Source organism: Clinocottus analis, unplaced genomic scaffold, assembly GCF_023055335.1.
Source record: "Clinocottus analis isolate CAN_PGR_092001 unplaced genomic scaffold, fCliAna1.0.p SCAF_10, whole genome shotgun sequence".
Taxonomy (NCBI): domain Eukaryota; kingdom Metazoa; phylum Chordata; class Actinopteri; order Perciformes; family Cottidae; genus Clinocottus; species Clinocottus analis.
This window is the reverse complement of record NW_027175821.1, coordinates 20,951,158-21,095,336: the sequence shown is the minus strand read 5'-3', so window position 1 is coordinate 21,095,336 and position 144,179 is coordinate 20,951,158. Positions and strand designations below refer to the sequence as shown.

Genomic DNA, 144,179 nt, shown 5'->3' with positions numbered 1-144,179 from the left:
GCAGTTGTATTCAGTGGACAGTTTTTCTGTAAATATGATATTGCAGTTGGGAAAGGTTGAAAGAATTCCTGATGACGAAAGAATGTTACTTCTTGTAGGCCAGCCAGTCAGATGAGCTGTCAATCATGGAGGGGGAGGAGCTTCAAGTAATTGAGGATGGAGACATGGAGGACTGGCTGAAGGTAGTTTTGTAGTTTGGTTTGTTACATTGTAACCGCATATGGTATATGTACAGAGAAGGATTCCCTGCTGTCAGATACTTCTATAGGTACAGCAGTGGCGGGCCGTGGGTTTCAGACCTAGGCCTTCAATGAGTGCCGTATAGTCCACATCACGGGTGGACAGGGGGGAAAAAGTGTCACTGGAGTGACTGTCACAGACCGACACACTCAATACACGGCACGTTCATACATGTGTGGACAGCAAAAACCCACACATCACCAAAGCATGGAGGAAAATCACGAGAAAAAGAAAAAAAGAAGCTCCTGTTGACCGATGTGGACCGAAGCCACTGAGCAACGCTCAATTATGCAGCTTCCGGCCGGCACGCGCCTGCCCTCACTTTCATTGCGCCACAGGGTTTCAGATCCCTCTGACTCACATGTGCGTTAGACTCCTCTGTCCGTGTTTTTAAACGGGTCGGGTGGGTTGCCGACATCGCAGCAGACCACTGGCGCACTTTACGTGGACCCGCGATGTGGTTGAGGCGCACACACGAGGCGGTTGAAGCACGAGGCTGCAGCCGGCGTGCCACCTTCGGCCCAAGCCGACCTCGAGACGGTTGCGGCGCACTACAGTGGAGGAAATACACCTGACGAGGGCCAGCACAGCAAGAGCAGAGCACAACCCGTCAGGTCAACAACAATGCATGTTGTCCAAATCTATCAAGAAAACCGCCACACTGACCCTGCACAGACATGACATAGCAGCACAGCTGCGCCGCGACAACCTCTCCCGTGGTGTACACCTTAGCGTAGGAAGAGGCTGCGGGGAGAAGCACCAGCACCCTCAGGTGCAGCAGCAACAACAGCGTTGTGGCTTGTTTATGATTAAATATGACTGTAAATGTATAAAACAGTAACATAATCAGCATTTCACTCACCAGACGCACATAAACCTCTGTGGGAAAGGGGTCATCAGTAAGTCCTGAGATTCTAGCTTGGAGGTGATCTCCACAAACCAATCACATGTTAATGGTCACGCCGGCCCTGTGACCAATCACACAGCCAGGGTCTCAAGAAACCTTTTTTATGTATTTTAACCTGGCTAATGTAACATAGATTATAAAATAGCTATAACTTTGGGATTCTGCTAAGAGAAGGCTTAGAAGGCCCTGACGGCCTGCCACTGCTATACAGAAACAAATATATATTCTTGCAGATGGTCTCATGTAGGTCTTAGACATCAGTATTCAATTGAGATTAATGGTTAATGTTTTCCAGTGTCTCATCTGTATCTCTATTTGTTTATGTCTCTGTCCAGGTGTGTAACTCGTGTGGTCAAGTGGGGTATGTTCCTGAACGTTATGTGCAGTTCCTGTGTCTACCGGCAGTGGATGCCACTCAGCTAAACAGTTCTTTCAGCTCCACCTCACCCACCGGGTATAAAGAGAGGGCACGGAGCAGAGGTCAGTCAAGTATGTGTTATTTACTGTACTGCTGAATGTATCCAGTACTTCTTGTATTTGAAACACAGTCTCCTGTAAGCATGTAATGCATAGTTGCTCAAATTGGCTGCCCCCGTGCAATCCCCGAACATGAGATGAAATGCAATTATCTGCACCACTTTCAATAGTACTTTCACTTTTAATAGTTTACATTTAATACACTACGAGGCTACTGCACCAAACTGGGCATGCCTACCAAGCGCATGTCATGTGCTCTCTTGTAGGGTAATATGGTAGTATGAGCCCTACAGTGAGGTAATATGGTAGTATGAGCTCTCTAGTGAGGTAATATGGTACTAGTATCTCTTTAGTGGGCTAATTTGGTACTATAAACTTCCTTAAGATATGACGGTGCATCACCAATCAAGGCTTTGTAGGCTAGGAGAAGGATTTTAAATGTGATTCTTGATCTTACAGGAAGCCAGTGGACAGCAGCTAACACAGGAGTAATGTGATCTCTCTTCCTTGTCCTTATTAGTACACGAGCTGCAGCATTCTGTATCAACTGGAGAGACCCAAGAAACTTACCAGAACATCCTGATAATAAGGAGATACGGTAGTCACTTTGTCGTAGTCTTACTAAGGTCTAACAGAAAAAGTACAGAGACACGTCCCCGATCTGATGCAACTGAAAGGTCATTAGTAATTGTCACCAGTGCCGTCTCTGTGCTATGGTGCTTTCTAAATCCTGACTGAAACTCCTCAAATAAACTATTGTTGTGTAGAAAGTCACACAACTGATTTGTGACAACTTTTTCTAGGATTTTAGAGAGGAAGGGAAGGTTAGAAATCTGTGTTGTAGTTAGCAAACCCCTCTGAATCGAGAGTGGGCTTCTTGAGAAGAGCCACTTTGAAAGACTGTGGTACATGAGCTGCTAGTAAAGACACTTTAATAATATCTAGTAGAGAGATAATAATTAAAGGTAAAACTTCTTTAAGCAGCCTTGTCAGAACAGGGTCCAGGAGACAGGTAGAAGATTTAGAAGCAGAAACCGTTGAAGACAATTGGTGGAGGTTAATGGGAAAAAATCCATCCAGACAAACATCAGGGCCCGCAACCGCCTGCAAGTCCACCACACCTGGGGATGGACCGACAATGGCCGAGGCCAGGAGAACATCAATCCTGCCTCTAATAGTCAGAATCTTGTCATTGAAGAAGTTCATGAAGTCATTACTATTGAGGTCTGTAGGAATACACGGCTCCACAGAACTGTGGCTTGCTATAGTGCAGAAACCAAAAGAAACCTAGGGTTGTTGTTATTTGTCTCTATTATTGATGAGTAATAGGCTGCATCTGGCCTTATTATATGTTCTCAGACTATCCCGCCAAACTAACCGATATTTGTCTTACATCCTGTGTCAGGTGTAGCCAGAGCTCTGTACTCGTACCAGGCCCAGAGTGCAGAGGAGCTTTCCTTCCAGGAGGGGGCACTAATTCACCTGATTCGCTGTCAACATGCAGAGGTGAGGATTATCTGTTAATGTAGGGCCTAAAGCCTCAGAAAACGCAGTCTTCCATTGCCTAAACTTAACACCACAAATCGTAAAAGACTTACCAGCCCAATCTGGATTTACTTAGGCTCTACGTGGCTGTACTATGGCTCCACTTGATATGAGCTAAACATGAAATTTAATTGTCACAACAGTAAATAAGTGTTGTGATGTCCTCCAATAGCAATATAGGGGTTGACACTTTGAATTTCAAAGTATTTCAATGAGTGCCCTATAAAAGGTTAAAGCCCTACAAAAGCTAGTATTTGTAGAAGGAAGGGTTGCTTCATAAGGTTATGCTGGAATTGTTCTTGTTTTGAACCGTTCTATTCTAACTTTTAATTGTATGTATCTCACTGAATTGTCTCCATGAATGTTTTGTTTTGCAGGTGGATGATGGGTTTTGGGAGGGAGAGATAAATGGACAGATCGGTCTCTTTCCATCGTTGGTGGTGGAAATCGTTCATGATGAAGGGGAAGAAGAGAATAAGGAGGAGGAGGTGACACTGTATTTTACTGTTTCATGATCCTGTAATTCTGTAAATCATGACTTTTCTAGATGATATTACAGAAATCACATAACGCTAGAAGCTTTATACCACCTCTGACATTTTCTCAACTCAACTAATTTCTGTTGATTTTGTTTTCTGATTGGCTTTGTTGCTCCTATAATATTTATTGTAATTCTTTTCTCCAGCCTCTCCCCCCTACTTCCATGCCTCCCTCGGCTCCCTCCATCCCAATCCCTTCCAACCCTGGCTGTGGTGGAGCTCTTAGTGCTACTCCACCTCACTGGGTGGAGAACAAGCAGCAGATAATTCCACCGAGGGTCACAGACAACTCGGTTGGTGAGTTGTGTCAAACTTTACTTCAGCCATAGATTAGCGTTTGTTGGTTCATCTGCTTCATTTTCATGCCATGTAATGCTATCTAAGCGTGTGAGTTAAGATGGTAAGGCTGTCAGTGTGTGTGTGTTGTCCCATCAGACACTGCAGGCAGCAGCTACCATTCTCTGAACTTCTCCAGCAGTCGACTAAGACCGGTATGTGCTCTTTATAAAAACAATCCTCTGTATTTATGCACATTGTTTTGGGGACTAAATTGATACATGGGAAGTGGGTGATGATGATTATAACTGTATGAATTATCTTTCACCTGACAGGAGAACATGATAATCTGCAAATGTTTTTCTTCACTCTGTACTGTTTAGTGTCGAGCGCCTCCTGCTCCTCCAACACAGAAACCTTCACCTCATCCTTGATGCAAAGACTGGAGTCACTGTCAATATTAATGATGTGTATGGACCCAAGGAGTTTTTATTGTTATTATTTATTTGTTTACTTTTGTATTTCTTAGGTTTTCTCACAGGTCAACTGTAAGGTGATGTGAATGTAGAGCATAAGCCTCAGAGAGGTATACGAAAACATTATAGCATACAAGGAAGTTCAGGTAGTCTGTAGCTTTAGCGTCATCGGCAAATTTTACTTTGACTTTGTGGGCGCTCATCAAATGACCCTTTAAGCAATATGTGCATAGCAGGATGACTTGCAGGCAGCACAGCGCTGATCCTGACAGGTCAGTGTGTGGTTCCAACCAAATCCTTGTGCATCCTTTTAAAAAGAAGTGACTCTGATGACAAACATGTCTGCATAGTGGCATATGATTACTGCTGGGTATGTTCAATGGAAAGAAAACACACAAAATGATCTTGTTGCATCGCATACAGCAGCATTAACTTGGCTCAACCTGTTGGGAAAAAATTCATCTTGAAGCCGGGGCTCTACACTGAAACCCTAAAATAATAGAATGCATTCCTTTATGATGTGAAGGCTGTGGGAATAAACATTGTGTTTGAAGGAGTTTCAATGGGGACATTGAAATTTCTGTTGTCTGTATTTCGCACAAATCGCACCACAACTTCTCCATCGTCAGCGCCACTGTTTCTGCTGCCACACACATCTGTGACCTTGGTGTCATCTTTGATGCAACGTTTTCCTTTGAACGCCATGTCAAACACATCCACCAAAACCATTAACAAAGTACAATACATCCAGACCTCAGCTGCCCGTCTGCTCTCCCAGCAGAGACCACATGACCCCACATGACCCCAGCACCTCAGAGACCACATGACCCCACATGACCCCAGCACCTCAGAGACCACATGACCCCACATGACCCCAGCACCTCAGAGACCACATGACCCCACATGACCTTAGCACCTCAGAGACCACATGACCCCACATGACCCCAGCACCTCAGAGACCACATGACCCCACATGACCCCAGCACCTCGGAGACCACATGACCCCACATGACCCCAGCACCTCAGAGACCACATGACCCCACATGACCCCAGCACCTCAGAGACCACATGACCCCACATGACCCCAGCACCTCAGAGACCACATGACCCCACATGACCCCAGCACCTCAGAGACCACATGACCCCACATGACCCCAGCACCTCAGAGACCACATGACCCCACATGACCCCAGCACCTCGGAGACCACATGACCCCACATGACCCTAGCACCTCAGAGACCACATGACCCCACATGACCCCAGCACCTCAGAGACCACATGACCCCACATGACCCCAGCACCTCGGAGACCACATGACCCCACATGACCCCAGCACCTCAGAGACCACATGACCCCACATGACCCCAGCACCTCAGAGACCACATGACCCCACATGACCCCAGCACCTCAGAGACCACATGGCCCCACATGACCCCAGCACCTCAGAGACCACATGACCCCACATGACCTCAGCACCTCAGAGACCACATGACCCCACATAACCCAGCACCTCAGAGACCACATGACCCCTGTCCTCCAGAACCTCCACTGGCTCCTCATCCAGTAAAGAATCCAGTTCCAGGTCCTCCTCGTCATCTACAAAACCTTCACAACCGTGAACCCCTCCAGACCTCTGTGACCTCCTGAGTCCCACAACCTCAGACCTGCAGACCCCAACCTCCTTATCGTTCATTCGAAAATACAGAAATACGGAAAAAAACATTGTTTCTTCGTTTTCCGTTTCAAACCACGGAAAACTACTTCCGTTTTCCGTTTTTGGTCTGAAACCAAAAACGAGAAAAGAGAGACGATTATTTTCATGTTAAAATAAAAGCCAGTAATAGATTTTATTATTTACGGTCTTCTAATTCTCATTTACAGTCGTATATGATGCAAACACATCGCAGAGGAACGTTAGAAGAACAATAATCATTAAATATGAATAAATACACCTGGTTAAGTTAGGAACAGTAGAGACTACAGGCAGTTTAATATGCATGTATATATGTACACAGCAAGAATCAACTGTTCAATTAATCGCTGCATTGTTTAATGAACACAGTTTGTAATATAGTTTAATCAAAGTAGTTTGTGTGTGTAGAGTTGATCATATTTATTTTTCCATCGTATTGTGCTGTTTCTTGAGTCAACACAGAGAGTCTGTATGAGACCACAGTAAAGGTTTACCTTTCTACCAGCAGGTGGCGCTATTTCATGTATTTACTTGTTATACGTGATCTTCTCTGTACTTGATGAGAAAACTCTCAACTGAAAGTTGACATTCTTTGAATACTACTGTTGTTGAGTCACACAATGTCATTTTAGGATGTTTTCAAGCGAGAAGTTAGTTGTTTAAGCAATATGTGTGTGTTTCCTGTGTTTGGCGTAGGCTACGACCAACAGTGGCCTGTTCTGCAATAAAGCACCCAATAAGCCAGACGACGCCTCGTAACTTCCTGACGCAGGGTCACTACAGTATTTTACAGGCAGACAAAAAAACGACAAAGGATTCAGCTACATACACATTTCCACATGAATATATAATTATCATCACATATGAATAAATTCAAATGTGATCTGTGAACTACAAGTAGACTACATATCGGAACTAACAGGAAGCATTTTATTCCGTAACTTCCTGATGAACGAGCCTATTATTAATGTAAGTAGATCTTTTTGACTGGGTCATTTTAAAAGTAGCTCATGAGCCAAAAAGTGTGGCACCCCTGGTCTAAACATCACAGGGTCAAGGAAAGAGGTAAGGGAAAGTTTGGTGTGAACACACTTCTTCTCGACATGCCTCGAGATGGGCGTCGAGAAATGTATTGCTGTGTTCACACCAAACGGTCACTATTATTATTATTATTACTATTATGAACCCAGACACACCAAACGCGTGAAAATATTTCTCGACGTGCGTCGAGCTTTTTTTCGACGTGCTTTTGGTGTGTTCACATCAACAGCAGCAAGACTAATCGCGGCGCCACAAAGGGGCGTGGCTTATCTCCACCGCTTTTCTAATTGAAATAAACGATCTTTTCCGTTATAGACTATCAATTAAATAACAACTAGAAAACACGCGTCTGCGCAGCTTCGACGCGGCTGTGCATTGACTTTACATGAAATCTCTACGCGCGTCGAAATCTTGACGCGTTCGGTGTGAACGCAGCACTCTGCTCCAAATGATCCTCAGTGATAATCAACAATGTGGGTTTAAGATACAATGTAGCACAAAACACTGCCACTTTCACTATGCCCATGTTCATAAGGACTTTCCACCTCCACTTTTATGAAATCTTACCTCACTAATAAAAGCAAAAGAGGACAAATACTATGTTTAAATCTGTTGAAATTGAACTTTAGGGCTATAATCATATAAAAAATGACAGTGTTTTGTAAATGTACTCTAGTGCGAAACAGACACACTGTAAACTTTTCATTGAGCACTAAACCCTAAATGTCTCCAGTAGCTGTACCTACGGTGTAAATGGTTGATTCCTGATGTGGAACCTTGATGGTGGCTCCTCTCATCAGTGTGTGAATGGGTGAATGATGTCATGTAGTGTTAAAGCGGTTTGAGTGGTCCGAAGACTAGAAAAGCGCTATGGAAGTGCGGGTCCATTTACTGTTAAACGGATGCGTTGACTCCAGTCTGCCACCAGGTGTCACTGTTTTTCTTCAAAGTGAAACCCAAAGCAAAGACATCGGCTTTGGCTACAGATCGCTCCCATAAAAAAAAAAAGCCGACTCGTAAATGTGAAGCCTTTTAATGCAGCGCCATACACAAATAAATGCATACAAATCCACAAACAACTAGAAAAATACACACACAAATGCATACAAATTCAGAAATATATTAGTGATATTTTTTTTACATTTATATAAATAATTGGAATGTATTTGTAATTCTTTCTGTGTATTTGTGAATATTTCTGTGTGCAATAATGAGCATTAATTAACCCCATTGGTAAAATGATAGTCTGGAAGCGGCCGTCATCCAGACGCAGTTTCTGGAGAAGCTGTGTGGATAATATGATATGAAATATTAATAATATGAACCCCGACACAAAGGCGTTTGATGTGCAGACGTTTGTGGGACTTCCACAACATGTACAAAGCAGAAATAGTGATTATTTCTGTAAATAACCCCATGGAAGGTTTATTGATTTAGGTTGATTGTTTTGTATTTGTCTTATTGCCTAGATGATACTGTATTGTTAGAAGAATTTATAGATGTTTTTATGCTACTTTTTATGTTATAAATTATTCAGACTTTTATTCTGAAAATACTTTTATTTTGAAAAGGTCAAAAGGAAGCGCAGGCTTGTTTTATGCTTTGAATGTAAGCTTGATGGTACGGATGCGCGTTTTATTCAGAAAGATATATAGTTTAATGGACCCGTATGAGGCTGAAGTTCTTACGGTGATGACAGTTTACAAATATAATGAATATATTGTGACCCAACAGAAACAATAACAATTACAATTTGTTCCATGGTGGACGGCAAATGAACGGTTTTCATGGCAAAAAGATAAACTCAGGTTTTAGTAGACTTTAGCATTATACTGTATTCTTCTAATCTTACTTTGAGAACATTATACTAAATAAATCTTGTACATTTATTGTACAACCTTATTACTTCATCTGAATAGGTTGGTGACGTGCAACAGGCAGACAGAAACATGTAAAAATATTAACGGATCATGAACCTATCAAAATCCACTGCTGAGGGCGGGTAAAGATAATTCATTGTATTTCCAGAGTAGTGTTTTAGACTTTATCGGATGGAGACATTCTTTGAAGATGTCAGCTTGAGAAGAGAAAAAAGTTCCCACAGCCCAACAGAAAGTTTGGGGGCAAAAGAAAAACATGCAGTGAAAGGGAAATTGGGTCAGCAGACTCCAAGCCTGGTTGCTTTCCCATAAAGGCCAGGAAATGACGATGACGACTGACCTGCAACCTTTGAACTTTGTCTGATAAACTCCTTCTGTTCTGCGTCTCTGGAGACGGGGTTAGAGCTAAAAGTCCAATGTACTGTACTGGGCTGAATGCCAGCACATCTAAACACATACAGATGCCCTTCTAGGGTATGATGTCACCATTGTGCCAACATTCTTGATGTCTTAAAGATTAGTTTACTCAAAATATATAAGTTGACTACATATTTCTTCACCCAATTGTTTTCTTGTAAGGACATTTCATTCACTTTTACGATTTGGTTCAAATTTCAGAGGCAAATACCCTAAAACCTGAGCACCCTTACAACCAAACTATCTGCATGATCAATCGAAGACTAAGTGATTATAAGCGACGCACAGCTGTCAAATATTATTATTCCTTTTGATTTTGAAGGTTTGGAGTTCAACGTCACAATATTTAACGTTGTTATAATGAAAAACTCCAATGGATCCTTTTTATTGGCGTTGTCCTCTTTATCGCTGGTATGGTATCCTTCAGGCTGTGAAGCTGCGCGGTGCTCTTCAGTATAGCTTCGGCTGAGGCTAAACTGTCTGATTCTCTCTCTCATATAGTGAAGCTGTGTGTGTATAATATGACACAGCTGTGTGTAGAATGCTGATATCTCGCTGTGTGAATCACCTACGATGACACAAGAATAGGACAAGGAAGTGTAACGTCTACTGATTCCGACAGATTTGAAACCATATCTCTTTGACGTTTTATCATGAAGATATTAATTTATTAAAAACGTTTTTAAAAAATCCGTAGAGACTGTGTCTGTCCCACGGATACTTAGATTCATTAAATGAAAGCTAACCAGAGGGGTTATAGAAAATAACGCTCTGCTCCCGGGCTACCGTGCTCTGTTCCACTGTGCTCTCTTCCCGGGCCGCTCTGCTCCCGGGCCGCTGTACTCTCTTCCCGGGCCGCCCTGCTCTGCTCCCGGGCCGCTCTGCTCCCGGGCCGCTCTGCTCTGCTCCCGGGCCGCTCTGCTCTGCTCCCGGGCCGCTCTGCTCCCGGGCCGCCCTGCTCTGCTCCCGGGCCGCTCTGCTCTGCTCCCGGGCCGCCCTGCTCTGCCCCCGGGCCGCCCTGCTCTGCTCCCGGGTCAGGGAGGAGCTGAGCTTCTCAAGTTATTTCTCCTTACAGGGTTGTTGATTATTTTCAATTTCTTGAGCTGTTTTCTTTAGTCATGGTGGCTCACGCATAGTATTTCCTATGTATTCCAAATAAACACTTAATGCATTAAATGTGTAATATAACAATACTTGACATTATTACTTAGAATATAATAATAATATTGAAGAACCTAAGCATTAGGAATGCTGTTTTTTATTCATTCATCAAAGTGCTTTTAAGCCAATTTATTTTATGACATTTTATGGAAAACATTTGTTAAAACAGAGACCTTCTTTTTTAGCTACCATTTCTAAAGACAATGATAGTGCTTGTATGCTGTATATGAGCAGTCAGAGGGCTTAAACTAAACCTACATTTTGTGAAAACAAATTTGCTAAAATTACAATTCCTCTGTCCACAGATTGCATCACTGCTTCAGACGTTCTAAATTAAACTACGGTCATGTTAAATCCTCATGCACCATGGATCATGCCTTTAGATTGTTGCTGCAAGATCTACCAAGTTAGTGTTGTAGTTTTGTATTATAGTATATAGGTAGATATATATCTATATATATATATATATATATATATATCTATATATATATATATATATATATATATATATATATATATATATATATATATATATATATATAGTAGAGACACAGTAAAGGTGAGTGGTGAAGTTGTGAATAGTTTATGTATAACATCATACACCTGTAACTGAGTAGAATTCTCTTCTCTGCCGGAGAAGTTTGCAAGTTAGACTTCAAAAGACTCCATTATACTTGAAAATACACATTATACTTGAAAATACATCATTCTTAAGTTTCACAGCTTTAAGGACAGCAGAGTTTATTTTGTGGAAGTTTCAGGTCTCTGTAGTCTGGGGGCTTTTTGGACTATCCTGGTTTAATTCACGTTGAACACATTACAAGACGGCATGAGGAGAGAAAAGTATTGTTTATAACAAGCAGAAAAAAACTTCACAATTCCAGAAAACTATCTGTGACTGGAATGACTGCCATACAAGAAGTAAGTATATTTACTAATGGACATGTCTGATTACACTTGTATAAGAATGTACTATACCGATATTACTCTTGTGACTACTCTGTTTGGTTACATCAATGACTGCTAACAGGGTCTTTGGTGCAAATAAAAAAAAGCACCACCATATAAGATACCTGTAGCCAGTGAGAGATCAAGTCATTTTTTCTTCATGAACTTAACTTGTGCAGGTGAGAGTGAATCAGTGGGGGCATTGTGAACATCCAGAAGTGGCAACACAGTCTCACTCTCAACCCTCAATACCAACACTTACCAACACATCTTCACGTGGAGTCAAGATGCTATTTACCCCGACAGCTTCAGTTTTGGAAGTAGATGGGAAGGCTTTTCTGTTTCCACTCGTTACATGCATAATCCAAATAAACTTCTTCGTTCACAGATAACATAGTTTCTGCTTGTTACGTGCATACTATACAGTGTACTTTAAAATAAACTTTCAACTTAGGTTTATTTAGTTTTTAAGTTTACTTGGTTAGGTTTAGGCAACAAAACAAAAAATAAATAATAAATTCTAATGCTTGTTAACTAACTGGTCTATTTAACTAACAACACATTTGTAAGCTATCAAAAGTGAGGTAAAATAAGTCAAAGTTGACTTCATTGAAAGTCTGTGTTTGTTTGAGCCAACCATCCAGCTGCTTCCTACATGGACTTTCTAATACAAACACTTACATGGGAGTGAGTTGAAAGCCTGGTTGTCTCGTGCAGTTGCTAAAGGCTGCCTCTGTGCGTCGATATCGGGCGCCAATGGGCTCTAACCAAGAGTTGGTATTGGATGTATTGTAAGTGAGCTTGGTTATCATAGTCCCTCCACATTTGGAGAAAACTATCTGACTGTTTTTTGTACCTGGCTATGTACTGTAATAAAGCAAAAACAGTATAGCAAGGGGGCATTATGCATATTTAGAAAACTGAGACATCTTCAATGGCCAAGCTGCCCGTCAAGTGATGGTTTCTCCCCATAGAGCAACTGTTTCTCCCCATAGAGTGACTGTTTCTTCCCATAGAGCAACTGTTTCTCCCCATAGAGTGACTGTTTCTTCCCATAGAGCAACTGTTGCTCCCCGTAGAGTTACTGTTTCTCCCCATAGAGCGACTGTTTCCCCCCATAAAGCCAGTGTTTCTCCCCATAGAGCGACTGTTTCCCCCCATAGAGTGACCGTTTCTCCCCATAGAGCGACTCTTTCTCCCCTGTACTTGCCATTTATTGATGTATAAATGGCACATTTATACATCAATAATTAGTCATTATGGTTCCTTTGGTTAAATATTAAAATGTAATCAAGTCAATTAAGCACCTAGATGCCAACTAACCCATTACCAACTAAGTGATCAGCCTGTCGCAAAACAATTTAGTCAAAGGAAAACTCCTCTATGAGCTGCCTATAAAATTCATTGAAAACTCTAAAACACAAGCATGGTCTGCAAAACGGTTAGCTATGATGTAAATTATATGTGATTTGTGGTAAAAATGCTAAAACATGCAACCTCCATTGTATTGTGGAAGATAATCTGATGGTTTTCAATTATACAACCAGCTAGTGAGTTTCACTTCACTGCTGTGGTTACATGATTAAAGGCATGTTCTAAATTACTTAACTTGACTATATTTACTTTTACTTTCCTATAGTCCACCAGGTAGTGTCTTTACTTCTTTCTGAAGGCTCAACCTTTTCCATATGAGACTCCACCTATCATTCCTGTTTTGACTAAATTGTTTCCATCTTCTCCAACTCCTCCTCCACCTTCTCTTCTTCCTCCACGTGTGTCACTTTGCAGTCCCTAATATCTTCCATCTCCACCATATCATCCCTCTCTTGGTTCACCCTTGGCTTGACCTCTGCTCTAGGAGTCTCTTCATTCTGACTTTCATGTTGTCCAACACCTGAAACATGAACCTCATCTCTCTGACCAACAGCTGTACTAATTCCTGCCATTTCTGATTCCACTCTGAGTTCAGAAGTTGCTCCTTTCTGTTCTTTTATTAAAGTGGAGGATACTTCCGGCTCCATCGTGCTGACAACAGAAAACGCTCTCTTGCTGTCAGGGCTGTCTTTGATGATGGTCACACTGTTTATTCTGCTTCCCGCAGGCGAGGAGAGGGACAGTGGAGTGAAAGGTGACAGAGGCAAACTGCTCAGTCTGTTTTTAGAAAGCTGATCAGTGGGAGAGTAAAGAGCAGAATCTCCCTCAACAGGTGAAAGTTTAGCTGTTTTGAGAATCCCTACTCTCGTTATTTCAGTTTTTTCTTCCGTCTTCAGGGCTCCTTCTAGCTCTTGTTCCTCTAAAGATAATGGGCTTAAAATCATATCCCCTCTGGTTATAGATGTTGCAGACACCACACTTTCTGACTTCAAAGTCAGATGAGGTGAACTTCTGAAGGACAGGTTTTGGTCAGCTGGAGAAGTAGAGGTGGGTTTCGGTAATACTGGCACGGTGTCAAGTTTGGAGCTAGCAGTAAGAGTCGGCAAGAGAATTGATGCTTGTAATGGACTTGTACTTGTTCTAAAGGATGACGGTGGAACAGGGGCCTGGGTAGACGTAGCTGTGCCTGATGGGAGTTTGGGGCTTGAGGGAAAGGTTGCTTTTACAGCCTCTGATGGTGTATTTTTTGAGCTTAGTTTGGGGCTTGGCATGACACCCATCGGTGAAATGGGCATTTTTAATGAAGAGGATGAAGATGGGGTCCTTATTGGTAACGAAGATGGAGGAGAGGAAACTACGCTTATTAAAGCTCGGCTTGCAACAACACCTGATTCCAGATCTGGGCTGGAGCTTGGGTCAAGGGGAATTTCATGACCTGAAAAGCCTGGACTCGAACAGGGTTCAGGTTGACCAATAGAAATGACAGAAGTGAAACCTGAAATCGATCCAGGAATGGGGTCAATGGGTGTAGAGGTCTGTAGCGGACCAGGATCACATGCCTCTTCATTTTTCAACACTTTATCCTCAACAACATCTCCTTGTTTCTCTGTGGTCTTAAATGGATGTCCAGATAAAGCAGGAGATGGAATGGGAAGAGAGGCAGAAGCTGCAGAAGTCCCAACGGAAAGTTTGAACTTATGGTTGGTACCAGGTTCAGGACTAGGTCTATATTTAAAGCCATCCTCATGAGAAAGGTCCAGATCCTTACTTTGGGAATTAGCAGAACCTAAAGTGTTAGCCGGACCTCGAGGTGAAGCAGGAGTTTGACTCTCTGAGGCCTCGGTTTCAGGTTTGATACCAGGTCTAGTATCACTTCCATCAACAACTGCAATGTTCTCTGCCTGCAACAGTTCCTCCAGCACTACAGGTTGCTGCTGAATAGCGAATCTGGTACCGCCGCTTTCCCTGCCTATTCCTGCTCCTACTTTAATGCCAACGGGGTCGCTGCTCCGCCTTAACCCAAATAGGGTTACACTTTTCCGACGTTTCCCCACGTTTACATTAACCCCATTAGAGCACTCTGAAGGCGATCGGACATCCTTGAACATGCTTCTCAGATTGTACCCGCCATCCTTCCGCTCCTCGCTGTCCTGGGATTGGTCCAGTTGGTCCCCTGAACTGACCAATGGATTAGGACCTCCGTGGAGCTTCTTATCAGTGTGTGTCACCCGGAACCTGGAAGGTTTTGGTACATTCAGGATTAAATATTTCTGCCACTTTATCCAAACTTACTCTCTGCTTAAGTGGTTGTATCCTTTGCTACCTGCCAACAGAGAAGACAGTCTGCTCTCCCGGACGTTGTTTAAAGCGAGCGGTTCGACTTTGTCTTCGGCCCTTTTTAGATCGGACTTGGGCACAGAGGTGACAGGAGTTGTGGTCGGTGCCTGAGTGGACTGTGTGGTGATGGGGAGGAACACCACCAACAGACTCCTTACGCAACCTGGGCATGAACGTTATCATTAGTATTACCATAAACATTATTCTTATTATAGTGTCTGTGTATAGTTTGTAATGTGTGTAGGCTAAAGCTAGATTTAGAATTCTCCGTGCTGCATGTATGCAAACAGTCGGTAAATGGACTATTCTAGTCCGACCACTCAAATAGCTTCAACACTTCTTGTCATCATTCTCCCATTCATACACAGATGGGAGGAGCTACCATGCAATGTGCCACCTGCTCATCAGGACTAACTAACATTCACAACGACCAGAGCAATTTGAAGTTAAGTGTCTGGTCAAAGGACACATCGACATGAACTAGCGGAACGGGGACCGAACCGCCGATTCTCTGACTGAAGGACAACTCTGCTCACCACTGAGCTACTGTTGCCCAGTGTTGTCAGGCACATCATTTTGACAATGTTAAACAATTGAAGTTAGACTAAACCAATTTGAATATCTGTCAGAATGGTAACAGTGGTGATGACCAGGCAGAATGAGTGATTAGATGCCAGTAGTCTTTTAAATGTAAATTGGCAGCCTGTGACATTTTTGGAGGCATGAACACAAGTTAATAGGAGTTCCTGAATGCTGGTTTTAAGATCTTTGTTTATATGGCATACAATAGTCAGATATGGGAAACCGTGTGACTGCTCAGTGAAATTCAAGCTATTAATGAGGAAAAAATACATTAATTTAATTTGAGGAGATTTGTGGAGCATGTGGCCAAAAAAAGAAAAAGTTGTGTCCTTGTGACATTACTATGTAGTCACCAGACAAAAAATGTGTCACCTTAAAACAGATTGCTGGGTGAGCTCACCTGGGGTCATGGTGCACATGGTTTCCAAACATTTCATTGAAGGCTTCCATGTTAGCTGTAGGAAACAACAGGAAGAACCCATGAAAGAGTCACACTAATGAAATACTGGTAGATGGATTTGTCGGCACAAACTGATCTCCTCAAGAATACAATTGCAGGGGAAAGAAGTTCTGTATTGCAGGGTATGTGTGTCATTTTCATTCATCATGTATCATTCTCAAAAAAGGATCCGGATACAGATAAAACCAAAGGCATATAGGTTTGCATAGAGTCCATTAGGGACAAGTCACAACCAAAGTCAAAGACACAGTTGTCCCCACCAATACGAAAAACATATTTTATACAATATACACCCTTAGATAACAGTAACAGTATAGCAGTAATAAAGTAAATAGATTAGTGTTAATGACTTTTAATTTAAACTTGAAGTAGATCAAACGATTTTCAATCCAAACTACTATTCAGCAATTCTTTCATCACCTTCATTTTCAATAATGCATTTGAGGATCTGCTCCACTGTGTCCTGGTTCTCCTCGTCCTCATCTGAAACACAGCAGAACAAACAGATTAAACCCTCTGCTTTTACATTTTGCATTTGCTCTAGCCAAACACCGTCAACAGTGGTTAAAGGGTTGGTTCACTCAACTTCAGGTTTAGAGCTATCCCTCTGTACCATGGAGTATTGGCGTTGGCGTTCATGGTGCGTATAGTAGTGCAAAAAATTAGGTATCGTTGGCGTTTTGATATTTTAGTATCGAAAGGTACCATAAGTATCGGTGCTCGTGACATCTCTACTTGTAATAGAGACTTCAAAGAAGACCAGTAAGTGTTTGTGTGTTGAGTGTTGTGTGTGAAAGAAGAGCAGTAGAGAGCGAGAGAGAGAAAGAGATGGAAAGAATTTCTTTTACACATGAACTGCAACCCTCAGACATTACCCGGAAGAGGTGGACGTGAGAATACAACAATTTCCAACTAAGTTGGTCCGGATGCATACAAAGTCCTCGAAATGTTTAATTGCATCTGAGCTCCTGTGTAAATAGAGCCGGTCATTGTTCATAGGATGCACAGCGAGGGAGTGGGCGTGTCTATCATAACCGTCAGGGTCATTTTCACAATGACGCCACCAAAAATATAAAACTAGAGTGAAAACAAGATGCTGGAACTTTTGCCGGTGTCGATTTAAAATTCAAGTGACATTAAGAGACTTGTTTATTGTCAAAGTACGAAATGGCTATGGGACTACGATGTTTTTGCGCCAGGTCCTGCTCTTGCAGTCTACTCAGGTGGTTGTTGAGTAAACATATAGCTTTTATTTCATTTGCATGGTGCAGCTCAACTAATTTATACTCAACAGACTTTTGGTGCCAGGTAGTTTCTTGCGCCGTCTGCACCTAATCAATTGGCCATGGCTTTTGTGGAATGCCACTTTTAAACAATGTTGGTCGAGTGAAAACAAATTGAAGTAGCTATTGAAGGTGGCTTTGCTTTTTAAAAACAGTTGTCCTGTAATGTGGTCTGCAGTATTGCTCAGCTGGCTTTGAACCTCCAACAAAGTGATACACATAAGGGAGCAGGCACTTTCCACAACCTTTGTCAATGGAAAACAAAAAAAGGGAAGCCAGTATTTTCTTTGACCATGTTATAAAAAACGTATTTGTAATACCGTACTAGTAATAGCCCATTCCTTGAAACATGCAGACTTTCTGCTATAAATGTCTTCAAGTCCGTGATAACCCTGATGACAACACTTCTACAGAGAGACAAACAGTGTGCACAGGCTGAATAGCACTCCTCAAGACTATTGACTGAATGAAATGTATTGAGCGTCCCTGAGAGTACTTGTTACCTCCTTGTCTATTCTCAACCCACCCTCTGCGTTTCCTCCAAGCTTCTCCTGCTCTTCTTCATCGTCCATGTCTCCAGTGCGGCAGCGGTAGCCCTTCTTCTTCAGCAGGTGGCAGACAAGGAAGCCGAGCAGTCCGGTGAGGAAGAAGAGGAAGACCACTACAAAGATGATGTAGGGTGGGGGATGATCCACCATCCCAGAAGCTTCTAAGTCCGTCATAATGTAGATTTGGTCTGAGTCATGGAGAGAGAAAGATTAGATTTAATCATTTCAAGGTTCTTTCAGAGTTTCAACTATTAAAGTGAGAACATGTTATTGAGGTGTTTTCATTGGTGCTCAGTCCTTTAAGAGGCTTTTGGGGATTTCGATAAATAAAATACAGAGTTATTTCTGTTCAATTCATGTATGAACTATTAAAGTGAGAAAACATTGTGTGATGTCCACTTACTACACACACATTGGAGATATATAAAATGGGAAATGTTATGTAAGATAAATTCCATAATGGCAAAGCAATAATGAATGCCACTGTAGTCTTTAGGGGAAGTTGAGCAGTGTTAAGAGCCATGTTTCTCTTCAATTGCAAATTTTAAGCTAGCTTTTGATGAAAAACAAAAGTGTATTAGGCAACTGGTTTAGAGCAGATAAACTCAACAGCGTAGTTTTGTCAGAACTTTGAGTACAGACCATGCTTTGTGCATGGCTACAGATGTTGTGAACTGGAAACATAATTGGAAAGTTGCTTTGGCCGTCTAAATCATGTGTGATGGAAAAATGGAGGATTTGTTTCAATACAACATGGAGTAATTATTCTTTCATGTCTGTAGAATTGGCCATGTTTAATGTGGGAATATCCAGGAAGACAACTGAGATGACTGATCATCATGTGAGTTAAATCTTCTCTTCGTCAGAATGTATTCTGCAAACACCACATCACATTTAGTGCATTAACTCTTTCTGAACAAAGCAAACAAAAATACCTCAAGTGAGCGAAAAACTGTGGCGCAGAATTAAGGAAGCTTTATCAAATTATACCGTTTCATACAGCGTTTCCCATGAGATACTTCCAAATACTGACTGGAAACACGGCTGAGGACCAAATAAATGCGATGGAGAGTTTTTACTAGTATAATAAAGATGATTTAAGTCCATTGTAACACCTCCCACCCCTCCCCTTAGTCAAGTGAGACAGAGGCCTAGTAAGAGTTTAAAAGAACATACAGGCTTTGTGGTTGGTTCAAATCATCGTCAAGCCTTCTGATGCCGACTGGTCAATCTCAAGAGCAGGTCTAGGAAACAGAGAAAGGGAGGAAGATAGGCCCATATAAAGTGACCTTTCAGATATTTAAAAGAAAACAATGTAAGAAATGAGACACACATTTCTTGCCTTGATGTAACCTATAATAGTTGAGTTTTCTAAACGACCAAATGGCCGGTTAGAAAACTCATGAGCGCAACTGGTACACTGTCTATAAACAGCGAATGGCACAACACAGCTTAACAGCTACAATACAGCTACGATCCTTTATTTTGGACTCCAGCACTGTCAGGATGGCTTGTTATTAGTTAATGGCTCAAAATTAGTTGGAGTGAATCCCCTAATCGGCCAATTTCTATACACAATGGAATCGCCACCATTTCACAAGTGTATATGCTGGTGTAACCCGGACTTTAAGAGAAAATAGAAAGAGGCTCCAGTCCATCCGTTTAGCGTGGTAGTCTGTGTCCTTTTCTGGTTTTCCACCTGCCCCACCCATATCACTGACCCCAGCCCCTCCTCTGGCCTGCAATAACCCCAATCCCTCCAGGCCCAATCCCAATGTACCCCATGTATCCCAATGTCCATGCAACTCAACGTTGAGCCTTTATAGACAAAACCCTGTGTCTTAACTTTGCTGGCTGAACAACAGGCAGTTTTGGATCCCGAAAGAGAAAGAGATAACTTTCCCCGTGCTCTACCACTTAAACCTGCTGCAGGAAGATCACAGAATTCCCGGATTCTTCAAGTCGACATTCACTGTTTTCTCCTCCGCCAGCTGAGACTCAGCTCACCGCTATAAAGCCGCGAAAGAGCCGGTTGGTCACCAGTTCTAGGTTTTGAGAAAATTCCAGGGTGTTCCTACTATCCCAAGTCAGCAAGACTAATATGTAAAAGAGGTTTTTTTAATGCACATGGCTTTACTAAATACTTAAAAAATAAATCTAGATAATAATTTAGTTTAAGAGAAATAAATATTTGTTTAAACTATCTACAAAAAAGGTGAACCAATTGTCTGGAGAGTTTGCCGCTGATAAACCTTAAATGATGGATACCGAGTCCCTCCTGTGTGAAGTCTGGATAACCAGGGATTTGAATTGAATAGGATTATTTGTCTGAAACCAGTGAAGATACTAACAACACACACGAGGATTAGAGGTGGACAGGATGTCCAAACTTTTTCTCAAAATTTTGGTAAATAAATGTCCAAAGAAGACTGAAATCAGACCAGTCACAACTACAAAACATCTACTGATGATAAAGTCACCACTGCTCCGAGCAGTACAGATCTTGATGCAGATGTGATAAATTATTTCAAGATAACTACATTCAAAGAGGCTCTAGACACTGAAACCGGGTTCACTGATGAAAAGTGTGCCTTGAGTGGATGAGGTGCTGACAGAATTAACTCGTTTGATTGTGTGAGCTTGTGGCCATCTCGATCGAGTCTAGGAACCCTTTCGTTCCGTCTGTCACCATGTCAGGACCTGGCGGGCTTCAAATGCGTCCTGCAACTGTTCTCCTGCCCTGAACTGACAAGAACGCTGGTGGGGACTCTGAGGTGGAGCAATGTGACGTACGACCTCACGAGGCATCGTGGTTACATCCGTGGGCACTGGCAGTGCCTCCCTGCGTACTCTCCAGGAAGAAGGATGGGTCGGGGAGCAGCAGGGACCGACGTCACGTTCGAAGGAGTAGCTGAATGCAGGGATTTACAACCCCTTCAACAAACTACTGGAATTATGGTTTGATTTCCCACCAGGAGGATGAGGAATGGGGGAGACCATCCAGGTCACCCCTCGGATTACAACAAGGCCAAGACCAAACCAGTTGGGTTTTTTTCTGGTTGCACAAATGCCAACTACAGTCCCCGTGGCGGGCATGGCCGTGTGCTTTGCTAAGGACTTCCTCCATGTCATGAGGCAGAGCGACAGAGCGACAGAGCGGCAGAGCGGCAGAGCGACGGGCTCAGGCTCAGGTTGACAAGGCCATCGCGGCCCTGTCTGAACGAACTGATAACACTGGACTGTGAAACAATTATGATTGACACGCCGAACATCAAGAGACATTTCAGAGTGATGATTGCATCTACTTCTGATGAAGAAAAGAACATTCTTTTATTTTGAGGGTTGTTGCTTGTGTATTGTTGCTTGTATAAGGTTTGTCCTGCAAAAAGGTTTTCATCCTAATATGAAAATCATTACCCAACTACACAGCTTCAGCCAGATATGAAACACTTTCATCCTAAAATAAGGTTTCTATTTTCTCTATAAATATAAAGTTTTTAATGTGATGATTTGTTTTCAAATGTTTTTCTTTAAATCAAGGTTTATACTGAGTATAAAAATGGGGGAAATGTTGGAAGAAAAAGTTATTCACGCTTAATCAGTTACTGTTTCACTGTTATATTCAGACTTCTCATCTTACTGTCTCTGTTTAATCTTACACACAAACTCAGCATGTCTCCTGATAGCAGGGAGACTGAATCTGTATGTTTCTGTCTAAAAGAACGTGCAGTTCCTTTGTTATCACATGACCATTTCTTACAAACCGCTCTATGGGACGAGGGGAAAGGTTCACGATCAGGCCAAAGACGTCATGAGGGTTTCTGTTAGTGGTCATGATGTGTATTTAAGAGGTGGTTCTTTTGAGAGATCTTTGAGCAGTCTTGGATATGCAATCTGTCTATCACTTTGCACGTCTGACTCCTTCCTTGCAACGAATAAATGTTCCTGTTTTCATGATTTTACTCCGAGAGGTCGAGTGAATTTTTCTAACAATATTCAATATAAAAATGTGCTTAGACTGGCTAGAACCTTTTTGAAGCCCATATTTTGTGAAACTCCTCGAGCATACTCATTACTGTTAAACTTCCCGAGAAATTGCGTGATTCATTTCCTTATTAACACATTCTTTTCTCAGCACTTTGAATATTCACATTTTGAGTGACCATTTGAAAACTTATTCCACCGTTTGGTTTGTGGTCCCTGATCCCAGAGTGGCACCCTAATATTATTAAAATAGGTTTGTAATCCTGAATCAATGAAAATCTAACAATTGCCAATATTAATATCAATAGTTTAATTCTCAGTCTTATTCTTAGTCTTCCAGGCTCACGGGATCAGAGATCATTGTCAAATAATCTATTTCCTCGTTTTTATCAAAACAGCTTAAAAAACTGAATGAAAGGAAAAGGTTAATGAATAAACCAGATGTGTACAATACTCTCCAAGTCCATGCTTTCATGTCCCATATTTAATCATTTATGTTTCTGTGTGAATTGATTATGGTAGGCTAAACACCATGTGCCGTCCTCTTTATTTAGCTTCTTTCTTTTTTTAGGTTTCCTTAAAGAAAGTCTGCAGGAACGCAAATTTACTGAAGTATTCATAAAGGGCTCAAAATGTCTGTGAGAGCACTCAAACACTCAGAACTAAAAGTACTTACTATTTACCCCATTTCAATCCCTCACAGTCTCTCACACTCGAGCAACAGGGTCAGATCTGCTGTCAGATACGCCTGAGGGGGACACTAAGGGACATTGGGATTAGGCCTAGAAGATTGATACAACAAATTAAAGGATACCGGTCTCTCTCTGTCCCCGGTGCAACAGTGAAACAGGTTCACCAGTTTCACTGAGGAAGACGAGCACAGCCCAACCGTCTGGCTCTCAAACACAATGTCACAGCAATGACAGAGCCTCGTGTGGTTGAGGCTCCATTATCAACAGTCCAAGAGGAGCCCAGTCCATCAGGTTCACTGTGCCACTTGCTTTGTGACAGTTTGATTAAATGTCTTTCAGAATGTACACTTAAGGAGATTATCAAGTGAAAAGATAAGGGCTTTAATAAAACCTAAGTTCATGGCCTCGTGTCAAAATGTAATTGTAAGACCTTAATCAAACAATGCGTATTCTGAAGTAAAGCAAAGTAGTTTTCACTTATATCCTGACAAAACAATGAAGAACACAATAACCCCCCGCTCCCCTGCTTGCTTCAGGAAAGAAAGGTGAACAGAGCAAAGGAACCATGTGGTGAGCAGTAACAGATGCCACAGTGCATCTCTATGAGAGCTGGTAAGAGGTAGTTCTTACCATGTCACTGCCGGTCAACGGTGGACACATCTTAACATGTGGACGTCAATATGGTGTGGCAAAGGAAACAGAAAAAAGCTCTTGAGATTTGGCTGATCAACAATGTAAAAATGTGTGCATTGCATAAGAAGCTCAAACCAGCAGACTGCGTGCCCCGCACAGTGTGTGTGTGTGTGTGTGGGGGGGGGGGGTCGTCTCCCAGTGACGTTTGTGTGGGTCCATGAGCCACACCTTTCTGTCTATCTACACAGGCTTACAGACATGTGTGGGACAAGATTAAACAGGGGAAGTTCCTCCTCAGGTACTCCACATGCTCTGAACGCTCCTCACATGAAAAAGAAGATTTGCTTGCTTCATGCAAATGTTTCATTTTATTGAAGAACACCTGCCAAACAGGGCGGCTCCAAAAAAATTGATAAAGTGCACATTTCAGGTAAACAAGGTAGAGAGAGAGATTATTTTAATTTCTTATAGTTTTATTATTGTTGTTATTATTTTTGTTATCTATATGAGTTGTATATTTCTATGTTTTTCTGATGTGTTTTCATGCTTTGGCAATATTGTTGTTGCAACATTCATCATGCCAATAAAGGAGAGAGGGAGGGAGAGAGAGAGAGAGAGAGAGAGAGAGAGAGAGAGAGAGAGAGAGAGAGAGAAAGAGAGAGAGAGAGAGAGAGAGAGAGAGAGAGAGAGAGAGAGAGAGAGAGAGAGAGAGAGAGAGAGGGAGAGAGAGAGAGAGAGAGAGAGAGAGAGAGAGAGAGGGAGAGAGGGAGAGAGAGAGGTGAACATAGCAGTCAGGCTTCGTAGGTTCTGTCGTACTAGTGAACATGGACCAAAGAATGAGTGGTTTGTTCCTCACAGGGACCCTTACTCCTGAAAAAAGGAGAAAAAAATTGGAAACTATATTTGTATGTATGTCAACTTGCTTATGTGCTGTTATATTGTTCTGATAACATTACTTTAAAATAAAAGCTGCAATACACTTGTTTTTTTACTTCATGAATGAATTTTGCGCATAATGCAATTCATCGAAGAAAAATCTTGCGATTAATCAGTTCATTTTTTTCAACTTTGCCCAGCACTAATATATATATATCATTATAATTATTTGTATAGGACACATAACCTGTCGTTGTGAATGTGCCCATAAGCATACACACACAGTGTAGAGAGTTTACAGCAGCTTATCAGTGTTGCCCTTCCGCTGGCTTATCAGCATGTAATAACGCCCCTCACACACACGCACACACACGTTTATCAGCATTTTGTCCCTCAGAAAGGTTTCAGGGTGTTTAAGCATTGATAGTATGGGCATACATACATATATCATCAGCACTCACCAATGAACATCTTTTTGTCACCGTCTTCGTGGAATCTAAATAAATAAGAGTGATGGAATTAATATTAATAAATAAAAGCCAATGCTCGGCTCCATTTATTTACAGTATAGTTTGCCTAAAGCAACTTAGTGTTTCTCATGGTAATGCACACACAAGTACATATTTTTGCTCTTTCCTGTTATTAATTCAGATTGTTTTGGTGAAGCTGCTGCTGTGATGCTCTCAGTGCCTGCATTGGGTGACTCGTAGGTCATGCAGCAGCTGCGTAAAGTCATCTACATCCTCTCACTCTTCAGAGTTATTCAGTCACAAAGTCATCATGTGGACCTGCTCCATACGGAAGGCTGTGGCTCTCAAACTGTTTTTTGTCACCCACTTTGGAGGAAGAAAGATGTTCGTGCCTCACCGTCACAACAACATTGTAACAAATGCTGTTCATGCTGAATTTGTATTGAAATAAACTTTTGTGACTCTATCTGAGCTTCTTCAAATAATAGAATAAAGAAAATTACAATCACTTTCAAGGAAACCAGACTGCTCCATCAGACAAAAACAAATAACTTGCTTAAATGAATTCAATACAATGCCACAAATATGATGATACTGGTCTATTTATCTATAATAGTAAGAAATAAAACATCTGTATGGTCCTCTTTTTCACCAGCTTGTTCCTTCCCAACTCTTTAAACACTTGACAAATGGCATTAATATTGGTATTAGCCAACAGCAAGATATTACTGATGGTGCCCTAACAGCATTGATTGTACACGGCCTGTCGTCTGCCGTCGGTCTGGAAGCTGCTTTCCCTGTTGGAGGTGTCCTCCCTCGGTCTGACTGGCTTTGAAACATGTTTTGCAGGCGGGTGTCTGTGTGTGAACCCAGGCTCAGACTCAGCCCCCGAGGGGGGATGGGTTTTAAAGGGTTAAAGTTCCTCTCCTTGAGGTTTCTTCCTTTTTAGTCCCGTTGAAGGTGAGGGGTGTTTTCCTCGTTCGATGTGAGTGTCCTTGTCCACAATGTTGTTGGACAGATTGCAAACGCTCTGAGGCTGATTTGTGATATTGGGCAACACAAATCAAACTGAATTGAATAACAATATACTTCTTTGTTTGTGTTGTTGCCTAAATAAACAATGAAAAGCACAATAAAATGTTGTCTGGGTCCTTCATTCCGGTTGTCCTTGCTAGCCTGCTGTGGAAACCACAAAGTCAAACATGATGGATGTTTGATACAAATCATTTGGTGGAGCTATACTTTGTAAACGTGTGGTCTGTAATAGTTACGTTTGCATTTACAGCAGTTTTCCAGTTGTTTTCCTTGAAGAAGTGTAAGCTAACAATATTTGGGTCAGACAACACTTCATTCAACTGATTATTCATAAAGTTTACATGTAATGAACATCTTGGGTAACCATATTAGGGAGAAGTGAAGCCATATCCTATTGGTCAATCTAAATGAATCACGCTTGTGAGGTGGGATACGGTCCTGAATGGCATCAAATGTATCCACATGTCTGCCTTAAACCTGGAAATACCCAAATCCAACATTTTTTCTGAGTAGATTAAAATCTAAATCCAAACCTTCAGGATCAGAAATCTTTGTATCTGCTAATACACGTTTTACAGATCTGATCCGAATTCATAGCAATCAAACCAATATCATCCTGGTGGATCTTTTTTTATGTTTTAATTTTGTTATTGTTACATTTTACTTGGTTACTAATTTCTAGGTTTCTACTTGCATTATATTAGGCATCTGCTTTCACACTATGCTGAAGTTATGTCTCACACAACAGTCTTTGTTGCATTGTGGACCTGTAAAGTAAAACAACCTGCTGATATGATTAAACATATCTGTACTCATGTATTTCTAACTCTTACCCTAACCCTACACACACTCATTGGTCTTAAAAGAATCATCTAATCAGAATGTAGTCTAAACAATGACCCTGGCTGCCACAACTTTTATGAACCAGCGTAATTACATCATCCTTCCTGTTCAACTTAATCTCTTATTGTGATATTTATGGAGCCAGGACAGTTTCAATAATGGTAAATGCGCAGAGAAAGATTCACAAATGTGCAGAGAAAGATTTGCAAATGTGCACATAGATTCACAAAACCCCCGTCTCCTACACAAACGTACTGTACAGTTTGTTTGTATTTAACATATTAAAACATTTATGTATGACCTGTACAGTTCAGATGTTTGGATGTGGTCAGAAATGTTCCGAACACATCCATATCAGTCACTACTTTGAAAACCGGATGTTGTGTCCCGGGGCTCTTTCCGCTCGTTTGAATATGTTTCACGTCAGTGTCAGCTGCAGCTGACAACCCGACTCAGAGAAGACCGGACTGGGGCTGTTACCGTCCCGGACCCGGTGGGGACGCGGGCCGTTACCGGCACCTTCGGGCAAGCGGTCTTCAGACCGGCCCTGTTACCGGCTTCTCACCGCCCCTTTTCTTTTCCTCCGCCGGGCCGTTACCGGCACATCATCAACGTCACACCCGCGGCCAACGGGTCTTCAGACCGCCCCGTTACCGGCTTCACACCGCCCTTTTCTTTCTCTCTGCAAAGTTTAGAAATTCAAATATGCTTGAATCCAGCAGGAAAGCAAGAAAACAATAACACAAGCACACAATTCTAAACGTATTTGTAATAAACAATAAAAACTAAAATGCGTGTATAAGCAACGTATATGCATATAATCAACGTATTTGTAATACGTTGATCACAGAGGCATTTGTAATACGTCAAACAGCGACGTAATCAGGGTGAAAATACGTTCCTATAGTCAACGTCATTGAAGGTGCAGTTTAGTTCTGGGGGAACGTAATGTGTAGGAGACAGGGTTGATTCACAAATGTGCACATAGATTCACAAATGTGCACATAGATTCACAAATGTGCACATAGATTCACAAATGTGTATAAAGATTTACATTCTTCTCTACATTATTTGTTCCATAGTCAATAGCGGAAAAGATTGTGAAGAGAAGTGACGCCGTGTTTGGAGTGAACACAGCATCACTCCCTCGTCGGGGAGTTTGAAAAGAAACGAACGCGCCTCAGACTTTTTTTTGCCGTGAGATGTTGGTTGTGTGGCGTGTGAGAGTGTGAAAACATGAAAAAGTGTGTGTCACACGGCCAAACCGTGAGAATTGGTCTCTCTGAAGCATGTGTTGCCTTCATTATAAAGCTTATATAAGGCTTTTAATGTCTTGCTCAAGGACGCTATTGAATTAACGACTAATTCTGCTTCATACTTCTTGGGGAAGTCCCACAAACGTTGCAACATGAAACTCCATGGTGTCTGGGTTCATACCATCAGCAGTCCCACAACAGTATCTGAATGACAGCCGCTCACGATAAGCCACGCCCCCTCTCTGGCGCAAATGAAGCCAGGTGAGTAAGGGAGGGGAAGCGGTGCTCATTCAATTGGTTGAAAATGAGGGCAACATCTGATTGGCCTCGGGTAGACTCATTTTGAAAAAAGACATTTGCGAATCGAGCCACGGCAGGAGAGTCTCAAAAAGCAACTCGTAAATGTGGAGCCACAAATGCAGTGCGATTCACGAATAAATACATACGAATGCAGAAATATGATTGTGATGTTTTTTTTTACATTTATAAAAATCATTGGAATGTATTTGTGAATTGTTCTGTGCACATTTGTAAATCTTTATGCGCATTTGTGAATATTTCTCTGCACATTTACCATTATTAAGACTGTCCTGGCTCCATAGATATTCAATTGAGGACAATAGATGTGTAAGAATAGATGAAAGAAGCAGATGCAGGAAGACTGAGAGGAAAGTTTCTGACACATGCCGGTTTCTCTCCCTGATACACACTCACAGCTTGAAGAAGAGCTGACTCAGCGTCATCATCATGACCTTGACAGAATCGGCTCCCAGTGACGTGTGTGTGTGTGTGTGTGTGTGTTCAGTGCTTTACGGCTGCATGGCATTGCTCATCATATATACAGTGAAGGAGGGACGAGTGTGTGTGTGTGTGTGTGTGTGTGTGTGTGTGTGTGTGTGTGTGTGTGTGCGTGTGTGTGTGTGTGTTCAGTGCTTTACGGCTGCATGGCATTGCTCATCATATATACAGTGAAGGAGGGACGAGTGTGTGTGTGTGTGTGTGTGTGTGTGTGTGTGTGTGTGTGTGTGTGTGTGTGTGTGTGTGTGTGTGTGTGTGTGTGTGTGTGTGCGTGTGTGTGTGTGTGTGCGTGTGTGTATATAACATATCATATATTTGGCTCAACTGGGCTCTCCCCGTAGTGCAGTTACCCTGTGATTGGCTTCAGGGTTTGTGTGTTCTTATCATGTCCGCTTGGAGTTCACAATGTGTCCCTGTGTGATGGACATATTTGACTCCGCCTTGTCTGTTTTAAAGGACATTACAGGTGTTCAGTACATGTTGGAATAAGTCACACCGACAGAGTGAATGAGCTGGTAGCAGTGGAGTTCTCACTGGGGACTGAGAGGACCACGTCAGCTCAGATGGGACTGTTACTTTCTCATTAATGGCTCATGAAAAGAACACAGAAACCATAATGATGTTAACAGGCTGCTGCATTATAGTACAGGAAGATATAATCCTTCCAGCGTGTCCTGTGTCTTCCCCGGGGCCTCTTCCCAGTTGGACGTGCCTGGAAAACTTCTAATGGGAGGCGTCCAGGAGGCATCCGGATTAGATGCTGAACCACCTCAGCTGACTCCTGTCGATACGGAGGAGCAGTGTATCGACTCCAAGCTCCCCCCTGATGTCCGAGCTCCTTACTCTATCTCTAAGGCTGAGCCCGGCCACCCTACGGAGGAAGCTCATTTTGACCGCTTGTATCCGCGACCTCGTTCTTTTGGTCACGACCCAGAGTTCGTGACCATAGGTGAGGGTTGGAACGTAGACCGACCAGTAAATAGAGAGCTTCGCCTTCTGACTCAGCTCCCTCTTCACCAAGACGGACCGGTACAGCGCCTGTTTTACTGCTGCAGCCGCACCGATCCGCCTGCATCTCCCGCTCCACCTTACCCTCACTCGTGAACAAGACCCTCATGTACGTGAACTCCCTCGCTTGGGGTAAGCATGTTGTCCCCACATGTAGGAAGCAATCCACTGGTTGTCGGCAGAGCACCACGGCCTCAGATTTGGAGGCGCTAACTCTCATCGCTGCCGCTTCACACTCGGCTACAAAACGCCCCAGTGAATGCTGGAGGTCACGGTCCGAGGAGGCAAAGAGGACCACATCATCTGCAAACAGCAGAGAGGCAAAAGGCAATCCGGTGTCTGTACGCCTGTAGTAGGAGTTGCGTTCGTATCCTCGGTAATAAGTCAGACACATTCCCGGTGGGTGTTGGCCTCTGGCAGGGCTGCCTCTTATCACCGGCTTCTAGGTTTGTGTGTTCTTACCATGTCAGCTTGGAGTTCACAATGTGTCCCTGTTTGATGGACATATTTGACTCTGCCCTGTCTGTTCTGTACAAAATCAATTGAAGTGAATTACAGTTTTTTTGGATTGCTTACACAAATTACAAGTAGAACACTATTAGCAAAACCTTACACTCAAGAAGCAAAACATCAGCCCATATTTGCACAACTATAAGCACATTGTCAACCTCACACTTGTTGCAAAACTCTACACACTGATTTGCAAAACACTAAACACACTTAACATACATTACACACATAAATCTATCATGAAGTCACTTCCTTGCGATACCAAAGCACTGACTGTCAAATTACCACACCTTCCAACCAACTGGTTCAACACAGTCATCAGGTGTGCAAACACTCGTTTGCTTAATTGTAGACACACCAATCAGGTGTATAAGCGCTATAAAAAGCAGCAGGTGAGTTCATCGGTCTTCAAGCACAATGGAAAGAGTCAGAGAAAGAGGAGGAGGAAGAGGAAGAGGAAGAGGAGGAGGAGGAAGAGGAGGAGGGGAGGAAGAGGAGGAGGAGAGGTGTGGTGTTCAAAGTGAACTGAATCTGACAAATGAGATGCGCACAACACTGGTTGACCGCCAAATCTAAGCCGATATACAGTGGCAAGTGTGATAAGAACATTTCAACTGGAAAATAGGTAAAAACGTCATCATATCAAAAACATCTGCGCGGTTTCAGTAACTGCTTACAGTACTGTATTTTATGCCTATCAGCACTTCTGTTCCCTTTTCCTGTGAAGTTACTGCACTATTGTGTACTGTTTTTTTTCTGCATAGGATTGAGGGTCAGGAACGACAAGGGGAGGGGGGGGGGGGGGCTCCTATATGTTCACAGAACAGCAAGAGATGGAGATAGTGAACATGGTTTTGGCCAACAGTGCTATAACACTCAATCAGCTCCAAGCTAACATCGTCAATAACCACTTCATCATCAACGATATCCAGCAGGTCTCAACATCAACACGCATCCTAAAAAAAAAGATATTCAAATGAAGCAATTTTATCGAATACCTTTCGAGCGCAATTCCAAAAGGGTGAAAGGACTGCGGCATGATTATGCAGAGCTATGTATTCACTTTAGCAATGTGATCTTGCATACTGTGTCATAATCTTTTACTGTACTGCAATATGTATACGAGATCTACACTAAACTACACAATTTAGCCTGACACTGTGTTACAGAGAGTTTTACGAATGGATTGAGGAGATCCAGCATGAGTTCATTTACGTACAGGATCCTGGGTTCAACCTGACGAGAACATGAAGGAGGGGAAGAAACATCATTGGCCACAGGGCTTGAGTCAATGTCCCAGGACAACGTGGAGGTAATATATCACTCTGTGCATTACACAGGATGGGGTCCTTCACCGCCATGCCCATATGGGCCCTTACAACACAGCACTCGTACTTACATTCTTGGACCAATTGCACAACAGCAGCAAATCAAATGATCATATGCAATACATCGTTGTCTGGGACAATGTGTCTTTCCACCGCTCTGCTCTGGTTCAGAACTGGTTTCAGCAACATCCACATTTCACCGTCCTATATCTTTCACCATACTCTCCATTCCTCAACCCTATAGAGGAGTTTTTCTTGGTCTTGTGTAGTGTTTGGTGAATTTACATTATATTTGTACTTTGTTGATAGTAGCCTACTCTAATCATAGGGAAGTAGAAGTGCTAAAAGTGTTTTAGGTTTATCACAGCAGAGTGTAAAGCCTAGTTTATGGTTCTGAGTCAAGTGGGTGCCGTCATTGAACACTCGAAGTTCTGCGCCGAGGAACCGCGTTGCTCTGCAATTCACGGCCATGCCGCCAGGCTGTGCGGTTTCAGGGGTTTTAGAGTCGGAGCTCATCAATATTGAAGAGCAAATGCTTTTATTGCAAATGTTGAAGCGCAGACGACAGAAGACGTTTGCGCAGGTGGTCTGTACGACCACTAAAAAAAAAAAAAAACTGCCGGAAAATACGTTCTGAGCGGACCAATCACAGTGCTTGCGGTCTGCGTCAACGCGACGCATAGTTAGGATTTTTTGGAGATGCGTGTCAGGCTACGGCGTAGGGGTGTGCGTCGACGGCGCAACTGACGCATAAGCTTAACTTCTGCAAACAGCGTATAGTGATGTAAAACGTGTGTATTTCATATGGTAACAAAGTGTGTTTCTTAAAAAGAAGTGTATAGTTTTTACAAGCATGTTTAATTTTGCAAAGAATCTGTAGTGTTTTGCTAATTGTGTGTGTGGTTGTGCTAATTGTGTGTAGTGTTTTGAAAACACAGGCCCTGTTTTGAAAATTGTGCTTAAGCGATCAAAAAAAACTGTAAAGTTGCTTGTACAGGCCTAGTTATATACTGAACTGAATGTGTAACGTGTGGCCCGGTGTCCTCCATTATCCATGTGGCTTTAATCAGTGGCATGAGAAAGCACAGGACAAATCAGACCAATGGGAGATCTTCTTGGTTTGGTCACTTCCTCTGTTATAGCAAGGCTGCTGCTTAAGAGGATGCATCCTCTATGTTTCCCTTTGGGCTCCTGACATTACGTGGAATTGACAATAAAGAATCTCATGACTATAACCATCACCATGCTTCTCATGTAGGGACAAAGGGGATCCACAGGTTTGTCTAACTTAACAAAACAAAGAGACTTTCCTGAGTCCGTCACACTTTAGAAGAGTGCATCCTCGTGGACTATCAGCAATTCATTTGTTTTATTAGCCTTCCTGTTTGGCCCTGTGGGACTAGTCTGAATGTCAGCCCGTCCTCCCTTGGGTTGTGTTGTTACTACAATACAAAACTCATAAGTCCAACATCCACATTGACTGAAAACAGAATATTCCAGAGTTGTGTATTTGTTTTTTTGTCCAATTGCTTCTTTGTCTTCTGCTCAATGCATGCAAGAGGAACATCCTCCAGACAGCTATATAGCCCCCACAGCCATGATCAGATAGGAATCTGCAGGTATGAGTAACTGTATTCCTACTATAACAGAAATACATAAGCTAGTAATTATGTGTTTATATTTAATGGTCATATAACTCGTGCAAACAGAAACAATGTACACAATCCAAAAAACATTGTCATCCTCAAATTTGCACAACTTGCATATGTAAATAAATAGAAAAATAGAACATGAGATGGCCCTAATTGTGTGTGATATGTCAGTTAAAGTGACATTGTCTGATATTTGTATTTAAGTACACGGTATAAGTCACTATTGATTGCAGTACTGTGTGTGTGTGTGTGTGTGTGTGTGTGTGTGTGTGTGTGTGTGTGCGTGTGTGTGTGTGTGGTGACATTCAATGAATAAATGCTGTACACAAAACACTAAATATGCACACAATTGTGGAAAATAGACATTTAAAATCAACCAGGACTCTCATCGCCAAGAAAATGTCCTTGTGTGTGTAAACATACCTGACAAATAAATGGTTGTGATTCTGATGTCTCTGTCCTCCAGGTGGAACATGCCACCTCTATTTGACCCGTTATGTTATGGGGCAGAAGGAAACTATGGTGCTGCGGACAGCAGGAAGTCAGCTGCGTGAGCGCCGACTTCCCGCAAGGAACTGAACTTTGCGTTTTTTTCCACGACTGAAGCCGACTCATCCAGTTCAGGCGAAATACTGCCAAAGGAGCCAACCGCTCTCCTCCCTGAGGACTCCCAGAGAGAAGACACCACCTTTATTGAAAGTCATGGCGGTCCTACTTTAGCTCTCCGCCCCGCAGCATCCGCCGCGCTCTGCCGGACTGGCCTGGAGCTGTAGCCCTGAAGCGCGAGGTTAATTATCCTATGTTCCGGGGAATCACTCACCACCCGTCATTCAGAAAGAGCTCAATCTCCTTTACTTGATGGCAGCTACCAAGGTCTTCAAAACACGCTGGACGCGCACTACTTATTGACATGACACTGTTCGGCTCACGCGCACAAAGTAGTGCCCCGTCATCAGGACCTACCTCCCGTAGTGTTTGATGGAATAACAAACATGTCTAAAGTTAGCGCGTTGGTATTTGTAGATATTGCTTAACCAAGTGTTCGTCCTTTCCTCCAGACTCACAGCGGGGTGATTATATTTCGTCCTGAACCTTCCGACAAGTCTGAAAACACTGTAGTGCAAGATGTGTCATTTTGCATGCACAGGATACGGGACGGCGTCTATCACCTCCTCAACACGTCGAGTCACTGCATTCTCATCCTCATCATCCTCCCCTCCCTGTCAATAACACAGCGTCATCTCATCTCTACAGGCACTGCAAAGGAAAGCGGTCCAACATGAGCACAGAGCCCGTGTCGGAGCCCTGGAGGTGACAGCTGCTGAATGAGTCAGTAAGCTCTCCGCAGACTTCTGGTCCCGAGACAGCACAGAATACGCATCTATACGCACCTTCCGTCCGGCGGGCTCGGTGTCCAGCTGGGAGACGCTGTCCCATGCTTGCAGCCAGCGGATGGGGCTGTCTGCTGGGGCGGGCAGACCGGCAGGAAGCTGGGAGGCATCTGTCTGTCTGCTCCCCGGCTCCTCATGCTGCACATCTCAATGTAACCTTTATTTATCCAGAGTCAGCTGAGCTCCACGCAGCTTCACATGCACTGGACGATGCTGCGCCAATCTGTTTTATTTATAGGTCTCACCCTCCAACCATCCAAGTGTGCTCACAGCCACAATAGTTTTACTATGTAATTATTACAATTATTATATATAAATATAGTACAAAATAACCATTGCTTTTCTGATGATCAGTTGCATCGAATGACTCATTGTTTTTAGACACACACGTTCATTTAATTAATTTCCATTACACATGTAAATGTTCCCAATGTCTGCCTGTTCTGCTGTTTTAGACCGAATTCAATACTCTCGGTCTTTTTTCATCAATTGGACGATCCGTCCCACCAGGAATATGCATACAATAAAAACACTAAGACAACATGAACGGACGAGGGGAAATATATCCTTAATCCTTACATGATATCCATAATGAGTAGTTGAATGTGGTCAGGCTGTTATAAAATGACGTCATACTGAAAGCTTTCGTCGCCTCTGTGTGGCTCTGCCAGCTCACTGGATGATCGGGATGAAGGGCTTTATAAAAGTACAGGATTATCATTATTACTTAATTATACTTATTTTCATCATCATGATTAAGATTCATTGTTCATCATCTGCCTTGCTTGATACAAAAAAGGATTTACTCATTGGCAAATAGTTTTGAGATAATGTTAGCGTTTAATTTTGAAAGGTCTAACCGGACGTGTTTCAAGTTCCGCCCCTGGTAGCTTACGCTAACAAGCTAGTTTGTTGTTGCTTCAGCAACAGCTGCTACATGATCTATTTATCTTTCTGTCGACCTTGACTCATCGTCGAGCAGCCTTCGGCCGGTCCCCGGCGCCGGGCCGGCTCACACGCGGCCAGCAGCCGGAACCCGCACAGCATCGACGCATTGAGTATTTGCGAGTTGGATTCGCAACCTCACCCACTATACGGGCGAGCAGGACCTGTTAAGCTAGCGCTAACCTGTATAGTCACCCACCGGTTTACAAACGGCCCATGAAGTGCAGCTAACTTAGCACATCCAACCAAGCTAGCGACACCTAACAACGTTACCGCTTCACACGAAGTAATGCAGCTGAGGTATGTTCTTGTTTAATGGAGCGTCATCTCGTCCATCAGTGCCAGTAGCGTTAGCAGAGTTAGGTTATCTCACTTCCGCTTTCGTCTTCACTGTCATGTATTTACTTTGATAGCAAATCTTGTTGTCACCGGTGGTCAAATGTAATTGACGTTATAATACATGTGTATATAAGTTACATGAGCTCTCCTCGTCAACAGTCGAGCTTCAGTCTGTCGGAAGTAACGTGCCTGAGCGTCGGCGTGAGCTGCGGGTCTCGTGACCTGCAGGTCGACGTCTGTTCAGGCTTGCTGCTTCGATATTGAAATTCCAATTTGTCAAATTTTATTAAGTCGAATACAATTGTCAAAAAACATCTCGTTCATTTTGACTGCAAAATGTAGAAACAGAAAAACAATAGAAGATTGATATAAAATCTTCAAGCATTATGTTTAACCCACTGTGCTGCGGATTTGGTACAGTGAGAGAATCCAAGAAAATGTGTTTCTCTGAAAGATGTTCATGTTGTAGTGATGTTTCTCTGTCCTGTGCAGGTGTATCCATTGTTAAACCAACATGATGGCAGGTTCCCAGTGGGAGCTTCCCCCAGAGCTTTGTTGTCGGCCTATGGCCTTTGTTGCTCTAACTGGTCTAGATGTGGTGTACAATGCCGTGCATCGGGCCATTTGGGATGCCTTCTGCGCCAACCGGCGTGCTGACAGAGTTCCTATCTCGTTCAAAGTCCTTCCAGGAGATCATGAATACCCCAAATGTCGCACAAAGGTGAGCAGTAGATAGAAGGCGCTAGAAGGCCTTCAACAATCAAGATCGTAAGATAGCCCAACAAACCCGACCTATGACAAGGAATTGTAACACAGTTTCAGTTTTCTTTTGCTCACTCGCAAATTATTGCATAAGTGTTAAAATGTGGGAAAACATCAGATCACATAAAGAGTTGGGAAGGCTCTATGTGAGATCAGTGTTGCAGTCAATGCAGTATGTATAACTTTTTCTCTAAGCAGTGTATTCTCTCTGTTCGTCTGTCTAGCGAACATCCTATGAGTGGTACATCCCCAAAGGCATCCTGAAAACAGGTTGGATGAATAAACATCTGAACCTGGTACCAGCTCTGGTGGTTCTCTTCTACGAACTGGACTGGGACGACCCACAGTGGAAAGAGAAACAATCTGAATGTGCAACTAAAGTGGAGATCGTCAGGTGGGAGTACATGTTATTTGCCTTCAGAAAGAGTTATATCGGGTGACTACTAGCTAGAGAGCAGCTTTAGGTTTATGTTTTGAACAGGCTTGATTTGGTCCATTTCAACTGTTTTACTACTTATTAAATTTTTCCCAGAATCTTATTCAAGTATTCAGTGACTGGTAGTGAACGCATTTCTGACAGCTGTCATACCTGGAAAAAACAAGAAATGCATTTGGAATGTACTGGGTTTCATTTCACTGAAAGTATCAAGCAGATCAGCTCATGACATCCCTTTATGCGATACAAGGAACACAAAACGTCTTTATGCGACACAAGAAACATAAAGGCCGTGTCTACTACCGAACACTTGCGCACTTCGAGCACTAACTTTCAGTGCTTCGGGCGTCACACTGACAAAACCAGCAGAATTCAGTGCGCTGAAAGCGCCCGGATGGAGCACTGCAAACGGTCAAAAAATGCAGTGTAAAACGATGGACACTACTCTCACTAAACGGGCGCCATCTTGGCTACTTAGTGGGAGAAGAGGAGCCCTTTCTCCAGCTTTTCATTTTATTTAGTTTCGCGGGTGCCGCGAACAGATTTGCGTCCGTCACTTCCGCCAAGTGGTTAACGTAAGTGTTTCATTTGATACAGCGCTTATCAGCAACGAAGTGCACTACAGATGTTAGTGCACTGTGTTACAGTGTACTTTGTAAATTGTTCGGTTATAGACACTCAAAACGTCTTTATGGTACACAAGAAACACAAAACATATTTATGCTAACAAGAAACGCAAAACGTCTTAATTCTAACAAACAAAACATCCCTATGCTAACAATAAACACAAAACATCCCTATGCTAACAATAAACACAAAACATCTTCATGCTAACGAATATAAAATATCTTTATGCTAACAAGAAACACAAATCGTTTTTATGCTAACAAGAAACACAAAACATCTTTATGCTCCACAAGAAACACAAAACGTCTTAATGCTCCACCAGAAACACAAAACGTCTTAATGCTACACAAGAAACATGTCATTACATTACATTACACAAGAAACGCAAACTCTTTTTGCTACACAAATACCAAATACAAAACATGAAGAATCGTTCATGGTATCTACTGGCTGCTACATCTGCATGCACCACCGTCCCCACACTTATCTGCAGCGTTGTGTTCGTCCACAGGACCAGTCTTCAGGGCAGGAACACCAAGGTGGCTGTGGTTTTAATCCAGAAGAAAACTCCTCTACCACCAGGTTAGTCCTGGATCATATTTAAGCTCTGCGTGTGTCAGATATCATCCACATAACTTTTACGTGTATCTTCAATATATTCCTGCTTCTCTTTCGTCACTTTCTTTTTCCTGCCACAATGTTTTTGTACAGGAGAGGACCTGGTAGCATCAGAGAGAGCAGCTACTCTTTGTAATGGCTGTGATCTGTCTGGCAAGAGTCTCTTCGTACTGCCACACACCGACCATTTAGTGGGCTACATTATAAGGTAGTTAATTCACTAATGCAATATAGATGTTTTTAAATGATACATATCGATGTAGATAGATATTTTGCAATATATAAACTAATTATCCAAACTACATTAGCTTTCCAATTAAAGTTAATGTTTTTAGTAGACAAGGTAGTAGGCAAGGTAGGTTTAGTCTTTATTTTTTGTTATGCAATTTTGCATACACTTGCCACATAGCAGAAATGCATTCGTATTAATATTGTGACATTCATGGCTCTTTCAAAGTGGTGCAGTCTTCTCACTGAAATAAATCAAATGCATGTCAAACATGTCAATGGTCTTCCAGACAATATGTGTTTATTAAACAGAATTTGTGATTCTGTAGGTTGGAGAATGCTTTCTACGAACATGCTCAGACTTACTACTACACTGAGATCCGTCGAGTCAAGTCCCATAAAGAGTTCCTCAACAAGACGACTCATCAGGTTGGCAGGCGCGCACACACACACACACAGACAAAACACAACAATTTGAAATGCCCTGTCTCACACTGTCTTCTTCTTCATCTCTCTGATGTTCTAGCTGCTGTTTGTCAGACACCAGTTTAAAATTGCCTTCTTCAGTGAGCTGAAACAGGACACCCAGAATGCTCTCAAGTAAGTCTGAGCTTTTAGACTCCAAATGGAAACCATCGTACTCTCGTTTGTTGTCCACTCCTTGCAGGACGTAATGAGACATAATATGTTCAGCAGTGTTTTCCATCAGCAGTTTTAAGTAAACAAATAGTGTAAGATCTCATGAAAAATGTATTGTGTTTGGGAGACCAACTACTGTTCAGAGTTTCTTAAAGACCAGAAGACGCATACCTCATGCCATGACAATGAATCTTCTAATGTCATTTTTTCCTGCATTACAAATGTGGTTTTCTTCTTCTTTCTCAACTAAAAAAAGAATTGGTGGCTTCTTACCAAAGCATTACATTTGAAAGGTTGCTGGTAGTATAGACACATGCAGACCTATATGTTGTATTCTTGCTTTTCTCTTATTTGTCAGTTTGTTTGCTCCATAGGTACTATAGAACTGCCTACAGTCTTGTCCATGAGCTCAGGGCCCATGAGACCAACATGTTGGAGATCAAAACTATGGCAGGATTCATCAACTATAAGGTACATTTCCATCTGTCTGTCTGTAGTTAGGAACATAGTGCTCTGATCACACACCTGCGACCAGATAACTCAAAGAGGGGCGCTGTGCTCGTCAGCAAAACACATGCAGGGATTTGTCTGAGAAAATGGAATTCAACTTAGTGGGCTTCCCAACTGGTGATTTAGTGTGAGCTGTTTTTTCTCTCTCCTCTTACTTTCTTGATGTCTCTCTTTTTTTTTCTCTTTAGATCTGTCGTCTGTGTTTCCAGCATAACACTCCTCTAGATGCTATCGCCCAGTTTAGGAAGCACATTGACTTGTGTAAGAAGAAGATCGGCAGTGCTGAACTGGCATTTGAGCACTCTGCATGGATGTCTAAACAGTAAGATACACACTCTCTATCACACCCTGTGTTTAAATGCTAAATCGACTGGACTTGTATCGTGCTTTTGCTCTCTAACACTACTGCTCGCCATTCACACACTGATGGGAGGGGCTACAATGCATGGTACCACTAACTAACATTCACACTCCGTAGGCACCACTACAGGAGATATTTGGGGTTAAGTGTCTTGCCTAACGACACAGGACTAGTATCGAACCGCCGATCCTCTGATTTGAAGTTATTAAAACTTAATTACAAATGCATATTTTATCCACTCATTAGAAAGAAATGGAAAAGTAAATTAATTTGGTATTTCATTTACTCGGCTGCATGACTGAAAACAGTACTTTGAGAGTACTTGCTGGATGAAGTCCAGTTGCTAGACCAGCATAGTATTCTCCTAGTGGTGGGGAGGGAGGCGGCGGGACTGCAGTGTGTGTTACCTAGCTAGTTCCTGTTTCATTTGTGGTCTGATAAACACAAGTTAATCAAATTCAGTGCCGCATAATGCTATTTTCTAAGCTGTTCTAGCTGTCACAAGGACTCTGAAAGACAAACTTTGCAAGTGAATGCATCCGTTCCCAAGAGAATGCAAAAGTATTTATGTTTGTTACTTCTCCCCCGTGTCCCTATGGGGCTTTAGTTGTTAGTCATGTTGTACTGGGGATTCATCTTTATGCCTGATGAAGGCAGACTTGTACATCTACTGTATAATGTCATTTGCTAACCCAGGTTCCAGTCGTTTGGGGAGCTGTTTGATGAAGCGATAAAGTTGGGTCTGACAGCCATTCAGACCCAGAACCCTGGTTTCTACTACCAACAAGCTGCCTGTTACAGCCAGGACAGGAAACAACTGGCACATCAGCTTTGTCAGGTGATGAAGCTGCAGCTAATGCTACTACTTCTCTAAGGACTATGTTGAAAATCAAAGAGGTGTAAATCTGATGCAAACAGCCAGCCGTCATGAGAGGGGGGGACACGTTAAAGTTAAAATACAGCCTTTCCTGGAAGACCTTCATAGTGTTGTACTTGGTTGTTAACATGAAGAGTGACACAAATAGTTGTGTAAATTGAATAGAAAAACGCCATTTCTGTTGTAGTAAAAGTAAGTGCTGAGGCTGCAAGTCTTAAGATATATTCTTAGTACATTCTTCATGAATTAAGTAGCAAAAAAAGAAAGCCAATATTAGTCACCATATCAAATGTGCCTGAATATGAGTTTCTATGAAGAAGCATGTATGTACTATCTTTCCCTTAAAACACCAGTTAATGGTTCTTTTTGACTGACTGGTTGGTGGTTCTAGGCTGGAGCGACTTACCCCTCTTCTGAACCAGGGGACGCCCAGACTGGGGGACTGGACTTCTACGGCCAGAGACCATGGAGACAAGGCCACCAGAGTATGTCCTCACACACAGTTGATCTCCTGTCCAATACGTGTTGCATCATAACACCCCAGTCCATTAATGATGATCAATCCACAGTATTACACATGTATGGGTAAAACCGGACTTTTGTACTGTTGCATTTCCAGGTATTGATCCTCCGGATGCAGAGAAAGAGAAGACGGGGATTCTGGCTCTGCAGATAAAAGAGAGAGACGTTCCACATTCTGTAAGAATTCACAGCTGTGGTGAAATTGTAGCATAGTTTAGGCAGCAGTTATACTTCTCAAAAAACTAGTTCTATACTTTATGTAATTATAGAATATTTCAAATTATTCTAATGGGTTTTGTTTGTAGAAATAAAGACAATCCTTTTGAAAATGTGTGCAGTTTCTGTGTAGCATGCGTTGCCATCGGCCACTGTCTTTTTTTTATGCCAACACTGGAGGGCGCCACACTGCAAATATTTCAAATTCCAGTTATGTGGTGTCCTTTTATGTGTTTATGGCTATGTTTTTCATGTTGCTTTTAGTTGTACATTGTTTAACATTTTGAGAAACCCAAAATGCTCCACAGTCTTCAGAAGGATGCACCTCCTGTTACCAAATATTGATCTAGAATGCTTCACAGCCCCATGTATTGTTTTTTTTCCTGCCTTACTGAAACATGCCTTTGTCTGTCTCTGTCCCAATAGGAGCTGATAATAGCACTTCTCAGTAATGCTGTTGCCCAGTTTAAGAAATATAAATGCCCTCGAATGAAGAGCCACCTCAGTGAGTATTGTTGTGCTCTTTTAATATCCACAGGTCCTTTAATGCCTCCACTGGCTGCAGGGACTCCAAAGAGGCTTTTAGATTTCATTAGTATTGAAAGCACTACATGTTATTCTTCTGGTTTGTATTCCAGAGTGAGTTACATTATTGATGCATTCTCTTTTTCCAGCCTTGTACATGTAGACGTAAATGCCTGCACTCATCAGGTAGACTTTTTGGATGCTTTGGTGTACTATGTAGGTCGTAGGGTCTATGCGTTGTTGCAGTTATGTGTCCAACCTGAGTTGCAGCTTGTACTTTTTGATGACATGGAAATTAATGTAATGCCAGGTCAGCACTGGGACCAGTAACTTCTAAGACGAGGCATGAGAGAGACCAGGATCAGCCTTCTGGTTTACTTGACCGGGACATCTGCTGAAGGAACCACATGTGGCATTGTGTCATATCAAGGCGCAAGCCAGATTTCTTTTGGGTCCTATTGCCTGCCAGGCATAGCTTATTTATTATTATTTTAAGAATACTGTTGTCACAGAGAATGTCATGGAAAGGTTCTGGAAATGTATTGGTAAAAATGTGTATGAGCTCAGACTACAAGTATTCATACTTTTCAGAAATGTAAACCTTTTTAAATGTGTGTTTGTTTACATAACGCCACTGTTGTGTTTTATGAAAAAAGGCAATTGGGATTTTAATGATTAGCAACAACATTGCTGTTGATGCATTGCTCCATAACACAGCAGCAATAACCCTAGTGGAAACCAGTAAAATAGCATGTGTGTGACCCATAGGGCTAACATGGGGAAATGTCGAAGTGTGGTAGAAAACAGTAAAAAGTATGATCTTCAAACCAGCGCTATAGTTTAAAAGTTATAACAGAATGCCAAAATGGCGTTGGGATCAAAAATTGTGTTCTTAATAGTCACATTTTTGTCCTTAAGGGTCTGGGTGTCTGTTTTTTGGTTTAATTATAGACATATTATTGGAGGTGGAACCTAAAAAATTGGAAACTGACATCATTGACAAACTGTGTTCCATGTGCATTAACAAATCTATGATAGTCCAAACATTCAATTTAATCTAAAAGTGCCGAAGCGTTGTGCTTTATATTTTGTGTTTAACCTCGTCTCACACACTGTTGTCCCATTGTGTCTCCTTCGCAGTGGTGCAGATGGGAGAGGAATACTACCACGCTAAAGACTACACCAAAGCCCTTAAGTAAGTTATGCACATACTGGACGTGTAAAGGACAATAAGTAACCTTAAAGTGAGAGTTCACGTGTAATGACCATGCTTGGTCATTACAGTTGGTCATGAAAGAGAAAAATACTTGTTTCTTGTGTTCCTTCCCGGTTTGTATATTCAAAAGATGGAACGTGTACCCTCTGTGTTGAAAGTGGATGTAATGGGTGATGAGTCAGTCTTGAGTGGCCAAATCTATTTTCCAAACAGCAATATCTGATGAGTGTGTGTGTGTGTGTGTGTGTGTGTGTGTGTGTGTGTGTGTGTGTGTGTGTGTGTGTGTGTGTGTGTGTGTGTGTGTGTGTGTGTGTGTGTGTCGCAATCAGGCTGTTGGACTATGTGATGTGTGACTACCGCACAGAGCGATGGTGGGGCCTCCTCACGGCCATATTGACCACGGCTCTGCGCTGTGCTTACCTGATGGCCAGTGTTAAAGACTACATCCTGTACTGCATGGAGCTGCTGGGCAGAGGTGAGCAGAGGGTGACACGGAGCCATTCATGTCGTTTGCCTCTGGCACCATATATATATATATATTTTTTATCCATTTTGATAGATTTCTGTGGTATTTTGATGCAATGTCCATACCCAGAGGCCTTTCTTTAAGTCCAAACAATATGGCTTTGAGTTACAATAAAATGTGTGTTTGATACAACAATGATTCATCATGATGTTTCTATTCATGGCTTACGCTATTTTTCTTAAAATTGAGACCACTCGTATGTCATATGTGACGTTTAGTTGAACCCGAGACTAAAAGTCATAACACGTAAACAACAAAACACAAGTAATTGTTTTTTCTGTAAAACCTTTATTTTGGTAATTGATAGAACCTGTTCTGTATCTGGTTGTTGGCCAAAATCTTCTTGAAGTCAGTTCCTTTGTTGGCATGTAATAATTATTGGATGCCTAGTGTAGCCTCCGGAAGAATTCAGTTTGACAACTTCTCTCGTTCTCTACAATTTATTTACTACTTGGTCACAAGTAAAGTAATAAGCGCTGCTGTTGGAGAAGCAGTGAATGGAACAGTCAACACACAGGTAGCGAAAAGAACAACTGTCCCAGAAACAGAAGTGGGGCCTTTCATACACAGGTTATCATCACAGGTTCGTCTCACATCGTCCCAACATCTGATTCTATCCTGTCAAGAGGAGAAGAATCCTGTGTTCTCATCTTTTCTCACAAGACTGTAATGTGCAACGTGCCAGTCTGCTTCCCTAATGTGAATATACTGATAAACAGGTGTGGGTGTTGAAGAGTGTAGGATTACTAGCTTCCCTTGAGAACCGAACATTTCACAAGACACAACTACAGCTGCATAGCTGTGTTTACTGGCCTAGCTAACCTGAACTTTAATATATATGAAGAATATCTACAGAGAATTAAGGATTTACTATACCTGTTTCCAAAGTTGATATTCTAAGCTTTATAAAAAAATTACACATTCACTTTTACCACAAAACTAAACAGTTATACAAATATATGGTAGAAAAGGAAATTGTTGATTCATCTTGTCTTCTAGCTTCAACCTTGAAGGAGGAACAAAAGTTGAGGATTGAGAAGAATCTTATCCAAGTCCTGATGGTGAGTATAAGGATAGCAACACGACACGCTCACTCAGCAGATCAAGTAGCATCCATCTCAAAGCCATGTCGAAATGTTCCTTTATGCAGTGGAGGTATAATTACAATGCAATACATGTATGCATCATTTGATTTCATTCATTCATGCTGTAGCGTGAACGGTGGTCCTGTGATTTATATTCATCCTTAAATCAGGCACAGTAATGCTGTCGATTTATCCAAGTGTTTCTGGAGAAAATAGTGTTCCTCACCGATCTCGCCATAAATCTTCCTTTTATCTCACCCCGTAACTTTTCATTCAAACATACCATTAATTCATACATACTCACGGTAGGATTTCATTATGATTGCCGTCCTGGAAGTCTACAGTTATAAGCCCTCTGCACTCTCTGTACTAGGTAACCCTTATGCTGTGTTCACACCAAACGCGTTGCAAATTAGACGCGCGAGTAGATTACATGCAAAGTCAATGCACAAAAAAGCAAATTTCCCGCGCAGCTCCTGTCTTCTTCTGCCTTCTGCCTTCAGCGCTGCTTTTCAGGGCAGCTGCTTTCAGATTGTTTCTCTCCTGTGTCTCTATCAGCAAAGCAGTTTAAGTTTTTACAGATTAAAGTACACTGAAAGTGGATGATGTGGTTGATTGTCATAGACTTCAACAAATCAGATCTTCAGTTTGACAAACTGGGCAGAGTCTTTAACGTGCAGGGACTGCGAGACGGCCTGGATGTATATGATTGGGCAGTGGCCCAGCATGACCGTTAACATGATGTGGTCACTGGGGAACGAAGCTTAGTTTTGTTGGATTGTCTTGTTATTACTAAATGTGACTGGTTGTTTGGTGGTTATTTGGTCAACATGCATTGTTGTTGACCTGCAAAAGTCTTCACCCAAACCTTACGTTTCTCTGGTATTTTCAGTCGTCACTTCGGTAGCACACAGTTAACGGACAAAGAAAAAGGGGTTTATGTTGCGCACTTGGACACAGGAGATCGAGGCGTGCATAGCTTTTTAAGAATTAATTTACTGACAGCACTGAAAATACAGAAACACACTCTGATCAGCCCCGCACTGCATGCTGCAGGCTATTCTAGTCCACTACTGACTAGCGCGAGCGTTCCTTTTTCCCTCGCTTTTCCCTAAAGGAAAATGTGGGCCACACATTCACATTGTTTAAAGAACCAGAATACTTTATTTGGTTTCAGTCACTTATGAATGGAAATCCCAAGTTTTCATTCAAGTTTTTCTCGATGTTATCACATACAACAATTTCAGTTCAATGAAACCGTTTCATGTCACATGTTAACAGTTAGAAGTGAAACGGGCTTCATGAAGCTGAACACTTACGTCATCCAGACTGTATTGCTGGGAGTCTTTTCATGTGATTCATCAGTTCATATTTTTAAATTTTGCCCAGTCGTAATGGTTCTACTTTAATGCTTACATACTTTTTTACAACCTCGCAATAATACTTGTACTGTCTTTGTTTTCAGAACGAGGTCCCTGACGCTGAGCCGGAGTGTGACCCGTCATCTGACGCTGCAGCCAGGGCGTTATGGAGCGGCCGCATGGCTTTGGCCGGGTCTAACGAGCTCACTATAGAAGTGCAAGACTACATCCCATTCAGTGAGTACTGCACCATCACTCAGAAGACTGTTTACTCTCCTCAATGTGAGTGTACATGGATAATAATCTCTCTCCCTCTCTCTCCCTCTTCAGTTCAGTGTAAGGCTAAGTTCGAGTCTCCTAGTTTCCATGTTGATCAGCCCATTCAACTGCAGGTGTTCCTCCGAGCAGACTGTCCTCATCCTGTGTCTCTCAACAAGCTGGCAGTCAGCCTCAGTAACCAGGTACTCGCCACACAGATGGAAGACAAGGCATCTGGTATCACTACTAAAACAAGACCTAAGAACTTTGAAATATATTTTAGTTACGGTTGAATCCAATAAGAGATCCAACTCTTTCCTAGCAGTTAGTTTTTATTTGGTTTTATGAGGTATTTATCCATCGTCAGTGTTTTACCTGCAGCACATGACAGTCAGCACGCCTGAAGAAGTACCAGGACAGGAGCAAAGTGGTGCGCTGTGGACGGGGGCAACAGCAAATGTATTTCAGACACATGGAAATTAAATATCGGTTGAATTGTTTTTTTTTCTGCCAAACATGAGCACGTCCCATGTACATCACTGCCAGTGGTGTCACGCGCCCGTTTTCTAACTCTATTTTTTCTTTATGGAAGTAAAAACTTTCCTTTCAAAGTGTGTGTGTGTGTGTTTGTGTGTGTGTGTGTGTGTGTGTGTGTTTGTGTGCGTGTGTGCGTGCAGGAGTACAATCAGTGGTGTGTGGTAGAGTCTGCAGGTCAGGAGAGTATGAGCCTTTTGCCAGGAAAAACCAAATGCCACAACTTCAGCTTTGTAGCGAAGACCGAAGACGTTGGCAAGAAGATTGAGGTGAGGTGAAGGGCGTGCGTGTCAGGGAAAGACCGAGAAGAACATATGGTCACTGACTGCATGTTTGTGGTTCTGCTCCTTTAGTTAACCGGTATTGAGCTGATGCTGGGCAGTGACAGTGGCCGCTGTGTGTTTCTGAGCTGGAGAGGGGCGGGTGGAGACGCAGCCTCCACCCATGAAGCCTTGCAGGCCAGCAGGTCATCACGCCGATGGGGGCGGGGTGGGGAGGCACGTCAAGAGCTGGACTGGGACAGTCTGACCATGCAACACAGTACCATGTAACGCTTCGTTCAGACACAGCACACGCCAATATTCATGGAAAGTTCTTATATCGTCAGTCACTTTCGACAGTATCTGATCTTTTCTTTGTGTTTTGTGTGTTTTCTCCTGTTTGATGTTTAGGATCATCTCCAGAGTCCCAAAGATCTCTGTTCAGCTGAGCCACCGGCCTCCTGCACTAAACAATGAAATGTACTGCATCAACCTCACTGTCCAATCACAGGAGGGGGGCGTGGCCAAGGATGTCAAACTGACAGCTGGTCTTAAGCCAGGTACACTGAAACTAAATCTTCTCAAGTGGTAAACCCTTCTATAAATCTTTGCACAACAAGATTACAAGTTAATATATATATCCCTCTGTCAAATGTATGGCATCATTTCAGTGCTTAGTTTATGATTTTGTGTTTGTCTTGATTGATCTCTCCAGGTCAGGATGCCAATCTAGGCCAGACCACACACGTGTCCCTCGATGGCTCAAAGGTCTGTGATGACACTGCACCTGCCCTGCTCCCTGACGTTCCTCTAGGAGATCTGCAACCAGGAGAAAAGGTACACACATACACACACACACACACACACACATTCAAAAGAACCCCTATGCCTCTTTATGCTTTCATTTTTTGTGTCTTTTTTAGAATTAAGGCTATGTTAATGCATATTTCGGACATTTAACCTCAGCTTCTATAATAGGTCAATAATAAACTGACTAACCGTAATGCCCCAGATCCTTAAGGACGAGCAGCGTGAATCGTGTAGATCCAAAGAGGTTTTTTTCATCTTCGCAATAAAACATTTTAGACGCGTTGAATTTCAGAATTAAAGAGTTTAAGGAAGAGGACTATATATATCTATATCTATATCTATCTATCTATCTATCTATCTATCTATCTATCTATCTATATATATATATATATATATATATATATATATATATATATATATATATATATATATATATATATATAGTGGAGCTTGATGCTAAAAGCAGCCTCTGCTCTAAGGAGATCAATTACAGTAAAAAGGGCTCACATGCCGTCTCTTCACACGTACTAAAATCAAACTGCATGTTTCTGGTTTTTATTCTGATGTGCTCAAATAGAGCATTTATGATGGAGGAATACAGGAAGACACTTAGCAGTTTTTGGAAGAGGACTTTTTTGTCCGCCTAGGACAACTTGTCTGCACTGTATATTCCTCACATATACACCTGCCTCACCTTCTCCACAGTAAACAGTAGTGATTGTCGGATGGGATGTGTGTGTGTTTGCCTGCAGTTGGAGAGATGCGTATATGTAAAGTGTGTGTCGACTGGATCAAGGGTGTTCCTGTTCCATGTGGCCTACAGCATCGACACCACAGTGGAAGGACGTCAGATTGTCTGCAAATGTCATAAGGTAGAGAAGCTCATCTGCCCTTGAGACAGTTAGCACAGTGGTGTGTGTTGTCTCCTGCATGGCTCAATAAAGATGCGTGGAGCTCTTTTTATTTGGTTTGGACTTGTTGTCTTTCAGGATGAGACGGTTGCCATAGACACAGTGGTCCCATTTGAGGTGTCTGTCAAGTTTGTGTCCACCAAGGTTGGTACTTTTATGTGTTTATGAGCAAAGCAGGTGTGCCAGAGGGCTGTTAGTTCTGAAACTGTGTTATATCCTGATGCCGTTTGTTGCCACAAAAGCTTTGGCATGAATTATAAAACCAGTGGCTGTGTTTTGTCTTCACGTTACAATTTGAAACATGCAGATAATGTCTCTTTTACTCCAAACAATATTTTTTATAAATGCTCTTCAGTAGGAACTGACAGAAAACTATCTTAGATTGTTGGTGAGCATTGAGGTTGTGGTTCTGCAGCAGCAGAGTAGCATAACATGGCTGATGAGTTGTTCTTATAATTCCTACGACTAGTTTGAGCCACTGGACCGGGTTGCGGTGGACATCCCCTTCCTGTTGATGACCGACATCCTGTCGTTGTCTCCATGGCCTCTTCTGCTGGCCTCATCTTCTCTGCAGCTGCTCACGATGAGCACAAACACACCACAGCTGCAATCACAGCTACTGGAAGGTACCCGATTGCTTTCCACCGTTATCTGACCGATTTTACGTTCAAAGTTGTACAAGAAAAAACAAATATAAATCCTACAAATATTGTCTGTGTGTTGGTGTGATCAGTGGTTTTGCAGACAGATGAGTGTGCCAGTGAGTGTTTTGGTCTCCGGTGTCCACCACCAGCCGACAGCAGTAACACTGTAGCTACAGGACAGTACCTGATATCATGGAGGAGGTATGTACATGCACTTCACTTTACAAGCGCTCATCCGTGGCTTTGAATCGCCTTGTAAAGTTCTTAAAGGAAAGGTTCTGTCTTTCATGTGCATCATCAGTGTTATTGGTAACCATCGTCAATTAAGGCAATTCATTCCTTCGTGTGTGTGTGTGTGTGTTATGTGACCCAGAAATCACATTTTGAAGTTGCACGATCTTTTTATTCTGCATCCAGCAGTCATTTGATGTGATGGTGATGCAGTTGGATGCAAGGACAACTACAGGCTGCTTGATTTTAAATCCTGTGATTATATTTTGAAGGGACTTTTATGCAGCACAGTGTCGTTTTTTTCCGCCGTGTGGTCCCGGCCATGTTTTCAGCAGCGTGTTCCAGGTCGGGTCAAGCCAGGGGGATAGCCGGCCGGGGTTAGAGCCGGCCCACCTCCTTCACCAGCCGGCCATCCCTCTAACTTCGCTGGGCCCCGACTACATTCTGTGCTTCACAGAACACGTTGAATTGACTCTTTAACCTAAAGTTAAGAAACCACTAACTGAGTGTGAGACTTCTCCTCGCGGTCTGTATTCACACTCATGGTTTGGATGTTTCTTGCAGGTTTTCATAGTTTTTTGGTGATTTTAGGACATTCTGCCTTAATTTAAATCCAGAACACCAGCACTCCGGCAGACTTGAAACATACATTTAAGTTTCATTTTGGGGCAACGTTCTTACGTAGCCGCTGACATGGGTCAAGAGTAAGAGGCTCAGACGCACAGACAGATGTATCTGGTTCATTTATTTTTTTTTCATTCTTTCTGTCCGGCCCGATACCAACGGGACGTTGCGTCACTCGCTCACAGACGAAGACGTTTTTGAGAGTGATTCAACAGCATGGCACCAACATGTAAATCCTTTAAAGGAGTATATTGATATTGTTTTTTATTCCCATTTGACTATTATGCACCTGAGCTGCAGAGTTAGTTTAGGTTCTGTGACTTATCTTATTATTTTGTTAAGCACCTTCAACACCCCTACACACACACAATCACACACCCAGCATGCAACACTGCTGTCTCCATACTATTCTCAGGTTCAAACTGCACCATCTTTTCATTAATACATTGGAGATGTTGAGAATGTTCCTCGGTTTGGGTCGTGGCTTGTCATTAAGGGTGATGGTGGGTCCCGGAGCCAGACCAGCTGAGACCCACTGCTCTGTACGTCACTCAGAAACAAAACTTGCTTGGTCCCGTTGCTTGTATTGCAAAATAGAAAAGACATCCCAAAATATGACAATAATAGATTTTACAGTGTTTTGGCTGACTCAGATATTTAGCCATATTTATTTGAGTATACAGCTGAAGAGATGTAGATTGGCTGCATTAGTGGAAGAGGACAGGCCTCAGAAGCATCCCCATTCACATTTTTAAACCAATGTGTTTATGATTACATGTTTACTAAAGCACAGTGGTAGAACAAGTACTTAAATAACAGTAATACCAGTGTAAAAATACTCCTAAAGTTACTACAAGAAACGTTTAACTGGTTATCAAACGGTGTCCATTTCAGACTTATACTCTATATGACCTCCATGAGTAAACAAGAGCTGTTGCTATGAAGTTATTCTTCATGCTTGTCATCGATGCCATTCAGTCAGATGAAATCATGCAGGTTGACCAGAAACTTTAAAATCACGACACATACCAAATCGTTGGTATGTTTTTTAAATGTTGATTTGAACTGTCCTGCAGAAAGTCCTCCAGTGCAAACAGTCCACTCATCCAAACTGTTGTCACTCTACCTCATGTCATCCTGGAGTCGGTCCCTCTTTACATCCACGCTGGTGAGCTACATGAATACACACAATACATATACATGTGCAACCGTATCGCTCTGATCTTACGAGGGTTACCTGGTTACTTTGTACACACTATGCATATATTGTATACTGTTGTCAGTTGTGTTGCATGTTGGCATTTTATTTCTTCATGTCTTTGTTTTGGTGCAGAGCTCCCATCATATGGGCGAGTCAGAGAGTCTCTTTCAGTCCGCTACCACATCGAGAACAGAACCTCTCTGGTGCAGGAGGTGGAGATGGCTGTGGAACCGTCTGATGCCTTCATGTTCTCTGGGCTCAAACAGGTACAATGATGCTCATGTTTAAATGAAGGTTAGCCCGCTGGGTCCAAGCTAATCATTTTATAATAGTTTAGTTTTTCATAAGACAAATAGGTTTCCTGAATACATCTATGTTGACTTCAATAAACCAAGAACATCAATGCCTTTTAGTTGCTGTCAGTTTATTTGTCACACTGACTTAGTATTAGTACCTTTTGTGAAAATGCTCAACTGCAAGTGAAAGTCCTTCATTCAAACCCGTACTCAGGGAAAAGTATGTGAGAATTTCCAGTCGTAAAAGTACTTATTGTGCATTAAAATGTTTCCTGTCTGTTTTTAACTATTACATATGATGTTCCTGGATTCATATTACTGCTGCCTTTGTGTATTTTGTGGGGCGGTAATCTGAGGATAAACCCAGAATGTATGAGATTATATTAGGTCATCAAGTATTACATTTTCCAGAAAAAACTTGCAAAAGCAAGCACTTCTTTGGTCTTGTCAATTGGCTTTCAATGAAGAATTGTTGAAATATATGGAGAGGACACGAGCAAACACTGTTTTAATGCCTTTTTACTTTCTGATGGATCATGAGGCAGTAAAGTCATGGATCATCATCTTGCACCTTTCATACAAGAAAGGTAACACTAAATACAATAAACTAAAAATGAACAAAATAACGTAGTCCTGAAACCAGAAGGTAGCCAGTTGATCCTAGTTCTCCCCACATGTGTCTAAGTGTCCCTGAGCAAAACACTGAACCCAGAGTTGCTCCCTGGGCGCTTTAACAGCGACCCCCTTCTCCTTAACTGCTTAAGATGGGTTAATGCAGAGACTGGATTTCATGTATGTTTGTAAAAATGTGCAGTTTAGTTAAAATGTTGCTTAGCTTTTGAATTCAAGGTAAAATCACAGAACCATACCAGAACTAGCTTTGAAGCAGACCAAGATAGGCTGCTGGCATCCATACCTGAGCCTATGTAAGAGAACCAAACCTGGAAGAAGAAATGAGAAAATAAATGTGACGCCACACTTCCAAGGAGATGCGAGTACAACCTCTGGAAATAGACATTAAATTCTGGAATCGAAAATCAAAAGTTTGCATTATTTGAATAGTAAAACTGACAGTTTGGTTCAGTTCATGAAAAAAAAAACATTTGGGTTAAAAAAAGTGTCCAGAATCCAGCCAGTGGAGTTGGTTCTGCTCATATCGGGGAAAACAATTGACAATTTAAAGTTCATGTCAATAAATTTGTGAACAGCATCTTAAAAAAGTTTGTATACCTCACCTGTTTATTTGTCAGCAAGAAAGTAGTGCTGGACAGATTATTCCTTTTTATAAATGTCAAAGTCTTCAATAATCTAAATTGTATCTATGAACGCTTTTCCGGCCTAATAATGCTCATTGAGAACCGAAGACTTATTCCAGGTTTGAATTTGCTGACAGTTGTTGTACTGTTCCTATTGACTGTTACAGACTTGTACTTATTGCGTGTGCAGGTACGTCTGCGTATCCTTCCTGGGTCGGAGCAGCAGATGCTGTATAACTATTACCCTCTGATGGCTGGTTACCAAACACTACCACAGCTCAACATCAGCCTGCCCCGCTGCCTGACCGCCAACACACACACACTGAGGCGCTTCCTGCCCCAACGCATCTTTGTCAAGGTAATTTATCCGCATTACTGCATCATTGCTACCTGAATGTATAAACACATTCAGCATTCCCTTTTCCTTTCCTCCTCAGCCTCAGGGTCGACAGCTGGATGATGCCTCCATTGCTGCAGCTTGAGAAGAACACACAAACTGTACATATGAGAACAAAGCCACATTGTGTAGATTGTTCTAGATGTATGGCAATATTAACCCGTGACAATATTAACACTATTTGTTTGTTCTACCTTGTTCTATAAAGAACAGGAAAACCATGGGTTGACAACACATCAGGAGGAAATTGTTTCTGTTCAGAGTCAATGTGATGACTTGATAAGCATGATGGCTAATAAACTGAGAAACTGATGTTCATTTAACAATGAAAATTATGTATGAATCCGATGAGAGCGAAGTTGAAATTTGGGTAGAGTGTAATACCTGAAAATATAATGTGATGAAAGTTTAAATAAATTGAAGTGATGTAAACTAATTGTGTTCCATGTACATGTTATATGACTGTTACCAGTGTAGGTATATAAATACACCTTTACAGACTCACAGACCTTGAGGCGCGCTCCCGCCAAGTCCTTTAGGGTTTAGGGCTGTGCCACTGTCACATTGTCGAGTGTTTGAGGGCTCTCAGACATTTTGAGCCCTTTATGATCCCTATCCGAAAGTCAGCATTAGATGCCGACATTGCTTACGGGAATTACCAACAGTTCATAGCAATGGGACATTAAACACGCAGTTCCCAATGGAAGAATGACTCTCACACTCAACCAGTTAGCAGCTGACGTCAGTGAGTCCCCTGAGGGTTCAGGGCTTGAGGGTTTAAGGTGGAGATTAGGATTGGGCCACTGACTGCGTGCCCCAGTGCATGATGGGAAACTCCTGGCTGCTGCCACATCAGAGAGCTGATTGGCTATTACATCTGACAGCAAACACCACGTGTTGTAGAAAATCCTTATTTTATGTGTAGTTGTAATACTAAACGCTCAATTGTTGACTATTAGTCTCAGGTTTAATCTAAACACATATCTTGTGTGGTTGATGATAACAAAGCTTATTTCTATAAAGCACATCAAAACCTGTATAATGTATTTCACAGGCAAAGATAACAACAACAAAGGACACAGCTACACACACATTTCTACATAAATATCTATTTATAAACACATGAATGAATCTAAACGTGATCTGTAAACTACGAGTACACTACAGATCGGAGCTAACAGGAAGTCGTTTCTGTGATTTCCTGTTTATACATTGAAGTCAGCAGGAAACTGTCCGACTTGACCACAGTTTTGTCGGCTAACAGATTTCCATTTTGAAATGAGAAAAACAAAATCAGGAAACAGCTCGATTTCCGTTTAGAAATATGAAATGACCCATTTTCCTTTTTGATAATCAAAAACAAAAAACGACCCATTATCTGATTTTCTTTGAAGTGCTTAAACATGATAATCGACAATTAAAATACTGCATGGAAATCTTCTTTCTCAATTTTTTCCGTAGGTTTTAGTGTTGTGACCCGGAAGTTACTCACACGAGCTTGACAGTCACATTGGTGTCAGCTGGCGCGCTGCGTAGGTTTTTGTGTTGTGACCCAAAAGCTATCAGTAGTTGGTGGTGTATTTAATTTGGTGTCAGATATCCATGAGGTTTTATTTCAGAACATGAATGAATGAATGTCTTGTGGTGATATCGCCATTGCTTTATGTACCAAGTTTGGGACGACGCTGGTTTTTTCAGAGAGGAATGTGCAGAGGTGGTGCTGCAACCCTGTCTCCTACAAATGACATTCCCCCAGAACTAATACACTTCAATTACGTTGACTATACACATATTTTCTCCCTGATTACGTCGGTGTTTGACGTATTACAAATACGTTGCTTATACACATATTTTAGTTTTATTGTTTATTACAAATACGTTCATGATCGTGTGCTTGTGTTATTGTTTTTTTGCTATCCCGTTGAATTTAAGCATATTTAACTGGAGGAAAAGAAAAGGGGCGGCGTAAGGCTGGAAACGGACGGTCTGAAGACTGCTTGGCCGAAGGTGCTGGTAACGGCCCGCGTCTCACCGGGGTCCGGGCTGGTAACAGCCCGCGTCGCACCGGGGTCCGGGCCGGTAACGGCCCCCGTCGCACCGGGGTCCGGGCCGGTAACAGCCCGCGTCGCACCGGGGTCCGGGCCGGTAACGGCACCCGTCGCACCGGGGTCCGGGCCGGTAACGGCCCCCGTCGCACCGGGGTCCGGGCCGGTAACGGCCCGCGTCGCACCGGGGTCCGGGCCGGTAACGGCACCCGTCGCGCCGCGCCGGGTCTGGTCTTCTCTGTTTGTGAATGCAGCCCAAAGTGGGTGATTAAACTCCATCCAGTGCAATAAACCACTGCAGTGAACTCAGCAGACATTCGATCATCTCCCTGATCAATTCAGCTGCAGCTGACGTGAAACATATTCCATATTAATATTATATTAACTGTACTGGTCATACAGAAATGTTGTAATTTGTCAAACACAAACGTGCTGGTACAGTTTAAATGTTTGGATGTGGTCAGAAATGTTCTGAACATCCATATCAGTCACTACTTTGAAACCCGGATGTTGTGTCCTGTGGCTCCTTCCGCTCGTTCGAATGTTTCATGCCATTCATTCATGTTCTGAAATCAAACCTGCATGTTCAGTACACCGCAAACAACCGATAGCTTCCAGGTCACAACACCTACGCAAAAAATGAGAAAAAACTCAGTATTTTAATTCTCGATGTCCATGTTCAAGCACAAAGAAAATCAGATAACGGGTCTTTTTTAGTTTTCCGTTTTCTATAATCAAAACAGAAAACGGAAAATGGGTCATTTTCCGTTTTTTATTTTCATATTTCTAAACGGAAATCGGGAAACGAGCTGTTTCCTGATTTTGGTTTTCTCATTTCAAAACGAAAATCCGTTGGCCGCAAAATACACGGTCCGTGTTCAAAACGTACACGGACCTGCTCCGTGTCGGACCAGGACTTTTGTCGCTGCTGCCGCTGCCGCCGCTGATGATGATGATGATGATGATGATGATGATGCTCTCCAGGCGAGGCTCAGATCTTTGAACGAGCCTACTCTTCCTCCTGCTGGGCCAATCAGGGTGAAATCTCGTTGAAGTGTCGCGATAGTTCATAGGAGCCGAATTCAAACCTGGAGCGGTTTGACCTGACGTACAACTGATCGGTGAGAAGGTAACGTTGAGCAACTCATTTGTTATACTCATGGCCATTTATAGCCAATAGTCGTGACCAATTTAATAATAGCTCTCCAGAGCCAGCGTTACTTGGTTAGTTGCCCTTCTCAAGGGAATTTCTCGTAAGGAAAACGAGCCGGGGAAGGTGACATTAGGTTAGTTCAGGCGTCGTTGTTAAAATGATTAACGTTAGTTAATGTTATAACGTTAACGTTAGGGCTAGAGTTACGTAACGTTAGCTGGTGTTATAACGTTTGAGCTCGAGTTGCGTAACGTTGTTAGCTAACGCGGGTAAAGCTGTCGGTGTCATGTGTAGTTTAGTGGTACTAACGGTAGTGCTAAATGCGATGACCATTTAGCTAGAACGGCTATGTGTGTGTATTTTTTTTCAGGGTTGATAACGTAATACCTGATAGGGCTACGTTAATAACGTGCAGTTACTAGGACACAACGTTAGCTCCGCACGACGTACGTAAAGTTTGCATTAGGTGGATACACGCTTCGGCATGTGTGTGTTGCAGACCTGCACATACATTAATCTGATAGATTGTGTATCAATACAACTACACATGCTTGGACCAATTGAATAACATTCACGTTACCTCATATAACAATAGAGAATATAGATGCACCCTAAAACCAAAGTGAATATGTGACGTCACAGGGATATTTTCCCTGGTCCTTGCACACTCTCCGCAAAAATGCTTATACACCACTTTCCAGATGGCAGCAGAAGAGGAGATCCAGCGACTGAGGAGCCGGCTGAGGGAGAGAGAGGAGCAGATCCACCTGGCTGCCCAAGCCGGCTTGGATCTGCTCAACCAGCAGATGGAGATGCAAAACAGACTGGACGACCAGAGAGTAGAGATGACCAACGCACTGGAGGTAGAATACCTGCCCAACTTGGCCAAATCACCAACAACAAAACAACCAATGGGAACGTGGCTGCTTTGCTTTCATTTCTATGTTTTCAGATACCAGTTTTTGAAACGTCTACAACAGAACTGTTAACAGTGTCTTTGGATCTGTATGTACATAACTGATGATTTTATCATCAGTTATGTACATACAGCCCAAGTAGTAATGATGAAAAGCATGTGGCCAGACATTACATATTACACCATTAATTGGAAATATATTGGTATTGGATAAAGTACAATACATTTATTGTTTATTTTTTCTTCGTATGAACTAATATTACTTAGTAAGAACTAATATAAACCAAAAAGGACTAAAATTTCTAAAGTTTCTAGAAGTGATGTTTGCAACAACAAGGTCACTATATATACTGGAAACAAATCTTGAATGTAATTTAAATACATATTATCATCCCCATCTGCTGGTCTTACTCATTGATTTCTTCAAGTACCAATACAATAACTAACCTTAAAATTACTCGGCACGAAAGGATTTGGAATTAGTTCCAGTCCTTGGACCTGGTGTACATTAGTAAACCCATTTTCACTCAAAAGCTTGCACTGGAACACTGCCCACAGGGAGGTTTGCCCATTATTCTGGATTGTTATAAACGTCTACACCTGTTGTATTTTCAAAGGCCCTCGAGCAAGAAAAGTACTCTCTTCAGAAGGAATTGGCGTTAAAGACTCGGATGCTTGACTCACTGCAGTCGGACCACGACTGTGTGAAGAACCAGCAAAGACAGCAGCTGGAGGATCAACAAGTCCATCTGGAGAGGAGCCACAGCACAGCACTCAATGAGCTCAACAAGAAGGTACAACAAGTGATGTTCTTTTCTTTTCTGCAAAAAAAACAACATCATGAAATCCATGAATGCAGCCTTGTGTGACACAAACACATGTGCTATTTCTTAAATGTCGTGTTCACATCAAACGCAAAGCGAGTTTACTTGTGCCAGATGTATTGTGAAAGTGTACATTTGCATCATTAGAAAGAAGGATGGGCTCTCAAGGAATACCAAGACAGTTTCATCTACTTTGTCAGCCAAAATAACCCCTATTTCTGCTTTCTAAATGTTGCGGTCCTAGAACCAAATACTGTTTTGTCTGGGTTCATAACAACATCCAGAGTCGTGAGGTTAATGTCAGGTCTGTCAGGGAGACAAAGCAAACCACTGTTAAAGTCTTGTTTTCTGAATGGAGTGTAAGAGCACGAGTGTGCTCTTATGACCATATCAAGTTCCAGTGTTTTGTGAGACTGGTGGGGGGACCTTTGACACTATTGTGGTCCAAGGGCACGCACCACCTAAAGAGAAAAGGATACATTTTTACTGCCCAGCGCATTCATCTGGTGCAATTTAAGAGAACTGTTGTCAACAATGTTGTGCTCTTGATTTAGCACTAGTGGAATGCCACTAAGTCTATTTACATTTAAGTATTGTACTTAAGTACAATTTTGAGGTACTCGTAGCGTACTTTTACTTGACTATTTCCATTTCACGTAATTGTAGACTAGTAATCTACTAGTCATTGTTAGTTGGTAGTTAGGCTAATTTGCAGATTGAGACTCTTACTCCACAATATAAATGAACTAATAAACTATGATTCATGTGTAGTATACAGCCTAATTATTAAGAAAATATATGTAGTTAAAATTAGCCTAAACTTAACCAGCTGCAACATTTTAATGACAATACTTTTGTGCTTATACTTAAGCAACATATTGAATGCAGAACTTTTTGTTTTTGTAAGTGGACATTTCAAAATTGTGCTCTACTGAATACTTCAATCATAAACACCCTGGACATATAAATGGAGATGACGTGATTAGATCCACGGCCCCAGAAAGCACAGCGGTCCTACGGCCGTTGCTGTAAAGCCGCCATAGTCTAGGTAATGAATGGGAAACACTGTTCCTTACAGTTTTGCTCATTCTGTTTTCCTGCATGTCGTCCCAGATGCTGAGTTTGCAGTCTGCCCTGGAGGAATCCCAGCTGAATGAGCACCAGCTGAAACACAAACTTGAGGTGCAGACTGAGACGCTAAACAGTAAGCTAGAGGAGCTGCAAGCTTTCAATGAAAACACCCAGAGCTCCATGACATCTGAGATGATAGAGGTGCAGATGAAGATCATGGAGCTGGAGAACTGTAAGGTGAGTAGGAGCAGAGCTGAAAACCAGCTAAATCTGTTTAATTATTATTATACTGTTATTCAGTGAGAATGTAATCTTAATCGCCTATATTATACTTTCCAATCGTGACCTTGGCGTGTCCTTTAGTTGTAATAATGAGTCATGTCTACCAGGTGATGTTGGAGCACACACTGCAGGAATCTCAGTACAAGGAGCAGCAGCTGGAGCTGACGAGCAGCAGCCTACAGCGCCACCTGGAGCAAATGACTGAGGAAAAAGAGGAGCTAGAAAAGCAAGCGGTTTCCTGGTTTAATTCATTAGAGGTAAACATACCTTTTGCTCTTTATTGTGCGTGTGCGCAGTTTAATATGCTTTTATCAATACAGACCACTAAAGAAATGCTCTTCAATTGCCAGTGGTCAATACTTAATGTACATAGTGATGTTAGACCTCAGGACATCCTGGATGTTATAGTCACCTCATGGTCGTCACTTCAGTGGCTGTAGGCAAGCAACCAGGACAAGCAAAGCATTCTCTACTCCCATTGCACTTCACAGCATGTTTCAGAATCAGTTATAGAATGATGGTTTCTGAAAGACTGTGTGTGTGTGTATATATATATATATATATATATATATATATATATATATATATATATATAATTTTTTATATATATCCATTATCCAAACCGCTTATCCTCATTAGGGTCGCGGGGCGCTGGAGCCGATCCCAGCTGTCAAGGGGCGAAGGCAGGGTACACCCTGGACAAGTCTCCAGTCCATCACAGGGCAGACATAGAGACAGACAACCATTCAAGCTCACATTCACACCTACGGGCAATTTAGAGTCCAATTGACCTAACCTGCATGTCTTTGGACTGTGGGAGGAAGCCGGAGAACCTGGAGGTAACCCACGCTGACACGAGGAGAACATGCAAACTCCACACAGAAGGACCTGCAGACTAGTATATATATATTTTTCTCAAATAACATTGATAAAACTGTTTGTTTGACCGGCTTCATTATTGAATGAATGTCAAATCATATTCACAGGAAGTTAGTTTTTATCATCCATAATGCCTGCGGCATACATGTACCACAAAACATTTTTTTTCAAAGTAGAGGCTAGCATCCTTAATACCATTTCTGAACTCAGCACGTTCCATTCTTTCGCTCACTCCCTGCGTCCTGCTTCCAACCTTCATGTCTAGAAAGTATTTTTCTTTCTCTATCTGCTGGGATTCAAGCTTTGAAGGCTGAATCCCAAGACTTTGCTTGGAACAGTGTTGACTGGAAGCAGCAGTGAGACAGAAGCTTTGTGAAATGATCCCTCCTTCATCCCAGTGGAGCTGGATTGCTTACTGCAAGTGACGATGAACACGCAGCACAGACATGCATGCTGAATGTATACGTCTGTCTCTTCAGAAAGCTCGCGAGGTGAACCGAGACCTCCAGATCCAGTTGGACCACGTTCTCCAGCAGGCCCAGGATCCCAACAGCAAAGGGAACTCCCTGTTCGGAGAGGTATAAACCATCTTTGTGACATATAAAAACGAATAGCTTAAAGCGTTGTGACTGTGGCTCAGAGGTGAACAGAGTCATTATTCAATCGGAGGATCGGCATTCAATTCGCCGCTCTGCTAGTCTATGGCGATGTGGCAAGACTCTTAACCCCAAATTGCTCCTGCAAGCTGTTGAATGTTGGTTAGAGGCTGATGTTTTAAAATGTTAGATCAAATTCACCAAAAGCCCATAATAACACAAACCAACTGCGCTAGCCAGCAACTCCCATGTTAGTGAGGTAAAAGTTTTGTTTTTGAAAAGGGAGTCTTTTGGCATTAAAGAGAGCACACAAGAACAACTTCAGTCCTCGTAAAGGATGTGCCATAAATACCTCGAACAACCCCACTTCAAAATATCAGCACTATCTGTTGAAAGCAACGTATGTTAAACTCTTGTACCCAGTCTCAAAATGTTCAAATTGACAATTATTATCATAAAGTTAAACTAAAACCTTTTATTATGACATGCAAAGAAATCAGTGTTCAACATGTTTTTTTCCTCCTGCAGTTGGAGGATAAGCGCGCTCAGATGGAGAGGCAGCTCATCAGTGTAAAGGTCCAGTATCTGTCACTGCAGAAACAACACGCCTTCAGCAAGCAGCAGCTGCAGCGCACCAAGGTACCGCATGTCGTGGAGGGCAGTCAGGTGGAAACCTCAGCTATGAATATGTCCTGTTGCTGGTACAATGACAGAGTGGATGTGCATGTGCTGTGCAGGTCCAGATTGCCACTCTGATGCAGCTGCAGGGCTCCAGGGCTGATCCTGCTCAGTTGGAGAGACTGCAGTCCATGCTCTCTGAGAAAAATGGAGAGATCCAAAATCTCATGACTAAACTGCACAGACTTGAGAAGGTGGAGGTTTGTGCTTAAAACTCAGATGTCTTATAGACCAGCAGTGAAAATCCAATGTGCAGGTGCTGTGCATAAATAATGGATTACCATGCAAGGATATGTATTATTATTACTTGATCATCATTAGTGTGTGTGTGTGTGTGTGTGTGCGAGTGTGTAGATGATGTTGAAGTCTCAGCCAGCCAATTCTGCTCCAGTTGAAAGTGTCTCCGGTCAAGATGAAACCTACTACACTGACCTGCTCCAGATGAAGCTCAACAACACCGTGTGAGTCAAACCCGCCTCCACCTGCCGCACAGTCATTCGGGTTTAACTGTACCTCACTTTATCTAACAGTTTATTCCATCTATGATTTAACTGTTATGTTGCCGCAACAGCACTTAAAGCTACGCTTAAAGACCACTGTAGTACCCTGGTATACCATAATGCCTTGCTACACAGCTATGTGGTGGCACTGGAATACACTTGTATAGTCCGGCATTTTGTCAGTCACATGCTTATTAACTGGTGTTGGATACAGTAAGTAGCTTTGCAACTGTGGTGTAGTATGAGTAACACAAATATATTGCCAGTAACTTAAATGCTGCTTTTGTGTGTCAGTAAGGAGGCAGAGCGTCTGGGAGATGAGCTTTCCCTGCAGAGGATGAAATCTTTGTCAGAGAGCCAGAGAGCTTTAGAACTAGAGAGGAAACTCTTCTCATCCGAACGTCTCCTCAAAAAGGTACCCGCTCTGAAGACGCTCACTCACCAACGCAACAGGAAGCAACATGTGTGCCACAAGTACCGTCCAATAGATATTGATATGAGTGAGAAATAACATTGTGTTGATTGGTTTCCTCTTTTTTCTTATTTGTGGTTTTGTCAGGATTATTGTGTATTTGGTGTTATAATAGTCATTTGGGCCCTAAAAGGGTGAAGTGTGCCACTTCCTCAAATTCCAAATATGACTACAAGCATTCATGTTTTCTTCCAGATGAGTTTTAATTTACATAACTTCCTATTTCAAACATAGCATAATTGTGCACTTTTGTTTTTTGTGGCCAAAATTATTATTACAACAACAAACACTTGTATTTCAAATATATTTCTCACCTTTTTCTTTTGTACTTAAACAATGATACACACAAAAATCCATGATATAATATTACAAAACACAACAACTGAAACATGGGACGTGTCAGAAACATTTTATATATATATATATATATATATATATATATATATATATATATATATATATATATATATATATATATATATATATATATATATATATATATATATATATATATATATATATATATACATATATATATATACATATATTTATTTATTTATTTATTTATTTATTTATTTATGTTCCTTTCTACAGACTCAGAGTGACGAGATCAGACTGCGGTTACGAGTAGAAGAGCTGCAACACAAGTATGAGCCCAAAGGTACTGAAAGGAACCCATTGTTGCTCATTGGTCATGACTCCTGTGTCTCTGATGTCTGACGACTGCTTTCTTGTAGTGACATGGAAGCCGGTGCATTCGGTGTCATTGTATCACTGTAACATTGCGGCTTTTTGCAATATTTCTCTCTAGATACAAACAAGAATCATATCCAGAAGAGAAAGAAAGAAAAGTTCCCTGTTGACATGTTACCCTCCTCTGAGAAAGCACCACTTGACAAGGGAGAGCACGTCCTCGCTGTGAAGATGGACGTCACACAGACTGCACATCCTGAAGCGGATGCTTGTGGTCCAGCTGAGGCAGTGAGCTCTGCACAAGGTGTGTTCACTGGAGGAGTCCAGTTGCTCTCCATAAGGAACCCACAGTACACATTGGTGTGGGATTGTCTGAGGTACTTATCCATAGTCAGTGTATCACCTCCAGTAAATGGACAGAACTTCAGTTCAGAGAAACAGCCAGCAGTACCAGCATGGGAGCAAAGCCAAGTACAGCTGTGAACATTATGTATTGTAGCCACCTAAACAAAGTCAGTATCAGTTCAAGTGTTCCCTACATTTCGAACACTTCCCTCACTATACCTTGCTGTCCGACGGTGAATAGAAGCCATTATATCCATCAATGGTCTCTTTAAAGCCGCAGGACTCCATTGACCAAACAAACCATGTTCTCTCTCAACAAGGGAGTTGATAGTAACCACTGCTGCAATCATTTAGTTTGTGTCAAAATTAAATGACAGTTTTTGTCAAGAGTCACGTGGCTTTGATGAGAGCATCGATGTCCTCCGTTCCCAGTTGGAAAGGGCAAAGTGAAGCAGTAAAATATTAAAAATATAGCTTCCACTTGAACTGATACGGAATCCAGGTTGCTTACGTCGGGAGCTGCTCTGGCTCAGTCTATAACGAGACAGGACGCGCTGGGGCTAGCGGGTTAGCATGCTCGTTTTAGTAGATATCCCAGCAACACAAGACATGAATGTTGTTAACACTATAACCGCTTCACATTCTGTTCATGCTGGTGGTACAGTTTTTGTTTGAAAAGACATTATGTGATAACACCGTTAATAACTTTTCCATTTTGTGTTTTGGTTCAGATCCTGAGCCCCGGCCTGCAAAGTGTGTGAAGATCAGTGAAGACGAGGCCGTCGTGATCCCACCCAGGTAGAGTGTTGCCTGATGGCAGGTCATGTGAACAGAGCACAAATCATACTGAGGACTGTATATTTCAAAATGAACGCACAACGAATTAAACCAAACGACTCATTCAGCATATTTGGCTCCTAAGTAAAGTATAATTACTTCCATCCATCCATTTTCCGCCGCTTATCCGGGGTCGGGTCGCGGTGGCAGCACACCCAGCAGACCGACCCAGACTTCCCTCTGACCCGCTACATGTTCCAGCTCGTTCTGTGGGACCCCGAGACGTTCCCAGGCCAGCCGGGAGATATAATCCCTCCAGCGTGTCCTGTGTCTTCCCCGGGGCCTCTTCCCAGATGGACGTGCCTGGAAAACCTCTAATGGGAGGCGTCCAGGAGGCATCCGGATTAGATGAACCACCTCAGCTGACTCCTTTCGATACGAAGGAGCAGCGACTCGACTCCAAGCTCCCTCCTGATGTCCGAGCTCCTTACTCTATCTCTAAGGCTGAGCCCGGCCACCCTACGGTGGAAGCTCATTTTGGCCGCTTGTATCCGCGACCTCGTTCTTTCGATCACGACCCAGAGTTCGTGACCATAGGTGAGGGTTGGAACGTAGACGACCAGTAAGTGGAGAGCTTCTCCTTCCGACTCAGCTCCCTCTTCACCAAGACGGACCGGTACAGCGCCGGTTTTACTGCTGCAGCCGCACCGATCCGCCTGTTCATCTCCCGCTCCACCTTACCCTCACTCATGAACAAGACCCCGAGGTACTGAACTCCTTCGCTTGGGGTAAGCATGTTGTCCCCACCTGAAGGGAGCAATCCACCGGTTTCCGGCAGAGAACCATGGCCTCGGATTTGGAGGCGCTAACTCATCGCTGCCGCTTCACACTCGGCTGCAAAACGCCCCAGTGAATGCTGGAGGTCACGGTCCGAGGAAGCAAACAGGACCACATCATCTGTAAACAGCAGAGAGGCGATCCCGAGGCCCCCGAACCGGATTTCCTCCGCCCACCGGCTGCGCCTAGAAATCCTGTCCATGAAAGTCACAAACAGGACCGGTGATAAAGGGCAGCCCTGGCGGAGGCCAACACCCACCAGGAACATGTCTGACTTAATACCGAGGATACGAACACAACTCCTACTGCAGGCGTACAGAGACCGGATAGCCCGTGCCAACGGATCCGGCACCCCGTACTCCCGCAGCACCCCCCACAGAACCCCCCGAGGGACCCGGTCGAAAGCTTTCTCTAAGTCCACAAAGCACATGTATACTGGTTGGGCAAACTTCAAGGGTAAAGAGCTGGTCCACTGTTCCACGACCGGGAAGTAATCCACACTGCTCCTCTTGAATCCGAGGTTCGACAAGCGGTCGGAGTCTCTTTTCCAGCACCCTGGCATAAGCTTTGTGTGTATTATGTGTATTATATAAATAAGCTTTGTTATTATCAACCACACAAGATATGTGTTTAGATTAAACATGAGACTAATCGTCAACAATCGAGCGTTAAGTATTACAACTACATAATAAATAAGGATTTTCTACAACACGTGGTGTTTGCTGTCAGATCTAAGAGCCACTCAGCTCTCTGATGTGGCGACAGTGAGGCGTTTCCCATCATGCACTGGGCCACGCAGTCGGTGGAGAGCTGCTGCGGCCGCTTTGCTCTGAAATTAATGACCGCCTCGCTCGATCTAACCAGCGTGCATTGCACAGAACTGGCTTATCTTAATCAACCCTATTGTATGTCATGTGTACACAATGAACAACACAACAGCGTTACAACACATTATAACACACACACATGTATACTAAAGTGTTGGCTTGGTTTTATTACATGTACAGTAAGAAGTGTCTTCACTTCTCACCAGTGCCCATTGAATTCTGGGTTTCTGTATCCATCTCAAGCCTCACGAATGAAAATCCAGCTCTACAGAGGTACCAGTGTTCCAAAACTCCTCAGGGAACCTTGAAATAAACAAGTATGTCATTGGTCAGACGCTCATTGTTGTTGACAGCTACGTTTAAATTAACAAAACCAATTAAAATGAAATTGCATCTTTAGTGTGCAATGATCAATAGAAACACAACATCTGGATGACTTGTTGGTGAGAAAATACTGTAAATCTCATCCTGAAGTAGAAAGAGACGAGACAGACGGACCGTCTTTTAAAATAGCTCTAACTTTGTGAATGTGTTTAGGCCAGCAGAGATAGCCTAGCGGGCCCACTGGTCATATGTGATGAAGGATGGTTTGTGTGTTTGTGATCCGGCCCTCATGATGTGTGATGGTTTTGTGTGTTTGTGATCCAGCGCTCCTGTGACTGACTTTGAAGACGGAGAGATCGAGGAGAACCAACAGCAGAAAAAGAGAGAGGAGAAAAAAAGAAAACAAAGACCAGTGGAGGTGATCCATGTCAGCTCTCAGAGCACTATGGAGAACCAGTGTGCTCAGCAGTAGTGTGTGTGTGTGTGTGTTTGTGTGTGTTTGTGTGCTTGTGTGCTTACATTCTACTGTGTCAGCTCTATACTGTCAATATATTAAACTGTTTTGCATTATACAGTATTCTGTGTTCAATGTTTTCCAAAACACATAAAAGTGTCGCGTTGACTTCAATGCCCTGTTTAATATGGCATTAATAAGAGTGCTCTTAAATAAATAGTATGATAATGTGTAGTTTGGACTACTTGAAATTGCAATGAATTATAAACGTATGATATATACTATAATGTATATCTTTGACCAACTCTGCTTATCAACCAAATTCAAGAGCACCCAACTCTAGGACGAGCGACTCCAGAGACTAGAGAAAGTGACTCCAGAGAGGAAGTGACTCGAGAGACTACAGGAAGTGACTCTAAAGAGGAAGTGCCTCGAGAGCAAGTCACTTCAGTTTATTTGGTATAGCCCAAAATCACAAATACAAGATTTGCCTCGAAGGGCTTTACAATCTGTACACATTACATCCTGTCCCAGAACCTCACATCGGATCAGGAACAACTCCCCCAAATACAGATAGTAAAAACCCTTTTAACAGGGAAAAAGGGAAGGAAACCTAGAGAGGACAACAGAGGAGGATTCCTCTACCCGAATGGACACGGTCCATGGCGGTTTGCAGACAGCACGGCCCATGGAAACTTGAGGCAAGGAAGCACAGAGGCTCCCGGAAAGGAGTAGAGTCAGTGACTGTGGTTACATGCATTCGAATTACTGGCTTAATCGGACTGAAATCAAATAATCCCTTTCATGTAAACACCTTTGTTCAAATAATTGCGGTCCGACTACGATCCGATTACCATCCCTGGATAACTCGATCTGACTCGGTTGATAATTCGGACATGATACTATCATCTCTCGAGGTGGGTTTTTAAGGTGGCTATAATATCATCATGATAGTACCATATTGCCCCACTAGAGAGCTTATAGAACCATATTACCCCACCACTGGAGAGCTGCGCTGTAACCCTGCACTGAATGCAGGGTTACTTGTGGTTAAAGAATCTTAAAAAGTAGGATGGGAGCCTTCAGTTAGTTTGGGCTATACCATTTATATTTAATTGAATTGAATATTGCCTCATGACCACTCCGCGCCAGTTGGTGGCAGCAGTGTTCACTTGCACCGCTTCAACAGCTTTCTAAAGAAGAAGATGAAGAATTACGTGGACCAATGGGAGCGCAGGGACGATGACGGAAGGCTTCGCAGGACAGCGCAGTGTACCAGGTGTGAGACCGGGTCCATGTTATTGCTCTCGCGCTGCCGTGTACAGGACCAGAGCTCAGGGTTCGGCTGTTGCCGTAACCATCTGGACTCAACCCATGTTGACAACTAGCTTGACTTATCTGGTGGCCATAGAACTGACTTACAGTGTATTAACAAAAGTCAATGCTAAATGCTCAAGTTAAAAGATACAACTACAGAACCAGGTACGTTTAAAACATCCAGTCTGAATAGAGTGTGTCCGGGTCCAGCACCATACAGGGTCATCTAGAACCGTGTGTCCGGGGTCCAGCACCATACAGGGTCATCTAGAACCGTGTGTCCAGAGTCCAGCACCATACAGGGTCATCTAGAACTGTGTGTCCGGGGTCCAGCACCATACAGGGTCATCTAGAACCGTGTGTCCAGAGTCCAGCACCATACAGGGTCATCTAGAACCGTGTGTCCGGGGTCCAGCACCATACAGGGTCATCTAGAACCGTGTGTCCGGGGTCCAGCACCATACAGGGTCATCTAGAACCGTGTGTCCGGGGTCCAGCACCATGCAGCTGATGACCAGCTGTGCTGCGGGAGCCGCTCTCCTCCTGTTGCTGCACTGCTGCCAGATAGCGAGCATTGTTGGACATGAGGTGAGTTTATTGTATTGTCCAGATGTTATGCCTTGCATTACGTCAGTTTGGGATGGGGACAGAGCATGCAACTCTTCTTTGGACAGCAATGCACCCATTGTTCTCCAACAGGAAGATACAGCGGGTACATGCATGATGGGATGATGTTAAGAGGGCCAGCAAGATTTCAAACATTGAGAAGGAAGTTGGGTCGAATGCATTCCATTTCTTCAAAACTAATATGCGAGCATGCATAATGAATATAGTCCTTTTTTTTTTGCGAGCATGCATAATGAATATAGTCCTTTTTTTTCTCAATACAAATAGTTTTTGTGTCAGTATCAAAACTTATATAAAGTGGTGATGTTGTTTTCTGTGTATGCAGTCTGCATTAACTGTGGTGAAGAATCCAGATGGAAGGGAGGGAGGAGGTGCTGATGAAGAAACAGAAGTGGCTGTTGATGAAGAAGATTTAGAGGTGGTCCAACCTACTGAGGACTGGCAAACGCTCAAACCAGGTAGTGCAGAGTGTACTGGTACTGGTCGTTGACAAAAAGACTCTTCTGTTTTACACTGTGTTTATGCATATGCGTGTGTGTGTGTGTGTGTGTGTGTGTGTGTGTGTGTGTGTGTGTGCAGGCCAGGCAGTGCCAGCAGGTTCCCATGTAAGGCTGAATCTGCAGACGGGTCAGAGGGAGGTCAGAATTGGAAAAGAGCAGCTTAAATATTGGACACAAGAACACAGGTAAGGGTCCATAAATGAAACCCTTTTTTAAGATCAAGCCACTTCATTAAGTAGTTTTTTCACCGATTTCATACTTTGTAGAAGCAGCAGTGACTGCAGCCCTAAGTGTTCTTGCTTCGAGCATGATACAATCCTAATATTCTATCTGCAGTAAAGTTCTGTCTTTGCAGAGAGACAGAAGAGATCCAGTCCACCATCAGTCCTGATGATCTGAAATGGGCCATGAAGAAGATGAAAGAGGAACTGAACCCAGTACGCAAAGAAACAGACCGGCAGTTAACAGTACAGCATATTCATGTTTGTATTAGGCCATTATCCATAGTCAGAGTATTACTTTCAGTAGATCGTTTGGAGAAAGAGTTGTAGCAAAGCAACGTTCTGCTGTAGACTACAGAAGTACCCTATTAGACCACAAAAAGAAATCAATACCAGTTTAAGTGTACGCTAAATATTCAGAATATTTCTCCTTTTTTATCTCGGTGTTCTAACAGGTAAGTGAGACCGTGACAACCATCTGCTCTCTTCAAAGCCACACTCCTTTGACAAAACCAATAATTTGAACATGCATGATGGCTTTTGTTGGCGTGTCACTCTGGTGTTTAAAGAGCTATTAGTTTTGATTGAACAAAGTCACACAATAACACTAACAGATCAAGCCAGCGGGAGACTGGCGACTGTTTTGCAAGCTAAAGAGAGTCTGGTGGCTTTGGAGAGAGCAGAGACCAGCTGCCGTCCAGGTGAAGCCGTGAACACATTCAAACTCACAAACTGATATTGATTTACTATTTATTTTTAAGGTGGCTATAATGCAGTCATTGTTTTGCTCCTATGCTGGTGCTCCTGTATATTTCTCCAAAAAATATTTCCCCTTTTATTAATAACTAAAACTTCTACTGTGCTGTATGTCTCCTCTTTGCCATGTGTTTGTAGGACTCTGTGGCATCCAAGTACCGTCCCCTAGACGAGTTAAAGAGAGACCTGGCTCAGCTGGACCTGCTAGTGGAGACTGATGTTCAGGTACGGGATAGGAGGCTTAGCGCTCCATTAGTGGTACAATACATGAATCCAACTATTCCATTTTTGATAGCTTTCACATTTATGGATTCTACAGAAATAGTTAAACTGATTAAAAGTCAGAGGGGCGGCTTGTCACTGAAATAAGAATAACTTAAAGGTCAGCAGCTTGCATGATGAATTGAGAAAGTAAACACCAGACTAATTGATAGTGATGAATGTGTAGTTGCAGGACCAATCAATCAGAATAGTAGAGCTAGTATCATCATATGATATGGTATAGTTTTAATCATGCACTTGAGCCTTTAACACATGTTTTATTGCTGAAGTGAGGACAAAGCCACCTCAGACATTTGACCTTTTCACAGTGGTCAGAAAGCATCTCTGCATGTTGGTACGCACCTCTTCTCGCAGCTGCTTCACAGTAAAATACTTTCATTACAAAAGCTCATTGTGTTTTTTACTTTAAAGCAAACTGTCAACAATATTGTAGATGGTTGTGTTGTGGTGTTTATAGATAATGAAGCGCTTGTTGGACCAGTTTAACAGCAGCAACTCGACGACAGAGCAAAGGCTGAGCATCCTGCTGGAGCTGGAGTATCTGGTGCATCAGGTACAAGACACACGTGTGTTCACATGCATTCAAACCCACACGTTTGGCTACATATATGTTCTGAGATGGAAGCTGATAACTTGGCCTGTGTGTGTGTGTGTGTGTGTGTGTGTGTGTGTGTGTGTGTGTGTGTGTGTGTGTGTGTGTGTGTGTGTGTGTGTGTGTGTGTGTGTGTGTGTGTGTGTGTGTGTGTGTGTGTGTGTGTGTGTTAGGTGGATAACGCTCAAACCCTGTGTTCAATGGGGGGTCTCCAGCTCATTTTAGAAGGTCTGAACAGCACTGATATCAGATTGCAGGAAAGCTCTGCCTTTGTTCTGGGATCTGCCGTGTCAAGGTACAAATAGCTGTTTAAGATCTGACGCACTGAACATCATACCAAATAAGCTGCATCTCTACAAGGCACCTGTCCAATATCAAACAACATCAAAGTACTCCTCCAAGTTTAGTAGTAGTAGCTCCACAATTGTATGAGCAGGTGCTCTGGCTTAAAATGCATTTATGTACATCAACCTCTCTGTCAGTGGTTTCAAGCGGTTGCTAACAGAGCTTCTGTCCTTCAGTAACCCGGTGGTTCAGGTGAAGGCGGTGGAGAGTGGGGCTCTGCAGACGCTGCTCACCGTACTGGCCACTGCACAGCCACTCAGGGTCAAAAAGAAGGTACTGATAACAACACACACCAGGGCGACTGTGGCTCAGTGGTCAGTAGGGATTGTCTTTCAATCAGAGGATCGGCGGTACCTTGCATGGTGGCTCATCCCATCAGTGTGTGAATGCGTGTGAATGATGTCATGTAGTGTTAAAGCGCTTTGAGTGGTTGGAAGACTGGAAAAGCGCTTTACAAGTACAGATTTATTACCTGCATCACAATTTATGGTTGAGAAGGCGTGTACAGATACATGTAATTCAGGTGTAATGTTTTCTGTGTGTGATTGTCCTCCTGTCAGGTTCTGTTTGCAGTGGCCGCCCTTTTACGCAACTTCCCCTACTCACAGCGCCACTTCCTGTCACATGGAGGGCTGCAGGTCCTATCGGAGCTGTTCAAGGCAGATGGAGGTGGAGTTCTGCGTACACGCATTGTCACCATGTTGTACGACATGATCAGTGAGAAGGTACAACAAACTAACTGTAGAAACCAGTTTTGTACACTTGTTTTGGTCACTTAAGGTAATTGAGTCACCGGTGTTAGGGACGGCAATCTGTGGTTTGGTTTTGTAAATGAAGGCAAAGGGAAGTCTGACCTATTTAACGCTTTTCATTGTCTTTGTACATTGTTGTGGAAGTCGCTACAACGTTTTGAATGTGTGGCATCTAGCCCAAGTGTTTGTTTGTCCCCCCTGCAAATACAGACCAGCATCTGCATGTTTGTCACTTCTCCTCAGCCTCTGTGACTCCTTTTTAGTTCCAGATATACAAACTTTAAGTTATCTAGGAGTTCTCTAGGTGTTCAAATCTACCCCAGAAAACTATGCAGTTTTCTGGCTTAGACTTGAAGGATGTAGAATCTGACTTCCTAGATGATGTTTGTCTGTCCTGCTCCACCAGGAGCTGATCTCTCAGGCGGGTCTGGACCTGGTGCTGGATGCCTCCCATGAGGAGCGAGTGCATCAGTACTCTCAGGTGTCTTTGCAGGGGGAGCTGCTGGAGAAGGGCTGGTGCAGTCTGGTCCCACAGCTGCTGGAGTCCACTGAGCACGACTACAGAGAAAAGGTGGACTGACTTTGATACAAAAGTTAATAATAAACACATTTTAAACAGCTTTAATTCTACATGATCCAGATATGTCTTGATAAATCCCAGAATGGCTAAACAAATTCAGTATATATGAAATGAGCTTGTTCTAAGTGTTTTTTTCTATCAGGCTCTGCGGGCTTTGTTGGCGATGGCTCCCATGTGTTTGGATCAGTACCGCTTAGACAGCTCTCTGCTGGGCTCTCTGCTTTCTCTCAGAGACCAGTACCAGGAAATGGTCCAGTCAGAAATGATTGTAGGAGAGGAGAACGGCTACTTTGCAGAGATTGTAGAACTTATACATGCGCTCCAATTCAAAATGAAATGATGAGATGGCTGCACATGCAGAGAGAGAGAGACTTCTGACTGCGGGGATAAAACAACCGCTCTTCAAACTCATGCCAACAAAAGACGAGCAAATTCCTCAAGACGAGTCTACTGCGGGCAACTCAAGGACAAGGGTACACAGATGCTGGGCTGGCCCTGTGGATGGTGGTTTTATTTAATTAACTTTATGAGAACCTTTTCTTGATGCAGGTGAGGACGAGAATAAAGTTTTTTTAATTTTTTTTTTACTTTGTGTTCTTAATTTATGAATAAATGAATTAAGTAATAAGGATGGTGTTTGTATTTGTGGATTTCCCATTGGGTCACCTTCAAATTCAGGAATTGTAGTGTTAAAAGTCAAAGCAATAATCTAATCCATAAGTTTATCGTACCAATATCCGTGGCAGCTAGCGTCAGTAACCATCATTCACTTCATAATCAATCTAGTGACTAACAAATATCTAATTGTATTCCATTGCACAGTGACACCGAAGCATCACATCAGCATTGTTAGGTTAGCTCATGCTTTTATCAAAAGCCACCTACATTGTTGCTCTATGCGTCCAGTACATATTTATCACCAAAAAATGAATTTGTATTTGAACTGTATTTGTATTATTCATTGCATTAGACTACAGACTTTATACGATGCTATGAGTGGCATAGCGGCCCTTCGTATGTGTTGTGTCCAGGTGCAGCTCAGGAGGTGTGGCCCTATCAATGCTTTTATTCTGAAAAGTGTAACCGGTAGTACAAGAAGCTAACAGAAGTATGTGTTTCGAGGCAACTAACAAGCTAGCTACATAAACTGTTGTTACCTTAAACACGGTGCTGAAGAGCAGATGTTGATGTAATGTCGCTTGTCATGAAAGGATTACGCGTTACACGGGTCACTTGGCGCTAACAGCTGGAACAGGTACTGAGTTTCAGAAACGTAACTGAATAATAACTGTTTAATGACACCGACAAGCTGTGTTTACATTTGTTAGCATTGTAGCAGCTAGCAAAGTGCTATACATTCACGTCAACTTAATTTCAACTTTTTTTTAATTGTCTAGTTGTATAATATTACTACTTCTTTTAAATGTTGTAAAACATGCTAAGACACGCGTAAATCCACTTCAAATAACTGTAGTAGTTAAATAGTAGCTAGTAAAGAAGAAAAAATAAATACACGGCTCCACCACCACCACAACTACTCCTCCTCCTCCTCCTACTACTACTACTACTACTACTACTACTACTACTACTACTCCTCCTACTACTACTACTACTGCTACTACTACTACTACTACTACTACTACTACTACTCCTACTACTCCTACTACTCCTACTACTACTACTACTACTACTACTACTGTTGCTGCTGCTCTAGCATTACGGAGGACCTTCCTCTATGTTTATAGATTCATAGATCTGGGACGGGCTACAGACATGATATTGAATTACATGCAGATGTTATTCAATAATAAGTAATAGTAAAATGTTTTATTTTACAGCCTTCAATATTAATCAGAGATATTGATACCATATACAGGTTAAGCATTTGATACAACATTGTTTAGGAATACATAACTTCCATATCATCTGATCTTTCTGTGTACATTTACATCACACTTTTTAGTTTTGTGGATTTTTAGATATTTGTTTCGTTGAATGGTTTGGCTGGAGAACTTCTCTCTCTGTAAACTCACTTACTCAGTAGGATATCCCCAGCACAGCTGTGTTAATGAATTGTGATGGAGTTGTCTCAGAGGGACAGGCTGTCAGAGCTGGTGGAGCAGCTGACCACATCAGGAGAACCCCAGCTCAACCAGGACAGGATGAAGGAAATCAAGAAGATCTGCAAGTATGTCACAATTTAGAGCTACATTTCTACCAAGAGAGACCATTTAGGCATCAGTCACATGTACCATTTAGTGCTGAGTGCTGAGCGTAAGCATGTTTACAGCAGATTTCACTTACTCCTGAAGTTGCTCCTTTCTGAAAAAAAGCCAAAATAGTAGTGCATAAAGCTCACAACATACTCAGAATTTCGAATCAGAGCTGACGTAACACTTTTGCTGTGGGTCCCTTTACGATTAATGGAAAGGTTTCTTGATGATGCAACATGTTCTCCATTGTCTGTGAATCATATATACATGCACGGTTTCATGTTTTTTACCCAAACCAATCTGAGACAATACGAAGGCCAATGTAGGTTAAAACAAAGAAAGAAACAGAGGTAGGGGTAATATTCAGAGTAAACACATTGGAAAAATGTGTGAAGAAGAAAGTAATGCATTACAGATAAAACAAAATACTAGAATGGTAGTATCGTTCTATATCTGGAACCTGGTCCAGCCCGACACCTCCTGCTATTTTCATTATTATTATTATTAGTTGCGTTTCTATTATTATTATTATTATTATTATTATTATTATTATTATTATTATTATTATTATACTATATCCACTGTTGCTGTTATTTTTGGTAGTTGTAACTTTTTTTATCAGGCTTACTACGCATCATATGAATCATTTCTGTAGTATGTATTAAATTTGTTGTAACTCTGTTGTGTGGTTCATTGTGTACACATGACATCTATTGTTAGAGGATGTTGCTGCCTTAAGGATTCTTCCCTTTTTTTGGGGAGTTTTTCCTGAAGCGATGTGAAGTCCTAGGACAGACAATGTCATATGTGTACAGATTGTAAATCATTGAATAAAAAAAATTGCATCACTTTCAAGTAAACCAGATTGCTCCATCAGACGAAAACAAAAACATGTGCAATCACTTTGTTAGAACAATGCAAATGAAGTTCTATCTGTGCAAATTTAGTTACTACTAAATATCTTATTGTGGAAAACAATATGCTTTTTTTTTGTTGCAGAACAGAACAGAATTAGTGCAAATATGTGAGCCATCGGGTTGTATCAGTATTAGTGTCTGCAGTGAGCTGCTTTCCTCTACACATGTTTTTAATTCATTCACTCTCAATTCATGCTCAATGTTGAGCTGAGATCGGTATTCTGTTTTGAGGGAGGCAACAGCCGAAAAGACGACCCCTTTCCCCCTCCGCCCCCTCTCAATATAATGGGAGGGGAAACCCTGAAATTGAATAGTAGTACTGACAATAATAGTGTTAATAATAATAATTGCCGGTTTGCTGTAATGATATTCATTGTAAAGTTAGAATTTACACGATTATAAGAACACTACGATATTCATGTATGTTATACGGAAATAAAATCATAATAATGAATAACTGTTCACTCTGTGTCTTTCGTTCCCTCCAGAGTGTCTAATGACTGCATAGACCACGTGTACCACTCAATGATAGCTCAGCTCAACCAAGAACATGCTGAGGTCCGACTGTCTGCCTTCCAGATAGCCGGGGAGCTCTTCTCCAGATCACACCACTTTAGAACTCTGCTGGTGGACAACTTCCAGGTACTGACATCATGTAGACCAATAGCTACATTTGTGTATTATTTTACAATAACATCACAGCATCTATTTGTACAGGTTTTTACATATTTGGTCGGAGAAAGAGAGCGTAGCATCATTTCAGCCGACCATACTCGGGTCTTCTGCTGTGTTCACTACGAACGCGTCGAGATTTCATGTAAAGTCAATGCACAGCCGCGTCAAAGCTGCGTAGACGCGTATTTTCCAGCGGGCAGCGCGTCAGACGCGTAGAAGCAGCACGAACAGCCCGCAGGTCGCGGAGCGAACTCGGGTCGACTCGCGAGTTGAAATGTCCCAACTCCGGCTGCAAAAACGCGCGAGTCATAGTTGCATCAGCCAATCAGCGTTGAGATAGTCCGCTCGTCACCGCCGTCCTGCCGGTGCTGAATCAAACTGCTGCCGGTCACCCGGAAGGAGCTGATAGCGGCTTCATTCAGGCTGTTGTGGGACTACGGAGACTATTATGAACCCAGACACCATGGAGGCGATGTTCACACATTTTTGTGACTTCCACAACAAGTACAAAGCAGATGTAGTTGTTATTTCATATAAGGTCTATAACAGAAAAGATCGCTGTCTCAAGGAGAAAAGCGGCGGAGATTAGCCACGCCCCCTTAGTGGCGCCGCGATTAGTCTTGCTGCTTTTGGTGTGAACACACTATTTCTCGACGCGCGTCGAATTTTTTTTGACGTGTTCGGTGTGAACGCAACATTATTCAGATCTTTTTTATTCCAAATCAGTTTAGTAAATAAATGTATTTATTAGAGTTAAAATCAAATGTTAATCTTGATTTAAAAACATGGATACTGAATTGTATACATGTCTTATTGAAATAGTAGGTCAGCTGTTGCCAATGTTCCTTCAAGTGTGTCATGTTCCCATCCTGTGTTCCCCTTCCTGTGTCTCTCATCTCTTTTCTGTAGGAGTTCCTGGAGTTGACGGTAGAGACTGACTCGGAGCAGCCCCTCCCCCCTCCTAAGGAAGTAGCCAGAAAACTCAGGTCACTGGCCATACGGACTGTCCAATCATGGCAGACCTCTTATGGGGCAGCTTATAAAAAGTTAGCACTGGGCTACCACTTTCTCAAACAAGTGAAGAAGGTAAGAGGAATCAAACTGCCCTTTTCTTCTCTTGTTGCTGCTGAACAAACTGCCCAACAGCTTAATGTTAGCAAAGGATGAACTCAAATGACTTGCTGATGAATTAAAACATTTGGATTGAAAATATAATGTAAAAAGCTGCCTACTGGAAGTTCTTTTAAAGTGTGTCACAATTTAGCTGTAATATTTTGCCTATGAAGCTTATTTTAATATGTATGTATCTATTTTAACAACAAGAAAGGTCCCATTGAGACACAATATACTGCAAACAGGAACAAATAACATCACAATGCAGTGTTGGGCCGTGCATTATGGACTTGCGCCTTCTGTGCCGTCTAATATTGTTTACATAAATACACGCATGATGGAATGCTGCATCAATAATGAACAATGTACTTCACTTTATTAATAAAACAACAACACAATGCAGCCAAGTTTTTCACAAAAGGGAAACCACTTTTATTCTCGTTCCACACTTTACTAGAACGTTTCCTCTCCTTCATTTTAACTTTCAGCTATAAAGCTGTTCAAACACTCAATATATAATAGCTTACAGTTAGAACAAAACATGTCAAAACAATCCAACAAAACTGCGGCACTCAAGCACGAGCCGATCAGAATAAATGATATTAACTGCTGTAAAATCCGGCAATTTCCTTTTTCTTTTTTTTTCCTTAACTTTGACCCGTGCAGCTGATAAGTGGATTTTCCGATTCTTAATTTAGCCGCAGTTGCAGAGACATATGGTACAAAATTCACGTGAAATATTCCTAAATTCTCTTCATGAGTCAGCAGCAGCAGCAGCAGCAGCAGCGCAGGACAAATAATTAAAATACATGTAGTGTATTTGTGAAAAACAATTATATTCTATAAAAAATAAAATACAAATTAAAAATATATATATATATATATATATATATATATATATATATATATATATATATATATATATGAATGATTAATAGCTGCAAGCAGCTGTGAGCGGGTCCTCGCTCTATCCGGCACATCGGGGACGCCTGCGGGTCGCCGGCTCACCCGGCCAAGAACGTGCGCTGAATACTTAATTGTTTTGTTAAATAGTTTTTCCTTAGAACTGACTATGTCAGTCGCTCGGACCCTAATGAACTGATAAAATGGCAATAACTTAGTGATTCTGTTTGGGCCAGCAGAGCAGGACTAGCAGGCCCTGATGGCCCGCCACTGCCCAATGCTACAACTTCAACAACAGACAAAAACCTGAGCCGGCGGCTCTCAGCTAACAGTGCTAACGGTGCTAACAGTACAAACTATGGCAAATTTGCTGACAGAGCTATTGGTATTTATCTGAAAGAGGTAATTTGGCATGCAGATGTGATCATTTCCAAAAATCTCTTGCACGCTTTGTAGATGACATGCTGTTACTGACCCCTGCATTCCATTATGTTAACTTGCTCTGTTCAGTGCCATCCTACTGTTGCTTTCTACTTGAATGCTATTAACCAAAATGATTCACATGTCCCATGTTATTTATGTGATCCACCTGTGAGCTATGTGATGCATTGATGTTTGTAGGTGAACTTCCAGGAGGCTGAAGCCAGGACAGTACCAGAGAGGAGGAGGGAGGAGGAGAGACAAAGGAAAATGGAAAGAATTTACAAGGATAGAGTGGAGGCAGCCTCCAAAGACATGGATGGTAAACACCACATTAGTCTTTAAAATTATTGCAAGTGATAATAATTACAATAACTAATTCTTTATGATCTGGACTGGACCAAATTGACAGCTCAGCATACTCTCTAAAATCCAATGTGGTCCTGTGAAGATCTAGAATGAACGTTTTTTTGTTTCCTAAATAAAGCAAAGATTCAACATAAGATTTACATGTTGTTTCTTTGTCAGAGTCATACCAGGACATCCAGGCAACATTGACAGAGATGGAATCCTGCATGAGCCTGCTTTTCCCTGAGTTTGACATGATTGACATCCAGAAAACCAATAGCAGCCCTTCCAGCTCCCAATCAGCCAATGATTATCCATCAGTTGAAGAACAGCCCTGTTGCAGCAAAGACCTGAAGAATGACAGGAGAGAAGGAATGACGCAAAAGAAGGAGCAGAGCAGACATGAAAAGAAAAGCAACTCGGAGGAAAAGAAGGAAGATTCGGTTGAAAAAAATAAGGAAAAGTCGAATGACAGTAGTGACGAAGAGGAGGGGGAGTCTCCTGATGAAGACTTGTTTATTCGTAACTCTGGGCTCATCTCCCACGCCTACAGTCTGGACCTGAACTTCACTCCTGGTGGGTGCAGTGAACATACACTTGCACATTAAAATGCTGCTAATAGACAATCTTACATTTTAAGCTTATAAAGTTGAGCTTTTGTTGACCGTGTTCTAGAAGTATTGGTTCCATGGGGAAAGGGGCCTGGACAGGTTGCCTAACTGTCATATGGCCTTCATTAATTCCTAATTTAAATCACAATTTGGCTAATTTTGGACTATTTTCTTTCGGCTGAGGCCATTTGTGTCTGGCACCATATGCTTGTGTTTAGACATTCAACCTTTGAGTGCCGAAGTTGTGTTTAAGACGCATTTGTGTCTCATTTTATGAAAGTTATTCATCAGTTTTGATTAAAACTACTAAATATTCTTCAATTTCAATTGAACCCGTACCAGTTTACAAAATGTCCATGGAGCGACTGTGGCTCAGTGAGAGAGCGGGTCGTCCTTCAAGGAGAAGAAGGGCAGTTCGATATCCGCCTCCACTAGTCCATGTCCATGTGTAATTGGGAAAGAGACTTAACCCCAAATTGCTCCAGAATTGCTGCCTTTGATGTATGTTTGGATATGAATATTAAGATCACCTGAGGGGAAGGTGGCACATGCAATCAATATACGAATGGGTGAATATGAAGGGGTCTGAAGACTAGAAAAGCACTTAACACATTATTTTTTTCCCACAGTCACATATGTCAATGATTAGCAGCAACACTGATTTTTTTCACATCAATTTACTTCCATTGTCTTTTATTAATTCAATATTAGGAACAATTATAAGAGATGTGTCAACTGGAGGGAGACACATCAAGCATTGCAAAGAAAACCAACAGGCAAATAAATTGAATTGGACCAGTGGCAGCTTGTAGTTTATACACAGAATTCAGCATGTTCTGAGTCATGTGACGTAACAAGCTGAACTTATTCACAAATACATAATTTAACTTATCTTCAAGCAAATCTTCCTGTTACAGGCAATGATCATTCAGCTCTTATACTAAAATGATTCTTTCTTGAACATATGCTAGATTCTATAGCAACAGATGATCATGCATACTTCTAGCCGACCCGCTTTCCTCAGTGACTCTTCTACTTTAGTTTGCGTGTAGTCGCTGTTCGGAAGAAACGTCAAGATGAATGTTACAATTCAGCTCCAAAGTGTAACATAGCGCATAAGCTCTGATTCTCACTGACAATGAGGAGGGGCAACTGTGGATTGTTCCCCAGCTTTGCTAGTCCATGTCATGTGTCCTTGGGCAAACAAATTAACCCCAATTTGCTCCCATAGCTGTGCCTATGGTGTGATTGAGGTGTGAATGTTAGTCAGTCCTGATAGGCATGTGGGGTTTGGGGTTAAGCACTATGTAAGGTGTAGCGCCTGCCATTGGTGTATGAATGGGTTTAAATGGGTGAATGATGACAAGCAGTGTGAAACAAGTACAGTCCATTCATCATTTGCAAAAAAAGTTTCAATCTATTTCGTGATTCACTTCAAAAAGGTTTTACATATTAGCTTTAAAGCCAGGGGGCCAAATCGGTCCATATATCATATCCATATTCGGCTGCTCATTCTCAACTGGCCTCACCAAAACTCTGCTTGTATATAACCTAGCTTAGAAAATAAATAAGATGCTTGTGTTATTATTGATTTTTCTGCAGTTTTCTGTCGCCAGAGCTCTTGTCTGATACCTTGATACACTGCCTGGCCAAAAAAAAAGTTGCAACCAAAAAAAAGGTCACACACACTAATATTTGGTTGGAGTGCCTTTAGCTTTGGTTACGGCAGCGTTCTCTGTGGCATTGTTTTAATAAGCTTCTGCAATGTCACAAGATTCATTTCCAACCAGTGTTACATGAATTTCTCACCAAAATCTTGTATTGATGATGGTAGAGTCTGACCGCTGTAAAGCTTCTCCAGCACATCAGAGATTCTCAATGGGGTTCAGGTCTGGACTCTGTGTGTGAACATGATGTCTCATGCTCCCTGAACCACTCTTTCACAATCTTAGCCCCATACATCCTGGCATTGATAAATCCTGGCAAATCTTGGAATATGCCCATGCCATCAAGGAAGAAAAAAAGCTATTGATGGAATAACATTGCTGAACCTGGTCGTTGCTGAACCGAAACCTGAGCAACTGCTCCAAAGTGTAACACAGCAACCATAGATCATAGCACTGCCCCCACAGGCTTGTACATTCGGCAGTAGTAGTTAAATCCAGGTGGCTACTTTTTTTTTGGCCAGGCAGTGTATAATATAATGTGGTAAAGGCTGTGGCATCAAAATGTGTGGTCTTAATGGGTTTAAATCGAGCAGCAACCTCTGCCACTGAGAAATGAAGTTCACGTTTAAGTCCCAACAAACTGTGGTTTCTCAAATAGGCACTTGAGGCTGGCTCATGCATGCGATGTTGCCACCTGGAGGGGGGCATGGTCTGAATAGGGACAGCTGTAGCTCGTGGGGAGAGTGCTTCCATCCTTTGGTTTGATCCCTGAATTATTTACCAGGAATGAAATACTAAATTCTAGATGTTTCTTTTCTTTTGTTTTCCTTCCAGGTCTTCGTGTGAAGGAGACGGAAGATAATGAGGCCGTGGTTTCCACCTTGAAAGACCTTCATAGACTGATAACAAACAAACACCTTCCAGCTCTGCAGGGCTGGGTTCAGGTTAGTACAAACACACAGGGCTCAACCATATGTTGTGTGATACATTCTCATATTAAAGCATGTAGATTGAATCTTGTGATGATACAAATTCCTACACTGATGGCAGTGGCTAAGGTGCCACCTGGACTCATTCATACACCATGAATTAAGCACAAGCACATGGACTAGTGGTGCCTGGGATCAAACCGCCGATCCTCTGATTGAAGGCCGACCCTGCTCTACCACTGAAGCCCTGCTAGTAGACAACCTATAGTTAAATGCTAATGCTATCATTATACCACTCCTTTTACTGCTAGTACTGCTGCCAATGGTGCTGCTGCTTGTATGCACTCAGCTCACTTGGTAAAATTGAAAAATATTTTGAGTTTATTATGACATAGTTGTAGAACAAAAGAGACTATGGCAGGCCACCAAGCGAGGTCCAGTTAAAGAGAATTTCCTCAAACAAAGGTCCAGAACATCCCAATAATGTCTAACTTGAGCTTTGATTTAGTTCCATATTTAAGTAACTTAACTTAGTAATGTCTCAACAATATTAGTATTTAAATTTAACTGAATTAATAAAACATAATATATAAATACATATTAATTTAGGTGTGAAGTAATGTAACCCAAAAAGTCACAATATTAATCTTGTAAAAAGACACATTTGTGTGCATGGACTTTATGTGTGGTTATTAAACCCTTTTGTTTCAGTTCTAGTCTTCTCTGTTTCCATTATTGTTGGGCAGTTAATTCATTTCTCCTTGGAGATTAATAAAGTACTTTTCATTTCATTCATTTCATGTCTCAGGATTCTGATCATCTTGGGCTCAGGTTTATTTTCTGTGTCTTCCTTTCACATGCAAGTCGGTATGTTTGCTGAAAATATGAGTGCTTTGTCTCGTAGAGGCGCTTCACATTGCTGCTTGTAAAAGTCCCTGAACACATGAGACGTACTGCTTTGGAACGGCCTTTGGGAAGACTGAACATAAAGAGTCTTCCTTCTTGGTTAAAAGGCTCTGTCTCACTGACCACTGTTCTCTTTTTGGAGAACACGGCCATGTGAAATAACTTCTCTGACTCAGTGTGTTTAGAGTGTGTTTATCTCACTGAAGCTGCGATGCTTATCAGAATACACATATTTGTTTGGCTTGGTTGCATCATGTGATGTGATTTACAATGCATATAATTGGTTGGTGTGTTTCCTGGACCATTGAACGCCATAAAGGCTAGAAAAGCTGCGTTGGTTAAAATAGAAGCACTTCGTTGAAATTTCAGAATTCCCAATTATATAGGTCCAGGGTCCAGACACAACGGCGTCTGGGTCCAGTTATTAGTGACCCCTGGCCTAGGCCCTTAATAGTAAACAGTGTGTTATTACTTTAGAGCCACAAATATATGCTTTTGGTATAAACATCTACTATGTCCAAACTCTCTTTTCTTTTGTGTTATTTTTCAAAGTTGCCTGTCTTAACTTTTTTGTCTGCCTGCCTGTCTGTCTGTCTGTCTGCCTGCCTGCCTGCCTGCCTGCCTGTCTGTCTGTCTGTCTGTCTGTCTGTCTGTCTGTCTGTCTGTCTGTCTGTCTGTCTGTCTGTCTGTCTGTCTGTCTGTTTGTCTGTCTGTCTGTCTGTGCAGGTCTTCACCAAGTCAGGTGCTGAGCAGCAGTTGTTAAGGAGAGCGCTGGATCTGAAGAGCTCTTTGGAGGCGACCCTGCAGAAACACCAAGAGCTTCAAATTGACTATAAGACCAGGGTCCGCAAAGTGGTGAGTGACACGCAATAACACATCCTTACAGCTGGTTGAGCTGATTTATTTACTTTGAAACAAGTCAGTAATGGCTCATTGTATCCTTTGCCAAGTGTCTAAAACTCTTGGCTGAGTCATATGTCAAATAAAGAGTGACGGTTAGCTCATTGTATTCTTGTACATTCCTACATTGCAATTATAGAGGGACAGCACTCATGCTTAATGGAAAATACATTCTAGAAAAATAAACACTTTTACCACTGACACATTTATGTTTTCTTATTTTTACATTTACAGTACACGCCCACAGTCCAATGATTTAGCTAAATATACAGTATAGATTTTACTAGTATGGAGCTTGGCCACCAGGTGGCAGGAGCCCACTACAGATCAACATCACTATCCATAGTACAGATGTTCCATTTACAGAGGAGTGAGTCAGTTTGGAAGAACAGTTATTTCAAACTGGGTCCTTCTCTATCTGATTCCGTCAGTCTGGCTGAACCCACAACAAAAACATCACCACAAAGTATAAGCGAGCTTCTCATTCTCCTCCAAATTCAGTCACAGTGGTTGGTAAACCATCACACATTTTGAAATAAGTAGTATAAGCAGTATTGAAACATTTACTTTGTATTTGGAGAAAGACATTTTAACTTTTTTTGATTGAGTCATGTAAAGAAGTTTGCACTCGCTAACTTCAAGGATATTTTCTTCTATTACATTTGGAAAAGTCAAAACATTTCAAGTCCAATTTGTAACTTTCTCAGGTCCAGAGGAATGAAAGAGATATAGGAGTGTTTGTTGAAGGTGGTGTGGCGACAGCCAGCTGGGTATGTGGACATCTTTAAGTCAAAGGTTCGCTCCCTCTCCATCTCCCTGAATATACAAATAGGAAAAGAACAAATTATTCCCAGTGTGGCTCTAGCTTTTTTGCAGATGTTTGTCTCTTATTGCTTGGACGTCCGACAAGTCGAAGAGTCTTTAAACTGTGAAAAACTGGAAGGAGACAAGCGACTTCACAATGAAATTATATTACATTACATTTAATTTAGCTGATGTTTTTATCCAAAGCAACTTACTTAAGACTATTACTGGGCTGTCACAAGACACATCTTGAAATAAAGCCTGATACCTATTTCAGCAAAATTAAGTGTTTAGATTGAAATTTATTGTAAAAATGTATTCATGTGCTTTCAGTGTTGTTATTCTCTTTTCATTTGCATGGCTCTGAAAATGTGTCCTTTCTGTTTTCTTGTTCGTTCCTGCATTTCTCCCAGAGAGAAGTGTGATAGAGAATGGGACGATGGAAATATTAATAGTAAAGACATTTGAGAGAGGTGAGATAGTAAGGCACAGCCATAATGCATAATGCATCAAAGACAGGGAGAAGAAATTGGGGAGCAAGGGGGAAGATGTAGCCATTCATTCCCTTCACTACCACTAATGTGCCCCATGGCTTGACAGCTGATATGTCTATCTGGCTGCCTCGATATCTAGCTCAGCATCGTCATTCTGCTGTAGTGCGAGCCGGCACAAAATGGAGGCACAAACTACCCAGACTGGTATTGTCATAGAGCTTACCATTTAGAAAAGCCTTCCCTTTAAACTTACTTGTTCATTTTAGAAGGTTTAATTGGTGCTGAAATGTCTGTTTAAATGATGGGGTGCCTACTGCATACTAAAAGAGGTTGTTTTTTTAAGTTGAAGAAAGAGAAATGGACAAAAGCTTGCATTTTTAGGTTTTAACTAATGCAAACTTTAGGGCTGTATGCATTTGAAAATAAATGCATAAAAGTTGTAGTGCGTAAATCCATCTTTAGCTGAACAGAGAGGCGGAGTGACAGTGACAGAGCGCCGGCCGTCTCGCTCTGCCTGGTTATCACTGTCAGGGACCAGTCTGCTGCACCAGCAGGCCCAGCACTGTGATAACCACACAACTTACAGCCCCTTTATCATAATTAGCTTTTCCTTTTTAGTCTTAAAAGGCCTTCCATTACTGGGTCCTTCTCTATCGGGCCACTGACAAACCACACGATTGGGTTCTCTCTCAACGGGCCTCTCAATATAGTCTCCCGTAACGGGGGAGCTGGAGAGAGAGACAGCGTTATGGAGGCAGATAGTGAGGCTTGTCTGTATTGAATGAGAGGATTAAACAGAGTTGAGTGAAAAAGCATCTACATGAAGAAGCAGCGAAAGGAAGGTAAAAGACTTGAAAATATAAATACACAAAGCAATTTTGGTCTTGTTTTTTTTTCATGGAAGACTGCATGGGCTCTGAATATTTGAATATGACATGGAGCTAGTGAATAATGTTGGCATTAGGGATGCATCAATAACAATATTGGGCTACTGACTCAAATAGCTTGATAGGGTATCAGTAACAACTATTTAAATGAATTGGCCAATATTAAGTTTTTAACCAAATTGTTGCTGTGCATCAAAAAGGTTTACACTTGAACGGTAATACCTGTTAATTTTTAAGATCTTTTTTTAACCAAGCTGCTAGTGTACCATATATTACTTGAATAATGCATTACAATTAAGTATTTATATATTTGTATTTTCTTTTTAATATTTTCTCTTACAAATCAGGAAAGGGATTTTTAATTCAAGCCTGATATTGCCTAACACCCGGGGCTTTTTTTAAATGGAAACATCTAGTTTATCATTAAATGATTCAGTTGCCCCACACCAAACATTAGCCTTGCAGCCTCTAACCCTAACCCCTGCTACTCTGGAGTCTGAATGGTTTGAGTTAGTAAATATGGAGTTACCTACATCGCACCATTCAATCCACCGTTTACACTTCTATAATTCAATTCAGTTTCTTTTGTATAGCCCTAAATCACAAATACAAAATTATCCTCAGAAGACTTTACAATCTGTACACATAAAAAAAAAAAAAACATTTCAAAGGGAAAGAAGGGAAGAATCTTCATAGAGTAGCAGAGGAGGATCCCTCTCCCCAGATTGACAGAAGCAATAGATGTCATGTGACCAGAATGAACATCGTAACAGAGTTACAGCACATTACATGAAGATGACAGACATTATTTATATGAGTAGTAGGCATGGACCACGATTCAGATAACCACGAATCCATGAAGCAGAAGAAAGTAAAGAGGAGAAGCATCAGCAGGGCCATGGTAGGAGGCAGGACCGGTTCCAGACAGACATGGTCCAAGGAAACATGAGGCGAGGAAGCACAGAGGTTCCAGAAGAAAGAAGTAGAGTTAGTAGTGTGCATTAAAGAGACATAAAGTCATCCAGGAGGAGAGATGGAGAACAGGAGAGAATAAAGAAGAGAAGATGAGAAAGGAGCTCAGTGTATCCTAAGATGCCCCCCAGCAGTCTTGGCCTATAGCAGCATATGTAGGGGCTAGAGCAGGGCTAACCTGAGCCAGCCCTAACTATAAGCTCTGTCAATAAGGAAAGTCTTAAGTCTACTCTTAAATGAAGTGACTGTGTCTGCCCCCCGGATTGAAGGTGAAAGCTGGTTCCACAGAAGAGGAGCTTGATAACTGAAGGCTCTCGCTCCCATCATCCCATCCTAAAACTCTAGGAACCACAAGTAACTCTGCATTCAATGAGCGCAGTTCTCTAGTGGGGTAATATGGCACTACAAGCTAATCAAGATATGATGACGCATCACCAATTGAGACTTTGTAGGTGAGGAGAATGATTATAAATGTGATTCTTGATCTTACAGGAAACCAGCAGAGAGCAGTCAACACAGGAGTCATATGATCTCTCTTCCTAGCCCTTGTTAGTACACGAGCTGCAGCATTCTGGATCAACTGTAGAGACCCTATAGACTTGCCAAACCAACCTGATAATAAGGAGTTATAGTAATACAGTCTTGAAATATGATGTGGAAACCAAAGGACAAGTCATGGTCAAAAATAACTCAGAGATTCCTTAAGGTGGTGCTGGATGCCAGAGCAGTACCATTCAGAGAAACTATATTATCAAGTAATTGATTTCTGAGGTGTTGTGGTCTGAGTAAAAAAACTTTTTTACGATTTTCAGCAGCAGGAAGTTGCAGGTCATCCAAGTTTTTATGTCTTTAAGACATGCTTCAAGTTCAGCGACCTGGTTGATTTCATCTGGCTTGATCGACAGCGTATGTCGATCAAGCCATACGTAACCTTGTGGAACTCCATGACAAAACAGCGGGGGTCAGCGAGGCTTCATCGTTAACATACAAACTGAGATCTATCTAATAAATAGGACTTAAACCAACTTAGTGCTGTACCTCTAATACCAATCAACTGGTCTAGTCTCTGTAATAAGATGTCATGGTCAATGGTGTCAAATGCAGCATTAAGGTGTAACAGGACAAGTATGGAGCTAAATCCCCGATCTGATGCGACTAAAAGGTCATTAGTAATTGTCACCAGTGCCGTCTCTGTGCTATGATGCATTCTAAATCCTGACTGAAAGTCCTTAAATAAACTATCCATCCATCCATTTTCAGCCGCTTATCCGGGGTCGGGTCGCGGTGGCAGCACACCCAGCAGACCGACCCAGGCTCATTCTGGGGATCCCGAGGCGTTCCCAGGCCAGCTAGGAGATATAATCCTTCCAGCGTGTCCTGGGTCTTCCCCAGGTCCTCTTCCCAGTTGAACGTGCCTGGAAAACCTCTAATGGGAGGCGTCCAGGAGGCATCTGGATTAGATGCCCGAGCCACTTCAGCTGACTCCTTTTGATACGGAAGAATAGCGGCTCAACCCCAGGCTCCCTCCTGATGTCCGAGCTCCTTTCCCTATCTCTAAGGCTGAGCCCAGCCACCCTACGGAGGAAGCTCATTTTGGCCGCTTGTATCCGCGACCTCGTTCTTTCGATCATGACCCAGAGTTCGTGACCATAGGTGAGGGTTGGAACGTAGACCGACCAGTAAGTGGAGAGCTTCGCCCTCCGACTCAACGGATCGGTACAGCGCCTGTTACTGCTGCAGCCGCACTAATTTGCCTGTCGATCTCCCGCTCCACCTTACCCTCACTCGTGAACAAGACCCCGAGATACTTGAACTCCTTCGCTTGGGGCAGGCATTTTGTCCCCACCTGGAGGGAGCAACCACTGGTTCTCGGCAGAGAACCATGGCTTCAGATTTGGAGGCGCTAACTCTCATCCGTGCCGCTTCACACTCGGCTGCAAAACGCCCCAGCGAATGCTGGAGGTCACGGTCCGAGGAAGCAAACAGGACCACATCATCTGCAAACAGCAGAGAGGCGATCCCGAGGCCCCAGAACCGGATTTCCTCCGCCCCCTGGCTGCGCCTAGAAATCCTGTCCATGAAAGTCACAAACAGGACCGGTGATAAAGGGCAGCCCTGGCGGAGGCCAACACCCACCGGGAATGTGTCTGACTTATTACTGAGGCTACGAACGCAACTCCTACTACAGACCTACAAAGACCGGATAGCCCGAGCCAACGGGTCCGGCAGCCCATACTCCCACAGCACCCCCCACAAAACCCAAGAGGGACCCGGTCGAACGCCTTCTCCAAGTCCACAAAGCATATATAGACTGGTTGGGCAAACTCCCATGACCCCTTCAGTAGTCTTGCTAGGGTAAAGAGTTGGTCCACTTTTCCGCGACCGGGACGGAATCCACACTGCTCTTCTTGAATCCAAGGTTCAATAAGCGGTCGAAGCCTCCTTTCCAGCATAAGCTTTCTGCGGGAAGCTGAGCAGTGTGATACCACGATAGTTCGAGCACACTCTCCAGTCCCCCTTCTTGAAGATGGGAACCACCACCCGGTCTGCCAGTCCATGGGCACAGTTCCCGACCCCCATGCGACACTGAAAAGGCGTGTCAGCCAAACCAGCCCAACAATGAGTCAGCAGTTCCCCTCTTCCTGATCAGTCGGATGGTTTGCCAGAACCTCTTTGAGGCCAACCGAACGTCCTTCTCCATGGCCTCCCCAAACTCTTCCCAGGCCTGAGTTTTAGCACCCGCCCCGCCGCAGCTGCAGCCTTCTTGGCCTTTGCGTACCCTTCAGCTGCTTTAGGAGACCCCTGGGCCAACCAGGCCCGAAAGGCCTCCTTCTTCAGCTTGAGTCCCCTGCCATCTGATTCAACTCACCACCATGTGGTGATCAGTTGACAGCTCTGCTCCTCTCTTCAGCAAATGTTCAAGACATACGGCCGCAGATCAGATGATATGATTACAAAGTCGATTAACGATCTCCGGCCTAAGGTGTTCTGGTACCATGTACACTTATGAGCCACCTTGTGGCTAGCAGAGAAGTCCAACAACAAAACACCGTTCAGGTTAAAATCGGGCAAGCCGTTCCTCCCAATCGCCCCCCACCAGGTTTCTCTGTCATTGCCCACGTGACTGAAGTCTCCCAGGAGAACTATGGAGTCGGCAGGAGACGCCCTCTCCAGGGCTCCTCCCACCGAGGCTGGATACTCTGAGTTGCTGTTCGGTGCATGAGCACAAACAACAGTCAGAGCCTTACTCCCCGCAACCTGGAGGCGCAGGGAGGCGACCCTCTCATTCACTGGAAAAAACTCCAACATAGCGGCGCTCAGCCAGGGGCTCGTGAGTATCCCCACTCCCGCCTGGCGCCTCTCACCCTGGGCAACTCCAGAAAAGGATAAAGTCCAAGCCTTCTCCAGGAGCGTGGTTACAGAGCCTTTGCTGTGCGTGGAGGTGAGCCCAACTATACCTAGCTGGTACCGCTCCACCTCCTGCATCAGCTCAGGCTCTTTCCCCGCTAGCGAGTTGACGTTCCACGTCCCTAGAGCTAGTCTGTCCTGCCGGCAATCGGCTCGCCCAGGTCTTCTGCCTGGCCTGCTGCCCGGTCTGCATTGCACCCGACCCCGATGATCCTCATCACGGGTGGTGAATCCACGAAGCGTAAAAAGTCACACAACTGATTTGTTATTACTTTCTCAAGGATCTTAGAGAGAAAGGCTAGGTTAGAAATAGGTCTGTAGTTAGCCAACACCTTTGGATCGAGAGTGGGCTTCTTAGGACTGTGGTACATGACACATAGTTAGGTCCGTGGTTGCTGCTACACTGTGTATATGACACATGCTCAATTGATTGGATAACAACACTGATGCCTTATCTGTTCAAAGTCCTACTTTTCCAACTCTACGACTAAACTTCCCTTTCCATTCAAATGTGAAGACTAGCAGATTGAATGAGCTTTCCATGCTCTAAATTTGTGTGGTAGAAGGCCACTTCATGTGCTAATAATGGTAGCAGGGATTGGTGGGCTGGCTCACATGATACAAACATTGCCACTGTGATGTTATGCCAGTGTCCAAGTCTCGAACTGTATTTTTTTATTCTCACACATTTAGTTTCGCAGTTTTTTGTGGATAACTGAATGTCTGAAAGTGTGCAACATTGTCCCCCATTTGTTTGATTTGTTGCATCTTGTGCCTCTCAATGACGACAAGCTTTTTGTCTGCCGTATCAACCTATCTGCCATGGTGGCAAGTAAACAATTTTTTTTTTTTTTTTTTTTTAACTCACTTTTTATTTAGTTTTTACCAACATAACATATATTTTCAGACAGTCACATTCGTTGTCAATCTTTCAGTTGTACGTCTTGGTACACCCGCTCCAAGAAAAAAAAGAAAAAAAAGAGGGGAAATAAGGATGATAATAATAATAAAAAGAGGGGATAAATAAATACAAATAATAATTTAAATAATTAATTTAAATAGCATCTTCTTTAAATTAATCATTTGTTTGTTGAAGAACCAATAATTGTCCACTCCCGAGTGTATTATTGTATGTGCTATATATGCTTTCCAGAGAGGATTATGTATGTGTGTATTGTGTATGTGCATAGACAGAGTTAGTTAGAGCAGTTCTACCAGAGGGCCAAGCAACATATCGGAATAACCTCATCGTAATAATGATGCTGCGACAGGACAGCATTGTTTACTAAATATAGGCTCCTGGAGCCTTAATGAATATGTGATTTTATCCATGTGATAGATGTTCTATTTTTTTTTTTGGCTCCATGTGGTGTATGTTGGGGGATCTGGTTTACCCCATCTGATGGTTATACCCTACAATGCTGCTGTGAGTAGTATGTTGAGGTGGTATTTTTTAAATTTAAAAAAGTCAACTTGATTGCCAGTGTCGCGATCTGTGCAGGTGGCCGGAACATGGCGCAGCTGCGCCAGATGCAATAGAGCTGTTACGTAGTAGCTTATGCAGCAGCTTTCAGGTAAGAGATAGTCACCCCTCCTGTATCTTCTCATCAGAGTAAGGTCCATCCTCTTCTTTGTGTTTAGTAATGGATCACATTTACAAACCAACCTTGAAGGTGCATACTACCATCCACTGCAGTCTATTGTATGTGTACTGGCTGGTAGAAGGATACCGTACTGAGACCTTTTCATAGAAAAATGTACCTTACAGAAAGTGTTTCTCTAGTAACACTTCACAGTATCAGGTAACAGACAGCTCTCAAAGAGCTTTCTCCACCTCTCACTGGATGACTAAATATGTCTGAAGGGAGTTTTCAGTTTGAGCTATGACAAGGTGAATCCCATATGCATCCATTGAGTGCTGCAAATTGAAAACATGGGCTTGTGTTTAGCAAAGGATAAGAAATGCAGACTTATTTGAACATATCTGTTTTTAAGAGTGTATTCAGTCACTCTGGGCTCCATTCATACAGGTCCAGGCCTTGTTTACTGCTGATAACCCATCTTATCACAGCACAATGGATGTGGCCGCCTGTTTCTCACTGAAGATAAACAAAGAAAGACTATCCCTCTATTTCTCTCTTCCAATGCTCCTTCCTTTTCTTTTGCACATTAATTCTCCGAATGTGTCCCATTCTCTCAGTTGTGCGCAAGTAATACTTTTTTTTCTTGCACTCTTTTCCATTATTTCTCTGTTTATCCTCAGGAAGTAATTGCAGGGAGTAAATTATTTAAGAAAAGGGAGGGGATAGTAGTGACATTAGTAGTAACATTTTTTAATACAAATATTTATATATCATATTTAACCCATTCTAAATCTATGCCTAAAAAGGACACACAGACGTGATTGGTGCGACACCTTTGATTAGATGCTTTTTGCATATGTGGAAAACACATGAATAGGTAATGCTGTAGGCCACATCGGTCATGAGGGACCAACTGGGCCCGAGAAACAAATCCCCGATGAATACGAAGGTGATTGGATCATCTGGATCAGATGCCAAAACCTTATTAAATGAATCAGGGATCGTTCACATGCAGTAAGTTCCGTGCAGTGAAGTAGCCACATTCATTATTTGGGGAACAAAGAAAGCACTGTCACGTGAATTATACTGAGAATAGTGCGTGGAAGTCATGTTTTTTATTGTTGAACTGATTGTTAAACTGTTGAAACTTGTGGAAAAATCTTACGGAACCAGTGCAATCTATTTAATGCCATGTCATCGTGTTTCTGACTGATGTTGTTATTTACTTTCCCTTTGGCAAGACACCAAAACATATTATTTGTCCAGATAATATAATCCTCTGATTTTCAACCCTGTAAGATCTACTGTAGCTACTGTAAAATCTGTGGACATACATGTAATTTGAATACAAGATAAGAAGAAAATACAAAAGAGAACTTCTCTTGCTGCTGACAGAGTTTGATGATCGTGAGTCATTTATTTGTCTTTGAGTTTAATTTGATGACGTTCTCATTATATCAGTCAGGAGAGTGGTTTAGTGTAAGTTGAACACAGGACAAGTCCACTTTAGACGGTTTTGTAAAAAATAAAGATTTTAAAAATGACACCCTCTGTTGTCATCAGGCTGATGGAGTGGAGTGCTTTATTATGAAATGTAATGTTTCCTCAATGAGTTCCATGCAGTGACATCTACGCAGTGAGCTCAATGCAGTTAACTCCTTACAGTGAGATACACGCAGCTCCCGCCGTGCAGTTGGGTTCCAGCACCTTTGCAGTGATGTTGTGCGGTGATGTTGTGCAGTGATGTTATGCGGTGATGTTGTGCAGTGAGCTACACACAGTGGATCTCAATGCAGTGAAGTAGAGTTTTGTGGGTTCAATTTTTGTCGGATCAAATTAATTATGCTAAGAATAGGATAATATGTTTTTAGTTTTATAAATGAAATGCATAAAAGCTGAATACAACAAAATGAAAAGAAAAATACAGTAGTGCAAAAATAATGTTTCCTCTTGCTGAAAGTTTATGATCATGAGCCATTTGTTTGTTAAATTTCATTTAACGATATTTTCATTAAACGTCTCAGGTGAGTGTTTGGCTTGAAGTTAGAAGACTTTGCAAAATATTAAGTTTTTGGAATTTAAAAAAACGACACCCTCTAGTGTCAACATGTGGCTCACATAGGTTGATGGAGTAGAGTTGTTTTACTACAAAATGCAGTGTTTCCTCAATGAGGTCCATGCAGTGAGCTCAATGCAGTGAAGCAAACAATAGAGTTAGTGTGACTTAAAAAATGACACTCTCCAGTGTCACGTGGCTCACATTAGTTTAGTAAATCATTGTGGAGTCTAGTTTCATCAAGCGGCTCTAATAAAGTAAAAGGAGATGGTTTCCAAATTGGAACTGATGGATCCACTGGGACCCGCATGATGTGTGTGGAGGGTTGATTGCTGGTTATACTTGAGATCTGTGGACCAATCTCAAATCACAATGCCAAACTGCACTGCCGGGCTCCCATGGGTATTTGAAGGGCCCCTGCACCTTCTCGGGGAAATTCCAGGTGTCCTCCCAGAGCGTTCAGGTGGCCTCAGTAAAATGAAGGATAGCACTGTGTAATTTCACTTTGGCAGTAGGCGAGAATATATAATAATGACTGTTTTAATAACAGATTGAGACAGGATGAGAGGGGGAACTGAAGAAGACGGCTGAGTATAAGCTCGTTGACAGGGGAAGGTTTGGGGAGCTCTGGGCTGGCTAATAGAGCTGCCAGCCTAGGTTAGTAAAATAAAGATGTCCCTCTATACATCATATAAGCTGACTGCTCCCCAGAGACAAAGAGTACGTCTATGCCTGTGTGTTTGGGGGTGTTGGGACTGGAGGAGTATAATGGGGTCAAGCAGCGGAGAAGAAGCTATGGAGCGAGAGCGAGGGGAGTGGAAAGCTTTTTTCTCATTAGTGTGGGATCCCATGGGATCTTTTCTGGGTAGTAATGAACAGGAGTGCAAGGTGGTAATAGAGATGTGGGATGTTGTGGCCTCCAATGGGTCAGACTCCATTGCAAGCTTAAGGCCTAATTAGTAGTTTGTAAATATGATGAAATCAATTAGCGCGAACGGACTTTCTTCAGCAGAACATAGTAAAAGTGTAATAAAACAGTTTTTAAGATGAAAACAGAGCCGTAGATAGCACCTGCATACAAGGCCGAGGAGTTGGTTCTAAGTGTGTTTATCGTTTGGATTTTTTGATAACAGTGCTGATTAAATACAATTTTTTTCAAACTTTTCTTTGAATTGTTAATTTTACAAAATATTTTTTTCTCCATTTAACAAAGTAGGCCAAAGGGAGGTGGCACCACGTTGTCACCAACCTTTTTGAGTGACACTTTCCCGGGCTCGCCTCAGCTCCACAAGCATGCCACTTCTTTGTTCATTGTTTAATTAGCTAAGTTAGGCTGTTGAGACGCCAGAGGCCAGAGCCTCACGCTTTGAGCTTCAGAAACCTATAGGAGGCGTCACGTTGACTACATCCATATTTTATACAGTGTATTCGTTGTTCATATGCACATCACAGGAAAACACAAGAAAGCACAGAGGCAAACAACCCTCATTCAATAGAACAAAAACTCCTGAACATTCAAGGCCATGATCCCTCTTCAGGAAGGGTTTAAAATGATCCCATCAGGATCCACTTTGGTTCTGAGGGTAAACGTATTGAACATATTGACCCCCTAAACGGAGACATCTGTCAAAGGATGTTTTGACAGATGATGCTTTGTCTGTCTGAGACAACCTCTGCTGTGTGTGGGCCAGAAGACCGTTGTTTAATGGTCATCTGTTGTTGTGTCTTGGGTCAAAGTATTTGAATGGATGCATTTCTTTTGAAGTTACATTCCGTTGTCCCACTATGTGTGTGCACAATCTATGTGTGATATATTTTCATGAGATGTGTGTTTATAAAAAGCATTTGTGTAAATGTTTGTCTCTCTTCAGGGAAAGGTCTTGGGACCACGTGCACATCATGCGTGTTGCCAGGCGTGTATTAACCTGTCAGGGGAGACAATGGAGACATCTCTTAAGGCTTTTGTCACATCAGTGTGTCCTCTCCTCCTTCCTCCTTGTTCCCCTTCCTTTACTTGCTCCTCCTCTCAGTGTGTGTGTGTGTGTGTGTGTGTGTGTGTGAGTGTGATGGCTAACCTGCCTGCCCCCCCTACTCCCCTCCCTCTCTCTGCCATACACCTGACTTATGGCTGTGCGGTAATAATTTGCCAGACCTTGGCAGGCTGAGTGTACATTAGCATATAAATAGCAGATGCACTGAGTGCCCATCACAGTCGACTACATTTAATTTTTGGTTTATAAGATTGAATGGGTTTTTAAACGCAGTGCCATCAAACTTGCCAAGAGACAAATGAAGTCAGGGGAGCAGTTGTTCAAGGCGGTGCCCTCACATCATTTTCTATGAAGGATAAGAGTCTTATTTAAGGGGGTGCTGTTACACCTGTGGAAGCAGCAACATGCTCTACTTTCTACCCTGTTTAGACCTTGATTTTTTTCTTTTCTCCCTTTTGAAGATCTATTTATGTGACCAAAAGTATATGGACAGTAAACATTACACCCATATATGAACATGCACGTGCCATTCCTAAATACTAAGACGATACCAGCATCCACTTCTCTGGTTTCAGGCTTCCCAAGCTTTACCTAGCTGCAGGTATTTGCTCCAATTCAGACACAACGTGGATGTGTGGGAGGAAATGTATACAGCATAGTATCACGCATAGACCCGTTTTACTTAGACAACTTTTGGTATTTATCCTGCTCTCTTCTCAAACTATTTTTATTTCTATCTGTGTTTTTTTTTCCTGTTAAAAGTTATTAGTTTAGTCTTTTTCCTATTACAGTGACACATAGCCCTGCTTTACCTAAACCATAATTTATAATTTGTCTGGCGAATCTCGGGTTTAGGTTTTTATCTCCTGTGTGGAAACTCTGCAATGCTGTGTGATTTCCTCCTTGTGTGTGTCCTGGGGAATAAACCAAAGCGCTGTTAAAATGCAAAGCAGCCCCCCCATGCAGCCATGTGGAGGAATAGAGGCCATATTTTAGCCGCACTCCCCGTCAGCAAAATGTTTCTGGAGGAAAGCTAATTCTACTGTGAGACTTACAGCTCTGCCAGGCGGCCGACAGCACTCGATGCTATCAGGATTAAATTAAGGTGAATTAGAGACAAAGAGGCAGAAAGAGGGGGAAAAGGGATGATGTTAGGGCAGGATTTTCCTCCAGCTGGGTGATCACTTCTTAGTCTTAGGTCATTGATCAGAGCAGAGTAAACCAGCCGGGATTAAAGTAGACAAGCACAAAACCTATAGAGACTATATCTGTGTGTATACGTGGGCTGGGTGTGAATCCATTGTGTGTGAGGATGAATATGTGTAGCAGTGGAATGGAGTAATGGAGAAAGTTTGGTCTAGTGTTTAAAAATGTTACACTTCTGTTTAATGGCATCCTCTCAGCTTTTGTTTGAGGAATAAATAATATGAAGTGCCAGTAATTTACACTTTGTGTTTGCCCAGTTGTGCAAATTTTTTTCTAAGATTGAAAGGATCATTTGGAGTAATAACAGCTCTGTTTTTATCAGTCGGGGAATTTAGCATACAACCTTTTGCTTTCTGCAGCATTGTATTTCACACAGATGGACGTTACTTAATTCTCTTTTCTCACCTACTACTATCAAAATATAGATATATGTGTCACACCCTGAGCTCAATACTGTGAACATCATGACCATGGCACTGGAAAAATAAATAAATACATAATTTAAACTTTTTTTTTTTTTTTTATTTAAAAAAATAATTATATACAAAAATAATCCCTCTCAATCATCAATTCTGGCCCACTAGAAGCGGCGCGGTCTGTGTCTGCCTTCTGCATGAACCTCTCTTTGGCCGGCTGTAGCTCGGGGGGATGAGTGGTCATCTTGTAACCACAAGGATGGGTCAAATGCAGAGAAGAATTTTCCCAATGGGGATTAATTAAGGATACATTATGTATTATTATTATTCTTACAAAAACATTCTCAACACTTTACGCTTTACATTGGTCAAGTCCTATTGTCGACTGATTATTTAATCATGTCCTTTTTACTGAACCGTGAATTTGTTGAATATATAACTTGTGTCCCTAGATCCATTTCCCTACATTGTAGCAACGCAGAAGCAAAGATAAACAACGGTCAATGAGAGAGCCACAAACAGGCTTTCCTTTCTTACTTTTGAGAATCATTCATGAATTCAAAAATATTGAGTGCTCCAATAGTGCTGTGTCTTCAAGCGAGTGCTTGTAAGTTGGATGGAGCGTGAATCAGGAGGACGTCCGTGTGCGCAGGGCCCAGTTAGAAGTGTGGTCCCCTGTACCATCCTTATCAAGGAGAGAGGTAGCCACTTCACCATACATTTCAGTTAGCCAATATGTTTTGTGAATCAATTAGACACACATTGATCATTAAGTAGAATTACATGTATATCATAATACACTATTATATAATCATCTATAATTAATGCATGTTGAAATGTATATATTTAATTTTGAATTCATGACAGATTCATAGCAAATCTTTCAGTATTTACTTCAGGTGTCTCTCAGCAGGAGAATGATTCAGGTTGATGGCGTGTAGCTGCAGCTCGGGTAACTGTACCTAAAGACGTGTGTAAGGTCACATAGTCCATCATAGTGCTGCATCTTTCCTTATAGGATACCTGACCAATGTATTGAACCATATAGAAATGGAGGCCTGGGCTTTCCAACCAAAGTAGGCAATGAGTTCACAGCTATCAATTACAGCATTTAAGACAATATTACTTTGGTTTTAGTCTTTAAAATAAGTTGAGATGGTTGAAGAAAATAATGATCTTCACTCATTGCCATCTTCTTCTTATATGTTTAATATCAAGTCTAGTTTTCTCATTTCATGACTGAGGGCTGATTCCTCGTCCTCTCAGACCACCCACCATGTTTCAATCTCTGCAGCTGCATTAAAACCGCTAATTCCATTTTAATTGTTGAGTTGCTTGTTAAGTGAATGGTGAGCAGTGTAATATCAAGTGTTTTAATTACTCTCTGTGTGCTGAATTAAGAGGTGTGTTCAAGGTTGCAGCGCGGTTGACTGACTCTGTGTGTGTGTGTGTGTGTGTGTGTGTGTCCGTGTGTGTGTGTGTGTGTGTGTGTGCGTACGTGTAAACTAATTCAAACAGTCTAATGGGCAGTTATCAGCAGTAACACAGCAGCCTTTGCGTTGGTCATACTGACACACACATACACACACACACACACACACACACACACACACACTAATATTGCGCACTAATGAAAAGGAGCCCTTCGGGAATAAGAGGTTAGTTTCACGTTAGGTTTTACTGCTCCTCATAACGCTAATCACTGAGATTATTTTGCTGCTAGACTGCAGTGTGTGTCTGTGTCCCCAGCTGTTAAAGACATAGCAGCACAACCCCCCTTCTACGCACGCACGCACGCACGCACACACACATGCACACACGCGCATCTGTGTTATATAAATGACCTCTGTGTGTATGGGGTGTTTGTTTTGCATTGTAGCCCGGCCAATGGTGAACAACCTCATCAAGAAATTAAAAACCATAAACTCTGCTTAGCACTGATAGCAGCTCATCACACACACACACACACACACACACACACACACACACACACACACACACATATATACATGAGCACATACATGTATTCATTGGCATCACTTGCTCTCCTAAGACAAAGAGATGTCATAACACTGAGGAGGAGAGTAAAGGAATGAGGGATAAACTATGTAGAACTAACACCATGTCCGTGCAGGAATGAGTCCTAAAAAGCGGTGATGAGTTGCATCAGTTCCCTTGTTTCACTCACTGGCTTTTTATGGCTTTTTGGTGAAATGCCCGACTGAAGGCCCAACTCATCTTTTTTTACTTGTTTAAACAAAAAAGCCATTGGTGTAGTTTGTTTATCGCTTCACTTCAGCTTATTACATTTGCATTCATACTTCAAAATGATAATATGCTGTTCTTTAATAATCTTGCGTAACAAACGTTTAAGTATCATACACGTTTGTTTGCCTCAGACCTTATTTTGAGCCATGAACACACACACTGTATGTTGACTCAATCCCACAGAGAGGAGAATCCTGCTGCCCAAGTGCTGCAGGATTTCAGTAAATAACTACCATTAGTGATAACTTAAATGTTTGACAAACATGTACATTTCAACATGTATATATATATATATTTTAGATTGAGTATTTAGATTAGTCATTTAGTAATTAGTAGATTAGTAACTTTGGGCCAATGTTGACAGACCTACCACACATCTTTCTCAAAAACGTCAGTGTACCTCTACAAAAAATATGCACAGAAATATACCGTACAAGTACATACCGTACATTTCTGCATGTTCCAAATTTGTTTATTTATTTTTATATGAACAACATGGAAACCTTACTTCCTCTTCCCCAGATGAATGCTGCTTCAGGCAGAGAGGAGGAGGAGGAGGAGGATGAGGATGATGATGATTTCAATGAGGTTCCAGAGAAAGAGGGATACGAGCCGCACATTCCAGAGCATCTACGAGCCGAATATGGTATGAGTTCAACCACCCACACAAACACTCACACACACACACACACACACACACACACACACACACACACACACACACACACACACACACACACACACACACACACACACACACACACACACACACCCCTTAAACCTACGGACACGTGCATAAATAGTGAGGTTAAGCTACAAAAGAAGACCTGCTGCTGCCCTAATCTTTTAAGTTTAACACACACACACTACAAACAAACACATGCACTAAGACACACTTCAAAGAACCAGCCTTGAGCAGCTGGCAATGTGCAGGTGAAGAGCTTTTTAAATGGGTTTATTTACAAAGCCATGGTAACCACAGCCAGTGTGTGTGTGTGTGTGTGTGTGTGTGTGTGTGTGTGTGTGTGTGTGTGTGTGTGTGTGTGTGTGTGTGTGTGTGTAGTTGAACTTATACCATATTCGGCTCGTAGATGCTCTTGAACGTGCGGCTCATATCCCTCTGTGTGTGCGCGCGCTGTTTGGTGCTGAGCAGGTCGTGTACCGGCTTATCAGAATGTTTTTTTACTAAAACAGCTGCCTGCTGCTGCTGGAATAGGTCTACACACACACACACACACACACACACACACACACACACACACACACACAGACACACACACACACACACAACTAAATCAGATGGTGAATTTAGCGTCCGTAAACCAAAACAATGATGTGAAAGACTCTTCTATTCCCTGCAGGGCTGAGGGGAGCAGGTGATAGTTTCAGTGGTTTCGTCATTACAAAAGAGTGAACACTTTAACAATGAACACAGCCATTTGAGAGATGGTTCACTGAAGTTTTAAAAACCTGAAGCAAAAAACAAGTACAGCCTTACATCTGGTGTTTTTTATCCACCCAGGTTGATTAAGCTGCTCACAGTCGCCTGCAAAGTAATGTTGGTGTATCTACCTAGGAAGCTTGAGCCTAATCCGGTCACCATAAGGGAGATAGTGGCTCTCTGGTCTCACATGCTGCCTTCACACTGCTAACTATGTGTTTTGGTGTGATTTGGAATGCAGCACAGCCTTGTAATGGAGACAGATCGTCTCTTTTCCCCGAGCATTTTACCTGTATGTATTTGATGGATATTGTCCAGTCAACACATTCATTTACCTTCACACAGTCATCACTAGCTACATATGAATAGCTGTATTGTTCCTTCTTGCATTGGGCTTGTATGGATCATATCTAGCCTCCAGATAACACCTTAGGTTAAAGGTCAAATGTTCAGGTCATTAACCGGCTGCCTGCTCATCTTATTGCAGCTATATAGTAACATGTTTTTTTTCTAAATATCAGATGGAATTTTGAATGCTGTTTGTTTTATTATCAGCAGCCGCGTGAGAGCTCCAGGCAATACTAGGCATTAAAGTCACAATGCTGCTCCGTCAGCCATATTCAAGCTGGTCACCGTCACTCATATAGATTCATATGTGAACTTCAGTGTCTTTACTGCATGTGGCAGTGCCTGTGTTAATGGCTCTGCAATAGTACATGTTGCAGAGAGTTCTGTTATTGCTGGGTCAGCCATGTTGTCGTGGCCTCTGACCCCTGGTCAGTGCTTCCCAGCAGCCTCCTGAGTCATTACATTCACACAGTCTCCTTCACCTGTGAGCGCCTCTTCTCCTCCACCTCCCTCCACTAATCAATTAGACGCTAAAGTAATCAGATTGTATCTGATATGTCCAAAACAGCTGTGTGTGTGTGTGTGTGTGTGTGTGTGTGTGTGTGTGTGTGTGTGTGTGTGTGTGTGTGTGTGTGTGTGTGTGTGTGTGTGTCAGGGTGATTAGTAGGCTAGGTAATGATCTACAAGGGCCATACCAAATTAACAATGCAACCTCTTTAATGAGCCCCTAATAGCCCTGCACTTAGATTTTACCACACACACACACACACACACACACACACACACACACACACACACACACACACACACAAGCAACTGAGCAAAAGCGAAAGAACCTGCATACTTACGCTTGTTTGATTGGTTTTATTCTTCAGTCTGTACATCTCGAAGCTGTTGATTTACGACGTGGTTCAGAGGTGGAACGGGTCATTGTCCAATCGGTTGATTAGTTGTTCAATACCTCCAGAAAGACACTGGCAGGCTCTGAATACATTCGGTTTCTGAATGTCAGTGAATGGGAATTAGTTAGCTACCATTCAAGGTGGCATCTTGTCGGGTGAGTTTGGAAGTTGCGGGGTTGTGAGGTAGTGTGAACAGGTGCTGGACTGGAGGCCTTGGAAAGTGATGACGTAACACTTGGTTGGTCTCAGCAGTCACGACGTGTCCGTTCCTGATTCGTCACGCCGCCTGAAGAAACAGGTTTGATTATCGATGGACTACCAGGTTAATTCAACATGGATAACAGATTACAGACGTTGCTCACCTTGTTGTCTATAATAGCGGCTGTTAAATTAAGCATTTTATAATGTTACTACTGCTGACAGCTGTTATTGGAGTGATAAGTGAGCGTCCAGGATCAGCTCCAGAATACCTTTTAATGAATGTATCTGTTTGAAAAGATAAAGCTGGTGTCATTCCATAGAGCGTGTTCACCCACGTGACCACATCAAGCTTTGGCGGTCATGTTGGGGTCCATGCACGGCATTGTTTTGCTGTGTTTTATGCTGCTTTTCTTAAGAAATGACCATTATATCCTGAAGGAGACACAATTTCAGTTCAAAACGGCGTGTCTTGTGGTTATTGTACTGTGCCTTATTGTTGGATGTGGGACTGATATTTCAGAATATTATCAGCTCAACAAGACAGGCTTGTACTTCAACTTGTCCAGCTTCTCAAATATGCATCTAACTTACTTCGGCTTCACTCCCGTATGAGCGTTAGGACTGTTCTCATGTGTTTGTTGATACATCGGGTTGTGGGCACGTTTCCATTGACACACTCTCGTCAATAATCTCCTTCTGCTTTTTCGCCGAGTGAAAATCAATGTCTTACACTTGTGCAAAAGGAACTGTGGATGGAAACTTGGGAGGAAGCCATGAACATGACAACTCCGTGTGGCGATGTCTGCCTTTACTCTGTGATTCATTTCAAGGTAAAATAAAACACTGGCTACATGGGAACAGCGCTCAGCACGGCAGCCAAACAGTCACTGCTGGTCCTGAATGAGCTGGAAGCGGCTTCATCCAGACACTCGTCCTGGAGCCGGAGACAGCTGTGAGGCTACGGAGAATAGTATGAACACGGGGGCGCCTGATGTTTCCACATTTGTGGTATTTCCATAACAGGTATAACGCAGAAGTAGTTGTTAATGTCCCATGGTCGATAGCAGAAATGAAAACTGTTTTACAGGAACAGGACCGGGTTATGTGATGGTAACTCGGGGTAACGGGATTTGCTGCCTTTCCGCAGCAACTGGTTGCAAAAAAGCGAAAAGCGAGTTAACCACATAAAGTGTTGAGCGAGTAAAATCAGGCGAAAAAGCGTTGCGCTTTTAGTGTGAACACGGCATAGCCTGCAGACTTTTGTACGCCATGAAACTTTCCTGTGTGTAAAAACTTGTCGCCAGTACGCAAAATCCATTGCAAATCCATTGCCTCCCACTAGCAGCAGGCTAACTAGGTGGAGCCCAAGATGGCGCGATTAAGATGCTGACCTTACTTGAACACACTCTATTGTCAAATCAACACCTCTCTGTCTGAGCTACTGCCCTGTCTGTGGCACAATCCTATTGGTACCTTCTGATTGTTTCCAAAGGTATTGTTTCGTTATTTCATAAAACGGCTCAGTATAATGTCCTAAAATAGCCAGGCATCGGCAGGTTTTAACAAATGTCCCTCTTTGAGATGATGTAATGAGTCTTACAGCTGCTTTACAGTGTTTTGCTCAAGGGGACGAACCCCTCACTTTATTGACACATGCTGCTTGATGTTGTATCAGTGTGTGGAGAGAAGTTGGTGTTTACTATGAACTACGGGAGCTCAAGGAAGTGGACGCAGAATCATATCGTAGTTTGAAATAATTGATAAAAACAATCATATTGCCCAGCTCCAGTTAAACGCAATCTTTGTGAAGTTTTCTACAAACTAGTTGTTGCTGTTGATAACATCTAATAATATATATTTGATCTAATTAAAAAAATAAATATTAGTTTGAACAACAATAACATTTTTGTTTTTTAAATGAGTCCTTGTTGTTCCTCTCCCTATGTCGTCAGTTCATCTGTCCTCTCTCTGATCACGAAAGCCTTTCTCTTGCTCTCTGTCTTTCTCTGTCTCTTTTCATCTCAGCCAGAAGATCACATGTCTCATTTCTCTACATTTCCTCTCCTCTTTCTTTTCTTCTCTTTTCTTCACTGCTCTGATTCTCCTTTATTTCCGCTCTCTTTCTATCTGTATCTCTTCCTCCCTTTCTTCCCTTCTGTCCTGTTCTGTCATTCTGATTATCAGTCCTCTTATCCCTCACTCTGCTGTCAGGACACTATCTCTCTTTCTCAAATTAACATTTTAATTACAGGCCCTGCTTAACCCGTGAAAATCAATACCTCTTTTTGCCTTTCCTTATTCGCTTTCTCCCTCGCTCTCTTTCCCTCAAACCCTTAACCCCTCTTTTCTCTCTTTTTCTGGCAACCCCCCTCACACAAACACACAACCATACACATTTCCTTCCATTGATCTGTGCGTCTTAACATCCACAACATCCAGACAAACCTCCGCCATGTGGCCGTTTGAAAAGAGCAGATTGTGTCGGTATTTCACCATCCTACAGAGAAAGAGGAGATGAGGGGAGGTTGTGGTAACCGACAATCATTGACGATTGAAATATTTGGTTCTGTTTGAAAATTGAACATTGAAATGATTTAAGGTAATAAACAGGGCCATAACCAGGTTTCAGGAGCCTAGAGCTGTAAATAATTATTATGTTCATGGTGGATTAATTTGCAATTAATTATCTCGATTTTCAAGTCATATTTGGTCTATAAATTGGCAAAAAAAACAGTGAAAAATGACGTCCAGGTTCATAAATGTCTTGTATTCTACAATAATAACTCTCCAAAACCGAAACTATTACAATTATGATAATGTAGGACCAAGAAAAGCAACAAATTATCACTTTTTTTATTCATCATGAATGGATTATCAAAATAGTTTTTGTTTAACCCTCTTTCAAACAACTAAACAATGAATCGACTATCAGAAATGTGTGACGAGAAACAAAGTTTAAAAACAATGAACACCTTTTCAAATGTGCTGCAAAGTGAATGGCTCACACGTCTCTCACCTCCAGCAGGCTGTCAGCATGGCCCCGGCCCCGCTGGAGACTCAGAGCTAACATGCTGCTGTGATAATAATCAAACAATAAACAACGAAAATGTTTATTGATTAAAATGTTGTCAATCTAATAATCTATAAATTAAATTAATGGCTAACAGTTTTAGGCTCAGCTTGAATAAACTGAAACATTTTGTATTTTTCATGACTTTCAGTATATCATTTTTTTTAATCGGGAAGGCCCCGATAGCATCAGCCCCAGGGTCCTAAAAACCTGTGCTACACAGCTGTCTGGTGTCCTGCTGCTGGTCTTGGCCCACCTCAGACCGCAGGTGAAATCATCGCTGGACCCTCTGCAATTTGCTCACCAGCCTCATGTGAGAGTGGATGATGTCATCATCTACCTGCTGCAACGAGCTCAGTCGCACCTGGATGGAACCGATGTTTCTGTGAGAGTCACTTTCTTTGACTTCTCCAATTAACACCATCCAACCATCACTACTGAGTGAGAAGCTGCAGGGGGTTGGGGTAGACTAGTCCACCATCTCCTGGATCACTGACTACCTCACAGGTAGACCACAGTTTGTCAGAATGGACCGTGTGCTGTCTGAAACGGTGGTCAGTGATGTTGGAGCCCCACAGGGAACTGTTCTGTCTCCCTTCCTGTTCACCCTGTAAACCAATGACTTCCAGTACAACACGGGGTCATGCCATCTGCAGAAGTACTCTGATGACTCTGCAGTGGTCGGGTGTATTAAGGATGGACGGGAGGAGGAGTACAGGGCAGTGGTGAGTGACTTTGTGGAGTGGGCGGTGAGAATCACCTGCTTCTGAACGTGAGCAAGACCAGAGAGATGGTGGTGGACTTCAGGAGGAAGACAACAGCTCCGAGACCTCTGAGCGTCCTGGGAGAGGACGTGGACATGGTGGAGGAGTACAAGTACCTGGGTGTCTCCATCGACAGCCGACTGAACTGGAAGACCAATATCAACGCTGCCTACAAGAAGGGGATGAGTCGACTCTTTTTCCTGAGGAAGCTTCGATCCTTCAACGTGTGCAGCAAGATGCTGGAGTTGTTCTACCAGTCGGTTGTGGCCAGTGTCTTGTACTTCGCCATTTTCTGCTGGGGGAGCAGCATTGGAGCCGGTGACACCAACAGATTTAACAAACTGGTTAAGAAAGTCAGCTCCATCATCGGCTGCAAGGAGGAGCATCTGGAACAGGTGGTGGAGAGGAGGACACTAAAGAAACTATTGTCCGTATTGGACCACCCTCTCCACCTCCTCCTGCAGGGTCAGCACGGCACTTTCTCCGAAAAACTCATCACGCTCCGCAATTAATCACCTCTGGCCAGATCTGTGGATTAATTTTCACTGTACACACACACACACATATATATATATGTGTGTGTGTATATATATATATATATATATATATATATATATATATATATATATATATATATATATATATTAATATATATATATATATATTAATATATATATATATATATATATATATATATATATATATTAATATATATATATTAATATATATGTGTGTATATTATATATATATATATGTTACATATATTTTACATATTTTGCACATTTTGCACTCTGTTTACATTTAATTTAATCTCCTGAAGGCAACATGACAAACAGCAACATGACACACAGCAACATGACAAACAGCAACACAATCTTTAACAAATTATGTTGCACAATCAACCCTTTGTGAGTTTGTTAAGCTAGTGCCGCTTTCTTATTCAACACACATTTTTCATAACTTATGTTTATATAAATTCTTGTAGTAAATGGAATAATGACTTACACATGATTGGATTGGATGGGACATGTGTTTCATGTAGGTGTTATTGAAGAGTACCAACAGGCCAACAGTGTCCCATTACACTACAGTGTTCAGTACCTTCTGACCTTCTTGTCTCTGTTGCAGGTTTGGATCCCGCTCCTTCCACTTCAACAGCACAAATAAGAAAAAAAACTCCTGCTCCTCGACCTGCAGCTCCTCGACCTCTGTCCTTCTCCTCATTTTCCTCTCCCTCATCCCGGCGGCTGAAGCGACTTAGAGAGGAGGATCAGGATCCAACATGTGCAGCTGCCACACTGCTCCACCTCAAACAGACGCTCCCTCTGGCTCCTCTATCCAGGTACACTGACTGATCTTTCACCTGCTCTCATCTCCCTTCACCTCCTCTGACCTCTCACACATTCTCTCCTCCGTTCACCTCCTCCAGTTGGACTGAGGGTACACCTGCATTCTCACAGCAGAAATGTACATTCAGTGTCATTTTCAACTGGTATAGAAACTTTAATGCATTTTCTGACTCGAGTGTCACTGAGATGCACAAAAACAATAATAATTTAAAAAATCAAGATATTGTTCTACTTTGGTTGTAAATTGCAATTTAAAGCCTGTCAGAGTTTGCCACTTTAATGGCCTTAATCTCAAAGCCTAGGAGTGTGATTGGGACAAGCAACGAAAAAATGAATCACTATCCATTAATGATTACACTACTGACCTTATTCTTTGCCTGAACTAGGGCGGATGCGCATGGAGTCATTTTGTGGAGGTGGCGACGTGAAGCAAAGTAATCACACGTCTGCTCTACAACAAAAATGAGAACACAAATTGATGCAATGTGGAAGCACCCTAGTTCAGGAACAGAGAACGTTGAATATTTAGAATATTTTTACCGCTTAACCTTGCCGACAGCCCTTTCTGACGGGGAAATGAACTGAAGCCCTTACATCCATCTATCCATCTATGCTCTCTTCAAAGCCACAAGACTCCTGTGACTATATATATAGACAGAATGTAACTATTATTAAGTACTGTATATATTATTATTAATATTATTATTATTATGTACAGTATATATTAATATTGCACATGTTTGAAGTGTTTTTTGCGGTCTACTGCCTGACAGCAGCAGGAAGGAAGGAGTCCATAATTGCTCTGATACACTGACTGTCGTCTTTTTTTCAAGCCAGTATATATACATAGGGGTTTCCATCAAATGTTGGATTTGTTTGTGCATCGAGTTGCTTTAACTCTCCCTCCACTGCTCCCTCCTCCAGCAGCAGCTCCTCAGGTCCCAGTTCATCTCAGTCCAGCTCAGACCAGAAGGCTATCGATGCCCCTGTGGTTCCATTTGGTTTGGACCTGTACTACTGGGGCCAGGACCAGCCCAACGCTGGCAAGATCATCAAGTAATGCGACAAGAGACACACACACACACACACACACACACACACACACACACACACACACAATGCACCACTGATATACACAAAGACAGCTATACACATGACTGCAGTTCAGTTAGATGTGTGTTTTGTCTTTCACAGTACTTCATTTGTATCAGGAGAAAGGAGTTGTAATGCTAATAAAACAGTAGAATTATAACCTTGGATGTCTTTCTCAGAATGTCTGAATAAATGTTAGTTCATATTTTTCAGCATCAAATCAACATTTTTCAACTACATTATTGTGCTTTATAAATCAAATATATGTTTTTTCTTCTTTCTTTTTACATGTAATTCCAAACAGCAGTAGCCCTGAAAGACAAGTGAGAGAAGAAAAAAAAAAAAAAATCATTTTCCTAAGTCTGAACTAAATGTTTTCTCTCCTGTGTTTATGACTTACATGAAACAATGTTTTACAGGATAGTTTTTCTTTGTTGTTGTAATAATATGTTTGGCCACTAGAGGTTGCAGTGCACCACTCCGCCCTCTTCTAAACAGGACTACAAGTATTCACCTTGTCTTCTGGAAGAGTTTTGATATTTCCATGTTCTAAAAATACACATATTGCGCGTTAACAAGTTGAATAAATTAAAACTCAACAGGAAAAAAACATTAATACTTTTAGTCCTATTGCAGCAGATTTCATAAAATAAACAAATATAAAAATAAAAATAAAATAGACACCAGGGCCCTATTTTTCATACCTAGTTCAACAAAGTCGATCAAATGTCCTGTTATCCAGCTTAACCTACTGAGATCATTGCCGTCAGGTTTCCTGAAGGTGGATCCTTCCTCAAACGGTCTCGTTCATTCTAACCAGACGTCAGTCCTCAGGATAATTGCGCGTGTTGTGAATATTCACAATGCGTTTGCTGTGAATGCAGCATGACACCGTCCCGCTGCATGACATCAGCATCACATAAGATCAGGCAAGTTAAATGTGTCAGTGTTGGGAAAATGTATCAGATGTAATTTGAAGTGCCTCATCACCCAAATCAATCAGATTATATCTATTTAAATGTGCCTGCTGGCAGCAGTATACAAATTCATACACACGTATGAGGATATATGTACTGTATGCACATATCATGTACTATATATGTGTATATTAATGTTTGTGTTTGTAGATCACCATATAACTAGGAGTTTAAATGTGTGTATGGACGGATCAGGATGTAAGTATTATTCATAACCAGGAATTCAATCAATTGAAGCAGTGTGAATCAGAATCAGAACCGTTTATTGCCAAGTAAGTTTGCATAGACGAGGAATTTTTCCTGGCAGAAGGTGCTCAACATTTGACAACAACACTAAACAATGAACATTTAACTATAAAATGTATGTATATATATATATATATATATATATATATATATATATATATATATATATATATATATTTGTGTATATATATATATATATATATATATATTTGTGTATATATATATATATATATATATATTTGTGTATATATTTGTGTATATATATATATTTGTATATATATATATTTGTATATATATATATATATATTTTTATATATATGTATATATATTTGTATATATATGTATATATATTTGTATATATATATATATATTTGTATATATATATATATTTGTATATATATATATATATTTGTATATATATATGTATATATATGTATATATATATGTATATATATTTATATATATATGTATATGTATGTATGTATGTATATATATGTATGTGTGTGTGTGTGTGTGTGTCTATAGATAAAACAAAAGAAAGTATAAAAATGCAGATAAGAACAAGTAAGTAAATAAGTAAGTAAAAACAAGTAAGTAAATAAGTAAAGATGCAACAGTAAAAAAACAAACAATAATAATAAGTAAGTAAAGTGCACAGAATGAAGTTATAGATTTGTATGAAAGTGACAGGTGAAGGTGAAGTGACGAGTGTGTTTAGGGAAGGGAAGGTCGTGGGGGAGACAGAGTCAGTCAGTGGACCTGGTTCTGTTGATGAGCCCGACTGCTGCTGGGTAGAAACTGTTAGTGTGGCTGGAGGTCCTGGTCCTGATGGACCTCAGCCTCCTGCCAGAGGGAAGGGACTCGAAGAGTTTGTGTGCAGTTTGAGAGGGGTCGGCCACAACCTTCCCTGCCCACTTCAAAGTCCTGGAGGGACGGCAGATTGCAGCCAATCACCCTCTCCCGCTATTTTCAGTAAAAAATAAATTGTATGTATTCCTATCATTAATCTAGGTTATTATAACTTATATCGCTCCGTCATCAATGAGCAAAGAAGATGCTTTTTGTCCGGAGGGAGTGGCCAACTTCTCCAGTGAACTTTCACTAAACCTGCTCTGCACCAGGTTAGGGGATTTCGATGTGTTGCTATGGTGACTGATCTAAACTTGCTTCAAGGAACCGAAAAGCCTGATCAACGTCATCTTATCCTGGAAATGATCCAGCTAACTCAGTAAGCCAGGTTTGAGGAACAGGGCCCTGACAAGACTTTCTTTTTCACCTGTTTTCACAGATGGAAAAAAAGTCACTAAGAAAATAATAAAAAAAGATGCTGGCAAACTTAACTTTATTTAATGAAAGTGTTTCCTGGCCAAATCTTTTTTTAAGATAAGAGAAAAAACTATTTGGATCATTATTACTCGCCTGCCTTGCACGGCTCCCATTAATAGAACTGTTCTACTGGGTCTTCGATGGAGGTTTCTGAAACCTGCTCATGATGTGAGGTCCCATGTCTTGTCTTGCAGGACGTCCTCTCAGCATCAGTTCTGGATTCCCATTGATGTGGATGAGGAGGTGGAGAACAAGGAGCTCCTGGCAGAGAGCAGCAGTAGATACATCTCCTTCCCTGGGAGGTTCACTCCTGTCAACCATTACTGCAGTGCTCCACTGGGCAACGGGAAGCTGTGTCAGAGACAGGACCGCCTCAAGGTACCAGGAGGAACACAGTCATTTAGCAGACATCAAGTCTGTTTCTGTTTGTTTTCCTGTCTGTTTGAATGTTAACACTTTGTCCTTCAGTGTCCTTTCCATGGTCCAATCATTCCCAGAGATCAGGAGGGGCAACCCTGCAGGCAAGAGGACCGACTGAGGGAAGAGCAGGACAAGAGGAGGAAGAGGGAGGAGCAGCCTGGTGAGGAGTTACACTCACCCATGCACAAAATTCTTCCTGCATAGAGGACTGCATTCGCTCTTATGCCCTATCTTAGTTTTAAAGAGTCATTTAGAGCTGCACCCATGCATACTAATGAATATATTAATGGACAAAAGGAAACTGCATTTGGATAAACAGGTTACAGCTTCAGGAGTTTTTCACTGCTTGTATCAACCTTTTAGGTTTTCCTTGTCTCCCGGGAAGTTTGGATTGTGATTAGTCTTCAATGGTGATGACTTGACGACATTAAAGTACAGCACACGAGTTTCTTTTCACATTTGTATTAACATTATATGTTTATATAACCCTCATGTAGCCACAATGGAATGATCCATGTTTCATTACCACACATACTGACTTGAGATTGGCAATCTAATAAGAATTGTTTAATTTACAATGCATCCATCCATCCATTATCATCCGCTTATCCGGGGTCGGGTCGCAGTGGCAGCAGGCCCAGCAGGCCGACCCGAACTTCCCTCTCACCCGCAACACTTTCCAGCTCATTCTCTGGGACCCCGAGACGTTCCCAGTCCAGTCGGGAGATATAATCCTTCCGGCGTGTCCTGGGTCTTTCCAGGTGTCTCCTACCAGTTGGACGTGACTGGAAAACCTCTAATGGGAGGCGTCCAGGTGGCATCCTGATGAGAAGCTGAACCAGCTCAGCTGACTCCTTTAGACACAAAGGAGTAGCGGCTCCAAGCTCCCTGCTGATGTCTGAGCTCCTTACCCTATCTCAGCGGTCAGTAAGCTATTGCTCGCAAGCCATATATGGCTCTTCTGGTGATGGCATATGGCTCCCAGACAATGTTGAGTTGAAAAAAAAAAAGTTTGGAACTGATTTTAAAATACTTTTGATATTGCTTAATAATACCGTGTCATTTTAAAGTAAACAGACATTAGTTTTGAAGATAAATTTTAGGGGTCGGGAACCAATGGCTCGCGAGCATATGACGGGTCATTGTAAAGGTGAAGAAATCAATTTGATCAGGTAGCCAACTAGTTTATCTGCTTCAACCGTTGTAACGGAAAAGATGGCGAAAAGAAAAAAAGACGATGGTTACCGTGCATCCAGGCTGCGTGGACGGAGGAATTTGCATTTGTGGATAGAGCAGAATCTGCGGTATGTCTAATATGCAATGATAAAATTGCATCGATGAAATGGTCAAATATAAAGCGGCAGTTCGATATGCACCATGCTTCATTTGCATCAAAATATCCAGCGGGGGACAGCAGGAAATAGGCATGCAAGGAGCTACATGAAAAGAGAGCCATCCTGAGTTTTCATTGCATCCTGCACCAGGAGGCGCTTTGCGCTCAGACGTGTGGCCAGCAGCACGGTGAGGTGATGTCGCTGCTCATTGGAGTGGTCAACTTTATTGTTGCCCGAGCTTTAAATGCTCGCCAGCTCAAAGCTCTGTTAGAAGAAGTTGGGAATCACTATCCCGGTCTGCTTTCACACCGCAACGTGCGTTGGTTGTCAAGCGGGAAGGTGCTCAGCCGATTTGCAGCTTGCCTGAGTGAAATCTGGACTTTTCTTGAAATGAAAGGTGTCGGGCATCCTGAGTTAGACAACACTGACTGGCTCCTGCAGTTTCACTATCTCGTGGACATAACTGGCCATCTGAACCAGCTCAATGTGAAAATGCAAGGTATTGGAAATACAATCTGATCCCTTCAACAAGCAGTGTTTGCATTTGAAAGCAAGCTGGAAGTCTTTCTCAGTGACATTGAAACAGGTCATCTTCTGCACTTTGAAAGACTGCAACAATTTAGAGATGCATGCTTCACAAGTGACTCCACTCAACATCTGGATCTCCAGCAGCTAGCTGGCTTTACGTCCTATCTCCTGCAATCATTCAAAGCACGTTTTGGAGAATTTTGTGCGCGCACTGGTCTTTTAAAGTTCATCACTCATCCACATGAGTGTGCAGTGGACAAAATCGACCTAACATTCATCCCCGGGGTCTCTATCGGATACTTTGAGCTTGAAGTTGCTGATCTGAAGGAATCAGAAATGTGGATGAGTAAGTTCAAGTCACTTAATGGAGGGTTGAAAAGTTTTGCGCGACAGGGAGCAAAGCTGGCGAGGGAACACAAGTCGACAGAAATGGAACAAGCTTCCTCTGACATACCACACAAGCAGCGTGTGAGTATTGCTGTATTGACCATGTTTGGCTCTACATATGCACGTGAGCAGTCATTTTCGCATATGAGAAACATAAAGACCAACCTATGCTCACGTTTAACTGAAGGAAGCCTTAACGCCTGCATGAAGCTCAACCTCACCACATACTACCAGACTACAAGGCCATCAGCAAAACCATGCAGCACCAGAAGTCGCATTAAAAGTAAGACATATTTAATTTATTATATGTTAAAAATACTATATGGCTCTCAGTGAAATATATTTAGAAATATTTGTCTTTTATGGCTCATCCAGTCAAAAAGGTTCCCGACCCCTGCCCTATCTCTAAGACTGAGCCCTACAGAGGAAACTCATCTCCTACCCTATCTCTAAGGCTGAGCCCGGCCACCCTACGGAGGAAGCTCATCTCGGCCGCTTGTATCCGTGACCTCGTTCTTTCGGTCACGACCCAGAGTTGGTGACCATAGGTGAGGGTTGGAACGTAGACGACCAGTAAGTGGAGAGCTTCTCCTTCTGACTCAGCTCCCTCTTCACCAAGACGGACCGGTACAGCGCCTGTTTTACTGCTGCAGCCGCACCGATCCACCTGTGCATCTCCCGCTCCAGTATTGAGTAATTTACACTCATCAGTTCTAAATAAAAAATGAAAGCTGGAACCAGCGACGAATAGCTCGTCCCTTTGCGCGTCAGGGTTACTGCGGACCGACGGGACGATGCCGACCGATGTGGCCGGGAACATCTGTAACCATCAGACAGCACGTCTCTACGTTAGACCTTTTTTTCTCGTATGTGAATCTGGAAGTCTTTTGCAAATATTCACTTCCTGTATGTACTATGTGGCACACACAAACACCCAACATGTTGCTCTATATCAAGTGTAGACACGTGTGGCACGTTGACAATGAGGGAAAAATAATCTTGTTTCATCCTCAGGCCAGAACCTTTATCAAGCATGGCACGTTTGGGACAGATTGGATCAAGTCCAGTGAAGTTACATGATTGTTCAATGGGAACCACGTCGTAAAATAGCCGTTATTCCACCGCTACGCCATTTAATCAAAAGTAAAGCTTTTGATAACTTTTAATACAACGGTCTGAAGATCATACATTTGAAGTGGATCTGATAAAATTCCTAAGAGGAGTTTGTTAAAGTATATAGCACCTAGAAATGGGCACAAATGAATGAAAACCCTTCACTAGTTACCTGTGGCCGTCGCATCTGTTTCAAAACATTGGTACTGGCGTACCATACTACGAACATCCAGGACATGGTAAAACCATCCACCCCAGCTCAGACACTTTGCTCGGCTTCTGCCAATCAGCTTGTAGCTCCGTCACTGCGAGCTAAACACTCAACAAAGTCACGACTGTTTGCTTCCTGTCTCCTCGATTGTGGAATGAGCTCCTCATGAACATCAGGACAGCAGGAAGTCTCTACGTCTTCCATTGCAAACTAAAAACACATCTTTTTGCGCTACCTTTCTTGAATAAGAAAGGTAGCGCAGCAGCAGCACTTTAGTAGCACTTAAAATGTCTTACTGATAGCACTTTGTAGTTTGACTTCATTCAAGAAATTGTACTTTCTTGATTCTTGTTGTTCTGAGTTTGTTTGTTGTTTTCATCACCTTTGACAAATGCAAAGTTCCATGAGTTTCTGGGCCTTTGTAAAAGCCTTTTAGAATGGCAGAATATTTTGGTCTGCAGAGTTTATGGTCCCGAGAGGCTTTTTTGTAGAACTCATTCAGTTGCAAATGTGTGTCGAATTTCAAATAAATTGGGCATTCAGGGTGAGAGCAGTTGCCTTTTCATCCAGCCAAGGGGTGCTAGCGAGTATTCTTTTCATACCCGATCATGGGACCCATGAAATATCACATTTTTCACCAGTCCTGATATGCATGCCAAATTGTCTTGATTTCTGAGTATGATAAAGCCCCCAAAAAGGCAATTAATTTGTTGGAATAATAAACAATACCGTTTCAACAGGGCCTTCGCGGCCTGACTTTGTCGGTGCTCGGGCTCTAGAAAGACAACTACTAGCTAACAACAGGGCAAGAAAAGGTGCATTTGCTCATTTGTTTTGTCAAATAAACATTATTTTATGGTCAGCTTATTTGCTTTTTCTGGATTCCATCCATATCGGTTCGTTCGGTGAGCAACGAGGAGAAATATGGTTGAACGCACTGGAATTAAAACATGTTTCTCAAAAGAGCTTTAACTGTTTCTAGCTATTGCTCAACTATCCTCAGAAGTCATGTTGATGTAGATTATTGTGGACACGACATGTTTGTGCCCTGAGATTTGAAAAAGATTTGACCCTTTTTTGTGCACCAATAATAATGACAAACCGACAAAGTCAGACGTTCTGTACAGTACCGGTGTCTGATTGTCTGTGTGTTTGTTGTTCACCAGCTGCCTGCAGTGTCTTGTTAACCACTGTGTGTGTGTGTGTGTGTGTGTGTGTGTGTGTGTGTGTGTGTGTGTGTGTGCGTGTGTGCGTGCGTGTGTGCGCGCACATGTGTGTGTGTGTGTGTGTGTGTGTGTGTGGCCATGGCATGCAGTCCAGTGAGTTGTGAAATAGCATCTTTTGTTACCAACTACACTATCGATCCATGAGTCAATCTCACACCTAGACATATACACACACACAAGCGCACACACACACACACATCAATCTCACAGTAGGGGGGGGCAGCCTGACTAAGTTGATGGACCGTTGGCTTCAGATCCCTTCACTGTTCAGTCACACAAACAACACTCGCATGTATATACAGTGAGGTTAAACAGGCAGGGAGGAACAGCCTTGGTAGTATTTTATGGCGAGTTCACACTTCAAGACTTTACCCCTCAATGTTTTTAGAGTCCCCGAGATGAAGTCTGAGTCAGAGGCAAATTTGTTGTGAACAACATGTACAAAGACACCAGGGCCCTGTTCCTCGTACCTGGTACAACAAAGTCCATCAAATGTCCTATTATCCAGCTTAACCTAACGAGATGATGGACTACAGGATATGTTGGTTCCCTGAAGGTGGATCCTCCCTCAAACGGTCTCGTTCATTCTGACCAGACGTCCGTCCTCAGGATAACTACCCATGCACGGTCCTCTTCAAATTGAAGCTGGCTTTTTTGTCTGGTGGAAGTGGCCAGTTTATCCAGTGAACTTTCACTAAACCTGCGCTGAGCCAGGTTAAGGGATTTGGATTTGTTGCTATGGTGATTTTTCTAAACCTGCCTCGAGGAACCGGAAAGCCTGATCTACGTCATCTCATCCTGGAAGTTATCCAGCTAACTCAGTGAGCCAGGTACAAGGAACAGGGCCCTGACAAGAGGCATTGCAGATGCACTCTCGATATCCATCTGATCTGTCGGGGACAGCAGCCTAGCACATGTGTTGCAGTCGCAATGTAAGATAAGATCAGATAAGATAATCCTTTATTAGTACCTCAGTGGGGGAAACTACAGTTTTCATAACCGTGGCTGCACGTAATGACCAACACTTTGTATCAAACTGGAAACCTTTGTGCTAAGAACGGTCTTGCAGACAGTCCTCCAGTTCGGCCAAAGGACCCAATTGAATACGATCGGCAGTGTTGGTGGGTGGGAAGTTGGTGAAACTCGTGACTCATCGTACTCCAGCTGGAGTCGCTATGGGGATAGCATGAAGCTCCTCACTGACAGATGAAGAGAAGCAGGTGACGATGTCATCAAAGGAAGCACATGGCTGCCGTGCAGTGGAAAGTGAACCAGGTTATCTCACTGTCATTAAGCTGGAAATTAGAGTAAACGTCATGAACACAGCTGCATTTCTCATTTAAATGTAGAAAGTCTTAGTGTGTTTTTCCATGGTGCTTTAATTCTTAGAACGTAGCACAAAGTCAGCAGAGTAACGCGTGTTGAGTGTATTTGGAGTCTAAATGATAGTGTGATCTTGAAAATAAAAATGTAATTCCACAATGGCATTATAATGTGTTATTTGAGTTTTAAAAAAAAAAATCATTTTCACATCCTCGTATGGGCGTTCTATATCACATGATGTTTTCCTAAATCTTTCCTTTTATTGTTGGTCATTCACCTTTGAATCCAACTGTCACATACACACAGTACACATCTCTCTCTTTCCATCTCTCTCTCCATCTCTCTCGCTCCATCTCTCTCTCTCACACACTTACACACGTCCTTGTGCTTAGTGATGCGTAGCTGAGAGACGTCTGAACAAACCAAAGACCCAGATGTGTGTGTGTGTCTGTGTGTGTGCGTGTGTGCACAGGCGGGCTCCTGCCACACACACAGACCCCAGCTGGGAGGGCTAAGAGGTGTTGACAGAGAAAAGAGCCCTGCTGCAACGCTGATTACATTCTCTCTCTCTCCTTAAATCTCCCTTTCTTTACACTTTCCTATTTTATTTATTTATTTTCCATCTGTAATTTTTATTATTTATTTTCCTTCTTTCCAAACTTCTTTTAGATGGCACCAACACATTGCTAGAGGACGCACACACACACACACACACACACACACACACACACACACACACACAATGTAAATGCAGCTGCTCCTCTTTTAGCAGGAATGATTCTCCTAAATACACCAGCTGCTTTTCAATTACTGATCGTGTGTGTATGTGTGTATGTGTGTGTGTGTGTGTGTGTGTGTGTGTGTGTGTGTGTGTGTGTGTGTGTGTGTGTGTGTGTGTGTGCATGTGTGTGTGTGTAAGGAGGGATAGTTGAAGGTCCAGTCAAACCCCGGGTCAGACCGGCTGATTAATACCCCCCCCCCTACACACACACACACACACGCATAGAGCTAGGGTCAGTGTGTTGACAGAGTGGAGAGCCGGGCTTCAATCCCATCACAATCACAGTGTAATTACTTTGCATTATTGCAGGTTTATCTCTAATTCCACTGCAGTACATCATTAACTCGAAGTGTCTCTTCGTTTAGACAGTCATTACTCTGTATCACACACGCTTTCACTTTATCACCCAGAATTATGACATTACACTTTTTATTAGCATCAGAGTTGGGTCCAAATGAACCTTCAGGACACAATGTCTACTACTCGTGCTCTGTAAAACTGTGCAGGATGGACTCATTTATATTATTCGCTGTAATTTCGCCAGAGCAGTGAGAGAGGAGCTGTTTGAGCTGAATAGACTTCACTGCATTCATACCGTGTAAACTGACACCGCTGCTCTGTGATTCATTGTGTAAAGCATGAAGTGATGTTGGCACTTTTGGTAAATTCAGTCCGAATACTCGCCTGCAAATATTTCCTATTAAAACTATTTATGCTGTCTGCAATGGGTAAAAATAGGTAAACTGTAGTTTGAGTTTTCTCTGGTAAACACCTGCAGTGTACATGTCTAAAGCGAGGGTTACCGCGGTGGAGAGCAAGGCCCAGACACAGTTGTATCTGGAAGTAATAGATAATTGAGCATTATTACATTTTGATGGAGCACTTCTACTTTAACCAGCGCAGCTTTTCCAGCCTTCACGCTCGCGTTCAGCAGTCTAGGATGCATTGTAAAGCACTCCACGTGACGCTACTCAGCCACTGAAATATGTGTCGTCCGATAGATTTCCTGACTAGAGTGAGATGTTGGCCCAGTCCCAGGGGACACTGGGACTGGGCCAACATCTAAACCCTGAACCCTCAGGGACTGACTGACGTCACCTGGTAACTGGTTGAAACGAAAAGAAGAACATGTATTTCATATTAGACTATGTATTGTGATATATAATTCATCCAGTTACATTCAAAAACGGACATTGTTTAATATTTCACATTCTATTTTTTAATGAAAGTCAGTTATTTACTAGTTTCAGAGGTTAATACAACTGTTCAATTACTTCAATACATTGAACTAAATCAAAGCCCAAGAAATTCTCTCTAGCCTTGCTGAATTTAACTGAACACTTCACTATGTTTTTACATGATTGGTTAAAGCCTTCTTATTTGATGCAAAAGCTCAGAAAATCAACTTTGTTTAGAAAACAAACATTAGGTCGCTTTTTCACCGCATGTTATTAGCGTGCTGTTGAAAAGTTCTCATGACAAAGATAAACTGTTTGAATATTTTGTCCAGTATCTTCATATATAGATATCATAGATAGAAGTGTGATTAAGCTTCCCAACCTGAGAGCCATGGAGCTTCTACATAATATATTATGTTCTTGTGAAATTGTAAAATGTGATATAAGAATGTTTTGTTTCTTTCTCTCTGTTGAAGACTGGCGTGATGCAGACCTGATGCGAGACATCGAGGCGGCAACGGGGGAAAACTTGGGTTCCGACAGCGTGGGTAAAAAAGGGAAAGGGAAGAAGAAGAAGAAGTATCCCAACCTCAGCGACCTGAAGCAGAGTGCCAACACGGCCCGCTCAAGGCTGGAGAAAAAAGTCCTCAACAAGTATGTCACTTCCCATCGCGGCATTCTCTGAAAGCTCTCGCTTACTGCTCAAGTTTTTACTTATTTACAAGGTTTCATCGTCCACTACTTGAGGTGACCAAAACTTACCAAAACACATTTGCGTTGTTTGAGGGCTTTCCCACGCTCCTCCTTTCACTCCCTCCTATACTTAATATAGGAAGACACACAAGACACACAATCCGCTCCTGGTGAGGCCAATTCGGCCTCATCCCGGCACGGCTTCCTGAGCTGCTCCTCCACTCCCCCTCTGCAGCTGAGCCTCACCACACCGCCGCTACCACAACAGTCTATGGCTTAGTCCATAAACACATACATATCTCAGAGCTCTCCATGCAATGTTTCCTCCCTCAGCAAAATATTTAGTTTGATCAGATTTTGATTTCTTGATTCTCTCTCAAATTCATTCACTGTCTCTGCTCCTCTCCATTCTGTCTTTTCCAGGAGCAGCATGCGCAGAGTGGCTGAAGTTATGGCTAAAGCTGACAAAAGAAAACATGAAAAGTTCTCCAACCAATTTAACTACGCCCTCAAGTGATCTCCATCCAGCTTGATGCCTTCAGACTTTAAAAGAAGGAAAAAATTCAATGTATTGATAATTTTTTTTTTTTAAACTTTTCATTACACATTTTTCAGTTTGCAACAACAACAAAAAGTAAAAAACGTGACAAAACATTGTGAATGGCAAAAAGGGACAAAAAATAAACAAACAAATAAAGTAAATTAATAGGGCTCGTCAATTGCTCTTTGCTACTTTTGGACCTCTCTTCTCAGGTCAGCTGAGAACATCCTTTTCCTTGAAATGAGTCCACTTTATCCAGTGTAGTTTGTGGGTTTCTGCTTTGATCCTTAAAGAATATGTCAGTTTTTCCATATTGTATATCTCCTCTACAATGTCCAGCCACTGTCCTGGGCTTGGAGGGTCACTTTTCATCCAACTCCTAGTGATGGCCTTTTCACATGACAGTATCAGGATTTTAGAGCGGTAAATGTCTTTCTTCTGAATTATATCGCCAGGTATGAGACCCAGATAAAGAATCCGTGGGTCCCTGGGGATCTTGTAGCATAAGATCTCCTCCAGAGTCTGAATAACTCTGTACCAGAATGTTTTAATTTTTAAACAGGTCCAAAAAATGTGTGAGTGGTTGGCGTTCATCTGACCACACTCTCTCCAGCATGGCTGCTCTTGACCCAGTTGTTTGTATTTTATGTGGTGTAATAAAAAAGCGGATTAAGTTCTTCCAACCAAATTCCCTCCATCTTCTAGAGCTAGTGGAGGTTTTACACATGGTTTGCCAATCACTTTTTGACAGTTTAATGTTCATTTCTGTTTGATATATAATGTGTTTCTTCCGTCTTGTTTTTGTAAGCTACTGTACAGTTTGGAGACCAATGTTGAGGGAGTTTGTTTGTAAACACCCGTCAACACTTCGATCACTTCATTACCTTCTGCTGATATTCCTTTTTTAATTTCTGTATCATAGAGGTGTCTTAGCTGTAGGTATCTGAACAGGTCCCTATTTTCTAAATTAAATTCTCTTTTGAGTTTTTCAAAAGATTTAAAACATGTTCCTTCTATAAATGTACATATAGCTGTTATTCCTCTTTCTCTCCAGTGTACACACATTATCTATCTGTCCAGGGCCCTATTTCACGTACGTGGTTTACTGATATATATAAGTATAATATATAATAATAATAATAATAATAATAAAGAAAAAAATAATAATAGTATATATATATAAGATTTTCGGTTCCACGAAGCCAGTTTAGATCAGTCACCATAGCAACACATCGAAATCGCCTAACCTGGTCGGGAGCAGGTTTAGTGAAAGTTCACTGGATAAGTTGTTCACTCCCACTGTCCGTCTCACATACTGTACACAACACATACTGTACACAACACATACTGTACACAATACATACTGTACACAACACATACTGTACACAACACTTACTGTACACAATACATACTGTACACAATACATACTGTACACAACACTTACTGTACACAATACATACTGTACACAACACATACTGTACACAGTACATACTGTACACAATACATACTGTACACAACACTTACTGTACACAATACATACTGTACACAACACTTACTGTACACAATACATACTGTACACAACACATACTGTACACAATACATACTGTACACAACACATACTGTACACAATACATACTGTACACAGTACATACTGTACACAGTACATACTGTACACAACACATACTGTACACAACACTTACTGTACACAATACATACTGTACACAATACATACTGTACACAACACATACTGTACACAATACATACTGTACACAACACATACTGTACACAATACATACTGTACACAGTACATACTGTACACAACACATACTGTACACAGTACATACTGTACACAACACATACTGTACACAGTACATACTGTACACAACACATACTGTACACAGTACATACTGTACACAACACTTACTGTACACAATACATACTGTACACAACACATACTGTACACAGTACATACTGTACACAATACATACTGTACACAACACTTACTGTACACAATACATACTGTACACAACACTTACTGTACACAATACATACTGTACACAATACATACTGTACACAGTACATACTGTACACAATACATACTGTACACAACACATACTGTACACAATACATACTGTACACAACACATACTGTACACAATACATACTGTACACAACACATACTGTACACAATACATACTGTACACAGTACATACTGTACACAGTACATACTGTACACAACACATACTGTACACAATACATACTGTACACAACACATACTGTACACAATACATACTGTACACAACACATACTGTACACAATACATACTGTACACAACACATACTGTACACAGTACATAGTGTACACAGTACATACTGTACACAACACATACTGTACACAGTACATACTGTACACAACACATACTGTACACAGTACATAGTGTACACAGTACATAGTGTACACAGTACATAGTGTACATGCAGACTGGATCACAGAAGGATTGTGTAAAAAAAGAGCACAAGGCACAGCTCTCTTTTTAGCGAGTGGAACACGTTTGTGTCCGTGATGAGAGAACATGGTGAACGCTGCTGCGTGCTGCTCATAACCTTTATTTAGCGCTTTAGAAACTTCTGGATGTGTTGAGACACTCAGACTTCTATGACAGTCATTAGTACAGGATGCATATCATTACTGTAGATCACCATGAAGGTGGACTCAAGATAACAATACTTATCCTGCTTCAACTTATTGAATTTCTGATTATGAATAATACATACATACTGATCCGCCCATACAAATATTCAAACTCCGAGTTATATTGTAATCTAAACACACATAGGTTACATGAATATACACATAGTTCATGATACATATGTGCATACGTGCGATCTGAAAGAACTCTCCCTATAAACTAATATAAAACTAATATTGCTCCTTCATCAATGAGGAAGAGAGCTGCGTTTTGTCCGGTGGGAGTGAACAACTTATCCAGTGAACTTTCACTAAACCTGCTCCCGACCAGGTTAGGGGATTTCAATGTGTTGCTATGGTGACTGATCTAAACTGGCTTCGTGGAACCGAAAATCCAGATTTACGTCATCTTATCCTGGAAGTTATAGGATATAACTTATATATATCAATAAACCACGTACGTGGAATAGGGCCCAGGACTAAACCTGGTGGACTGAGAGGGCCAAATCAGAAGTTTACTGTCTATTTCCAAGTTGTATTTAATTTCATTGCTATTTGTTTCAATGTATTATTTCATCGGTGTTTAATAAGCTAAACATGAAGGACAAATGAACATACAGTACATATTCCCAACTGAGTGTGTTCTCGTCACGTCACTTCCCCCCTGCCCTATTTTATACAACAATAATAAAAGACAATATTCATAACCTATGTTAACATTGCAGGCCACTGATAACACAAGTACAGCACTTTAAATATTCAAAGGAACATAAACACAAACATATTCCCAATTCACAACTGCCGGACACAACGACAGACTTTGTCGATCATTACATCCATGTGCAGCTTCCGACACACTTGATGAACTGAGTCAGGTTCCAGGTAATTATAAAATTGGCCAAATTGTGCGGCTTGCCTTCACATTAGTCAAATCAATTCGCAATACGTATAACTGATAACTGACCACATGTATATTCTTGTTTTTCCCAGTATTTTGTAGTTGAATTTGTTGTAAATGTGTTTTTTGATGATGAAAAGCCACAAATTCATAAATTAACATAATTCAAGTTAAAAGGATTTGTATCAAAAATAATCTGAAAATCTTTTTCCTACAGTTTCATGAATTTAATCCAGGGTTTATTCCGCAAAATACATGAATAATGAAATTATTCAAATAGTGAGTCCATAAGTGCATGATAAAGTAGCCAACACGATGCCCGCAGGCACCTGGTCGCCCGCAGGAACCACGTGAGTCGCCCGCGAGACGTGTTCTAAAAAAATAAAAATAAGTTAAAAAGTTATCAACCGACCATGGTCGCGTTAAATCTCTGCTCTGTATGCAAGCAGCGAAGTTCCGCCCCCAACACAGGCACACACAGATCACACACACGGACACGGCGCGCACACAGGTGAGCACACACACACACGGGCGCGCACACAGTGGACAGAGAGGCAAAAAATATGTTGCGTGCTTTTCAATGGGATTTGCTGCTTTAAGCTAACACTATTTTAAGCTAACACTATTTAAGCCAACAGCTATCAGTTTTAAAGCCTAACAGTTCATGTACATGCAGTCAAGACCAACAGGCTGCAGCCTGGAGCTCCATGAACAACGTTTCTGACTATATCGAGAGTCTCTGGGCGCAAGAGGAAATGATGATTTTAAATGTTTACCGTACGTTGTTAACAGGCTGCTGCGCATGCGCCACTCGCCAATTCTTGGCATTTTGCCAAAAGCCAATCTTCATGAGATCTCCGTGAGGTTTTTCTGCTATTGCGTCTTTCATCAGAAAACAGAGCTCAGGTCATTAAGCATGAATTGAGAGTCTATAACCCTTTTTTAAAAGGATGTGTAGAGGAAAGCAGCTCAGTAAGCCACTGATGCAACCTGATGCTCACACATCTGTACTTATTCTGTTTTGTTTTGCAAAAAAATAGCTTATTGTTTTCCACAATAAGCTATTTAGGAGTAACTAAATATTAGTTATTTTTTGCACGGATATAACTTTATTTTCATTTTTCTAACAAAGTGATAAAACCATCCCTACCATCATTGTTGTGGAAATTGTTAATAATTATTCTGAGGAATAATTAACATTGATATGTGATCAGACAGTTCACATATAGTATAATTAAAAGGTAGTCTGTGCAACTTTGTTGTTCAGGAAGTTTGTATCAAACTAGAAAGAGCATTTCCTGCAGAAAATGCGTTGAAATGCAAAAAGCTGAAGCTTATAGCTGAAATATTTGAAAGAAATAGCTGAATATAGCTGAACATAGTGGAATATAGCTTAAATTAACTAAATATAGATAAATATATTTGAAAATGAAAGAATAGCTGAATATATGTAAAAATAGCTGAATATATTCATATAGCTGAAAATAGCGGAATAGATGAATATATAAATAAATAGCAAATCATTACTGAAAATATAAAAAAGGCAAAATACCTGCTGAAAAATGTTACAGTTCAAAGTCATTTAATTGAACTGTTGAAAATCCTTGTCGTTTAAATGTATAATTGGAAAAGTTGAAAGGAAAACTGCATTATCTAAATCAGGGGTGTCAAACATATGGTTCGGCCCGTCAGGGTGTCCAGTCCAACAGAAGAAAAAAAAATATTTTTTTTTAAAATTAAAGTCTGCCATAGGTGGGGTTTGAACCACTGATCCTTTGCTTCTAAGATGGAGTTGCAAACCATTGATCCACAGGCACAGTTGCTGGGACACCTGATATTATTGGCTAGCAGAGTGTCTACAAAACCATCTGTTAAACCTCAGAATGTGAAGGTCAGTGACGCTGTTAATCCTGATGTCTATAACCAAAGTGACCCGCACACACACGCGCAGACACACACACACACGAACGTGCACGCGACCATAATAACACGTTAACGCGGCCGTTAGCGCGCGCGCGCACGGCCGTTCACGTGCGCGGCCGTTCACGTGCGCGGGCGCACCTGTTCGCGAGCGTTTACACGCGATGCCATTTCATGTTAGTGGGCGTTCACGTGTGCTGCCGTTCACGCGCGTGCACGGCCGTTCACGTGCTCGATCGTTCACGCGCGTGCACGTGCGCACCCGTTCGGTGTGCGGCCGTTTACGTGCCTGCAGCCTGCAGATGCACAGACCAAAGGGCTGCTGCTGGGGACAGACTTGCTCTCACATTCAGTCGGACTTCAACACGTCTGAATGTGTTGGATTCCTATCGACTGCAGTTTACGGCAGAAGACAAGATTTCCCACGTTTTGAGCTATAAATTATGCCCAAAGAGTATACGGTTTGGAGTAGAGAGCAAGTTTAAAATATCTGTATCGCGAGGTGCCCTCTCTCTGAGTATTACGTGACCCGCTGTGAGCTGCCCAACACACACTAATGATATAGGCAGAAAAGGTGCGGAAAAAAACATTAAACGAAAACGCAGACAGTTAAAACACTATAAGAGATATCAAAAAAGCTGAGTAATACAGTAATAGCTGAACGTTTTGTCAACATTTTAAAGGTGAAATGGTGTCTCTAGCCAAGGGCATGACAGAGCCTTTACCTTTTGAAGTTGAAGAGTTGAAAGCGGATTTGAAGATGTTCTTCATTGGAAACCATTCATTTTTATTTTGATAAAAAGCTGAACAATTTAAAAATTTGAGAAAATATGAAAAATGTAAAAGCGTAGATTAATAGCTGAAGGTTTTGTCAACATTTTAAATTTTAAATATTGTCTCAAGCTCAACCTATGAAGAAACTGTAAACGTTTGAAGTTGAAGATTTCCCCATTGGGTCCCATTATAAAAAAAATCATTAAAAAAAGCTTAATAGTTAGTTAATGCTTGCAGCATTCCAACTAATAAGTAGCTCTTCGGATTATTTTGTAACTCAAAGTAGCTCTCGGTTCCAAAAAGGTTGGTGACCCCTGACATAGACCTTAATGCTGGGCAACTCCTCTCAAACTATTTTAAAAAATTACTTTAAAACCCCCTATTGCTTCGATATCACATATAGAGCTTAGGATGACTTGATTAACGGATACTGTGACTGGTGAGTCTGTACAATAAAACATGTGTCTGTACGGGCGATTTAAAAATCAGCTACAAGCTTTTTTCCACAAGATCCTGACGTCTCTCTACACTCTAAGTATGACGTCACACACTCTGAGTTGCCCAATACACACCAATGTTAAACGAAGAAAAAGCGGGGGGAAAACATAAAACTAAAACGCAGACAGTTAAAAGACTATAAAAGATATCGATAAACTGAGTCATGCAGTAATAGCTGAGCGTTGTGTCAACATTTTAAATTTGAAATAGTGTCTCTAGCTGAAAGCATAGCAAAATCTTTACCTTTTGAAGTTGAAGAAGTTGAAAGCCGATTTGAAGATGTTCTTTATTGGAAACCATTCATTTTTATTTTCATAAAAAGCTTAATTTTAATATTTGAAAAAAATATTTGAAAAATGTAAAAGCGTAGAATAATAGCTGAAGTTTATGACAATATTTGAAACTTGCAATATTGTCTCTAGCTGAATGTACGAAGAACCTGTAAATGTTTGAAGTTTGAAGATGATTTAAAGATATCCCCATTGGGTCCCATTATAAAAGAAATTATAAAAAGCTTAAAAATTAAAAAATGTTAAAAGTCAGAAATATGAAAAGGAAGTTGCCATTGTGTCCTTAACTAGCTGATTATTTGATTAATTGAATAGTTGGAATGCTGAAGCATGCTGAAGCATCCTGAAGCCAGTTGGAATGCTGAAGCATTCCAACTTATAAGTCCGCAGGAGAACATGAAGTGCCGGCTGAAGCCACACTTAAACGGATTAAAAATAATTTATCCAGAAGGAGAGAAAGAACAGGAGAAGAGGAGAGAGGCGCTCAGTGTATCCTAAGATGCCTCCCAGCAGTCTAGGTCTATAGCAGCATATCTAGGGGCTGGAGCAGGGCTAACCTGAGCCGGCCCTAACTATAAGCGTTGTCAAAGAGGAAAAAAAATTGACTGCTTCTTATAAATTTACCTCGATCCTCTGCATCTATAGGTTATGTAGAACAAGCGCACCAGAGGGTCTAAATGTTTTAAGCTATGTTCAATTTTTTTCATGTCTTCCTACTCGTGCTACTAATCAACAGCAGTTTACAGCTGTTAGCTCTTCTGGAGATCGGAAAAGCTCATCTTGAGCTCACTTATAGCTCACTTAGACTTAGATTTTTGGATACGTGGAGACCCTGACAAAAACAGCTGGGAAGTACCAACAGCACCGTCCGTGGGTGCCCTCACAGCCAACGAAGAGAGCGGAAAGGACAGCGTCGTGGCAAGAAAGGGGGGCAACATGCAGCATTCCCAATTCTACCATCCAGCTTGCAACACACTCTGTCTACCATGGGGCCTCGGAAAAGACGAGAGGCAGTGTCTGTGTCTACGTGAAGAACAGGTGGTGCTTGGACGTACAGGTAGTTGAACAAATTGCAATGTTGTAGCAATGCATAGTGTATAAGGATACAATGACCAATATTATTATATTTCATCATATTTATCATAGCAATACTATTATAATATGTTTGTGCAATACTGTTATATCTTTTATATTTTGTGTCTTTTTTTTTTACCTTAAGTTTATTGGAATTCTGTGTTAGGAGGACCGAGCAAAATATGCTTTTCATTGTATAGAATAACTGTATATATGTGCATATGACAGTAAAAACATCTTGAATATTGTTTGGGAACAGAGACATTAATACATACACTGTACAGGCTTTTACAGGGGCTACCTTGTGATTGGCAGGTTGCTACCATGGCGTTGCCTGTGTTTTTACAATCCATGAAAGTTAATTGGAACATATTGAACAAAACTGTTCACAAACCAATGAGTGACATAGCAGTGATATGCATTTCTCATATACTGTCTATGTTTGAGCATGCAGTGCAGTCCCCAATGTATACATTATGTATCCCTCAGATAATAACTCTGGATTTGGCTTGTAGTGAATTTTACAACTTTTAGGACATAATGATTTAAATGAGGGCTATTTTGATTGTACCTTTTGTGACGAGTACATTTCAGTTTATATGTAAAATTGTCGGAGCACTTTATTATTTGGATTACCATAACGATCATGGTCTTTTTGAGCGAAATCATTGATCGAATGTTGTTCAATGACTGAACCGGAACGAAAGAACCGCCTTCAAATGCTTGTTTCGAGTGAGGCTAAGAGTTGAATCTAAGAGATGACAGCTGGCTGAGGCCATATCAATTCATTATCAGTCTGTATAGCCACGGATTACAATGCATGTTTGTGTTGGAATCCTTGAAAGTATGTATCTCATACCTCTCAGGGCCATGGCCCAAAGACCTCCAACTCCAGCTGCTGCACTGCTGAAGAAGACACATAAATCCCTGTTTCAGTCAGAGTCCTGCCTTATAATTACATGATGGATTACTTGATTTAGAAACTGGTGATTTTAGGTAAAACATTTGAAATGTATTATTGTTTTGTTTATCACTGGTTTGATATAAAGTGAACAGTTTTTCAATTGTTTATTGAATGTTTGCATTTATAGCGTCCATTGTGGAATGATGATTTTAATGATAGTTGCCAGAGGATGCCGACTGATTGCTTTGGATGGAGCATATAGTAGTAGGCTATTTAGTTTAAGAACTGTTGGTATTGTTTTTATAATACTAACATATTGTGTTGGTAAATGGCAGGAATTGTATTCATGCTACAAGACAGTGTTACCACTTGTAAAGGGGAACTCAATATACATTGTTCACCATGAACTCTGTTTACAGATGTTGAGGAGTTCTCCTGCATATGTGAACGAAGTTAAAGCATGTTCTGTATTCAGAGAGCAGTCTGTAAAGTCTGGAGTTAGCGAGACATGAACTCACCAGACCTCTGCAGCCCACTGCTCATCTCTGCTGCGGCTACATTAGCTGCTACAAGACTAAACTCTCTGCAGTCAACTTGCATTGTGGGTAACATAGGCGGCCTGTAGAAAGAATAATGGTGGTGTTAATAAGAGAATATCTCTGGTAAAGCTTCATCTATTTCTATCCTTTTTTTATACTGCTCATCATGAGTCTAAATATATTTGGGAATGTAATCCTGAACAGTGGATGGCTTTATGAGACAGCTAACTTATCGCTGTTTGGGTTGATCTTAACACTGCTGCAAGCTGCTATTTCGACTATATGTCATCACTTTGCTTTTACTTTTTTGCTATTGAAAAAAATATTTGAGTATGTGAACATGCTGAACTGAATGATGATAAAGCCAAAAGCCATTTACCACCTTAAAGCACTGTCATTGTAAGCACGTCAGTATGTTGACGTTAGCATTTAGCTCAAAACGCTACTGTGATTAAGCAGCCTCACAAAGCCACTAGCATAGCTGTAGACTCTTAAGCTCTTTAATGGCCTACAAAAAAAATAATTAGTGGCTTTTGTGGAAAAAGTTGGCATTCATTCCCAGAACAAATGACTCTGCACACAGTAATTACAGGTATTTATCGGCTTCAACTCCGATTGGCAGTGATGTAAATATGAAAAGCGGGTGAACAAGCTAATTTACGGATCTTTTCCTGCGCTTTATTTGTTATCTCTGCCACAGATTTTGTCTCAGTCCGAGCAATGCTCGAACATCGTCCCAGATTAGTCGGCAGCATGTCTTTGGAGAGACTGAATATGTTTTGAAGATATATACAAAAAAGAAATGTCACTGGCCTCCATGCTGCTTTTTACCGTTTACTTCCCTATTTTCCAGAATGTGTGTCACGTTGAACATGACACACATTCTGCGCAAAAAAGGCAAACTCATCTACATGCAATGGGAAAGTCTTCTGCTTGACGTTAAGAGTGTTTCTCTTAAAAAAAACTACATATACACTCGCTGATTTTGGTGGTCAGACTGTAGGAACAAACCAACAGACAGAAGAGTTACCAGGACTTTACCTGCTGCGAGGAGACAGGAACACCGTGCTGTCCTGTTCAGTTAGAATGAGTTCACTGGGCTAATTTTACAGTTTAATTGTCATTATTTTAATATCAAAGGACGCGATCCTGTTGCACTGAGGATTCAGTACATCCAAGGATTTTATGGAAACTGTGAATAAATTCAATAAATAACAGAAATGAAAACAATCACAGCTGTAGTTACACGGTACTGACAATAGATCAAGCCATTCCTTAAGTCATAAATAAACATTCAATATTCATACAGACTAATTTTTTGAACAAAGAAATCAACTATTTGTCTATTACTTAGTTTAAAACAGCATTCGGAATAGGTAGCTAGAACATAGATTTATGTACAGTTTCTGGCAGATTCTATCAAAATAATCCATTGAAATTAAAGCCTTTAAATGTTGGTAGTAAAAAGGGAAGCAGAGCTGAACACTGACAGTCTGTCTGCAACGTTTCAATCTCCCAGTGTGTGTTTCTGAGGATGAGTGTGTGTGTGTGTGTGTGTGTGTGTGTGTGTGTGTGTGTGTGTGTGTGTGTGTGTTTGTGTGTGAGTGTCTACAGGTGTGTGCTGTAGAAGGCGGGTGCAGCGTAGCTCTGTGTGCCCAGCATGAAGGGGGACAGGACATGGCTGGCCGTGAGGAAAGGCAGCTGGACGAGGCTGCCAGTGGCGGGGTGATGGTGGCCGTAGCCAGCGTGCATGGCAAGATGCCCGCTGATTGGAGGGGACGGGCAGAGAGGGCTAAGGCTTCCCAGGCCTCCTCCTCCTCCTCCCATACCTCCTGCTCCTCCTGTGCCGGTGGGGGCGGAGGTGTCTGCTCCGGGGTTCTGTTTCTTCCACTTGGTCCGACGGTTCTGGAACCATATCTTGACCTGGGTCTCGGTGAGGGAGAGCGACAGGGCCAGGTTGAGCCGCTCACAAACTGACAGGTAGCGCGTGGACTTGAACTTGTTCTCTAGCGCCACTAGCTGCTCATATGTAAAGGCAGTCCGGGCTCTCCGGGGCTTTCCCGACTTGGAGTCCGAGCCGGAGCGCTTCCTCTTTGGTTTACCCTGCGTGCCTTGGACCCCGTTGGCTTGGACGTCGGTGATCTGGCCTGTGGAGCCTCCTCCGGGGCTCTTGGTGTCTCTGCCAGGGTCCTGGTGGCTGTGCTGGCCCAGATCTCTGTCTCCCTTAGTGGGCAGGGCTGAGCTGCTCTCCTCACTGCTGTAAGGCCCGTCTGGAGCCTCTGAATCTGGGGTCCCAGATCTGTGATAGTCATCCTCATCTTGGCTTCTGTACACAAAGCCTTCCTCTGGAAATAAACATAGAACAAAGACAAAATCATATTAACATCCGCAACATGATCATAATTTCTCAGTTCGCAAGAATGATCATATTTGCATGTGCAATGTTTGTCGCTCCATTGGCTATTCTCCGACAGCCTCAAGAAAACTACTGGACTAACATGAAATGGCACCTGTGACGTGTGTGTGTGTGTGTGTGTGTGTGTGTGTGTGTGTGTGTGTGTGTGTGCGTGTGCGTGTCCTTTGCTGTTGCTTGGGCCTCAGAAACTGAACAACTCCCCTTGCCCAGGTCTATATTGTGTCACTTAGTTTGGTTTATGGTCTCTTAATTAAATACAAATATGAAAATATGCACCATGTCATCATAATATTAACTGAAATAATGATGGTGTTTAATCCAAACTTTGAAACAAAACCCCTCGACAAGACAGGGCCTTTACCATTTCAGTTCATATTGTGTTTTAGTGTTGTTTATGACCAAATACATGTGCTCACGCAGTGCAGGGACCTTCAGGATGCCTAAAGCTCCCTAAGTTGTGAGTGTGTTGTTTCATCACCTTTGTCCACGTGTAATATATGACAACGACACTAGATAAGACTTGTTATTCAAGGAATATGTTGATTGAAAAAAACAAGAAAACACACAATTACAAAACAGTCATACAAATGTGAACAACAATCAGCCACATTAAAATGCATTGAGGCCTGTAACCCTGCATGACTAATTATATCATTTAAACTCTGATCATTCAAAGTTTCAAAAGAGTTCCAGATGACCTGATCACATAACTTGTCAAAGTGAAAATGTCATTTTCTATGTATTGTTATCAGCAAAACATGTGTCAAGAAGGAATCTAAATTAATGTGGCTACACACACTTTCAGATGGAATACTGTTTGATATATTCATCAAAGAAAATACACCATGAGTCAAAATGCAGCAGACACATTTATGCCCCAATAATTTCAATTTATTTTATGTTTTGATATATTACCAAACAAATTCCAATCACTGTAAATGTGAAATTAAATTATAGCAAACAGATTGCCATAAAGCAACTTCAGGGCCCATGAGGCTTTGGGGCCGCTGGGCCGCCGTCTAACAGACGAGTAGCCCGCGGGTCTGAGAGCATGTGAAGTGTCACAGAAATGTAGTGCAATTAAAGAAAATCCTAAAAATATGACATATTGGAGATATTGCATTTGTGGTACAAGTGCAACATTGCAACATGTTTGATAAACACATTCCTCATTAAATCAGACTTTATTAATTCTATCTCTATCATCAACAAATGTATTTGTTCTCCTCAGAAAATCCTTTGTCTTTTTAATTAAAAAAAGGTAAATGAAAAAGGAATGTAAACAAAGAAAACATAATTGCACACCACATTTATTTTTTTAGATGAGAAGAAAAGTCAAGTTTGTGAACCATGTTAGTTTTATAGCAGTTATTCCTTTTTGGGCTGTTCACAAATTTGAATTATTTACCCCAAGGAAAAAGTAACATGTCATAATCTCATTATTAAATGGAACTATTATTCAAATTCAAAATGAATTTGTATTATTTGAATCTTACTTGATTTCTTAATTATTTAGCCTCTGACTATCTAGTGTCATTTATTTAATTATCTCTACAAGAGAAGAACAAATCTGAGTTAATTGATGTTATTAATTAACAGTTATTGGTAATTATGAATAGAGAATATATAGAGAATGATCTAAATCAATTTGAGGTTATCTATATTTACAATAAGGATCTTTATATTTCGTTTTAAATTGTCAAAAATATGTATTCATTATTATCTTACTTAAAATAAAAATGAACTTTTGATATTTGATATAGATTGGAGTTATTGGTCACAGAATCTCGGTCACGTGATCTAATCAAACCTCATGACGACATTTATGTCTGGAACAGAAAACATGAACACATTTCAAAGAAAAACATAATCTGTGTATTTTCCGCAGTATTTTCTGCTCTCAAGTTAAATACGAGCATTTCTAAAATTGGTTACGTTGGAGAGTTAAACCTTTAGAATTCTCAGTATTTGATCAAATCCAGGAAACGGAGTTTATTGGAACTAATGGGTTAGAATTGAAGCGCGCACACACACACGCGCGCACACACACACACACACACACACACACACACACACACACACACACACACACGCACACACACACACACACACGCACACACACAAACTCACTGACTGCTTTTTGAAACAGATATTCACCAGTCAATAATACTGATCACAGGCTCAAGCGTCCACACGAACACGTGGCCAATTACCTCACGCCTTCATTCTTTTTAACTGTGCTTCAATGACGTCATTTTATTTAGTCACAGAGTGCTCAGGACCGAGCACGGTGACGTAGACCCATACGGGCCGTGAGGAGTCACAATGTTGACGCAACATTTGCTAAAAAGAAAGCAGACTTGAGTTTCATGACAACCTGAATTATAACTGAGCAGTGAGATGTGCGCGAGGTCAAAGGTTAGATGCTGATAACCCCGTGACGTCACTGCCGCGGCACTTCTAGTCCTCATGAAGTCCGTCTAACGTTTGATCTTTTAGAACCTCCCGAAACGAGCCACGAGGTAAGCGTGCGCGCGCGTTTTAGGAGCTGAAACAAAGCGCGCGGCCCGGCAGTCAGATGTTTCATACAACAAACCAACTAATCAGATTAGTTCAATAATTTGTTGGGACATTTTTTAATTGGTTGAATTAACGAGAAAATAAATAAATATATATTTTACAAAACAGTCTGAAACATGGTTTCTGTCCGACCCGTTCACTCCGGATTTAGACGGTTCTGAAAACCTTAGTAAAAAAAAAACAAAGACACACTGAAAAGTATTATTCCGTTCCATTGTTCATGCAGAACAATGGATAAATGCAACTTAAAAAGGGGAAATGGGTGAAAAAAGTCTACACACACAAAAATGGAAGTGAAAAGACAAAAGGGCAAGAAGACATGTATTATTGTGTGAAAACCACAAGAAATTATTTGGTCTTTATAAAAAAAAGACCAAATCATTTGTTCTGTTTTACACACAATTAAAAGGAGATAAAATACTGACTTGGGTATGTTCAAATAAACCATAGAACAAGATTTAGAAAAACGAAAATGTTTTTTTTAAGGGAAAAAGGGCTGAATGAAGGCCGAGCAGTTCGGTCAGCAAAGAGATAGAAGGAGCACTATTTAAGCCGAACAGCGGTCCAGGTCCGTGTGCACGCAGACTTACTGCTCTGGTATCCCTCCGCAGCGTAGCAGCCTTTGGGCTCCAGGCCGGGCTCGCTCTCCCCGGGCCCCGCTCTGCGGTTCTCCGCTCCGTACGCGCTCAGTTCGCGCTCTGCTCGCTGGTTGTGCTGCGGTCGTCGACTGCTTGTGAACTTGTTGGGGTCCAGAATGTCCAGTACGGAGAAAGAGGTGGTCCGGTGCCCGGTCGGGCCCTGGGAATAACACATCGGAATTATTCCTTCAGTATAAATGTCAGTTAAGCGGCCCAGACGTGACTTATGTATATGTTCATCTTTTACAGCACTCGCCATAATTATTTAAAAGAAAACTGAATAAAATATCAATAATAACACACATAATAATAACAATAATTCTAAATTGTAATACACATTGTAATAAATATCCATTAAATACGGTCATTGTATTCGTCTCGTTTACGGATTTAAAAAACATTACATTATTAAAGAAAACTCGACCTGGAGGTAGACCAGCAGTGTTTGATCACAGCCGGGAAAGGGACGCGAACCCTCCGCATTTACACACCGTGAGCACATTCACTGTTTCCTATCATATATATATATATATATATATATATATATATATATATATATATATATATATATATATATATATATATATATATATATATATATATATATATATACACTATAGTCAATGTATTACATGAACAATCACTTCCACCTTTATGCACTGTGTATGGACAAGATGAAAGTCAACTTTTAGTGTAATTATTTCTGAATAAAAATAACTGTAACGAGTTTAGTGTAAGCATTCATTTATGGTTTCCATAAAATCCCCAATACTCATATAATTTACTTAAATTCACCCTGTATGTGCACACCGTGTTTATGTAATAAAGATATGTACAAGGAATTTATATCCGTAAGACTTATGTCGAGCCCAAAAGGTTGCCAACCGTAGCAGATAAAGACCTCCTGGTTAGGACAACTCACTTATTAATGAGGCCAGGCTGGAGCATGTCCACATGAATAATCCAACCTTAATAACATCATACTTTGCTCTTTTGAATAATCCGAGGGACCCAGGGGTCTATTCCATCTAAGAATAATAAGAATAATCTCACAATACCACGATCAGAGCTATAAGAGCACACATCTTCTCTATTTAAGAGTTGATAATAAAATACTGGGGCCTCTGAGGCAGCGCTCGGAACTAACCATTATATCAATAACACGTTTAGAATAGTTTATGGAGTTTTCGATCATCTAACAAATTTCCAGTTTAAGGCAAATATAAATGTTATGTTGTTTTTACGATGGAATTCAGATTAAATTACATCATTCTGAAATTATAGTTTCCATGTTTCCATTCAATCTTTTTAGATTTGAGCCCAAAAAATACTGAATATAGTTTACAGAAACAAGTCCATTCCATGTGAGCGTCATGATGCCGCATTATGATGTGTGTACTTTATTTGTATTGTTTCACGTCACATTACTGTTAATTGCTTAATTAAGGCCTAATCTCCCTACGGCCAGCGGCCAGCCACAACATGTCAACATTCATATCATCATCATCCTCCTCATGAAAACAATACACATCGTACACATCAGTCCACTCTTTTAAAAATGATTTTCTCGATCACGGGTAATTTTTCTGCGGTTGATTTAAAGGGATTTCTTTTTCTGGAACTATTTTCTGCACACGTCGGAGAAGTTTGGTCCCATGCATCTACCTGCTGCGGCGGGGCTAACACCGGGTTGGTCGGAGCGGGTTCCAGGTGGTTGTCCCCGGCCTGAGCGTCTCTGCTTCCCGCCACCGCGCTGGAAAAGAGCCGCTTCTCTGTGGCAGCTCCTGCGGGCAGCACGTCTCCGCACTCCGGGCCCACCACGGTCTGGACCCCGTCTCCGCCGGGTGCCGGTAGCGCTCTGTCCCGACTCATCACGGGCTGGACCGTGTCCGCCACGAGCCCTGCAGCGGCTCTTTCCCGGCTTATCACGGGCTGGACCCCGTCCACTCCGGGCCCCGTTACCGCTCTGTCCCGGTTCATCACTTTACTCTCCTTGTCCCATATATTAAGAATCCGATTAAAATGCAGGAGAGGTTGAAAATGGGAAAAAGATTCGGACCAACCCGTTTAAGGGACTAGACTATGGTATTGATGTAGAAACAGTAACTTCCCCCCACACCGCGGCTCAAGAGTCCCATCAGCATCCGGTGAGAGGACGTGCTCAGCCCGCTACACTTCCAGGTGAGTCCAAACTTTAAACTTCTTACTCCAGCTGCTTCCCCTTCATCACCGTGGCAACAGCGTCTCCAGTGATCTAACGTCTGCCTGCGTCGTACGGCGCCGTTATCCCGTGTTGGGACCCACAGATACAGACACACACACACACTCACACACACACACTCACACACAAACACTCACACACAAGCAGCGATTTGGCGGCGTCCCGACCTCCAGCCTCGCGCGCTCTGTCTGGTCACCGGTGGGTGCGCGCGCTGGAAGCTTGACAGGAGTTGAAGGCGGGAAGGACGCGGACCCTCTCTAATAGTTCATATAGCGCTCTCTCTCTCTCTCTCTCTCTCTCTCTCTCTCTCTCTCTCTCTCTCTCTCTCTCTCTCTCTCTCTCTCTCTCTCTCTCTCTCTCTCTCTCTCCATTAGTTCTTTTGGGGTTTTGGCTGCCCCCCTCTCGAGGACCCACACACTCTTATGTGTGTGCGCACGCGCTCGCGCGTCCTTCTCTTTATGTATGCATTCCTCTTCAACTCCTGGAGTTGTAATTGGCTACAAATGAATCCCACTTCCACTAATAGTCTGTTATCTCGTCCGAGCACGAGGACAAGAGAGGAGCTGCTCCTCCTTTCAGTCCTGAAACCACGGGTTCACGTGTTCATGTGTTAACTTCATGTGTTCACTTGTTCATGTGCTCATGCAGTGTTCATGTGTTCACACTGTGTTCATGTGTTCACATGTTCATGTGTTCACTCAGTGTGTACATGTTCATGTGTTCACATGCTCATGTGTTCATGCAGTGTGTACATGTTCATGTGTTCACATGTTCCATGTGTTCACTTGTTCATGTGTTCACATGTGCATGTGTTCACACAGTGTGTACATGTTCATGTGTTCACATGTTCATGTGTTCACGTAGTGTGTACATGTTCATGTGTTCATGTTCGCAGCTGGTGACATCCGGCCACAGTGCTGCAGGTCCCGCGTCTCGCAGTAATTGATGTGTAGCGGCTGCGTGGCCTCCTCAGCTCACTGCACCATGAGGAGCTTATCTCTGATGCAGATTCCAGGGTAGGGCCTCTCCTCAGAACTCAATTACGGCCTGAATAAAGCCGGTAATGTCCCCGCTGCAGTGAAATATTGATTCCTAATCCTTGGCAGTCATTACTATGCCAGAAAATAATAGACCACAGAATTGGATTTTGATTTAACACACGACGTGTTTATTCTAATGCTAGGAACTTAATATTCCGTCGCCTCTCATGTTCAGCCACAGAGGAGAGGCTCTGACGACACACTCTTTATATTGTTGTGGAAGAAATGAGAAAAAGAGAGGGCTGATGGGACATCTTTGCTGTCCTCCCTGGCCTAATACACAAGGTCAGCTCCATGTAATTGCCTTGCTCAATGATCCTTAGGAAGAAGAAATTAAAAGTTGAGCAGAATAATGACTGAAACAATGAGACATGATTAGCCAATCAGAGAGCTAAACCATTACAGCAGCCCTTTGATCTACTTCCTGCTTCCGCCTGGAGACTTTATGAGTTTATTTTAAAACAGTCAATATATTAACCAGATTTTAAAATATCACAGCAGCTTATTCACCTTGGGAAATATTAGCATTTTAACTCTGGTGGAAGAAAACTACAAAGCACTACCACACACTGCAACAGGAACATTAAACAAAATGTTTCATGTTCACTATTTTACAGAAGCTACAGCAAGAATAATAGTAATACTAAAAACAATGATAATATTCCTAATTAATTATAATAATAAGAATATCTTAAATAAGCTACAAATTATGATACATAAATTATTTTAAATAATATTATATTATAAATACCACAAATATAAAAAGTAACTGTAAAGGTAAAGTATTGTCTATCGAAATCTGTACTAAAATGGCAAAATATAATTGTGTGTGTATGTGTCACATGTGAATGTGCATACACATACACACACATGTGAATGTGTCTAAGGGTTATTGACTCATAATTAATAACTCAATTAAAGTGAGGATCTGCTAAATGTTCTCCCTTAGCGGTTGTTTCCGGCTCATTTTATTATTGTTCTGAGAACATTTCCTCCTTACACACAAGCTCAATCACACACACACACACGTACACACACGCTAGCGCTCGCGCTCGCACACACACACACACACACACACACACACACACACACACACACACACACACACACACACACACACACACACACACACACTTACACACGCAGTGTCCCTCAGTGTGTGCTAGAAGACACTGAGGGAACACTCCTCCACCTCTTCGTCTCTCTAGTCATCTTGTGTGTGTGTGTGTGTGTGTGTGTGTGTGTGTGTGTGTGTGTGTGTGTGTGTATGTGTGTGTATGTGTGTGTGTGATTGAGCCTGTGTGTGTCTTGTGTCTATAATTATTCTAATGAAGGTTAACGAGCTCTGCTCAGCCTCCTCTTTATTAAATTAATCTCAGACAGTAATGAATCATAATTACTATAATTAGCAGCTTGAGCTGTCTGATCTCACACTGTGGTCAGAGTGAGGTGATGATATTCAACCTTCATCTCTTCATCGTCTCTGCTTGGTTTCAACAAAGTCCACAGAACATTTATTTTGTCTTATTGTTGAGTGTCCACTACTGATAGGATTGTTTGTACTGCATCATGATTAAGGTTTCATTGAATGGATTATGAGACACAATTATCCCTATTATTGATAGTCCATATGGGAATCTAAAACTAAAAACACCTATTTGATACATTTACTGGTCACATTTTACTACATGCAGTATACACTTTCTTGTGTATTTGTGAGAGACTGCATATCTAATCGTAATGTTCATATTGTGTGTGTTATATAATATTATATATATATATATATATATATATATATATATATATATATATATATATATATATATGTTTTGTACAGTGATAATATCAAAACTATTTGCACATTACTGTAGCAGGAGAAGAATCAATCAAGAGTAATTCATTTTCCTAGCATTTAATATAACAGTTATTACAGCAGAATGTAAATGTTGTTTGTGAGTCCTGTCAAAGCAAGGTAGGCTTGACGAGAAATAGTGGAGGAAACACTGAACACTTTTTTATAGAGTTCTGTTGAATTAAAAAAATATTGAATGCTGACATAAAATGGCAGCTATCAACAAAACTCCAAAACTAACATCTGTCAAAACCGTGGCTTTTATTTCATGTGTATTTATTATTTCATGTACAATTCAAATTATTTTCCCATCTCTGGCTCGATCCCCCTGTTTTTATCATCTTCCTGCTTCCTTCAACTTTTCTGGTTTTCTATTTTGTGTCTTTTTAAGGTTCTATATTTTAGATGAGCCCTCCTCCTTTTCCCCATTACAGGAGTAATAGCCCCCCATCCTCCACTAACACACTTACACACACAGACACAGACACACAGACACACACACACACACACACACACTGACACACACACACACACACACACACACACACACACACACACACACACACACACACACACACACACACATACCCACAGTTAGACACTCAGATAACATCTGACCTAAAGAATTAATTAAATATGATAGCTGATTAAAAATAGCATAACTAATAGTGTAATATCTCAAGCTGTCGTCTTTAATAGTCAACATTGTGTGTGTGTGTGTCTTATCTGCTGCAGACAGACGCTCTCACTATTGATTCCTGTTCATTTCAGTTGTCAGGCAGACCACTCAGCTCATCTGGAATCATTAAACTCTACTGTCTCTGTCTCCTGCTAAGTCTCTCTATCTGTCTCTTTCTTTCTGTGTCTCTGTCTTTTCCTTATTTTTATCCATTTTTTACTCATTTCAATTCCAGCTCTTTAAAAAAAATTACTCTTGAAACATTGTAGCAGCATGCAACCAGACAATATTACACTGACCAGGATGAAGACATCTCCCTTTTCCTCCACAACACATACATGAGCCATACTGGTTTATAGTAAACAACTCTTTTAGGAATTTATTGAGCCTTTTAAAAACGCAGTTACCCAGTGATCATTGTGTTTCATAGTTTGTGGACAACCATAGAGCTTTTTAACATGGAGACAGAAGATATATCAGGTTTTGAATAGTATTTACTGTAGGAGACCCC

At 41.8% G+C, this 144,179-nt stretch overlaps 7 protein-coding genes across 24 annotated transcripts in view; 5 read left to right on the top strand and 2 right to left on the bottom strand.

Annotated features, from left to right (window-relative positions):
- The window catches only part of LOC137797759 (F-BAR and double SH3 domains protein 1-like), a 21,851-nt gene extending 17,433 nt beyond the window's left edge, over window positions 1–4,418 (top strand). The window contains exons 15-21 of the mRNA XM_068595390.1: window positions 99–182; window positions 1,483–1,627; window positions 3,030–3,130; window positions 3,547–3,657; window positions 3,855–4,005; window positions 4,144–4,199; window positions 4,368–4,418. Coding sequence (XP_068451491.1) covers window positions 99–182; window positions 1,483–1,627; window positions 3,030–3,130; window positions 3,547–3,657; window positions 3,855–4,005; window positions 4,144–4,199; window positions 4,368–4,418 — 699 coding nt within the window. The remainder of the gene's footprint in view (window positions 1–98; window positions 183–1,482; window positions 1,628–3,029; window positions 3,131–3,546; window positions 3,658–3,854; window positions 4,006–4,143; window positions 4,200–4,367) is intronic.
- Window positions 4,419–11,255: 6,837 nt separating this feature from the next.
- On the bottom strand, window positions 11,256–35,375 carry rell2 (RELT like 2). 5 transcript variants are annotated; one of them, XM_068595028.1, is made up of 7 exons: window positions 34,661–35,373; window positions 19,361–19,428; window positions 18,163–18,372; window positions 16,774–16,836; window positions 16,294–16,348; window positions 15,298–15,474; window positions 11,256–15,209 (listed from the first exon to the last, which is right to left on the bottom strand). In XM_068595028.1, the coding sequence occupies exons 3-7, from the start codon at window positions 18,356–18,358 to the stop codon at window positions 13,319–13,321; spliced, it is 2,382 nt and encodes a 793-aa protein (XP_068451129.1). In that variant the 5' UTR covers window positions 18,359–18,372; window positions 19,361–19,428; window positions 34,661–35,373; the 3' UTR covers window positions 11,256–13,318. The 5 variants fall into 5 exon arrangements, with proteins under 5 accessions (XP_068451129.1, XP_068451158.1, XP_068451149.1 ...); XM_068595057.1 differs by lacking the exon at window positions 34,661–35,373 and adding an exon at window positions 33,693–33,749; XM_068595048.1 differs by lacking the exon at window positions 34,661–35,373 and adding an exon at window positions 23,491–23,641.
- Window positions 35,376–35,536: 161 nt separating this feature from the next.
- On the top strand, window positions 35,537–54,311 carry trappc11 (trafficking protein particle complex subunit 11). The gene is made up of 30 exons (XM_068595007.1): window positions 35,537–35,905; window positions 36,437–36,665; window positions 36,931–37,100; window positions 38,281–38,351; window positions 38,481–38,595; window positions 38,945–39,044; window positions 39,142–39,215; window positions 39,629–39,725; window positions 39,953–40,086; window positions 40,822–40,963; window positions 41,394–41,487; window positions 41,622–41,701; window positions 42,167–42,245; window positions 43,406–43,460; window positions 43,811–43,956; window positions 45,007–45,068; window positions 46,558–46,690; window positions 46,784–46,914; window positions 47,389–47,514; window positions 47,599–47,792; window positions 47,917–48,065; window positions 48,221–48,342; window positions 49,068–49,187; window positions 49,305–49,370; window positions 49,696–49,852; window positions 49,960–50,071; window positions 51,802–51,893; window positions 52,059–52,192; window positions 53,669–53,836; window positions 53,916–54,311. Exons 2-30 carry the CDS (start codon window positions 36,459–36,461, stop codon window positions 53,958–53,960), a joined length of 3,375 nt encoding a protein of 1,124 aa, XP_068451108.1. The 5' UTR covers window positions 35,537–35,905; window positions 36,437–36,458; the 3' UTR covers window positions 53,961–54,311.
- A 2,588-nt stretch (window positions 54,312–56,899) lies between these two features.
- spdl1 (spindle apparatus coiled-coil protein 1) lies at window positions 56,900–67,664 on the top strand. Of its 4 annotated transcripts, none has more exons than XM_068595651.1 (14): window positions 56,900–57,049; window positions 57,775–57,936; window positions 58,607–58,783; window positions 59,927–60,121; window positions 60,274–60,423; window positions 61,525–61,623; window positions 62,170–62,280; window positions 62,379–62,513; window positions 62,674–62,780; window positions 63,114–63,234; window positions 63,886–63,952; window positions 64,103–64,288; window positions 65,061–65,127; window positions 67,419–67,664. In XM_068595651.1, exons 2-14 carry the CDS (start codon window positions 57,775–57,777, stop codon window positions 67,564–67,566), a joined length of 1,725 nt encoding a protein of 574 aa, XP_068451752.1. In that variant the 5' UTR covers window positions 56,900–57,049; the 3' UTR covers window positions 67,567–67,664. The 4 variants fall into 4 exon arrangements, with proteins under 4 accessions (XP_068451752.1, XP_068451729.1, XP_068451744.1 ...); XM_068595628.1 differs by having other exon boundaries at window positions 62,379–62,519; XM_068595643.1 differs by lacking the exon at window positions 56,900–57,049 and adding an exon at window positions 57,062–57,144 and having other exon boundaries at window positions 62,379–62,519.
- Window positions 67,665–68,786: 1,122 nt separating this feature from the next.
- Window positions 68,787–74,108, top strand: sil1 (SIL1 nucleotide exchange factor). 7 transcript variants are annotated; one of them, XM_068595695.1, is made up of 12 exons: window positions 68,787–68,827; window positions 69,076–69,453; window positions 69,818–69,950; window positions 70,072–70,177; window positions 70,348–70,474; window positions 71,108–71,194; window positions 71,709–71,804; window positions 72,017–72,138; window positions 72,365–72,461; window positions 72,749–72,913; window positions 73,347–73,511; window positions 73,663–74,108. In XM_068595695.1, the coding sequence occupies exons 2-12, from the start codon at window positions 69,367–69,369 to the stop codon at window positions 73,858–73,860; spliced, it is 1,383 nt and encodes a 460-aa protein (XP_068451796.1). In that variant the 5' UTR covers window positions 68,787–68,827; window positions 69,076–69,366; the 3' UTR covers window positions 73,861–74,108. The 7 variants fall into 7 exon arrangements, with proteins under 7 accessions (XP_068451796.1, XP_068451816.1, XP_068451806.1 ...); XM_068595715.1 differs by having other exon boundaries at window positions 68,808–69,030; window positions 69,322–69,453; XM_068595705.1 differs by having other exon boundaries at window positions 68,808–69,030; window positions 69,117–69,453.
- A 529-nt stretch (window positions 74,109–74,637) lies between these two features.
- uvssa (UV-stimulated scaffold protein A) lies at window positions 74,638–124,280 on the top strand. Of its 5 annotated transcripts, none has more exons than XR_011078614.1 (15): window positions 74,638–74,775; window positions 75,562–75,708; window positions 77,139–77,292; window positions 78,235–78,411; window positions 79,963–80,083; window positions 80,290–80,685; window positions 83,222–83,331; window positions 84,949–85,077; window positions 101,730–101,853; window positions 109,062–109,275; window positions 110,207–110,338; window positions 113,118–113,301; window positions 113,392–113,503; window positions 114,105–114,266; window positions 121,901–122,036. XR_011078614.1 is itself a non-coding variant. In XM_068594988.1 (15 exons), exons 2-15 carry the CDS (start codon window positions 75,683–75,685, stop codon window positions 122,632–122,634), a joined length of 2,151 nt encoding a protein of 716 aa, XP_068451089.1. In that variant the 5' UTR covers window positions 74,638–74,775; window positions 75,605–75,682; the 3' UTR covers window positions 122,635–124,280. The 5 variants fall into 5 exon arrangements, 4 of the variants coding, with proteins under 4 accessions (XP_068451089.1, XP_068451070.1, XP_068451079.1 ...); XM_068594988.1 differs by lacking the exon at window positions 114,105–114,266 and adding an exon at window positions 122,541–124,280 and having other exon boundaries at window positions 75,605–75,708; window positions 121,901–122,078; XM_068594969.1 differs by lacking the exon at window positions 114,105–114,266 and adding an exon at window positions 122,541–124,280 and having other exon boundaries at window positions 75,565–75,708; window positions 121,901–122,078.
- A 9,066-nt stretch (window positions 124,281–133,346) lies between these two features.
- Window positions 133,347–140,358, bottom strand: nkx1.2lb (NK1 transcription factor related 2-like,b). Its single transcript, XM_068591519.1, has 3 exons — window positions 139,542–140,358; window positions 137,829–138,036; window positions 133,347–134,587 (listed from the first exon to the last, which is right to left on the bottom strand). The coding sequence occupies exons 1-3, from the start codon at window positions 139,854–139,856 to the stop codon at window positions 133,851–133,853; spliced, it is 1,260 nt and encodes a 419-aa protein (XP_068447620.1). The 5' UTR covers window positions 139,857–140,358; the 3' UTR covers window positions 133,347–133,850.
- Between the last annotated feature and the right edge of the window lie 3,821 nt (window positions 140,359–144,179).

Coding starts and splice junctions, on each gene's coding strand:
- nkx1.2lb (XM_068591519.1), bottom strand. CDS start 139,856: ATGAACCGGGACAGAGCGGTAACGGGGCCCGGAGTGGACGGGGTCCAG. Junction 138,037..139,541: donor TGTTAGCCCCGCCGCAGCAG/GTAGATGCATGG, acceptor TGTTATTCCCAG/GGCCCGACCGGGCACCGGAC. Junction 134,588..137,828: donor TGCGGAGGGATACCAGAGCA/GTAAGTCTGCGT, acceptor GTTTATTTCCAG/AGGAAGGCTTTGTGTACAGA.
- sil1 (XM_068595695.1), top strand. CDS start 69,367: ATGCAGCTGATGACCAGCTGTGCTGCGGGAGCCGCTCTCCTCCTGTTG. Junction 71,805..72,016: donor TGGAGTATCTGGTGCATCAG/GTACAAGACACA, acceptor TGTGTGTGTTAG/GTGGATAACGCTCAAACCCT. Junction 72,139..72,364: donor CTGGGATCTGCCGTGTCAAG/GTACAAATAGCT, acceptor TCTGTCCTTCAG/TAACCCGGTGGTTCAGGTGA.
- trappc11 (XM_068595007.1), top strand. CDS start 36,459: ATGATGGCAGGTTCCCAGTGGGAGCTTCCCCCAGAGCTTTGTTGTCGG. Junction 37,101..38,280: donor ACTAAAGTGGAGATCGTCAG/GTGGGAGTACAT, acceptor GTTCGTCCACAG/GACCAGTCTTCAGGGCAGGA. Junction 38,352..38,480: donor GAAAACTCCTCTACCACCAG/GTTAGTCCTGGA, acceptor GTTTTTGTACAG/GAGAGGACCTGGTAGCATCA.
- rell2 (XM_068595019.1), bottom strand. CDS start 34,706: ATGGGACAGCGTCTCCCAGCTGGACACCGAGCCCGCCGGACGGAAG. Junction 16,349..16,773: donor ATGCATTATTGAAAATGAAG/GTGATGAAAGAA, acceptor TGTTTCCTACAG/CTAACATGGAAGCCTTCAAT. Junction 15,210..15,297: donor ACTGTCTTCTCTGTTGGCAG/GTAGCAAAGGAT, acceptor AAAACCTTCCAG/GTTCCGGGTGACACACACTG.
- uvssa (XM_068594969.1), top strand. CDS start 75,599: ATGGAGTTGTCTCAGAGGGACAGGCTGTCAGAGCTGGTGGAGCAGCTG. Junction 75,709..77,138: donor GAAATCAAGAAGATCTGCAA/GTATGTCACAAT, acceptor CGTTCCCTCCAG/AGTGTCTAATGACTGCATAG. Junction 80,084..80,289: donor AGCCTCCAAAGACATGGATG/GTAAACACCACA, acceptor TTTCTTTGTCAG/AGTCATACCAGGACATCCAG.
- spdl1 (XM_068595628.1), top strand. CDS start 57,775: ATGGCAGCAGAAGAGGAGATCCAGCGACTGAGGAGCCGGCTGAGGGAG. Junction 60,424..61,524: donor CCTGGTTTAATTCATTAGAG/GTAAACATACCT, acceptor CTGTCTCTTCAG/AAAGCTCGCGAGGTGAACCG. Junction 65,128..67,418: donor GCCGTCGTGATCCCACCCAG/GTAGAGTGTTGC, acceptor TTTGTGATCCAG/CGCTCCTGTGACTGACTTTG.